The 144,179-nt window shown below is 37.3% G+C and overlaps 2 protein-coding genes and 1 long non-coding RNA gene across 12 annotated transcripts; 2 read left to right on the forward strand and 1 right to left on the reverse strand.

The window, feature by feature from the left end:
- Positions 1-19,146: 19,146 nt before the first annotated feature.
- On the forward strand, positions 19,147-40,026 carry RNF146 (ring finger protein 146). Of its 6 annotated transcripts, none has more exons than XM_025926170.2 (3): positions 19,147-19,284; positions 29,762-29,869; positions 38,296-40,026. In XM_025926170.2, coding segments are annotated over exons 2-3 (1,071 nt in total). In that variant the 5' UTR covers positions 19,147-19,284; positions 29,762-29,867; the 3' UTR covers positions 39,365-40,026. The 6 variants fall into 6 exon arrangements, with proteins under 6 accessions (XP_025781955.1, XP_025781958.1, XP_086563905.1 ...); XM_025926173.2 differs by having other exon boundaries at positions 19,185-19,284; positions 29,767-29,869; XM_086707779.1 differs by lacking the exon at positions 19,147-19,284 and adding an exon at positions 19,316-19,454.
- Positions 40,027-41,452: 1,426 nt separating this feature from the next.
- Positions 41,453-96,863, reverse strand: ECHDC1 (ethylmalonyl-CoA decarboxylase 1). 4 transcript variants are annotated; one of them, XM_025925582.2, is made up of 7 exons: positions 96,377-96,512; positions 95,642-95,892; positions 88,065-88,286; positions 84,001-84,143; positions 81,533-81,585; positions 79,807-79,887; positions 41,453-42,452 (listed from the first exon to the last, which is right to left on the reverse strand). In XM_025925582.2, the coding sequence occupies exons 2-7, from the start codon at positions 95,655-95,657 to the stop codon at positions 42,044-42,046; spliced, it is 924 nt and encodes a 307-aa protein (XP_025781367.1). In that variant the 5' UTR covers positions 95,658-95,892; positions 96,377-96,512; the 3' UTR covers positions 41,453-42,043. The 4 variants fall into 4 exon arrangements, with proteins under 4 accessions (XP_025781367.1, XP_086563910.1, XP_086563909.1 ...); XM_086707784.1 differs by lacking the exons at positions 95,642-95,892; positions 96,377-96,512 and adding an exon at positions 96,733-96,863; XM_086707783.1 differs by lacking the exon at positions 95,642-95,892 and having other exon boundaries at positions 96,377-96,513.
- A 43-nt stretch (positions 96,864-96,906) lies between these two features.
- On the forward strand, positions 96,907-119,718 carry LOC147581199 (uncharacterized). Of its 2 annotated transcripts, XR_015251533.1 has the most exons (3): positions 96,907-97,039; positions 102,519-102,643; positions 119,190-119,718. It is a non-coding gene; the product is annotated as an uncharacterized LOC147581199 (long non-coding RNA). The 2 variants fall into 2 exon arrangements; XR_015251532.1 differs by lacking the exon at positions 102,519-102,643 and having other exon boundaries at positions 96,956-97,646.
- The last annotated feature ends 24,461 nt before the right edge of the window (positions 119,719-144,179 follow it).

Here is a 144,179-nt window from a genome sequence, read left to right on the forward strand (position 1 = left end):
AATGAAGCCATTTCTCCTCCAGTGATGCAGTTAGGAAGATCAGTCATCTATGTCATGTTCCTTACCTTAGTTGGAAGGAAAATACTTGTTCTTTTACTGTTAAGTATTATGTTAGCTGTAGGTTTTTATAGATTTCCTTTTTCAAGTTGAGGGAGTATTCTTGCGTCCTTTCTTTGCTGAATATTTTATAAGGAATGGATGTAGAATTTTATTAAGTGCTTTTTTTCTGCATTTGTTGAGACGGGTTTTCAATATGACTTTTTGTTTTCAGCTTGTACCATAGTGAATACGTTGATATATTTTCTGTTAAGCCAGCCTTATATTCCTTGGATAAAGCCCATTTGGTTATGATGAATTATCCATTTAATGTATTTGGGGGCTCAATTTGCTAAAATTTTGTTTGGAACGTTTATAAAGACACTCATGAGGAATATTGATCAGTCATTGTTCTTACTTTTTTAATTTTGTTTCTTGGAATGCCTGTGCCTAATTTTGGAATCAGTTTAATAGTAGTCTCATAGAACAAGTTGGGAAGTTTTCCTTACTCATTAATTTTTGGAACAGTGTGTGTGGTATTAATATTGTTCCCCCTCTTAAATATTTGTTCAAGTTCACCAGGTAAGCAATCTGAGCCTAAAGTTGTCTTTGTGGGAAGTTTTATAGTTATAGGGGTATTTAGATTATCTATTTGTTCATGAATGACCTTTGGTAATTAATGTCTTTCAAGGAATTTGACAATTTCCTCCCTCCTTCATGAGCTGGAAACTCTCTCAAAGCATTATGATAAGGATATCATAGTACTCACCTCATTTGTTTCCTGTCAGAAGTCATTCTCCTTGAAACTTTATGTGTAGTGTTTTGAAATTATTGCTTCATATTATTTATACAATTTTTCATTTGTTCCTTATGTGTGGGTAAACTCTATCCCTGTTTCTTTACCTTGGCCAGAATAAAAGTCTTCCACCATGCTTTTGATTGGCCTTTGCATGGCATTTATTTTTCCTTGCATGGTCTATCTTTTCCTGTGCTTTTGCTTTTAACTTATCTGCTCTTTTCTATTTAAATTCCAATCTTGTATACAGCATATATTTGGGCCTTTCCATTAAAAAAAAATCCAGTCTAACTATTTTTTTGCATTTTAATTGGTGTATTAGGCCATTTACATTAAATATAATTATTAGTATTTAGGGGTTTAAATCTATTATCTTACTATTTGTTTTCTTATTTTCCCATCTGCAATTTGATCCATTTTTCCTGCCTTCTTTTGAATTGAGTATTATTTTTTATTCTATTTTATTCCTACTACTAACTAATTACCTCCATTTTATTTGTTTAGTGATTACTTTGGGGTTTACATTTACATCAACATTACAGTCTACCTTCAAATAACTTTTTAAAACTCATATATAGTCTAAGAGCCATAAAACTGTGTACTTCCATTTCCCCCACCTATCCTTTGTACTATTTTTGTCATACATGTTATTTTATGAATGGTTTAAAGTGCATAGGGCATTGTTTTTATTTTTGCTTTAAATAGTAATTATATAAGAAGATTAATAAGGGAGTTAAGAACAAAATATTCATCTTCCATCTATTTATTATTTCAGGTGTTTTTCATCCCTTAAATCCAGATTTCCTTCTGATATAATTTTCCATCTGCCCAAAGAAGGTTTTTATGTTTCTTGTTTTTTGCTTTTTTAATTTCTTGTTCTACATATCTGGTGGCAATGAATTCTTTCAACTTTTATTAATATGAAATAAAGTTTTCTTTTGCTTTTGTATTGGAAACATATTTTCACTAGCTAAAGAACTCTAGCTTGACCATATTGTCTTTCAGTGCTTGGAAGATGGTACTCCCTCCACTGTTTTATGGCTTCCATGGTTTCTGATGTTATTTTTAGATATGTTCCATTATAATGTGACTTCTTCTCTGGCTGCTGCTAAGATTTTCTCATTTTTTTCTGGTTTTCTAATAATTTGATTATGATATGATTTGACATGGTTTTTGAGTAATTTTTATTGAACTTTCTGGATCAGTGGGTTTATAGTTTTCATCAAATTTAGAAAATGTGTACCCATTATTTCTTCAGATGTTTTTCTGACACCCTCTTCCACTCCATCCCTTTCTCTGGAATTTCAATTACACATATATTAAAATGCTAGATATTATTTTACTGGACATTGACTCTTGGTTCTTTCAATCTATTTTTACCTCCCTATGCTTCATTATGGATAGTTTATATTGCCGTGTCTACAAGTTCACTGATCTTTTCTTCTACTGTATCTAGTCTGTTCTTAAGTGCATTATTCATATCTGATATTGTATTTTTCCTGTCTAGAAGTTCCATGTTAGCCATTTTTATAGCTTCTCTATAAAAGATTTTCACCTCATCATTTCATGTTTTGCTCTACCTTCTTGAACATGTGGATTATATTTCTAGCAGCTGTTTATATGTCATTGCTAATTTCATTATCTCTGTTATTTCTGGATAGATTTCTATTCATTGATTTTTCTAATAGTTATAAGTCACAATTTTTTTACTCATTTGCAGAAAATTTTTAATTTTGATTTTGACTGGTAATGGACATTGTGGGTTTTATAGCATCAGTTGCTGTGTTACATTTCTTTAAATTGTATTAAATTTTATTTTGGCATGTTACTTATAACACATATGCTATAGGTAAGTTACACAACAGAAACATAAGTTACTTGTAATCAGATCACTATGAGTTTTCTTTTAAACTTTATTATAGTGTGGCTGTAGTATAGAAAATTACAATTTCAAGTGCTGGGGCACCTGGGTGGCTGAGTCAGTTAAGTGTTCAATGCTTGATTTCGGCCCATGATCTCAGTGTCGTGGGATCAAGCCCTGCATGGGAGCCCACTTAAGATTCTCTCTCTTCTTCTCCCTCTCTCCCTCCTCTGCCTCTCTCAAAAACAAACAAACAAATAAATAAATAAATAAATAAATAAATAAATAAATAAAATTTCAAATGCTTTGAGTTTCACAGGTCCCTACAGGCCTTGCTATGTGTTCTCCTGCTCTCAATGGAAATATCCTTTTCACCCATTGGGAAAGGCTGTCCATCTGGTTAGTTCCTCTATCAGCTGGACCTGCTCCACTGTACTTGGTTTAACACATCTCATCTCATTAACAAATTTATTCAAACAAGCCAATCACAACATCTCCTAAGAACCTATTATAACTACAAATCCTGCTTCCTACATTCCCACTCGGGTTACTTTGCTCCCAAGGGCAACCCCCATGTAGCCCTGCATGGAACTTTGTGTCCATTCTTGAGCTGTGAGTATATGTAACCAATAAAATGCTGGCAATCTCTTCTGTGCATTGTTGGATGTCATGTGTCTGACAATCTCATACTATTTAGGGTGGGGGACACCTCCTTCACCAACAGGGCGAATAGGAGTTCATCAGAACAGTGTCCAGAGTAGCCCTCAGTCTAGGGCTAATGTAGTCCCACTATGGTAATACTCTTTTGAAAATTCTATCAGATGAGTTTTGTATTATATGATTTTCACACATATTTAGGTAATAACATGAACAATTCCCAAATTTGTATTATTTCTAGGAATTATTCCTCTTACTCCTTCATGGTGGTTCTTTATGTGATCCTCAAGTAGTTTTCCTCTTATTATATGTAGATAACTTTTCAGTTAAAGACTCAAAAGATCCCTCTGAAAACCTCTGAAACTCTTTCTGTGCAGTTTTTTTCTTCTCCAGTGTTCACACCAGCAAATTTTAACCAGCTCAGCCTCCCTAAGATTTGGTTTTTCACTCACCAACTTAGCAAGACTCTTGCGCTCTGTTTGGGTTCCTATCAATATACTGCAGCATATAAGCTACTAGTAAAATCATAGGGCTCATACTATTTACTTTTCTTCTCTCAGGGGTCACAAGCCTATGCTGTTTGCTATACAATATCTGAAAACTTTTATTTCTTTTTTTTTAACTTTTCTTTCTTATGTCTCTTTTTTAAGTTAAGGCAATGGATGTGGGTAAAATTTGATCCCTACTAGTTCATCTTGACTGAAGGAGAAAGTTCCCATCTAAAATTTTAAGTGTATTTTTAAACAAATAATTATGTGATCAAAAATGGAAAAAACATTTATTTTTTAAATAGAAGTAGAACTAATTTCCCCTTTAAAAATTCTGAGAATTTATAGATGTGTGAAGGACTTTGTTTTTACAGATTTACTTTGAAACCCTGGAAACTGTTATTTTCACCAAGATATATGTTATTCCTTGGCAAGTTTCCTATTTTTCTCAATTCTGTCTCTCAGATCTCTTGTCATCATATGTCTCTAGATTAAAATAAACTCCTGTCTGATCCTTCTGGCCCCATCCTCAACCCCATGTCAGATCTCTCGCCCATCAACGCAGAATAGATTGTTCTCTACCACTATCTTCACCATAGTATCCTGCTCAAAATTGAAAGATATTTTTCTAATGCTCACATAATTAAATCAAAACTTTCAGAATTTGAACTACTTAATAAACTAAACCACAAAACAAATGTTATTTATTAATAGAATTATACCCTGCTTAAATTTAAAAAAGAAAAAAAAAACCTCTAACTTCTTTCCACTAACAATGTGAGTGGTATTGGTATTAACAGACTCATTGGTATTAAACTGGAATATGTTAAGCTTCCTGGGTTTTTTAAAGTTCACTTGTCTGTATTTGAATGCTGCTTTAAGGATAATTTTCTTTATTTTTTGATCTAATATTTATTGAATGTTCACTATCTTCCAAGTGCTATATACATATGTTAGACACCTAGATGATAGATACTATAGGGTTATATATAGTATAGTGTTACACATAATAATACATATAATAATATAATATTTATTTTAATACAATGTCATAAACTCCACACCTATTTTCATTTTACAGTTGAGGAAACATTCAATTAGAGAGATACACAATGATCATATCACAGATATGAGATGTATATATGATCTTCCTCTTTCCAGAATTGGTCATCTTAACCATTATATATAAATGGGCAATGTAGAATATAACTGATGCAATTATTTATTTATTCATGGCATCTTGAAATAACAAATTATAATTCAAGCAAAAAACTACAGAAAAAGAGTGATATATAGTGATAAAGTATAAAAGCCACAATGACTATTTAACAGGCATGTAACTTTATAAACCATTGCATCTCTTATAAATCATATCACTTTTTAAACCAATTTATTTTTTTTTCAACGTTTTTTATTTATTTTTGGGACAGAGAGAGACAGAGCATGAACGGGGGAGGGGCAGAGAGAGAGAGGGAGACACAGAATCGGAAACAGGCTCCAGGCTCCGAGCCATCAGCCCAGAGCCTGACGCGGGGCTTGAACTCACGGACTGCGAGATCGTGACCTGGCTGAAGTCGGATGCTTAACCAACTGCGCCACCCAGGCGCCCCTAAACCAATTTATTTAACTACCATCTGAATAAATACCATTAAAAATATAACACAAAATATTTTTTAAAAAATTTCAGAAACACAAAAGGAGTAAATAAATGTGCTGTGTCAGTCTCAGTTCATTGTGGTCAATTAAATGAAAAATTGCTAATATAGGGTATAAATTAATATTCTCATTAATAAGATTTATATAATAGCTATGTGTTGACTAAGTTCTACAGAAGTTGCATGGTCTTTTCAAGCATACTTCCCAATAGGAAAATTTTGCACAAGTAAAACCTCAGTGAGTTTTCTAAAAAGATAAAGAAAATGGGGCGCCTGGGTGGCTCAGTCGGTTAAGCGTCTGACTTCAGCTCAGGTCACAATCTCACGGTCCGCGAGTTCGAGCCCGGCGTCGGGCTCTGGGCTGATGGCTCAGAGCCTGGAGCTTGCTTCCGATTCTGTGTCTCCCTCTCTCTCTGCCCCGCCCCTGTTCATGCTGTGTCTCTCTCTGTCTCAAAAATAAATAAATGTTAAAAAAAAATTAAAAAAAAATAAAATAAAAAGATACAGAAGAAAAAAAGAATGACTCCACAAATGTAAACTAAGAAAATTGTACTCAAAACATATACCTCTCCTTAAAAAATTCTTCACAGAGAAGTCAAGTCTTAAATGCTTTTATAAAATTAAGAACAAAATAATAACAAGAAAATGAGGAGCGAACCCAAGAGATTAGAACAAAATAGTAAGTGAAAAATAAGAAAGATATAGAAGACAAGAATCAATGAAGCTACAAGTTGGAACTTTTATCTACGTAAAAGGAAATTAATGTTAGAATGGGAAAGCAGGAGAAGAGCACACACAAACAGCAAGCTGAGCTGGTACAGATGGCTTTCCTTGGACTATAAGGAAAATTCTGGATGAAATATTTTTTTAATGGCTTAATATAACTCTTAGCTTGAGAGCAAAACAAGAAAACTCCAGGAGCCATAAACATAGAAGTGAAGCAATAAACAGAGAGGGTAGGTGAAGCTGATGTCCTCGCCTACAAGTATTCAACCAGATATATGAGCAGGTGCTGGGGTTCTAGGGCAAACAGGAAGATTGAGGTGTAACAAAGTATTTACATAGTGGAGAATTTTAACACACTTCTTTCAGAAAGTGGTAGTTAAAGCACAGTAATTAATAGTTAATATTTAAAAAAAACACTTTTAAAGATATGAGCAAGAAAATAATTTAGAGAACAGTTAGGGAATGCACATTCTTTTCAAGCTCAAATGAGATATTTTCAAAGGCTGATCAGGTTCTGGACCACAAAGTATTCTCAATAAATGCCAGACTATTAATAACAGATACCACGTTCCTTAACTACTCTGCTACAAAATGGAAAACCAATAACTGACAGTGTAAAACATAAATAAATCGAAATTACTATGACAGATATCTGGACATTTAAAATATATCCACAGTTCTAGGTAAGTCATGAGTCAAGAAATCATAATAGATAGTGTTTATCATTAAATATTAATTCATGAATTATAACTAAACTCCAATGTAGTAAAGCTTGTTCAATATAATTAAAACAGTTTCTATATCTTAAAATGCATATATTACAAAATTAGAAAAACTGAGAATCAATGAGCTATTCATCAGCTTAGAAAAATAACAGGGAAGAGTGCCTGGGTGGCTCCATCAGTTAAGCATCCAACTTCCACTCAGGTCACGATCTCACAGTTCGTGGGTTCGAGCCCTGCATCGGGCTCTGTGCTGACAGCTCAGAGCAGCCTGGAGCCTGCTTCAGATTCTGTCTCCCTCCTCTCTGACGCTCCCCCACTCACACTCTGTCTCTCTCTCTTTCAAACGTAAATAATCATTAAAACAATTTTTTTGAAAGAAAAATAATAGGACAATCTTAGAGAACAAGGAAGATAATAAAACTAGAATCAATTTGTGTAAGAAAAAAAGATACAAACCAGATGATCAAGTAAACCAAAAAAATATTTTTGAAAAAGATTGATGGGAGAGACAGAGGAAGAGAGAGAAAAAGGGAGGGGAGGATGAGGAGAGAAAGAGTGTTGTGGTAAATCAGCTCTCTCTGGAATGGGGGTAGGCCCCAGTTTGTGAGATTTCTGATTTCCATAGTGTAAATATTGACACTATTGCTGATTTTAATCTACCAACACAATGTCACTGTACACAGATTGGGAAAAGATGCATAGAGTTGGCTCTGGAGAACTACTACAAGCCAGCTCTAGCACACCACTAGAGAGAAGTCACAAGCAAATAGTATTAGGACTGGAAAATAGGACACAATGCAGTAAAAATTTTAAATATTAGAAGAGAACGTCTTGAATAATTCTTTCAACATTAATGAAAACTTGGAAAAAATAGATAATCTCTTAAAGAGCTATCCCTTTCCAAATAGACCTAAAGGCAAACTAGACGAGAACTAGGGCATGAAGATCGTGAATTGATAGTTTAAAATTTATCCATTAGTTAAAAAAACAAAAGAAACAACTTGGCTTATCAGGCTTTATAAATAAGATTTACCAACTATATAGACCAGTGCTTCTTAAAGTCTAGCCCTCAGAACAAAAGCATCAGCATCATCTGGGAACCTGTCAGAAATGCAAATTCTCACGTTCCTCTTCATACTTCCTAAATTAGAAATTCTGGGTGTGAGGTCACTGAATCTGTATAGTGATGCATGCTGAAGTTTGAGAATGATTGTTTTAGGGAAAAGATCAACCTAAAGTAATACAAACTTTTTCAGAGGATAGAAAAAGAAATTCCTCTAGAGGCTGATATAGCCTTCAGTCCAGGATCAGGCATAAATACTATAAGAAAAAATATGAGCTGATGTCACAGGGAATATAAACCTTCTAGCCAAGGTATTAACAATGGAATCCACTAGCGCTTGTGTGTGTTTGTCTCTGTCTGTATGGCCATGACTAAGTTGGGAATATTCCAGGAACCAAAAGATGTTTTTGTATCTGGAAATCAGTTACTGTATTTGCCACATTAATAAATTAAAGGAGAAAAGCCATATGATGATCTGTATTGATACAAAAAGTATTTTTGGTAAGTTTAATCACACATGATAATATTTTATTATTATTATTAACTCTTAGCAAACTAGAAATAGTAAAAGTTTAACCTGATCAAAACTATCATTAAAACCTTTAACAACCATAGTATGCTGATAAAATAATAGATCTATTCCTTGGAACAAGACAAAGATACCTGCTATTACCACTTCTGTTCAGCCTTGTATTGGGAGCCCCAGTCTGTGCAGTAAAAAATAAAAGAAGTAAAAGGGTATCAGTCAGAAGAAAGAAAGTTCATTCTTTTCTCAGTGATATTATTGTGAAGAAATATACAGAAATTCAAGACACTTTATAGACAAATTAATAAAGTTCAAGAAGATTGTTCAATAGGAGATCACTGTATAAACATCAGTGGGATTCCTCTGCAATAACAGTAGATCTCATTCACAATAACCTTAAAATTTTTAAGTCACTTAGGAATAAATCTAACAAAATAAGCAGGATATACAACCCTAATTACTTAGTGATATAAATGCTAACTAGATGGAGAGTACAGAGTGTTTGTGAAAAGGGTGACTCGGTATTTTAAATTTTTTTTTTTTTTTCAACGTTTATTTTATTTTTGGGACAGAGAGAGACAGAGCATGAACGGGGGAGGGGCAGAGAGAGAGGGAGACACAGAATCGGAAACAGGCTCCAGGCTCTGAGCCATCAGCCCAGAGCCCGATGCGGGGCTCGAACTCACAGACCGTGAGATCGTGACCTGGCTGAAGTCGGACGCTCAACCGACTGCGCCACCCAGGCGCCCCTTAAAGATATTTCTTCCTAAATCAGGGTTGCCAGATTTAGCAAATAAAAAATAGAGAATACTCAGAATAATTCTTATGTATAAGTATCTCTCAAATATTATGTGGGGCATACTTACAGTAAAAAACGTATTGCATGCAGCGCCTGGTGTCAGACAGTTAAGCGTTGGATGTTGGAGTTAGCCTCAGGTTATGATCGCACAGTTTGTGAGATCCAGCCCCACATCAGTCTCTGCACTGACAGCATGGAGCTTGCTTGAGATTTTCTCTCTTCCTCTCTTTCTCTTTCTGCCTCTCCCCCACTCACACACACTCCTATGCCATTATCCCCTTCAGTTTCAATTAACTTGCTAGAGTAGCTCACAGAACTCAGGAAAACAGTTTACTTGTTTACCCATTTATTATAAAAGGATATGATAACGAATATAAATGAACATCCAGATGTGAAAGATGCATAAGGGAAGTTATATGGGAGGGGCACTGAGACCCTATGTCCGCTCCAGGTATGCCACTTTTCCAACACTTCAGTGTGTTCAACGGCCCGGAAGCTCTCTGAACCTGATACCTTTGGGACTCTTATAGAGGCTTCATCATGTAGGCGTGATCATAATTTACTCCATTTCCAACTCCCTCCCCCCTTCCTGAAGGATAGGTGATGGGGCTGAAAGTTCCAAGCTTCTAATTATGTCTTGGTCTTTCTGGTGACCAGTCCCCATCCTGGAGTCCACTGTGAAACACCTCATTACAACAAAAAACAGTGCTATCACCCAAGAAATTCCAAGGGATTTAGAAACTCTGTGTCAGGAACAAGGGCCAAATATAAAATATTAGAACAAAAGATGTTCCTAGTGTTCTTATCACTTAGGAGATTACAAGGATTTTAGGAGCTTTGTACCAGGTGTGTGTGTATATATATATATATATACATATATATATATATATGTATATACACACACACACACACACATATATATACATATATATGTATATATATATGTATGTATATATATATGTATATATATGTATTGTGTGTATATATATATTCATTCACAGGTTTTTGCCTTAGATCTATATGATTAAAGAGACATTTTTAAGAAGTCTGATACAAAACAAGGGAATGTCTTCCTCAAAGATAAATTCAGTCTTTTTACCCCAAAACTCAGAAACCTCAGCCTCAATTATACCTGCATTGGCCTATTCACTCCTTCCCGGTGGCAACAAGAGGGGAAAGGAGAACCCCCCACATCACTGTCATTGCTTTCATTTATTCTCTTCTCTTCCCATCAGGAATTCAAAGACTGCTTTTGATTTGTAGCACTAAAAAGCAAAAATGAAAGTTAGAGAGTAAGTCATGACAGTCATTTGACCTCAATAACCATATTACAGGTGCGATCTGATCTTAGCCCCATTTTGTGAATAGATCCAGCAACTCAAGAGAAAAGTAGACCAGATGGAAGAATGGTGTCAGTAAGATCAATTTGGAATTCTCCTCATAGATAGATGTGAATTATAGACACTTAAAAAAATTAAAAAAAAAATAAAAATGATAATAAGTAAAAGATGCTGACATGGACATACCTGATGCTATCAGGTATGTGCTAACTTGCTTTAGGCTACATATTATGTGTAGTCATTTGCTGTAATCAGAATTTCCCATCTAAAGGGTGATCAGCTAGCATTCGGTCAGAAAGGCCACTCCCCTAAGACTATGTATGAGTGCTTCAGCTAGTTTCTGATCACCACCAGGAATTTTGCTAATCAACATATGAATGATAGACAAGGGTATCTGTTGGTGAGATGGATTCTTATTGATGAAATTAATGGCATTTAAGATAGGTACATGGGATAAAAATTTCAGAGACACCTTCTGCTCTTGGTTGAGCAGTATACAAAAATCAAGGGAACCCTGTATCTGTTTGCTCAGGGATGGCACTAAGACTTGACCCCTAAAAAGGTGATTTGCCTACTAATAACAATCTGATCAACGGCTGCATGTGTGGAAGAATCTGAACTGAAAATTGCGTTCTTTATAAACTGAGAGAGGTTGTTGAGGAAGTAATTAATCTTCACCCGCCTCTAGCCCTTGGAGACTACTATTAGCTAACAAAAATAACTGAAGAGTTGTACAAAATCAAATTGGCTTAGGCCAGTTCACAAGAACCAGTTCAATACCTGTGTTTTCTTCTAATTTATTTCAAGATTTTATCTTTTATATCTAACACTTGACCCATCTGGAGTTTTTAATTTCAAATGCCTGCAGGACTGGAGCCATTCATATAGATTCATGAGACAAACTGGCATAAAACAGGAGGTAGAAAGAATTGTGCCAAATTGCAAGGCACCAGGGGGCCATTACTCTGTTTGTGCCAATTGCTGCCATCTGGGGATGTGAGTCCAGTAGTTCTAAATTTTCTCATTTACTTTTTCTTCGTGGCTTTTTTTTAAAAACATTTATATTTTGTTGAAAAATTTTCTGGTTTTTAAAATACCATGCAACAAACAGTATAGTTTGTGGTCCAGTTACAGTACAAGGGTAGCCAGTTTGCAATATTTACTTTATCATATAAGAGTTGGATGTAATATATTTTTTCCTCCAGGTAGGCAATTTTCCCACAAAAGTGTTGAAAACATAGCTTTTCTTATTAAGTTCTTATTCTTCCTTTATCAAACCCTATACACTTGTATACTAGCAGCTGTCTATTATTTCCCACATTATTTGGGTAAATTTAATAGTAACATCCACCTCCAATAACATCCAGATTCTGATTTGGAATTTTAATTACAAATTGAGTACTTTTTACTTCAAATAATTTTTAAAACAATATTAATATTTAATACAATATTTACTTTAATACTTTAATAAAAATATTTAAATTTTTTTTAAATTTTTTTTTTTCTTTTCAACGTTTTTATTTATTTATGGGACAGACAGAGACAGAGCATGAACGGGGGAGGGGCAGAGAGAGAGGGAGACACAGAATCGGAAACAGGCTCCAGGCTCCGAGCCATCAGCCCAGAGCCTGACGCGGGGCTCGAACTCACGGACCGTGAGATCGTGACCTGGCTGAAGTCGGATGCTTAACCGACTGCGCCACCCAGGCGCCCCATATTTAAATTTTTATATATTTGTTTTGTTTCTAAATATTTCGCTTAAGGTTTTTCTAGTTGTAAGAATTTTAAAATTTATTCTTTTGGGTGTTTTAAATATGTAATTGAATAATTGGTCATCACTTTCTGGGCTAGCAAACATGTTATATAACATGGAGAGTTTTTATTTATGAAAGTTTGCAAGGGCTCAACAGTAAAACTCATTTTTTTGAACTATTTTTTGAAGTAATTTCATGATTATTGGATAGGCCTTGTGATTCTAGTCATTTTTATTTTCCTAAAAAATTACTTTATTTGTTAAAAGTTTTCAATGGAGCTATTTTTTACTTTTCTAGTAATTCACTTTTGATTTTTATTCGGATATTTCATAATACTACATTTTCTGTAGAGAATAAGTAAGACTTTCATTGATATCAACTATGTACCTCTGTTCTATGAGCCATGGGCTGTAAAGATGTTCAAGGCCCCTATTTTCAAGAAACTTACATTCTCAGAAGTAAAGACAGATAATAAACCAAGAAATAAATTTTTACATTATCAACTAATAAAAAATATTCTGGTGACATTAAGAGTGTGATATGGTAGGGGCACCTGGGTGGTTCAGTCAGTTAAGTGTCTGACTTTGGCTCAGGTCATGATCTCACAGCTTGTGGGTTCGAGCCCCACGTCCAGCTCTGTGCTGATAGCTGGGAGCCTGGAGCCTGCTTCACATTCTGTGTCTCCCTCTCTCTCTCTCTGCCCCTCTCCCGCTCACACTCTGTCTCTCTCTCTCTCTGTCTCTCTCTCTCAAAAAATAAACATTAAAAAAAAATTCTTTTTACAAGAGTGTGATATGGTAGGGAGTAACAGGCTGAGGGATGTTGAGGAATTATCGACAGCCAGGAAAAAAAAAATCTGAGGAAGTAACCTTTAAGCTGAGACATCATTGACAAGAAGGAACCACCACAGATCCAGGGAGACTTGTCTTAGTCCACTGGGGCTGCTATAACAAAATACCACAGATGGGTAGCTCAGAAATTTAATATAGTTCTGGAGGCTGTAAGGCAAGATCAGGATACTAGCATGGTTCGGTGAGAACCTCTTCCAAGTCTCAGATCTCTCCACAAGCAAAAGGGCTGGGGAGTCCTGTGGGAATCTTTTACCAGAGCACTAATCCCATTCATGAGGGCTCTCCCCTCATGACCTAATCTTCTCCAAAGTCCCCACCTCCTAATACCATCACCTTTGGGAATTTAGGATTTCAACTTGAATCTTGCAGGGACACAAACCATAGCAGGTTCCCATGTAGAAGGCACAGTTAGTCCAAAGTATATGAAAAATTTATGTACAAAGATTAGTATGTTCCAGGTTAGTCATGTCACTGGAATTTTTTTTTTTTAATTTATTAGTATAGTGTTACTTAGTAATGTTATCTTCCTCTACATCTATGGCTGTTTTTCTTTTTCATTTTTAATATATACCTGTAGTTTATATCTTTTGTTAAAATTTGCCCAAGATTTATCTGTTCGATTGTGTATTTGTTTTTAAATCAAACAAAACTTTTGGATTATCAATTCTACTTTGATTATATGTAGGATTTTATTCCTCTACCCGTGTCCTTTTTAAAGATTCTGTATTTTTAGTAATAGAAAATTATAAGACTAAGAAATTTTCTCTGGTAAGTTTTGCCACATTCAAAAAAAAAAATGCTGATACATTGTGTTCCTGTTATTCTTGTTTTAAGATCATCTCACGTTAGGGGTGCCTGGGTGGCTCGGTTGGTTAGATGTCCTACTTCAGCTCAGGTCATGATCTTGCAGTTTGTGAGTCTGAGCCCCACATTGGGCTCTGTGCCGACAGTTCAGAACCTGGAGCCTGCTTTGAATTCTGTGTCTCCCTCTCTCCCGCTCTCTGTCCCTCGCCAACTTGTGCTCTTTCTCAGAAATAATAAACTTAAAAAAAAAAAAAAAGGTTGTCTCAAATTACAATACTGGTTTTATTGTTGGTCCAAGATTTAGAGACTTTAAACTTTGAAATGATAGGTAATTTTTTCCCATTTAAGATTTTATTAATACCCAGTTTCATTACATTAACAGCAAAAATATGACCTGAGAAATTTATTGAAATATTCTTTGTAGTCTAAGTACTTGAGTTTATTTTTTTTTCCTGTTTGGTAATGATTATATGGGCCCTTGAATATAAGGTATATTCTTCTCTTGTGGATATAAAGTTTATTGTATATCTATTGATCAACCTTAAAATATCATGCAATTTCTCCTTGTTCTCATTACCTTTTTAAAAAATCTATGTACTTTATCAAAGTTTGAAAGATATCAGTTGTGCAAAACAGGTACTTTTTTTTCAGGCCACCTATTTCTAATGGCTTAGTGTAGATAAGGAAGTGTGAGAGCCAGAAATACAAGTTTGTAGCTAAAGTATGGGACTGTTCATTGCCAGATCTAGGAACTGTATCATGTACCAGGATGTTTCTTACTGAAAATACTGCCCAAAAGTGAACTCAAACTGACTAAAACAACATATGAGCTTACATAATTGAGAAGTTCAGAGAAAAGGCAGCCTTTAAGTGCTTCAGTGAGGCCTCAGTCATTTTCTCAGCCCAGTTGTTCTCTCCCCATCAGTTTCATCCTCAGGCTGGTTTTCCTCAGAGTAACAATATGGATGAGGCAGCCGAAGGTGTGACCTCTGCACTTCATGCTATCCAAAAGAGGAGAGGGTCTGTGTCCCAAAGCTCTCTGCAAAAGTCCCAGAATTCCACACAGTAGCACTGTCTTAGGCATTAGCCTGGGGTTAGTATATACTCACCAACTTAGTCCAGTTTCATGCTCCATTTACAAGAATAGTGTAGTGTTTTCCAGAATCTCATGGACCTCTTATGGAAGGTTCATAGGACAATGAGGAAGAACAAGAGGGGAAACTCAATACTAGGTAGAGTGGAAGCAAATACCCTGTCTGTTGATGCCCAGCCTCACACTGGCACTTTTATATTCTGCTTGATATCTAAGGGGGCTGGAAAAAATAATTTTCCAGAATCCACTGACTGTTAGTTTCCTGGGTAATTGTACCAATGGAAGGCACTCAAATGCAAATAGGAGATGGAAGGGAGGTGATTCTGTCCTTGTTCCTGTCTCAGCAGTGGCAGGGGTAGGTAGGTAAGTCCTGGTGGTGATGAGTTCCTGGATCCCTGCAGCCTCGGTGAGCTTATGAGCTCCTGGCTTGCTATTGCAGCACTTCAGACAGACGTGCCCCAGCAGACTTGGGGAACATGTGAGTAGGTCTTGGGAACACCAGGAAGCCCTTTACTCCTTCGACCTTAGGAGAGCTAGCAACTTTCTAGTTACTGATTTCATTGTATCCTTATCTTCCTTCTTTCGCTCCTCCAGTTTTCTAAAACTTGCAACCAATTCACTGCATTATGTTCCCTTCCTTTGAAATATGTAATGTGGTTTCTATTTTACAAACAAGACCCTGACTGATATAGTGCTATGAAAAATATTTCAAGGTTCTAGGTTATAATTTTATTAAACTGATAATTGATATAATTCCATAAACAAACAAAATCCCAAATATGCATGATTATAAAACCATTTAACATTGATTTCCTAAACCCTAGCCATTCTGAGGAATATATGATATTGCAAAATATATTTGCTGCCTATATGACTATAAACTATTTCCTCTTATAGGGCATATTGTTTAAGTTTCAGTTTTATTAAAATAATCATCTAGCTTTAAAATAATAAGTGATTCTGTCAAAAAATAAGAGCACTTACTATTTTTTAATATTATCTTCAATGAGTGGTCATGTCATCCAATGAAACAAGCATGGACTTTGGAGATAATAGCTAATATTGTCAATATAAGACATCTAAAAATGAATACATACATCATGTGTACATACAACCAGAGTTAGGAAAGCCATGCCTCACTTTACAATCAAACTGTAAAATTGTGACTCAATGGCTATTTTGTGTTGTGTTATTTCCCAGGAATACAATTGTCATAATTCAGTTGTAACTTCTGGGGCTGCAGGAGGAACACGGAGAACTAGTCAAAGAGCAAGCACTGATTATCACATTAGGTAAAAGAAAAACACAAGTAAAACTGTCTACTATACTATTACTTACAAAGGAATTTCTACTGGGAGAGTATATATTATTTGATTACTGTAAGTAGGAACAACATCAAATGGTAGGACAGAGACCAAGCTATGTATCAGCTCTTGGAGCAAAATCTCCAATTGAGATGGAAAAGTTTGTGTTCCAAAACTTCCCCTTGGCTTTATTTGTATTCATCTGCTAGCTATAATGCTGCGTTTCTGAATCTGGTTTGTCCTGTTTCCAGACATATGAAAGTTGCGTCCACAGATGATTGCTGGCATGTAGGAAGAAATCTAGCTTAGAGTGGGGACATGAAATTGCCCGAGACCAGTGTTCTCAAACTTTTTGGTCTTAGGATCCGTTTATACTCTTAAAAATTATAGAAGACTCAAAATTAGCTGTTGTTTATATGTGTTCCTTAGAAACTAAAATTGACAACTGTTTAAAATATTTATTGATTCATTTAAAAACAATAACCCTCTTAAGTATAAACATAGCACATAAATATTTTCTGAAAAAACAAAAAACAAAAACCCTCTATTTTCCCAGAAAAGGCTTAGGGCATTATCTTATGTTTTGCAAATCTCTTTTAGCCTGGCTTAATTGTTATAGTCAAATTCTAATATTTCCTTCTACATTTAATCTGTTGCTACATCACATATTATGTAACCTCTGGAAAACTTCACTGTACAAGGGGCCAGGGGTATGGGTTGGGGGGCGACTGAGTGAACCAGGCAGCTAGAGTCTTAGTATTATTATCAAAATAATTTTCACCTCTGGAACCCTCTGAGATCTCAAGGGGCCCCAGGGAATACTAGAAAACACTTTAAAAACCACTACCTTAGACTAGTTACATCAATGGTTTTCAACAAATTTTTCATTGTCACACATAATTTTCCCATGTGTGTTTTCATGGATGTCTTTAGATATTAACTAAACAAAATGAGTATTTTTATTATTAAACAAAGCAAATAACATCAAACAACTTTGAGTATTGGGGCAATACTATGGGATGCCTATGGGGTGCCTGGTATTCATAAAAGTATTTTCTGCACTCGTGGGAAACAGATAATGCATTAGGAATAATGAGCACTTCCTAACAGTCTGTTGCAACTCCTTTATCTCTGATTCAATGAAGCAAAATAGAATGCTAGTGACAGTAATATCATTACAGAGATACCCTGTATCTGTTAGGCTCTGATTTATTTCTTTAAATCACTTGAAAGTTTGGGTATTTTAACAAATACTGGAAACCAGTCACTTTCAAAACATTTCTGACCTCGGTAAGAGGTGCTGTACTGTATTATTCATAGATAGAAACCCACCACTATCTTTCAGGTGGCTGGTGGAAACTGGGTGAATAGTATTGTACACATCCAATTCTCTTTATATGCAATTGCTGACAAATAACAAGTTTGTATTCATTTATATATTATTTGAGATATAAATCTGTATGCACATATTCATTCCTTCAACATATATTTAGAGAGAGTTTCTCTAATGTGTCAGGCTCTATTTTTGGCAGTTAGGATACAAAAGAAAACACAAATTCCTGCCCTGGAGAAATTTATGTTCTAGTGTGCAAAGACACACAATAAAGATGAGTAAGCCAACTAAATCAGACTTTAAGTATTAGAAGGAAAAAAGTAAAGGAGGAGAATAAGAAATACTGGGAATAGGGGGTGCCATGATTTAAAATAGGACAAATAAGAGAGAGGCAAACCATAAGAGACTCTTAAATACAGACAACAAACTAAGGGTTGAGGGGGGTAGAGGCTGGGTTAAATGGGTGATGGGCATTAAGGAGGGCACTTGTTGGGATGAGCACTGGGTGTTATACCTAAGTGACGAATCACTGGGTTCTACTCCTGAAGCCAAGACTACAATGTACGTTAACTATTTTGAGAAAAAAATAAAATAAAATAGGATGGCAAGTAGAGGAGTGACTGAAAGGATGGCTTTGGGGAACAGAGAGAGGAAGGAGCACAAACGGGGGAGGGCTAGAGAGAGAGGGAGACACAGAATCCGAAGCAGGCTCCAGGCTCTGAGCTGTCAGCACAGAGCCCGACGCGGGGCTCGAACTCACGGACCGCGAGACCATGACCGAAGTCGGCCGCTTAACCGACTGAGCCACCCAGGCGCCCCTAGTTTTAGATTCTTACGCTGCTTAATCTCTCCCTCCAGCTCCCCTATGCTCTAATCTAAGAAAAGTGGGTCCAAAAGGAAATTAAGATCTATTTTTTTCTGATTAAATTGCTCAACCCTTCAGATGGTGAATAAAATAGAACATCTTAGAAGGCCCTTTTTGTTGTTGTTATTGTTAAGAGAGCAAGTAGTACTTTGCCAAATACTCTGTACCCCCAAATCCAGCTAGGCGCTCAACCGCTTTTTCTGGATCTTGCAGCGGGGTTTCAGAAAAGCACCACCTGCTGGTCCTACATGCGTCTTACTTCCTCGGCGCCAAACTCGTGGGCCTGCATTCTTTCACTCTTCAGCACCTAATTACAAGTAAAGTACAATACAAAGCAGTTAGAACGGCCAGGGCAGTGAAACTACAGGTCTCCAAAGGCAAGAAAAAGCAGGTATCTAACAGCTCGCTCCACGGTTGGGTCGTGGGGAAACAGGACGCAGAGGGGGTTGACACAGGATCCCCGGTACAAGGCGCTACTTCCGCCCCGCGCGGCCCCGCCCCCGCGACGCGACGGGAGGTCACGTGACAGCCGCGCGCGTTCCCGGCCGCTGCGGGCTCCGAGGCCGAAGAGAAAAGACTGCGAGACGGCCGCGGTTGTGGCTAGAGAGGTGGGAGTCGGGGTGAAGTCCTGGCGGGGAAGGGTGAAAGTCAGCCATTCCGGGATCCTAACCCGAGGAAAGGCATAAAGGCTTGCGGCGTCACCTCCAGCCGCGACGCTGTCCGGGTCGGCCCTTCGCTCCGGGCCTGAGAGGGGCGGCGGCGGCGGGGTCAGGGGCCGGTACGTAGGTGGACGCCCTTGGGCCAGCGCGGCCGCGGGTCTCTGCACCCAGGCGGGATGGAGCAGTTCAGCCTTTCCCGCCGCCCCCACCTTGGCTGCTGTCACAGGCAAGAAGACTGTGACGGGCGCTGCGTAGTCCGCGGCCGTCGCAGCCCCTGCCCAGGGCGACGGCCCAGAGCTGGTCACGGTCCGGGTGCGAGAGGCGGAGCAGCGGCCATTACTGCGCAGCCTCTTCCGCCGGGGTCCTCTTCTCCGCCTTTGGTGGCAGCCAGGTTTCTCTTCTCTCCCCTTGGCGGTGGTGTCAGGCCTCTACGGGGGGACCTTTTGGCCTCAAGATTTAGGGGCGGCGATGGTTTGAAGGGTTTCCTGCTCCCTGCTTCCCGTGTGGAGGCCTCTACCCTGGCCCTGGGTCAGATCGCAGCCAGGGCGTAGAGTCCCTGCATTTTGTCTTTTTCCGGAGTGTGTTTTGCGGCTTCCTTCTCTTCCCTCTCTCCTCCTCCTGCTCAGTGTCTGGGTCTTGCCTAATAAGAAGAGCATTCCCTCCACCTTGCCTTGGTTAAACCCAGCGCTGCATAGTTTTCGTTGTTTTGATGGTTATTAAAGCATCAGAACAATGAAGAGATCTCTTGATACCCGTGAAGCCAAAACAATAACAACAACAACAACAGAAAACCTCAGGGCATCTTAAAAGCAGAGGCTGTTGGCTTTGTTCTGGTTGGTGGGTGCGAGTTCTCTCTCTATCCCCCAACCCGTCTAAGAGTAGGGGTCTTCCATTGTTGTCGCTATTTTATTTGCCGTAGGCGTCTAGAGAAGGTTGCAAAATTGTTTTCAGTTTACACATACATTTTGGCAACTAAAGCTTTCTCTTGTTAACCATTTCGTATATGTTTTTTTTTTTCCCTTCCCTGCGTGCCATTTTAGTGACACTCTTCAAGTTTCGAAAGTACTTACATTTTGTTTAATATTTTTGTAATATTGGAACAGGGTGGAATTGACGGAAGAAGAAAGCCAAGAAATGATAGAAAAAGCGTTGTCTTTGTAGCTTGACATTTCAGGTGCATCGCCACACACCTTCCCCTCCAGTGTGTATACTTTTTAAATAGGATGTGAAAGTATAACATTGGCATTGAAAGCAGTGTGTAATTACAGAAATTAGAGTAGTTAGGATTTTTTGTCTTTTGAGCAAATGAATCTATATTTAGACTCTTAAAAAGACGTGGAATATAGGACACCTGAAGAAAATGACTCGCAGAAATAACAGGACTTGTAATGTTGGCTTTGCTGTTTTCATGACCAGCAAATATTTTCTTGAGTGTCCGAGTTTCTAAAAACACATGAAAACAGGTCAAGTAATTCTCTTTTTAAAGAGAAAACCAGGAAAGTGAAAGCCATACTAGAAATAGATTTTGGATGTGTTTTAGCCTTGTGTATCTTAAACTGGAGCATTTTGTTAAGCCTGCTCTTTGATTTAGAATTTATGTTTGAAATGGGCCAATATTAGTTGTGGGCAAAATGAAAATAATAGTAAACATTTGAAGGTTTTTGTTATTTACTGGTTGTTAAAAACTTGGTAGATTATAATAACCAAGGAAACTATCTTTCCAGATAGCTGGTCATTATTGGAAGGAAGAAAAAGGAAATGGCGTTTTTTCTTTTAGGAGACAAGTATTAACTGGTAAGGTATTTTGTTTCAGTTTCCACCAATTTGAATGGTCAGAAGAATAGGAAAGATTTTTTTAAAGGATCCAGAAATTATTTTTTGACTGAGTATAAAAGAAAAAGGTTGTATTCCATGTTTGTTTGTTTGTTTGTTTTGCAAATACTAATGTATTTAGAGAATATTATTTTATGTATTAGCACTTGACTAGCATGAAATGCCTTGACACACTGTCAGGTGGATATTTGAATTTTTTTTTTCCAGTGTCAGTAACAGAGGGTGCTGACCCTTCTTTCCATTCCCCCTGCTTGGTACCTGGTTGTGTCTAAGGAACCTGCATGTGTGAAACAACAGGCTGGATTAGGAATAATCTTTGTGGGTATGAAAACCATTTTATTAACATTCTACTGCAGCCACCTGTGCTTATTTATGGACTATTGAGTGTGGCTTATTACCTTTTGGATTAATTAAAATAAAACCCGTTAAATGCCTGTTAATTATTTAGAATTACAAAAAAAAAAAGATTAGGGTGAAATAACTAAAACAATGGAGTTATGACTTGACCAAGGTCACACATATAATTAGCAACAGTGCCTTTCTCATTTACAAAATGGCTGCAGGCTACGAAGCTTCTGTTTGATAAGATTAAAAGAACATATTTGTTCACATTCATATTTCATGTTTTGTTTAAATTAAAATGCAAAGCTCACATTTGGTTGGGGAGGAATATAAAAATTGAATGCTTGACTGTGAAGATTGTGAAGGTCATAGGTTGCCATACAGAGATGTTTTAAGGGAAGTGCTTAACAATAAGGGAAATGATTCTTTAAAATAGTGTAGAGTCAAGTATTAGCCCCCATTTGGTTGAAATGAGTTTTGACTGAAGACTTTTGTTTCCCAGTATGACCTGTGCTTTCTGTAAGCTCAGTTTTAGCAGGCCGATGAGAGGGAAAGCTAAAAATGGAAACATTAGGGCATTTAGTTACCTCTCTCAATTTGAGACTCTTAAATATGAAGATGTAGCTGCTAAATTTCCACACTATTCCTTCTTTTACTGGTTTTTGCTTTTCCTTGCTTTTTTTTAAATTTGTATACCAAAAGTTGGGAGGTTTGAAGTATTTTTTTCTGTCACTGTTAGCTTTTATATAGAACATTTCCTGTTTTGTGTATTTTGCATAAAAAGGAGTAAAAATATTTTATTAAACATTAGCTCTTAGTAATTGGAAAAATACAGGAAGTCTTCAAATCTTTGGTTAAAATACCAAATACAGTTAATGTGCTTATCTTTTTCTTTGATTAGTTATTTAAAAAGACAGTCATTTATTTGAATCTATTATGTGGGGAAATTTTTTTGACTTTGTGACTGACTTGAGAAAATGGAATTGTAATCCTAAAATATTTTCAGAGAAGATAACTGCGTATGCAAATAAGGAGTGTGAATTTGTTGAGTGGTCACAAATTATAAATAGTATGGTATTACTTCATTTTCAGTTATACTTATTTACTATCTGGTTGAGTGGGTAAATAATTTAAATTCACTGACAATCCTAAATTCTTACATATTTTTAAATTTAGTGTGTCACCTTTTTTTTTCCAGAATTGTTAAGAGATGGGAATATGTAACGTAGTTTCAAATCTTTTCTTTCTTTATGTTTCCTTCCTAATAATTCTTTTCTGTATAAATTTTCACCTAGAGAAAGAACCTTAACCCATTAACTAATTGGTATTTGCATATTAGAATACTTTGGTAAATTTTACTGTAGTAATTCATAAATTATATTGAGTTTGGCATATAATTTACAAATCATTCATTGCAGTGAGATTTATGTATGTTTGAATTATTTATGTTTGCCAAATTAATTCTGGCGTATAGTTAGAATTACACTATTCGATCTTACATGTTTAACTGAAAGTAAAATCCTCCCCCGCCCCTCATTTAAAAGAAGTCTTTGGTTTCAAATGTAGAAGTTTTCTGAGGACTACTACACATGACTATTCTGAATATTACATGCTGTGCCCTATGTTGTGCCCATTAGGCATTATAATTCTGAGGTTATAGTGGATGGATCAGTTTGGCAGAATTATTGTCACTGAAACCAGTCAATTTTGATTACAACAAACTATGCAATTTTCTTTTTTATCTGTACCAGCAGAGGTGTGGGTAAACTAATATGGGGTTATTTTCTTTATTCAACGATTCTGGTAGTAAATTACCAGTTTTGTATTTTTAAAAATTGTTAAAAAGCAAAACATTCTAAATCGGCATTGCCTAGTTATGGTACCCACTAGCCCCATGGAGCTGTTGAGCACTAGATACGGTTAGTTTGAGTTGTGCTAGAATTTTAAAATATGCACCAAATTACAAAGAATATACACACACATAACAATGTACAAAACACATGAATAACTTCTTTATATTGAATACATGTGGAAATGGTAATGTTTTAAATATATTGAGTTAAATAAAATATATTATTTTTTTTTTTATTTTTTTTTTTATTTTTTTTTTTAAATTTTTTTTTTCAACGTTTATTTATTTTTGGGACAGAGAGAGACAGAGCATGAATGGGGGAGGGGCAGAGAGAGAGGGAGACACAGAATCGGAAACAGGCTCCAGGCTCTGGGCCATCAGCTCAGAGCCTGACGCGGGGCTCCAACTCACGGACCGCAAAATCGTGACCTGGCTGAAGTCGGACGCTTAATCAACTGCGCCACCCAGGCGCCCCTAAAATATATTATTTAAATGAATTTTACCTGTTTCCTTTTTCTGTCCTTAATGTAGCTAATAGAAAATTTGTAATCACACAAATGTGGCTTGCATCATATTGTTATCTAACAGCATTATTTAATGCTATTCTAGACCTTTTCTCTGAGATATAGTACACTGAAGAAAAGATTTTTTTTAAAGGTACCCTTGGGAATGAATTGCAGCTCCCCAGCATTGATAGCTTTGTGATTTGGGATTAATCCTTACGGGCTTGGGTTTCCTCATGTATAAAATGTGTATAGTCCTATCTCACAGTTGTTTTGAGGATATCTAGAGCTTCATGAACTTTAGTATGCATATGAGCCACCTGGAGATCTGATTCTGTAGGTATGGAATGGGGCTCCAGATTTTTCATTTTAAGGGACTCCCAGGTAAATGCTAGTATAGTTGGTTGGGAACACAGTTTGCATAGCTAGGATCTAGAATACTACATAGATTTTAGTTTATTTTCCTTCTCCCAAGCATTATTATCCATTTAGAGTCCACCTGGAAAATTATCCATGGGATATAGGAATTGGAAAAGTCACTGTAGCTTGCAAGATTTACTTAAACCGGTTTTATTCTTGGGTTTTTATCTGCATTCTGGAGATTCATTGACAGTGAACAAAGCCTAGGTAAACGGTGTGCTTGGCAAGAGATATAAAGATGATTCTAATCTTAAATTTGTAAATGTAACTTCCCTGTGTTATGTTTTAAGTTCATGAAAGAAATGATTAGAACTTGGGTATCTTTATATTTTTTGTGGCTGGATGCCTTGTTCACAGAATTGAAATGTTGTGTTACATGAATTAATTTAGTTTTTCAATATTTTATTTCTCTCAGTGGTTATTTTAGGAAGTTTTTCCTTCATCCAAGAAATAATCACTTCAAGTCAACAAAAACTGATTGGCAGATTACTAGCCATTCAGAGATAGAAAACAGTCTTTATCATTAGGGGGCTCATGGTTTAATAGAACAGTCGAAAGCAAACAAATAATTTCAGTGTATATATGATAAGTTTGGTAATAGAAGAATGTACAAAATATCGTGGAGGGAACCATTTTGGGGACGTAGTCAGAAAAAATGGTAGTAGCATTCATAAGCTATAAAAGAGATAGATTATACCAGAGGAGGAAGTAAGTACACAACTACAAAGGGAGGTTTAGAGAAATACGAATAATTTGGTGTAACTATATTATTAATCTGTGAGAGTGGTGGTGAGAGAGAAGACTAGAGAGAGATTGAGGTTTCAGGTCATTAAAGCCTTTGAATGCTGTTCTTAGGAGCTTTGCCTTTATGGTATAGGCTGGAGAGCTAGTATAGGGTTTTGTGTATGGGAGGCCCATTTTGCCTTTTTAGTATATCATTCAGAGGCTTAGTGAATACATTTGAGGGGTTTTACTGAAGCAAAATAATCAGGCTGAACAGTCGTTCAAGTAAGAGATGATATAGGTCTAAACCAGGGCACTAGCAATGGCAAGAGAGTAGAGGATTCCGAAGGTGTTTGGGATAGAAGTTGACAGAATTTGGTGCAGTTAGTTGAATAGAGGATGAGGAAAAGAATTTTCTGTTTTTCTTCCTCCCGTCAGCATTTGTTGGTTAAAGCATGGAAGCTGAGATGTCACTTTAAGATTCATTCAGAAAAGGGGTTTGTAGAGAATGTGCAGATGAGAGATGTGAGAGAGCCAAGGATTCTGTTAATAAGTTAAAATGGTGGAGCTCCAGAATGGGCAGGAAAGGAATTGAGACTGGCACCTGGATAAAGAAAAGGAGGCTGGCAAGAAACTGGAGGTCCTTGTGAAATTAAAGAACAGGTGTGGGAATGAGAGCATAAGTTAGCTGGGAACACGTGAGTTTGTGATCCAAGAGTGAGATTAAGATTTTAGAGAGGCAGCAGTTTAGGTGGCATGCAGTTCCAAATGTTACACATCATACTTGGTTGCTGGAGGGACAAGGAGGTGAAGTTCATTGAATGTAAGATTTTAGGATTTGAAAACAGAACAGTGTTTCTCACTGTTCTACCTGTATTCGAGGGACTACCTGCATCACTGTCACTTGACATGGGATTCTTGGGCTTAAACCCATGTCTACTGGCAAAGAGGATGATGAACAGTGAAAATTAAGTCAGTGCCTTAAAGGTTAAGGAGAACTGCTGTTAGGGGATTGTATAGTCAGTGGTAGAGACTTCAAAGAGATAATGTTTTCATTAAGAGTGATGATGTTAGAATGTTACAATGTTTCTTCCTGTCCTGTGTGTGCAAATGGGCAGTTTCTGTTTTTAGTAGCCTGCAAGAGAGACATGGAGTCTCCTGTGGTGCCATGAAAGTTGTAGGCACCTAGAAAGTAAAGTGAAAGGGTTGGGGGGTAGGAGTGGTGATCAGGACAATGGAATCCATTTAATGTAAAGACTCAGTTTCCAAAGTCTGTAAAACAAAAAGTCAGGTAATTTAGGAACTCTTTTTTAACAGTTGAAAATCCTCTGGTTCTGAAAAGATTATTGTTTGTTCTGTTAAACATTTGGTGGGACAAGCTGGCTTGTATTTAAAGGCTATGTATTAAAAATATTTGTCTTCAAACACTTAAACTCCTCTGTACTATGAAAGGCACATGGAACTGAAATAATTCAATTCTTTATTGTGAGGTTTACCTAACTCTTTCGTCATCATATATACTTGATTCTGAGTTCTGTGTAGTATGATGTGCCTCCTGCACTGGGTATTGTGAAGTGGAATGAGCACTTACTAAATGAGAAGAAAGAGGATTAATAGCTGAGATGATGTTTTGTTTGTTTCTTCTGGATTCCCTGCATAAGTTTGGCTTAATGTTTGTAAAGTTGGATATACGTAGAAGCAGCAGGAGGTCCTGGTTAATGTGATGGCCTAGTCTCTTCACACATGACTTCCTTGGAAAAAGGCAATGGCTATGGAATAAATTCCATATGGACTTTTTTGTCCATATAGAACTTGTCTGCCTTTAAAAATTTTTTCATTGTGGTAAAATATAAATAATGTATACAAGTCAGTACACTTTTAAGTGTACAAGTCAGTGCCATTAATTACATTTACAGTGTTGTACAACCATGACCACTGTATATTTCCACAACTTTGTCATCATTTCAAACAAATTCTGTATCTACTAAGCAATAACTCTCCCATTTGTAGCCCCTGGTAACTTCTCTACTTTCTGTGTCTGACTAATTTCAATATTTCATGTTAGTGGAATCACAGCATTTGTCCTTTTGTGTCTGGCTTATTTCACTTAACATAATATTTTCAAGGCTTATCCATATTATAGTATGTATGAGAACTTCATTTCTTTCTGTAGTTGAATAATATTCCATTGTATTTTTACCACATTTTGTTTATCCATTCTGTTGTTGGGCACTTGGGTTGTTTCCAGCTTTTGACTTTTGTGAATAATTCTGCAGTGAACGTTGGTGTACAAGTATGTGTTTCAGTCCCTGTTTTCAGTTATTTGGGGTATATACCTGGGAGTGGAATTGCTGAATTATATGGTAATTCTGTTATATGGGTAAAACTTTTTTGAGGAACCAGCAAACTTCACAGTGGCTCCACTATTTCCCATTCCCATCAACAGTGTACAAGGGTTCCAGTTTCTTCATATTCTCACCAATGTTTATTATTTCCTTTTTTTTAAATTTGTAGCCATCCTCATGCATGTGAAGTGGCAATACTTGTGGTTTTGATTTACATTTCCCTAATAACTAATGCTGAGCATCTTTTCATGTATTTATTGGCCATTTCGATATCTTCTTTGATGAAATGTCTGTTCAAGTCTTTTGTCCATTAAAAATATTTTTTTCTTTGTTGAGTTGTAGGCATTTTTTTTATATATTGTGGATATTAAACCCTTATCAGTATATGATTTGTAAAGATTCTCTCCCATTCTGTAGGTTGAATTTTAACTTGCTTGACAATGTCCTTGTATGCCCCAAAGTTTTAATTTCGATGAAGTCCACAATTTATCGTTCATTTATGTATCTATTTTTTTTATTGCTCATGCTTTTGGTGTCATTCATATCTAGGAATCCATTATCAAACCCCAGGTCATAGATATATATCACTCTATTTTCTTCTAAGGGTTGTATGGTTTCACCTCATATATTTAGATTGTTGGTCCATTTTGAGTCAGTTTGTGTATATGGTGTGAAGTAGGGGTCCAACTTCCTGCTTTTGCATGTGGTAAATCACTTGTCCTAGCATGTGTTAAAGAGACCGTTCTTTCCCCCTTGAATGGACTTGGCACCTCTTTAAAAATCAGTTAGGCATAGGTGTGCCTGGGTGGCTCAGTCAGTTAAGGGTCTGACTTCAGCTCAGGTCATGATCTCACAGTCTGAGTTTGAGCCCCACATCAGGCTCTGTGCTGACAGCTCAGAGCCTGGAGCCTGCTTCAGATTCTGTGTCTCCCTCTCTCTCTGCACCTCCCCTGTTCACATTCTTATCTCTCTGTCTCCGTCTCTCTCAAAAATAAACATTAAAAAAAATTTTTTTTTTAAAAATCAATTAGCCATAGAAGTATGAATTTGTTCTGGACTGTCTCTTCTTTTTTTTTTTTTAAATTTTTTTTAACGTTTATTTATTTTTGACACAGAGAGACAGAGCGTGAATGGGGGAGGGTCAGAGAGAGGGAGACACAGAATCTGAAACAGGCTCCAGGCTCTGAGCTGTCAGCACAGAGCCCGACGCGGGGCTCGAACTCACGGAGTGTGAGATCGTGACCTGAGCTGAAGTCGGCCGCTTAACCGACTGAGCCACCCAGGCGCCCCTGGACTGTCTCTTCTATTGGTATATTTGCCTTGTTCTTATGCCAATACCACATGGACTTTGTTACTGTTAGCTTTGTAGTAAGTTTTGAAGTTGGCATGTGTGAGTTCTCCAACTTTGTTCTTTTTTAAGATTGTTTTGGGTTATTTTAGGCCTCTCACAATTTCATATAAATTTGCGGATTGGCTTTTCCATTTCTGCAAAAAAGGCTGTTCGAATTGCCATAAGAATTATGTTGAATCTGGGCACCTGGGTGGCTCAGTCAGTTAAGTGTCCAACTTTGGCTCAGGTCATGATCTCACAGTCTGTGAGTTCAAGCCCCACGTCGGGCTCTGTGCTAACAGCTCAGAAGAGCCTGGAGCTTGCTTTCGATTCTGTGTCTCCCTCTCTGCACCTCCCCTGCTGGCTTGCACACACGTCCCCCCCCCCCCCCCCAAACTAAATATTTTTTAAAAATTTAAAAAAAAAGAATTATCTTGAATCTGTAGATCAGTTTGGGCAGTATTGTCATCTTCAATCTTCCAATCTGTTATAGTTGTCTTTCCATTTATTTAGCTCTCCTTTAATTTCTTTCTGCAGTGTTTTGTAGTTTTCAGTGTACAAATCTTTCCCCTCCTTGGTTAAGTTGATGCCTAGGCATTTTACTCTTTTAGATGCTTATAAATGGAAGTCTTGAGCATTCTGTAAAATGCTTTTTTGATTTCCTTTTTGGATTGTTGACTGCTAGATACAGAAACACAGCTGACTTGTATATTGAAGTTGTAACCTGCAGCTTTGCTAAATTTTTTATTAACTCTAGTAGTTTTCTTGAGGATTCTTTGGAATTTTCTATATAGGAAATACAAATAGTTTTACTATCTCTGCAAATAGAAATAGTTTTACTTCTTCCTTACCAATTTGTTTGCCTTGCATATCTTTTTCTGGTCTTAATTGCTCTGTCTAGCACTTCGAATGCTGTGTTGAATAGAAGTGGTAAAAGCAGGCATCCTTGTCTTGAAATTTTTTCATTTTTAAGATACGATTTGCCGCTGAATTTTGTTAAATGAAAGGATCATATGTAAGTGACTAATTTTATTGATCTTAATCTTTATAGAAGTTGATGAAATAATTTCTTTTGCAGCACAGAATGAACCCACAGTGGAAGAGAAAATACTGCAAACTGTTTGACTGCTGGTGAAGATGGTCTTTTATTTTTGTGACAGACAACTGTGGGATCTGTAATAGAAATGTAAGTGTGGCATCGTGGTTTTTCCCAAGGATGCAGTAAATTAAATGGACTAATAAAATGCACTAAGCCAAGTATATGTCATATTTAGTTCTAATTATAAAAAAAAAGAGCATTTTGTATTGACTTTTAGATATTTTATTGAGGTAACAATTTTCTTCTCATTAAATTATTGCTAATGTAGATATCCAGAAATCTCATCAGGAAAAATTTCTGTAAAAGTGAATGAAACTGAAGACAAAAGAATTTGCTTATAGAATGCTAAAAAATTTGGAAAGATCTCCAGGTCTTTTAGGTTCTACTTCTTCTTTACATAGTACAGTATAAAACCTTGGTTTGCGAGCATAATTTGTTCTGGAAACGTGTTTGTAATCCAAAGCACTTGTATATCAAAGCGAATTTCCCCATAAGAAATAATGGAAACTCAAGATGATTGGTTCCACAAGCCAAAAATATTCATATAAAAATGATCACAATACTGTAATATAATACAAAATAATAAAATATAAAATATAAAGAAAAATAAATTAACCTGCACTTACCTTTGAAAACTTCCATGTCTGGTGTGAGAGAGACAAGAGAGAGGAGGGTTATTGTGTAGGATGACTTTCACTGTTACTGATGGAATCACTGCTATCTATTGGCTCAGTGGAATCTTTTTTACAGTACAGTATTAATACACTCTTGTCATATACTGTGTTTAATGTAACTGGCAATAAGGCAGCAGAGGAAAGGGTCTATATCTGCAGGCAGCCTGACCTAGAATGAGGCAAAGCATTCCTAAGCTTACTCTTGTATGGAAAAGCAAAAGGACTGTCCATAGATGCTTTGAAGTGACAAAAAATACACTAGTGCTAGTTGTGGGCACCTTCTAATGTTTTGAAAAATCACTTACTTCTGCCAAACACCACAGCCTGGGACCAAGCATGGGAGATGATCACCCACAATCCTGCAGTGAGAGAGAACTATTGGCTCAAGACATTGTTCATTTATAAAGATTTATTAGAAATGTTTGCTTGTCTTTTATATCTTTTTATATTTTTTATTTAATCCTGTTTATATGTTATCTGTCTATATACATATAATATTGTTTAATCTTGTAGGTCAAATATTGTAGGTGCTGGCCATCAAGCAACTAGAGTATGGTCTAATAAGTGAGACATAATTTTATAATTATTAATTATAATTTATAATTATTAATTAAACAGTGAGAAAAATGCCATATTGAGGTAACAATAAAATGCTTTTGGAACTTAGAGGATTTAGTCCACCTGAAGGGCTCAGAGTAAGCAAAAGAACTTTTGGCTTGGTCTTAAAGAATAAGTAGAATTTTAACAAGCTGAGAAAATTAGGAAGTATTTTTCAAGCCAAGGGAATGAGGGAGGAGCACAGTTGCCCAAATATCAGGGCATCTTAGGAGAGTCAGGAAGCAATCCTGTGTGGCAAAGTGGGGTGGGGGGGGGGGGGGGAGAAAGAGACTTCAAAGTTAGTAAAGGGAGTGAATGTTTATTTAGTCCCTACTATTTTGCTAGGCGCTTATTGGGTATTTTACTTGGATTATTAGATTTAATCATTATGAAAAATGGTAGTAGCTCATTTACTGGTGAAGACGTAGAATTAGAGAGATGAAGTCATTTGCCATGGCTTGGCATTTTCCAAATTTCTCTGAGAATTATCTCCTGGAGCACTTGTTAAACACACAGATTTTTAGGCTTTAACTCAAATCTGTACAAACTCACCAGCTAATTCTTACTTTCACGGAAGAGTTTGAGATATGCTCTTCTAGGTTAGTGTAGTGAGAAGAAATGACGGAGCCAGGATTTTAACTAAGTCTGTTTTACTCTAAAGATTATGTCAGTGTATTTGAAAGCCAGTGCTTAGGAATTTGGATTCGATTATGTAGGCAGTAGAAAACTATTGAAGATTGGAAAGAAAACTAATTTGACATGGTTGAACTGAGAAAAGATAAGGAGAAAGGATTGAAGTCTGAGAGACCACTTGAAAGGTTAATATTTTGTACAAGCGTGTGTCCAAGAGGCCAGAATTAGGGTTATATATAGGCTTTGGGAATGAAGGGGACACTTTTTTTTTTTTTTTTTTTTTTTTTTTTTAAATATACAGTGCAATGTTGTTTTCAGGAATAGATTCATCCCTTACATACAGCGCCCAGTGCTCATCACCACAAGGGCCCTCCTTAATACCCATCACCCATCTAGTCCATCTCCACCTGCCTCCCTCAGTTTGTTCTCTATCGTTGAGTCTCTTGTGGTTTGTGTCCATCTCTTCTCTCCCCCCACTTTTCCATATGTTCATCTGTTTTGTTTACTTAAATTCCACACAGGAGTGAAATCATATGGTACGTCTTTCTCCGATTGACTTACATCACTTAGCATAATACATTCTAGCTCCAACCATGTCATTGCAAATGGCAAGATGTCATTCTTTTTGATGGCTGGGTAATACTCCATTGTATGTATATGTACACCACATCTTTATCTTTTCATCAGTTGATGGACATTTGGGCTTTCAGTAGTTTGGCTATGGTTGATAATGCTGCTGTAAGCACTGTGGTGCATGTATTCCTTCAAATCTGTATTTTTGTATACTTTGTGTAAACACCTAGTACAATTGCTGGATTGTAGGGCAGTTCTATTTTTAGTTTTTTGAGAAACCTCCATACTGTTCCCCAGAGTAGTTGCACCAGTTTGCATTTGAAGGGGACACATTCTAAATAAGTTTCTGTCATGGAGAAGTGAAGTGGCCAAGGAATAAGGGAGCATTGAGGATGGATCTAAGTTTTGTCCAAGATCGAAAACAAAGGACAAGGACGCAGGTTTAGGTGAACAGATAACTTTGGTTTTAGTCATGTTTGATATCAGGTCCTTGGAGAATATTGAGGTAGATTTTTTGAATACAGATTGGAAATATAGTTGGAATGGTTCTGGATATTAGATTTTGAGAATCATGGTGGTATATCTATAATTTTGAAATCTTAAGTAGATTGTCTAGACATAGAATGCAATGGGGAAATGGGGCCACCCATAGAACCTTTGTGAAGAATACTGCTACTTAAGGGCAGCTGGAGAAGATAGAAAACAATGAAACAGAAAGGAGAATTGGGAGAGAGTACCATCAAGGAAATGAATAGTATAAAGTTTTAGAAAAATAGTTGCTGGTCATTATCGTTCAGTGCGATGGAATCAAATACATTGAGAGCAAAAGAGACCATTAGACTAAAAGCATGGTAGTTGATTTTGAAATTTAAGGATAGAGAATATTAACCAAAATCTTGAGGGAATTGGGATGGTATTAACAGAAGTTGAGGAGTCAACTTTGAAAACAACTAACTATACCCCAACCTGAGCCAAGAGGAATGATGACAAGGTAAAGTGAAGATAAAGATAAACTGTAAGGATTCACTCTTACCTAATTTCTTAATGATAAAGGAATCTGGGACATTTTTTAAGAGATTGGAGAAAGTTGTCTACAGTCTTTGGGAATAGGGGAAATAAAGTTGTTTTGACTGAGTAAAAAATTATTGATAGGAGGCTTGATAGTCTCTGGGAAATCAAAATAGCTAATTGTGTGTGGTGCTCACAACTTTTGCACCATACATTTCACTATAAAGGTAGAAATATGCCATGAGTTTAATAGTTAACTTTTTTTTTTAAGTCCTCTCCTTGGTTGACCCTTGTTTTAGGCAAGTGTCTCCCTTGTGGCTTTTGTCGTGGTGGTGGTCTCTTTATTCCCCATCTCTCTCTGACATTTCTTAACATCTTTTGCAGGCTCTTTTGCCTCACTTGTAAATACTGAAATACTCCAAGGTTCTGTGGTTGGCGCTTCTGTCTGCTCTCCCTACAAGTTTAATTTGGGTGTTCGTTCATTTTCATGTCTTCAAGAATATATACTTTTTTTTTTTCTAAGTAGTGATGAGTATTAGCCCATTTCTCCATTTTGTCTTATGAATAGAATCAAAATGGATGGATGACTTTCTTTTTTGTTGGGTTTTTGGGTTTTGGGTGGGGGGTTGTTTTGTTTTTGTTTGTTTTGAGAGAAAGCCTGTGTGTGCATGAGCAGGAGATGAGCAGAAGGAGAGAGAATCTTACGGAACCCAAGCCTGACACTGGACTTGCTCCCATGAACCATGAGTTCATAACCTGAGCCAAAATCAAGAGTCAGACGCTCAACTGACTGAGCCACCCAGACACCCCTGTTTTCTTTTTCTTAATGAGGCTTTAAATAAATATGGAAATATAAAAAAAAAATTTCAAGAATTTCATTGACAACTAGGGCGCCTGGGTGGCTCAGTCAGTTAAGTGTCTGACTTTGGCTCAGTTCACGATCTCACAGTTCGTGAGTTCGAGCCCCATATCGGGCTCTGTGCTGACAGCTGAGAGCCTGGAGCCTGCTTTGGATTCTGTGTCCCCCTCTCTCTCCGCCCCTCCATCACTCATACACTCTCTCTCTCTCCCTCTCTCCCCCCTCTCCCCCTCCCCCCCTCCCTCCCCCCCCCCCCCCCGTCTCAAATAAACATTTAAAAATTTAAAAAAAGAATTTCACTGACAACTAATTTCTTTAACCTAAATTGAAAGGGATGTAAGAAGATACATATTATTTGTTCTTCCATTCTGTAGCTAATTTTAATTGTTTTTGTTACCAAAAAGTTAAGTGTAGCAATAGGACCTGATGAATTAAAAGAGGTTTTCAAATACAGTTTTATGCTTTCATTTAATGTATTCACTTTACAATAATTTTGAATTGAACATGAATTATCCCCGTTTTACTAAGGAGAAAGCTGAAGATTCAGAAGCATAGCATGAGTATGATTTTTTAAAAACCTCTTACAGGTACATTAGGTGCAGGTTATATTTGGTAGAATTGAAAGTAATGTACATAGACTCTTACCAAAGTGTAAGGTTACCTGGAGCAGATAAAAGTATTCTCATTCTTTTGCCAAATGTAACTGAAATATGTGGTACTCTTTCTCTCACTACTTTGGGAAGTACTAAGATATTTTGTATTTAAGAAATACATATGAGTTGTGGAGAGCCTAACAAGATGTGGTATGCACAGTCAGTTCTTTTTAGGGGAAATAGGTGAGGAGCATTAATTGACCAGTTGAGAAGCAGGAGCTTTCACTTACAGTTTAGATTGTTAAGTTACAAGGTCTTTGAAGGTGAGAGTTTATCTCAAAATACTTTGAAGCTTCTATAAGTGCCTAACACATATGAAGAGTTCATATTTGGTAGAACTTACCATAGGTTGGGAAAAAGTTGTACTTTATGTAACTAGAGTTTCTGGTAAAGGAGTTGATTGGAAATGTAATTAAAAGTTGAAACAAAGTTTGGAAATCAGATATTTCATAGTGATCATTTCTTTCTATTGAGCTTATGTGTTGCTTCCTTTTCTATTTAAGTACGGTGTTTTCAACAACTTGCTGTCATTTTGAACCTTGCCTATTGAGGAACCAAGGACACAGAAAAGCAATAAGAGAATGGATTGTTGGACAGATAGGATGTGATGAAAGTCTAGGAGCATTGTTTTTGAAGTTTTGATGAGCATAAACATTTTTAATGACTACTCTTGTAACCACTGTGCCCTTTTTTGAATGCTTGATTTTGGAAAAAAGCATAGATCCATATGGTGATAAAATTTGAAATATTCCTTGTTTAAAACACAGAATCAAATGGTAGAGATTGTCACTCATTTTAAGCAGCAGTTAATTAATGGTTGCCAATCACTGTGAGATCTTTTACCTCTATTTCTGTTTACTAACTACTGGTCTACTCCCTCTATCATTTTCTCTCCTCTTTGAAATATCTATGGTTTCCTAGTACCATGGGATAAAATAAAATCAGATGTTTCCTTAGCAGGGCACAAAAAGATTTTCATGTTTGGCTTCTGATTACTTTTACAGCTTCATTTTACGCTTCAGTTGCTTATTTGACTCGGTGTTGTGCACATGTCTCTGCCTTTAATCTTTTCCACTGCTCTGCACTCCAAACTTTCTGGCCTATATCCATCTTCTCATCTGCCTCTCGTTATTACTTTTAATAAGTATCTAACACTTTACTGCAAGAATTAGGCCATACTGTGATTATTGCTTTCTTGCATTAATGTTTTTTATTTAACAAAGTAGGTGTGTCTTTAGATCCATCAAATACTCAACATTATAAATGGACTATCATAGTTTTTAAATAAATGCTCATCTGAATAAGGCAGAAATTAACAAATTTTATGTCAGTATTTAAGCCCTATACATCCAGTTTGAAAAATGTCCCTTTTTTCCCCCCTCTCCTGCTTTAGGACAACAATATTCAAGTCGTTTTCTCTTGGCTTTAACATTTGTGGAGCTTTAGTGAATGAAGCTTTAGTGAACACTTAGTAAAGTGTTTTGTGGGGTCTTTTTGGAGTTTTTTTTTAGCTATTCTCACCTAATTTTTATAAACTGATTTGTAGGTAAGGAAATTTAGACTGGGTTTAACTGAGTGCTGAAGAGTACAAAATAAGGGAGAGGGAGACTCAGGTTTTTACAGTTCTTATCTAGGTTGGTTTCATTGTATAACAGTTGCCTTAATTCAAGTTATCCTTTCTCCCTTGGCCATCTGCAATTTTTCATTATAGTTTTCAGTATGCTGCTTCAGGGCTGATCTTTAAGTGTACTAACAGAATTTTTATACATTCCCAAGGTATACACAAGTAAATGCTTTAAAAAAAAGTTTATCAATCAGATGGTTTAACTTAATGTTATTTAAAGTAAAATAAAACCCAAAAACATGTTTTATAATATGGTGTATTATATTCTTCTTTGAAAAACCTATATTCGTTTCCTTAGCTAATATTTGAGTGTTCTCTATCTGCCTGGTCTTGTATGAGAATACAGAGACGAGCCAACAGTGACCTGTTTCCTGCCCTTAAAAAGCCCACCTGCTTATGGGGAAGACTGACATTAACAAAATAGTCACACACATAAACGTAACATTGCAATTCTGATAAGCGCTAGGAATGAGAAATACATGCTAGTAAGCAGTTAAAAAGAAATAGGGTGATTTGACCTAGTCATGGAGGGTTTCTCAGGAGGGCTATAAGATGAGTAGTAGTTGGTCCATGGGGGATATGGGAGGCAGGAAGTGAAGAAATGTTCATACAGAGAAAAAAACCTTTTATTGGAGGGAGTAGCCATTGTGGCTAGAAGCTTGATCAAGGAGAAGTTTAATATATGAGGCTGGTGGTGGGTGGGGACCATTGCACATAGATCCTGGTCTTTATCCTAAGATCAGCTTTTTAAGCAAAACAGGTAAGGCTGGACCAATTACAAGGCATATTCAGTAATTTCATAAACAGTGTTTACTGGGTGGCGAGGGAAGGGTAGAAATGTATAGTAGATGGATTCAGGAGATGCTTAGGATAAAATTGATAAGACCTGCTGATGTTTTGGATGAGAAGACGTGGCGAAGGGCAGTTTGAATGATGAATTTCTGGCTTAAAAAAGCAGATGAATAATGGTGTCATCAGGAGTGGGGAGCTTTTAGGGAGTAAATAAGCAAGGAACAGATCGTGTGTTCAGGGGTTTTTTGCCCTCAAAACATCCAGCAAGAATTCTAAAATAGACAATTAGAAATCTAGATCTAGGGCTGAAAGGAGACCTGGGCTGGTGATACCAATTACTGAGTCATTTGTTTATAAGTAACCGTTGAAGCCATGGGTGTAGATGAGATCATCTTGAACGAGTAAGCAAGAGCATATGGTTTAGAAAAAGGCAACAAGAAAAGGCCATCACAAGAAGAGTGCTTCATGGAGGGGAAATGAAATGACTGGTTTACCAGTGTTTTTAAATATACAGCAGGAGTAGAGAAATTCTAGGATTTCAGTTTTAATCTTAATTTCATATGGTCTACTTGTCAGGTACCAAAGTATGTTACTATATGGCAGCATTTGCAAAGCTACCACTTAGTAATATTGTAAAGGGCTACAAAATTGTCACCATCTGTAATTGTAATCTAAATTACTTTTAGCCACTTTCTCTGTGCTTTCTACACTGATTGGAAAAGTCAGTCTAGAATGGAATTTACATTTTTAAATCTTTGCATTTACTTATATCTCATAAGTTCTGTGACGGAATAGAAATGGTATATTTATTTAAAATCTATACTTTGGTTGTATTTATTTTTGGCTTAACATTTACTTGTGTGCCCCTTTGTCCCCCCCCCCCCCCCCGCCAGTGTAAAAATTAATGACCTAACAAAATCAAAAAGTTTTTTTCTACACAAGTTAGATTTTTTCTCTTTTATTTTGTTCCTCATTGTCTGGTATGTAGTACACATATACAGTAGGTGTTTAATAAGTGTTTTTCTGAATTGTTGAATTACAATATTAGAAGAGTTGAAACACAATTTTAATATCACATGTATTTTCTCTCATTTTCTTAGGATGGCTGGCTGTGGTGAAATTGATCACTCAATAAACATGCTTCCTACGAACAGGAAAGCGAATGAGTCCTGTTCTAATACTGCACCTTCTCTAACTGTCCCTGAATGTGCCATTTGTCTGCAAACATGTGTTCACCCAGTCAGTCTGCCTTGTAAGCATGTTTTCTGCTATCTGTGCGTAAAGGGAGCTTCATGGCTTGGAAAGCGATGTGCCCTCTGTCGACAAGAAATTCCCGAAGATTTCCTTGACAAGCCAACCTTATTGTCACCAGAAGAGCTCAAGGCAGCGAGTAGAGGAAATGGTGAATATGCATGGTATTATGAAGGAAGAAATGGGTGGTGGCAGTATGATGAGCGCACTAGTAGAGAGTTGGAAGATGCTTTTTCCAAAGGTAAAAAGAGCACTGAAATGTTAATTGCCGGGTTTCTGTATGTTGCTGATCTTGAAAATATGGTTCAATACAGGAGAAATGAACATGGACGTCGCAGGAAGATTAAGCGGGATATAATAGATATACCAAAGAAGGGAGTAGCCGGACTTAGGCTGGACTGTGACGCTAATACTGTAAACCTAGCGAGAGAGAGCTCTGCAGATGGAGCGGACAGTCTATCAGCACAGAGTGGAGCTTCTGTTCAGCCTCTAGTGTCTTCTGTAAGGCCCCTAACATCAGTAGATGGTCAGTTAACAAGCCCTGCAACACCATCCCCTGATGCAAGCACTTCTCTGGAAGACTCTTTTGCTCATTTACAACTCAGTGGAGACAGCATAGCTGAAAGGAGTCATAGGGGGGAAGGAGAAGAAGATCATGAATCACCATCTTCAGGCAGGGTACCAGCACCAGATACCTCCATTGAAGAAACTGAATCAGATGCCAGTAGTGATAGTGAGGATGTATCTGCGCTTGTTGCACAACACTCCTTGACCCAACAGAGACTTTTGGTTCCTAATGCAAACCAGACAGTATCTGATCGATCAGGAACTGATCTGTCAGTAGCAGGGGGTGGAACAGTAAGTGCTGGTGTCAGATCTAGAAGGCCTGATGGACAGTGCACAGTAACTGAAGTTTAAATAAACTCTTCAAGGTTAAAATGGTTATCTGTAAATTTATGCCCACATAACATTATACTCATCCCTAGTAGTGCATTTTGTGAGTTGGGGTGGGAAGGGGTATGGGGAGGACAGACCTGTAATAAAAATGTTTAACATGTCTCTGTTGAGGAATTTATTTAATATAAGGAACTCGGGCGTTAATAGTTGAGAGTTGTTTAGTAATAACCCAGTTTTTTTGAGGTCTGTTTTATAGGTTTTTAAAATTTCTTCAGTTCTTTTGGCCAGTGTGTGTTTATTATCTGTGCATTAACAGTCTTCATCTTATTCTTGCATTGTGTCTTATTTTCCTGCATGGATTGACGTAAAACCATTACTAAAATTTGGCACCTATGAGATGTCTGGTATCGGTATGAACAGGAAGCTTAATTAATATGAAAATAGATGTGAATTTGGAATTTTAAAATAGATGAATAACAACTATTAAATAGTAAAGTTACTGAAATGGAAATGTAAAGAAAACAGTTAATAACTTATGTTTCAGAATCTTGTAACATACTTCATGGCGTTTCCCATAGGCTTTGCTGTCTAGTCCTTGTAGTTTGAGGCTCCTCTTGATCTGCATTTTTCTTTTTGATTACAGAATTTATAATTTAATAAATACTAGAGTTTATCAAAAATAATTTGTCTGTTGTTTGAGTCTGGAAAGAGGATGGAAACATTTTGACATTAGTGGCCAAAGGTTAATAAACAGGTGATGGTTTGGAGTGGTGGTATTCAGCTTAGTCACCTGCTTGTAGTTTGATTTATTCATAAAGGATAATTAAACAGAATCTACAAGCAATTGCACGGTATAAGTGTGTATGGAATTAAATCTACAGCCCGTGAGACTTAAATTTCTTACATAACTGGTAGTGGAGACCATACTAGATTTTCCTTGCCAGTCTTCATTAGTGGCCTGACACTAATGGGTTAAATTGTATTATTTGTAAACAGCATTAGACACAAATTCACACAAAATGTAGACTCTATGGCAAGATAGGAAGTCCTGGGTTACCTTGGAAATCCAGAATTTGGTTCTGAAAAAAGGTAGTGTGAGTTTTAGTGTTTTAACTCAAAACAGTAGGATCATGTTGAAGCCTATGCACGTTACTTTTAATATGTTTTTCAAGTATGAATTGAATGTTACAAGAGCAAATAAAAACTGCCACTACTTTGAAATTATCTTTTATCCCTTGCTGTGATAGGTTAGAACTGGGACTTCATTCTTTGACTTACTTTTAAAGCCTGTGTCATTGAGATCATAAAAGTTTGAGCTGTGCATTTTTATTAAGTGTACTTTCAAAATAGAGCTAGTTCTAAAAAAGAAAGGTTAGCCACTTTTCAGAAAAAAAATAGAAATCTGATATAAAATGCGAATGTAACAGTGATGCATCATGAGTCCTTTTGATGTCAGGACGTTTTGATGTAAAGTTAAATTGTATTACTGTGTAAACTAAACAGTACTACTTACTAGTTCGGAAATCCCAGGGCATACAAATGCATGGCCAATTTTGTAGAGTCAGTAGACTTTCCACGTGATGGCTATGGTTGTTTAGTAGATCATTTAAAATAGAAACTACTAAAATATGCAGTAAGGCTCCAAATTTTGTAGGGTGGTAAGGTGGGGAGCATTTTTATTTAAAAGAGCCATAGAAAAAAAAAAGCCATTCCCCAAATTTTATTTTTTTATTTAAAAAAAAATTTAACGTTTATTTATTATTGAGAGATCGTGAACAGGGGAGGGGCAGAGAGAGAGAGGGAGACACAGAATCAGAAGCAGGCTCCAGGCTCTAAGCTGTCAGCACAGAGCCTGACGCAGGGTTTGAACTCACAAACTGCAAGATCATGACCTGAGCCAAAGTTGGACGCTTAACCGAGTGAGCCACCCAGGTGCCCCAATTCCCCAAGTTTTTTAAGTTTATTTATTTATTTTGAGAGAGGGAGAGAGAATCCCAAGCAGGCTCTTTGTGGACAGGGGGCTCAGCCTCAAGAACTATGAGATCATGACCTGAGCTGAAATCAAGAGTTGGATGCTCAACCGACTGAGCTACCCAGGCATTCCTCCAGTTATTTTTAAACATTCTTTTATTTTTTAAGTAATCTCTATATCCAACATGGGGCTCAAACTCACAACTCCAAGATCAAGAGTCACATGCTTCACTAACAGAGCCAGCCAAGCACCTCTCCCCAATTCTTTACCTATTACCGCTGATTAAGGCAGAAGAAAATGATCATACCTTTTCTTATCTTGTTCCCTGACCCCTCTTCCACTTTTGTTCTTTAGTGCAAATTTCACTGTTATTTTTGTAAATTATTTCCAGATAAGACTGAACAGACACCATGAAAAATAACCCAGGAATAGGTTCTGTGGAGAGGTTTTTCCTCTCAAAAACTGGTCTTTTGTTACAGGCTAAGAACTACTATGGAATTGATAATTTTTAAGCCAAAAGTGTTGTATATTTTAACCAAATGTTCTACATTACTTGATAATTACCCAAATATACTGAAAACTAGGTCAATGAGTTCAGATATTAAAAAATTATTAAATCAAATACTAAGTGTAGCCTTCGAAGTAATTCTGGTATTCCTAGTTAATATTTAACTTTATAATTATTAATTTATTGGAGTTTTTCTTGTAGTACGTCATATTTTAAAAAATTATTTATCAAATTTTCGTCTCCTAGCAATAGCCTCTTTATTTGCAGGTCCCCCCCAAACTGTTCCTAAAAGGTCTCTTTCATTCTGTAATGCGTCCTCAAAACAAAGCTCTTTACCTGAAGAAACAGATTTTTTCAAAGCTCTAATTACTTCTGGTGGCCCTTTGATAAACTGCTTTAGCCACTCTTGTGCCTCTTCTAGACATTCAGTTTCATCTGAAGACTGCAAGACCTCGTCAACCATTCCTATGTTTAAAGCTTTTTTTGAATCCAGTTTGAGGGCCCCACTTAATACTTTGAGAGCTTGTCTACTGCCGATTATTTCAACTAGTCGGGTAGCACCGCCCCAGCTTGGTATTATACCCATCTCTTTGTGGACAAATCTTATCTCACTCTCTGGCGTCATTAATCTGCAAAAGAAAAAAGAAAAACTTAATTGTAACTAAGTATATGTAACTGTAAGTATATGTGCTTTACTCAAAGTATTATTCATTATCTGATCTGAAATGTCCATGGATCTTTATAGGTCGGTAGATCTGTTATATTAAAAACTAAAAGTTCAAACTATCTGGATAAGTATACAGTTCAATTTACTACATAGTACTGAATATTTCCCTTTGAAAATAGTATCAGCAGTTTCACTGTGCTTGCTTATCCTTTACTTTGCAAAATAAGAATTTAGTTTTTATTTCTAAAAGCCCAGATTATCTTTTAAAAGTGAATAGTGGCCTAATGAGAAAACCTGGATTAAGTAAAAATACTGGAGTAGGAAATGTCAGGGTCATACCATGGGAAAAAGAAAAAAAAAAAGGTGCATAATAAAAGTAAGGTCAGTAGTTGTCAGGAAAACATTGGTTCTTAACCCAGCATCTGTATACAGCCTTTGAGCAAGTATTTACTAAGCACCACCTATGCCAGGTTGTCTAGGTGTGGGACTACAACAATGACCAAAATAAAACCCTGTGCTGAGTTTACACTCCTGTTAGGAGAGAAAGATACTGAACGATATAGAACCAGTGGGGATAAGTGCTATAAGGAAAAAATGGGGCAAGGGACTACACAATGAGGATATGGATGGAAAAAGCATATGAGGTACTGTAATATCCATTTTACAGAGGGAAGCTGAAGCCACCTAGAGATGAAATAAATAGCTCACTCAAGGCCATGCCACTGTAACAGCCGAAATTTAAACACAGGAAGGTTAGCTCACTATGTGTGCTCTTAACCTCACAGTAAACAGGGAAGCGAGAGTAGGATGGAAACAGATGCCATTAAGAAAGCTGACAGTGGCTTGGGTTGAGTAGTGATTTCCTATAGCAGGGATGCATTTTCCCCAAATGGGGTTTTTATGAATTGGGTGATTAAGAAACAAAGTGGAACAAGAAAGGGAAGTATTAACACAAATCAGTGGACACCGTAAAAGGCTTCATGTTTGCCAATTAAATATGTGTACATTAGCAGAATGCACAAAGCTATACTACATAGGAAATGCTGTATGTGAGTTTTATTTTGACTGCATACTTCAATGAGCTTTCACTGTTAAAACCTCTAATTTGGAACAAAGATCATGTCTGAATTGTAATTTTTTAAGAAAAATTATTGCTTTCAAACTACTCCCTACATAAAAGAAGACCTTACATTAGTTCTGCTTTCCAAAGTGTAAATGCTCAGCTGCAGGTGTTCTGGTTCTATTAGCACCAAGAACAACAGACTCTTAGTCTTTGACTCTTTCATCAGGAAAAATATTCCAGTAAATTCTCACAAAAGCCTATTTAGTAACCCACTGGGAAAGAGAACTTTCTCTTCACAGCTGTGAATTCCTACAAGGGAAAATCTGCCTCAATTATGAACAATTGCTTTTAGAGGCAAACAGCCCTGAAAATAGTTTTCAATGAATTTATATAGGAAGAAGGAACAAATCTCCTAAGAATCTGAATCTAACCCCAAAACTGAGAGTACTTGCCTTGTTGTAATAAACAGAAAACAATGTCAAAAATTAAAATGGAATAGAAATCATAGGAATAATGTCTAATAGTCTTAGAGATAGGAATGCTGTTAATCCTGAACACAACTCGGGGCACTTGGATGGCTCAGTCGGTTGGGCATCTGACTTCAGCTCAGGTCATGATCTCACAGCTTGTGAGTTCGAGCCCCTCATCGGGCTCTGTGCTGACAGCCTGCAGCCTGCTTTGGATCCTGTGTCTCCCTCTCTCTGCCCCTCCCCCGCTTATGCTCTGTCTCTTTCCTTCAAAAATAAACATTAAATTAAAAAAAATTTTTAAAAATACTGAACACAACTCGATAAAACTTTTCACAGCATAAATTGAGTACGTCATGGTTCTAAATTATATCCTAGAATTGACACGGATGTTGGCTCAACTGTGCCTACAATACAGAAAAGGATTATGTCGGAAATAAATTCATTTAGATTCAGCTGAACATATAAAAGTTGGTTAAAGCCTGAATGTTAGGAAAATGTAGATGAGTTTATGACAATAAAAGTTATTATCTATGTAAGCTTGCTTATATTTGGAATTGTCTGCTTCTAAAGAAGAATCCAACTTTATACCATGTATTTTTTTTCCTTTGCCGTATCTTACAAGGTGAGGTATGCCATTTTGAATCATATTTTACAACTCTTAACAAATCTTGAGGTAATCTTTGTAAAACCTACCTGTTGTGATCAAACTCTGACATCCACTTAAAAAAAATTTTTTTTAATGGTTATTTTTTGAGAGAGACACAGTGTGAACGGGGTAGGGGGAGAAAGCAGGAGACACAGAATCTGAAAATAGGCTCCAGCCTCTGAGCTGTCAGCACAGAGGCTGAGGCGGGGCTCAAACTCACAAACCATGAGATAATGACCTGAGCCAAAGTCAGAGGCTTAACCGACTAAGCCACCCAGGCGCCCCAATATCCATTTTTTACATATGCCTAGGATGTGTTTGTGTACTGATATACATTTGAAGTTTATTTATTTAGAGAAAGCACAAGAGCATGTGCAAGCAGGGTAGGGACAGAGAGAGAGAGGGAGAGAGAGAATTTCAAGTGGGCTCTAACAGCACAGAACCCAAGGTGTGGCTTGAACTCATGAGCAGTAGGATCATGACCAGAGCAGAGATCAAGAGTTGGATGCTTAACCAACTGAGCCACCCAGGTGCCCCAACATTTAATATACATTAGTAAATACTACCAAAAAAATTATTGGCAAAAGAACACAAGGTAGTTTAACAGAAAGAGAAATACGGAACATTCAGATGATAACCTACACAAGACCATTAATCCAAAAATTAACGTTTAAACATAAAACTTTAAATGTTGATAACCATAACCTACAAAGAAAATGTCCAATCAACAAGATATATCCAAAAATAGAAACAGCTTCCTAATCAACCTTACAGGATTATACACTAATTAATTACTTCTAGAATGTAGATGCAGTTATTCCACCTGTTAATGTAATTTACTGCAGGGAATAATCTACATGGAAAACTGGAAGACCTAAATCTTAAAATTCTGATGAATTACAGCAGACTCAATTTTTAAAATGACATTAAACTCCTTTATTTTGACAAAAGAATTAAAAATATCTTCTATTAGTATAATTATTATTGTCAATGTTCAAAATCTCCTGTGACACCTCAGACAGGAGATGAGGAAATTAATCAAATGTAGATACACTCCTCATTACTGTATGGCTGCAACAGTAAACTACCCGTAACGAGAAAAACTAACACCAGTGGCAGGTGTTACAAAGTCAGTCTTGACACCTGAAAGGACTGTTCAATGTGCTAGTACTTTCTAATAAGTTGACTGTTAAGTTCCAGGCCTTTGAACAAATGTATTCAAGAAAAACAATTTTAAAACAATTAAATTTTTCTTAAGTTTTTTAGTAAAAGTTATACATTTTAAGAACTGTTTGTTTCTAAATAACGGTACTTTTAGTGAACTCTGCAATAAAGAATTCAGAAACAAATAATTGTGTTGGGAGACAATTAGGCTTTGATGTGAAGTGCATAGACTTGAGCCAGACTGCAGGCTTTCCCAATAGACTGGTTGCATACTACACCCTGTAAAATACAGCACAGAAGAAGTCACAGTATAAAAAGGATGAGGAAGATTAAATTACTTAAAATCCCTGGGCTTTGGTATGCTTGTTTATAAAATAGATATGATAATAGTACTTATGCCATAGAATTATTATGAATATTAATATACGAAACGTGTTTACAATATGTATGCCACAATTCATTTAAATAAAGTCCTAGAGGAGTGACTGTGTTTGTGATTTTTTTTTTAAGTTTATCCATTTTTTGAGAGAGAGCACACGAGCGGGGGGGGGGGGGGGGGGGGGGCGGGGAAGGGCAGAGAGAGAAGAGAGAAAGAGAGAGAAAGGCTTGATCCCACAAACCATGAGATCATGACCTGAGCCAAAATCAAGAGTCAGAAGCTCAATCAACTGAACCACCCAGGCACCCATATTTGTTTAAAAAAAAAAAAAGTGTGACATCGGCCTCAGCCACATCCATAGTAGAGAACAGTATTATTTATACTTTAGAATATAAATGTTTATATTTTGTCGCCTCACAGTGCCTGACATATATTAAACTCTATGTGTACTAGCTTTTATTAAGTTGGTTGCACTGATAGGTCACTACAAAAGTAAAAGAACTATATGAAAGTAAAAGAACTATACTTATACCATGAAGCCCAGCAAATGATGGTATACTATCCTTCCTCAAATCTGTTAACAAGACTACAAAATATATACAATTATTTTAAAGGTTTTATTTTTTTAAGTAATCTCTACACCCAATGTGGTGCTCCAACTCACAACCCCAAGATCAAGAGTCACACACTCCCACTGACCAAGCCAGCCAGGTGCCCCTATATTACAATTTTTATTTCCAGATAAAGGTAGAATAACTGTGTTCTACTATAGATAAGGCTGAAGCAAAAGACTCCAAGTTGATTTTTTTTTAAATAGACCTATATCTAAGATTAGCTTAAGGAATACTGTGTAATATAAGTAAAAGCATAAATATTTTAAAGTTTTAAAGAAAACATTCATATTACAAACTAACATGATGTCATAAATTTAAAGTTTGGAATCATCAATTTAAATAAACTTTGGTCTAGTACCATAAACTGCTAGTCCTTTGACAGTGCATATTAAGAGCCAAAGCCAATAAAGCAAATTGTGGTGACATGTGGAAATGTGGTATGTAAAACGTATATAATTAGCAACAGCACCTCTGATCACAATACTTTAAAGTCCAGGCTTGACCATAAGCACTTGTTTGCACATGTACTTATCTTCCTGGCACCTTCTCCCTCCTACTTTCTACCTGATCTCACATCTCTTGACATATTATGGAAAAGAGAAGGCAAGAACCCAAAGATTCTCCCCTATTCTCAGGATTCCTACCCTCGGGTGACTGGCCTCATGAGGCTCCATTTATTTTATGCAGAGACAGCCTGAATAAGAAAGTATATGGTTGAATGTGTGAATTTATGTATTCATGTGTGTGAAAATATTTTGGGACATCAACTCTGATTTTAATATTCAGTCAGTAATCTTAGCCTGCTCAGAGGTGAATTTTCTTGATATTACAGGATCTAAAGAATTTCCACATAATAATGTTGGTAACTACAAAACAAGCTAACACAGGCAATGTGACTGCTTCCGGAGGTAGACATCTCATATTCAGAGAACAGGCACTGCCACATCAAAAATGGAGTTTGCTTTGTAATTATTCTGAGATCTGGGATATTGCATGTGTGTGTGTGTGTCTATGTGTGTGTGCACACAAGCATGCACATTTGTCTCTTTGCAAGTGGGTGCATGTTATGTATAAATATTTTGCGTTTTATTTAAGAAAAGGGTTACTACCTACCTAGCTCCCTTGGGACAAGCATGCTTACAGCTCCCTTTCTTTGTAATATACCTTGAACTAATGGGTAGCAGCTAGAAATGCTAATACTTTGGGTTAAGGTTTATTTACATTCATGAAAACAATGTTAAAGAATGGAAACAAATTAGGCAGACTCTAAACTGCATAGGTGAGAATTTTATTTCACTAGGGAGATATAGGAATAAAAATGTTTTTCATTCTGTATAAACAGCTAAATCTTTGATCTTCCAAAGAAAACCAGGAAAAGAAAATGCAGACAATTCACACATACACACACACACACAAACACACACACACACACACCAGTGAATGTGAAAATTTATGTATTACCAAAAACCTTTAAAATTGCAAATTCAAATAAAATTTAATTTTTGATTATCAAAATTAGAAAAGCTGTTTTAAAAGATTATATTCATGGGGCACCTGGGTGGCTCAGTCAGATAAGCGTCTGACTTAGGATTTCAGCTCAGGTCATGATCTCATGGGATCAAGCTCTGCATCATACTCTGCACTGACAACGTGGAGTCTGCTTAGGATTCTCTCTCTCCCTCTCTCTTTGCCCTCCCCTCCTCACTCTCTCTCAAAATAAATAAATAAAATTAAAAAAATTTATGAAAAATTAAAGATTATACTCCTATAAGACAGGATGCTCTCAAACAGACACACATATACAGCTGGTATTAATATAAATTGGCAGAATCTTTCCTGAAGGATAACCTGGCACTTTGGATGAAAAAGTTATAATATCTTCATATCCTTTAAGTACTTGAACTATTTGCAGGATTTATTCTAAGGAAATAATCTGAAATGTGGAAAAGCATTATTTATAAGGTAATTATCATAGCATTAATCATAATGGAGAAAAGTTGGAAACAACCAAAGCAGAATATTTTAGTACATCCATATTGATGGAATATTTTATACTTATTAAATTCATGTTTTCAAGCATATTTAATTTAATAATACAGAAACACTACCATTTTATAAACTATATACCATGTGATCCTAATTTTTTTAATAGAAAATTAATGTCTATTTTAATTTTTTTTTCCCAACGTTTATTTATTTTTGGGACAGAGAGAGACAGAGCATGAACGGGGGAGGGGCAGAGAGAGAGGGAGACACAGAATCGGAAACAGGCTCCAGGCTCTGAGCCATCAGCCCAGAGCCTGACGCGGGGCTCGAACTCACGGACCGCGAGATCGTGACCTGGCTGAAGTCGGACACTTAACCGACTGCGCCACCCAGGCGCCCCTTAATGTCTATTTTAAAAAGACATGAAGAAATCACACCACAGCATTAATGCTAGTTACCTTTGGATGATAACAACTTTAATTTTTTACTCTACACATTACTATATTTTAAAGATAATCTAGAATCTTGTTATTCAATGTGTGGTTGTGTGGACCAGCAACATCAGCATCATCTCAAGGCTTAACCTCAGATCTATGAAAACAGAACTGTGTAGTTTAGTAAAATCCCCAGGTGATTCATATTTACTAGAATGAGCACATATCCTGTTATAAACAGAAAGCACATTTTTAAAATATCATCACCTGTATTATTTACTATTGATGCTATAACACAAATTCAGTGGTTTAACACTAATTACCTCAATTCTATAGGTCAGAAGTCTGGGTAACCATGGCTCAACGAGGATCCACTGCTTAGTCTCACAAGGCTGAATCAACATGTAGGCAAGACTTGCTTTCCTTTCTGGTGTCTCTAGACACTAATATAATTCCAAACTTTGTCAGACTGTTGGCCAAATTAAGTTCCATGCAATTTTAGAACTAAGGTCCCTATTTCTGTGCTGGTTTTCAGTTGGGGAATTGTTATCTTCTAAACACAACCTGCATTTCCTTGGTTTGAGGTCCCCTTTCTCCATCTTCAAAGACTTTTCATGCCTCTCATCTCTCTGACTTTCCATTCTGCCTCATGTCTTTATTTTTTAAAGGCTCATATGATTAGATTGGGTCCACCCAGATAATCCAGAATAATCTCCTTGTTTTAGAGTCCAGAACCTTAATCACAGCCACAAGTTCTCTTCTGTCAAATGTTAATACATGAACAACATGGGTGTTAGGGGTGCTGACTCCACACAGTCAAAACTCTATGTATAACTTTTGACTCCCCCAAAACCTAACTCCTAATAGTCTACTGTTGACCAAAAAGCCTTACCAATGACATAGTCAATTAACAAATATTTTGTATATGTATTATATATTTTCACAATAAAGTAAGCTAGAGAAAAGAAAATATTAAGAAAACCATAAGGAAGAGTACATACATTTACAGTACTGTGAAAAATCCAGGTATAAGTAGACCCATGTAATACAAACCCATGTTGTTCAAGGATCAACGTGTAACAAATTCTGAGGAAGAACAAAATGTGGGCAGACATCTTGCGGGGGGAGGTGCTGCTATTCTGTCCACTACATCACCTAAATGCATAGTAGTACTTAGCCTGACTTTCCTTTCATTCCACTGTGCTATTAATTTTCCAGCCCTCACACATTTTTCTTACAGCCCTGCAACAGGTGGCTCCCACCACCATCACCCACTTCTCACCTTTCACCTTCTTTTGCTAACTATCCAAGGATTCTTTTTGTTCCATTGTTCTAGTTGTTAGTGAGTAAAGACTCTATGGGGAAAACAGTCTCCATTAGGAAGAAAAAATAAGGGGTCCCTAGGTGGCTCAGTTGGTTAAACGTCTGACTTCAGCTTAGGTCATGACCTTGCAGTTCATGAGTTCGAGCCCCGCAACGGGCTCTGTGCTGACAGCTCAGAGCCTGGAGCCTGCTCTGGATTCTGTGTCTCTTTTGCTCTCTCTCTCCCCCTCCCCCCCCCCACTTGCTCGCTCTTTCTCTCTCTCTCAAAAATAAATAAATGTTAAATTCTTCTTTAAAAAAGGAAGAAAAAATGAGGATTTGCTGGAACTATAGCATTACTACTTTTAGGTGAATGTTAAAAGGACTCTAATACCTGTTAAGGAATCCAGATTTCAGAAATGAAGACACTACACCTACAAAGTTCCAGAACCCCAAACAAGACTTTTTTTCTCCAATATTAACTTAGTGAAACCAGAATATAAAAGCATGATTGGTTCTCTGCTATCACTTTAAAGAACAACATGTTACAGAAATCTAATTAAGGCCTGACTGAATGTGGGGGAAAAAAGGTATATATCACAATTAATGCAATATTAATTCCTGTACTCTGTTAAGAACTTTTTCTAATTGCAAAATATTTCAAATACACAGAAAATAACACACTCATGTACCCACCACCCAGATTTTAAGGATGTTAACATTTTGCCACACTTATTTCTGAACTCTATTCTCATCCCTTTGCCTTCTCTTCCTGACTTCTTTCTGTCTCCAGCAGCAGCTAATATCCTGAAATTGGTGAGAATCATTTCCATGCACAATTTAACTTTTTTTTGAGAGAGAGAAAGTGGGCATGTGAGGGAGAGGAGCAGAGAGAGTGGGAGAGAGAGAATCTCAAGCAGGCTCCACACTGTGCAGAGCCCAACATGGGAGCTTGAACCCACAAACCATGAGATCATGACCTGAGCTGAAACCAAGAGTCAGCACTTAACCAACTGAGCCACCCAGGTGCCCCACAATTTAAATTTTAATAAATACTCTATATATTAATCAAATAGTAAACTTCTGCATGAAGTAATATTTCCATTTTATGTCTAGTATCTCAAAATACAGTGCACCCTGACTACCCAACACTGGTCTTAAATTGGTCAATATCACTTTGGCAGGTAATTTCTATATTGAAAATGAATTCATCAGACTATCACATTGTGATTACATGAACCATTAAGATATTTCAATTAACTCTGTCTACTCTGATTTCTCCCTTCCATTTGATGAAGGATCTTTAGGACTGTTTCCTATTTTTAGCTATTATGAATGGTACTGCTATGAACATTCTAGTATGTGTCTGTAGATAAACAACTGTAGGCATTTCTACTGCATTTATACTACATTAGTTATCTATTGCAGTTCTGTAGGTTAAAGTCCAACAAGACTCACTAGTTTAACATCAAGATTTCAGTAGGACTATATTCCTTTTGGAGACTCTAGGGGAGAGTCCATTTCCTTGCCTTTTCTAGTTTCTAGAGCCTGATCACAATTCTTGGCTCATGGCCAAGAATTCAAATCTTCAAAGGTTGCCCTGATGGGTTAAACCCTTCTCACACTGCATCAACTCTGATCTTGCTTCTGTCAGTAAACCTCCTTTTCTGACTTGGAACTTTTCAGCTTCCCTCTAGCATTTTTAGGAACTTTGTGGTTACACTGGGCCCAGTCCCCCAGGATAATCCCCCTATTTTAAGGTCAGCTGAGTATCAACCTTAAGTCCATAATCCATCAGCAACTTAATTCCCCCTTGACATATAATGTAATATAATCACAGGTTCCAAGGGTTAGGATATAGACATTTAGGGAGGGCCATAATTTCTATCAACCACATATACACAGAAATAGAATTACTGTGACATAGGGTATGTGACATTCAACTTTAGTAGATACTGGGCATTTTCCATTGTACCAACTTACACTCCCAGCAGTAGTTTCTGAGAGTTGCAATTGATATATTCCATCTTTTTCATTTTAGCTTTTCTTATGGGAACACAGTGAAAAGTAGTGATTCTAATTCAGTTCTTTAATGGCTAATGAAGTTCAGTGCTTTTTAACCTATTTTTTTTTTTTTTTTTTTTTTTGGCTATTCAGATATCCTCTGAAAAGTCAGTTCAAGTTTTCTGTCCATTTATTTTAACTGGGTTGTCTTTTTTTTTTTTTTTAATGTTTATTTATATTTGAGGGGGTGGGAGAGAGAAGACAGGGAGACAGAGACAGAATCTGAAGCAGGCTACAGGCTCTGAGCTGTCAGCACAGAGCCAGACATGGGGCTTGAACTCACAGCTGTGAGATTATGACCCAAGCTGAATGAAGTAGGACGCTTAACAGACTGAACCCAGGTGCCCCTGGATTGTCTCTCTTATTGCTTTGAAGGGGTTCTTTACATATTCTAGCTATGTCTTTTGTAAGATATAAATTTTGAGATAATCTCTCACTCTGCAGGTTGCATTTTCATCCTCTTCGATATGTTTTTGATAGAAGTTATGTTTTTGATTAACTTTAATACAGTCTAATTCATCAATCTTTTTCTTTATGGTTAGTGATTATTGTGTCCTGTTTTAGAAATCTTTGACTACTTCAAGACCAGATATTCTCCTGTATTCTTTCAAATAGCTTCACTGTTTTACCTTTCACTTTTCTACCTGCAATTCATCTTGAATTGATTGTACACATATATATACACTCACTAAAGAGACCATTCCTTCCTTTTTTTTAATTTTTTTAATTTTTTTTTTTTTTTTTTGAGACCATTCTTTCCTAACACACTAAAAGTGCAACATTCCTCTTTGATTAAATAACCATATATTTTGGATCTGTTTCTGAACTCTACTGGTCAATTTTTCTACCCTTGTATGTACAAATAGCAGACTGTTTAAATTACTTTAGTTTCATAACAGGTAGTTTAAACTTTGCTCTCTGGTATTTTAAACCTTCCAACTTTGTTCTTCATGACCACTTTAGTTCTTCTTTGTACTCTGCATTTCCATATGAATTTTAGAGGCTGTCAATTCACATACACACACACACACACACACACACACACACACACACACACACACTCTCTCTCTCTCTCTCTCTCTCACACACTCACACACCAATTTGCTGGAATTTTTACTGGAACTACATTGATTATGTGGATTATTTTGGCAGAGAACTGAATCTTTACAACATTGAGTCTTTTATTCCATGGACATGGTATATTTCTATTTCACCATTTAGGTCTTAATTTCTCTCAGTAATGTTTTCTAGCTCTCAATGCAGAATTCTGACATACCTTTTGTTTTGATTTGTTCCTAGGCGTTAGGTTTTTTTTTCCTAATGCTACTTTGAATGGTATTATTTTTTTAATTTTGTTGTTTATTTGTTTGCTACTTGGCATATAGAAATGCTTTGATTTTTATTGACCTTGAAGCCAACAAACTTACAAAATTGACTAATTCTAATACATTAGCTATATATTCATTTGGATCACAATGATGTCATATGTGAATAAGATTTTATTTCTTATAATCCAATCCTTACAACTTCTTTAATTTGCCTTAGTGAACTGTCTAGGATACCTAGTATAATGATGACCAGAAGTGGTGACAGTACTGTCCTTGTTTCTGATGTCAGAGGGAAAGCTTTCAATATTTTTATCATTATGAGATGTTTGCTGTAGGATTTTTGTAAATGTCCTTTATTAGATTAAGAAAGTTCCTACCTAGGGTGCTAAGAGTTTCTATCATGAACAGATGTTGAAATCTGTGAAATGCTTTTTCTGCATCTGTCAGATTGTAATGATCTGTGTCCCTTTGTTGTTGTTGTTGTTGTTAATATGGCATATTAAACCAACCTTGCATTTTGGGAATAAACCCCTTGTAGTCATGATGCATTATCATTTTTATCATTTGACTAAATTTTTTAATATTCTGTTTGGGATTTTTACATTTATGTTTATGAGATTGACCTATAATTTGCTTTCTTATAATGTCATTTCTAGGTTTTGGAATAAATATTACACTCATTAAAAGAGATAGGAATTATAACTTCTTCTTTTCAGTGAAAGAATGTATGTAATATTGATGTTATTTCTTTCCTAAATGTTTGGAAAACTCTACTGATAAATCTGCTAAGTTTTAAAAACTAAAATTTCAGGAGTTGGTCTGGAAGATAAATGGCTGCCAAGTAATTCCTAATCTCTCCACACATCCTCCCCCAAATTACAAAATTAGCAAGGAGTGAAAGAAAACCATGCCAACAGGATTACTCAGAGACAGAGAATACTACATCTTTGATATTATCAGGTACGGAAATAAACACCAAATTACAAAAACGATTTCCTGCTGCCATTGAAAGCCGATGGGCACAAAGTGATAAAGAGGGGGCTTAAGAAATCCATGTAAAACAGGAGAGGGACATGGAAGACTTTGAGGAAGTACAGTCAAAATCACCCCCAGAATGAGAAAATCTAACACTATGTTCTAAAATACTGAGTACAACTTGGGGATTTGGTGGTTCATAGGACTGGCTATAGAAAAGGAATCTGAAAGTGAGAAAGGCTAAAATTGATAGTTTGAATAAGCACAGCTTCCAAAGAAGACCCAGATAAGTAGAGAAGAGGTGAAACCCTCAGAGAAATAAAAGAAAAAAATTAGAGGGGAAAAATAAAGATTCTGTAAAAACAAAAGAGATACAAATCATGCCAACTCCTCTCCCATTTCCACTGTATCACTAATGCATCCATTCAAAACTAAACTGTGAGAAGCTGGCACTCTCAAATTAGGGATCCTAGCCACAAATTATTCAGAAATAGAAAATATCAAGCTAATTGTATAAAAAGCTACTGTAAGAATAAAGCAGAACATGTAAATTCAAACATTTCAGCTAATGAAAAGCACCTCCCTCCCTGAGAAAACCCATGAAAGAAAAATGGTCATTCCAAACTGAATTCAGTATCTTCAAGTAGCACAGTTGCATGAAAAAAGGAAATTTAAAAAACAGGACTAGAAATGGACCCACACACATACCAAAAAAAAAAAAAAAAAAAAAAATAGGGGCTGGGAGATAAAATAAATGAAAGTTGATTGAACTCAAAAAAGAAATAAAAGACAAGAATAAGTGTAAATAAAAATTTAATACAGGACATTGAAGAAAAACAGGAAAACAACCAAGAGAATGAAATTCATTAAAAAAAGAAAAAGGAGTCAGAGAAATAGGCAAAGAAGACATAATATATGAATAACTGGAAATGAAACAACAAATATTTACCTATTGAAAGGGTTCATTCAATACCTGGGGAAACTGACTATAAAGAATCAATTCTAAGACTTATCCTAATAAAGCACTAGACTTCATAGACAGAGAAAACTCAGGGCCTCCAAGCAAATAACAAAACTAAAGAACTTACAAGAACAAAAGAATTATAATGCCACTAGACTCATTGAAAGCAAAAAAGTACCAAACCCAGATAGTTTCACAGGAAGATTTTACCAAATCTTTACAAACCATGTAGTTCTAATGCCACATATATTGTTTTTGAGATAGAAAATGAAGAAACGCCCCAATTCTTTTAATGAAGTATAACACTGATACCTAAATCTGATATATATAGCACAAAAAAATGAAATTAGACCAATATTATTTAGGTATATTATAGCAGGCAGTCTCTGTGATGATCCCTAATGATCACTGCCCCCCCCTGGTGTTTACACCCTTGTGTATGTAATCTTCTCCACTTGACTGGACTGGACCTAGTGACTCTCATCTAATAAACAATACAGTAAAGACATGGGATGTTCCTTTCCAGGATTAGGTTACAAAGACTGTGGGTTTCTATCTTATCTATTCTCTTTCTCTCAGAGCCCTCAATTTGGAGGAAACAAACTTCCAGGTTGTAAGTAGCCCCATGGCAAGTCCAGGCAAGCCCAAGAAACTGATATCCCCAGCTAATAGTCAGTGAGGACCTGAGGCCTGCCAACAGCCACTTGAGTAAGCTTCAAATCAATCTTCCCTCAGTTGGTTCCTGGGTATCTTGATTATAGCTTCATGACAGACCCTAAGCCAGAGGCACCCAATCAAGCCACACACAAACTCCTGATCCCTAGAAATAATAAATGTTTATGTGTTAAGCTGTAAGTTTTAAGGAGATTTATTACTCAACAATAGATAACAAATACAAATATCAAAGCAAAAATCCTAACTATTATCAAATAGATTTGAACACCATATTAAGAAAACCATACACTCTAAAAGGGGCTTATACTTTAACTGGTTAGAAATCAATTACTATAATTAATCATATTAATAGGTATAAAAAGAACCATTTATCTTCATAGATGCGGAAAAGTCCTTGGATGAAATTCAGTACCTCAAAAAACTCTTGAAAAACTAAAAATGGAAGGAAAATTCTTCAGCATGAATCTATATACAAATATAAACCTCAATCCTAAAGCTAGCATCTTACTTAAAGGGGATACAATAGAGGTATGTCCACAAAGGTCAGGAACAAAGCAAGGATGGCAAATCTCTCACTACTGTTTAATATTGTACTGTAGGTATTAACCATAACAATAAGAATAAAAAACTATCAGAGAAATAATAATTGGGACAAAGCAAAAGTATCTCTGTAGTACAATTAGAAAATTAAAGAATCAGGGGCGCCTGGGTGGCTCAGTCGGGTGGGTGACTGACTTCACTCAGGTCACGATCGCACAGATTGTGAGTTCGAGCCCCATGTCAGGCTCTTTACTGACAGCTTAGACCCTGGAGCCTGCTTCGGATTCTCTGTCTCCCTCTCTCTCTGCCCCTCTCACATTCTATCTCTCTCCTTCAAAAATAAGCATTAAAAAAAAAAGAAAATTAAAGAATTGATAAAACCAAGTCAACAGAAAAATTCAGTTTGCAGCATATAAAATTAGCATAAAAATAACCTTCATCCAATAGACAAATAAGAAGTTAGATGACATAAAGGAAGAGAAAACTCAGTTTGCAAAGGCAACAAGAGCAAAATACTTTGAAATATACTTACACTTAAATATTTTTTAAAATCTATTAAGAAAATTATAAAACTCCCCTAAGAGACATAAAAATGGACTTAAATATTAAGACATCTCCTGTTCTTAGTATGTGTCTCAACATTATCAAGATGTCAGTTCTCTCTAAATTAGTTGATAAATTTAATGTTAGTCGAATAAAAATATCAACACCTGTTTTTATTCTGGAGGTAGACAATTGATAGGACATGTCCAACAGAAAAAATAAACATGCAAGAATAGCAAGGAAAATAATGAAAAAAAAAAAAAAAAAGCTATGAGCAGGGACCAGCCCTGTTATCAGACATTAAAACATATTAAAAATAATTAAACATACTTAAAAATATATAAAAATAGTACATGAATCCTGGTACATGAATAGTCAAACAGACCAATGGAACAGAACAAATCTATTATCAACAGATGCAAGTACAAGTGGAAATCTAGTATATGATAATATCTAGTATATAGCATAAGATAAATCCAGTATATAATAAGTATATGATATGACAGTTATATCCACAGAAGGCCTTTTTTTTTTTTTTAATTTTTTTTTCAACGTTTATTTATTTTTGGGACAGAGAGAGACAGAGCATGAACGGGGGAGGGGCAGAGAGAGAGGGAGACACAGAATCGGAAACAGGCCCCAGGCTCCGAGCCATCAGCCCAGAGCCTGACGCGGGGCTGGAACTCACGGACCGCGAGATCGTGACCTGGCTGAAGTCGGACGCTTAACCGACTGCGCCACCCAGGCGCCCCCAGAAGGCCTTTTTAAAGAAATAGTATTGAGACAAATGGATAGCTATTTGGAAAAAAAGAGAAAATAAGATTCATTACTCACTCCATAAAAACAAACTAAAAAATGGATTAGATATATAAATATAAAACACAAAACTATACAAGTAATAGAAGAAAACATGAGTGAATTCTTCTATAGCCTGAACATACAGAAAGGCTTTTTAAAAAGTACTCAAATCCAAATGGAATAAAAAGATGGATAAACACGATGACAATAAACACTTGCATGGCAAAAACAAACAACAAAACATAAGCAAAGTCAAAAGACACAAAGACAAGCTGGACAACTATATAAAAAATATATCATCAAAAATAACAAATATCCTTAATATTAAAGAACTTAGGAATGCCTGGGTGGCTCAGCTGGTTAAGTGGCCAACTCTTGGTCTTGGCTCAAGTCATGATCTCACAGTGTGTGAGTTCAAGCCCCAGGTTGGGCTCTGTGCTGATGGTGTGGAGCCTGCTCAGGATTGTCTTTCCCTTTCTCTGTCCCTCCCCAGTTTGCTCTCTCAAAAATAAATAAGTAAGCTTAAAAAAAAAAATAAAGAACTTATAAAATTAAGGGAGAAAAAGCCAAATATCCTGTAGAGAAATAAGCAAAACATGAATAATTCACAAAAAAGATATAAAAATGGTTCTTAACCATATGAAAATGTGACCAATTTAACTTTAAGAGAATTATGCACGTTAAAACTATGCTGAAATACTACCCTCAACCATTAGACTAACAAAAATTCAAAAGCTGTTTAACAGCAGCCTTTGCTGGCAAAGCTAAGTCAAACAGACTATAGAAAATGTAAGGATGCCTATTCCCTATGGAAGTGAATTTGGCAATATCTAATGAAACTAAACATTCATTTAACCTTTGATTCAGCAGTACTTCTAGAATCTATCCTTAAGATATAACATTAATAACACTGAAAAAGTACACACAGTTATTCATTACAACAGAGTACATATTAAAAACATAAAATTCAATCAAGAAGGACAGGAAGAAAAAAAAAAAAACACTGAAAACTGAAAACAAAAACTAAATGAACTAACATTTCAAATGAATAACATAACCACATTGAAGAAGGAAAAACATCAGGGAACTAATTTAAGTAACTTCTGAACACAGTGCAGTGCTTTATGTATCTGTGTATCTGTAGTCTAGGGAAAAAAACAAACACAAAGAGGCAAATCTTGAACTCTTTTAGGTAGTTTCACTTTTCATAGTGGTATAGACACAACAATTCTAAAACTACCTCATATAATAAGATCAAGCAAATGAATAAATATGGCGATGTTACTGGGAGCCAGGGGACCAGTGGTGCAGGAGATACAATATGGAATGGAAGACCAAACTTTGTGAGAACAGACTACACTGGGAGATATCAAGGATAAACTCATGATCGCTAATAAATAAATGGATTAATTAATGTATGTCCTAGCTTTGTTTGCTAAAAAAGTCCACAAACAAAGATGCCAGTAGCAATGAGAACACCAGGCATCTAGATCTTGATTTTTAAAAATTCTATTCCCTACTTTAAATTTTTTTTTTCAACGTTTTTTTTTTTATTTATTTTTGGGACAGAGAGAGACAGAGCATGAACGGGGGAGGGGCAGAGAGAGAGGGAGACACAGAATCAGAAACAGGCTCCAGGCTCTGAGCCATCAGCCCAGAGCCCGACGCGGGGCTCGAACTCACGGACCGCGACATCGTGACCTGGCTGAAGTCGGACGCTTAACCGACTGCGCCACCCAGGCGCCCCATCTATTCCCTACTTTAAAGAACCAGTGCTGGGACGCCTGGGTGGCTCAGTCGGTGATCTCGCAGTCCGTGAGTTCGAGCCCTACATCGGGCTCTGTGCTGAACTCAGAGCCTGCAGCCTGCTTTGGATTCTGTGTCTCCCTCTCTCTCTGCCCCTCCCCTGCTCGCTTGCTCTCTTTCTCTCTCTCTCTCTCTCAGAAATAAACACACACACACAAAAGTACCAATGCTAAAAGTAAGGAAAGAAGGAAGGAGGGGAAAGGAGGGGAGGGAAAGAGGAAGGGAGAAAAGTACTCCTATGAGACATGCCTGAATCTAGGGTCGGGTAGAGGAAGATATAAGATGCCTGTACTCAGAAAGTTAAGGAAGTACTCAAACCAATGAATGAATGAATGAATGAATGATGGAGCACATCAAAAGGATATGTGAGCCAGCTTAAAAAGCTCCCCGCTGGCCAAATCTGGGACAATTTAAGCATCAAAACAATCAAGGACAGTAATGAATCATAAACTGCTGAAAATGAGGAAATCTATTATCCCATACTGATGATAAATATACACACACAGACACACAACACACATGTAGAGAATGGGATAAAGGAGAGCTTTTCTTTAGAGTCAAATGACAACTGATACATACCAAGGGAGTGACAGGGTCAGAAAAATACAAATTAGCAACCATCATAGTAAAGATGGCTTGGGAAAGAGTAATCAGAGAACGCTATATCTAGTAGAGAAAGTCTGGTGAAAAACACAGTATTAGACTTGTCTTAAAGCATCCCTCAAGGATTACTTATTAGTTTGCAAGGCAGGAAAGAGCCATCTATAGTGGAGAAACCAAACACTTTGAACAGTATGATCAAAGTCAGCATCACTAATGATGGGCAGAAAAACCACTTGTATGCATCTAGATGTGATACCCTGAGAATACAACATCACTTTTGCAGAGATAGTATCCAGGGACACATAACCTGAATCAAATGATGAGAAAATATCAGAAATCCTCAAGATGAAAAAACAATCTATTAAAAAACAAGAAGCAAAACCTGGCCTGTTTTCTTTAAAATGTCAATGTCAGGGTAGAGGGAAGATGGCGGCGTAGGAGGACGCTGGGCTCACCGCGCATCCTGCTGATCACTTAGATTCCACCTACCCCTGCCTAAATAACCCAGAAAACCGCCAGAGGATTAGCAGAACGGAGTCGCCGGAGCCAAGCGCAGACCAGAGGCCCACGGAAGAGGGTAGGAAGGGCGGCGAGGCGGTGCGCGCTCCACGGACTGGCGGGAGGGAGCCGGGGCGGAGGGGCAGCTCCCCGGCCAAGCAGAGCCCCCGAGTCTGGCTTGCAAAAAGCGGGGGGCCCGACGGACTGTGTTCCGACAGCTAGCGCGACTTAGCGTCTGGGAGGTCATAAGTTAACAGCTCTGCTCAGAAAGCGGGAAGGCTGGAGGACAAAGGGAGGGAGAGTTGCTGAGCCCCAGGACAAGAGAGCTCACTTCGGCGGGGAACAAAGGCGCTCGCCAGCGCCATCTCCCCCGCCCATCCCCCAGCCAAAATCCCAAAGGGAACCAGTTCCTGCCAGGGAACTTGCTCGCTCCCCAAAAACACCCAACACTGTGCTTCTTTGGAGCCAAACCTCCGGCAGCGGATCTGACTCCATCGCGCTGCCACGGGGACCCTCCTGTAGTGGATCACCTAAGGAGAAGCGAGCTAAGCCTGCCCCTCCTACCCCCGTGCACCTTGCCTACCCACCCCAGCTAATACACCAGATCCCCAGCACCACAAGCCTGGCAGTGTGCAAGTAGCCCAGACAGGCCACCCCACCCCACAGTGAATCCCGCCCATAGGAGAGGGGAAGAGAAGGCACGCACCAGTCTGACTGTAGCCCCAGCGGTGGGCTGGGGGCAGACATCAGGTCTGACTGCGGCTCCGCCCACCAACTCCAGTTATACACCACAGCACAGGGGAAGTGCCCTGCAGGTCCTCACCACTCCAGGGACTATCCAAAATGACCAAACGGAAGAATTCCCCTCAGAAGAATCTCCAGGAAATAACAATAGCTAATGAACTGATCAAAAAGGATTTAAATAATATAACAGAAAGTGAATTTAGAATAATAGTCATAAAATTAACCGCTGGGCTTGAAAACAGTATACAGGACAGCAGAGAATCTCTTGCTACAGAGATCAAGGGACTAAGGAACAGTCATGAGGAGCTGAAACGCTCTTTAAACGAAATGCAAAACAAAATGGAAACAACGACAGCTCGGATTGAAGAGGCAGAGGAGAGAATAGGTGAACTAGAAGATAAAGTTATGGAAAAAGAGGAAGCTGAGAGAAAGAGAGATAAAAAAATCCAGGAGTATGAGGGGAAAATTAGAGAACTAAGTGATACACTAAGAAGAAATAATATACGCATAATTGGTATCCCAGAGGAGGAAGAGAGAGGGAAAGGTGCTGAAGGGGTACTTGAAGAAATTATAGCTGAGAACTTCCCTGAACTGGGGAAGGAAAAAGGCATTGAAATCCAAGAGGCACAGAGAACTCCCTTCAGACGTAACTTGAATCGATCTTCTGCACGACATATCATAGTGAAACTGGCAAAATACAAGGATAAAGAGAAAATTCTGAAAGCAGCAAGGGGCAAACGTGCCCTCACATATAAAGGGAAAGGGAGACCTATAAGACTCGTGACTGATCTCTCTTTTGAAACTTGGCAGGCCAGAAAGGATTGGCACGATATCTTCAGTGTGCTAAACAGAAAAAATATGCAGCCGAGAATCCTTTATCCAGCAAGTCTGCCATTTAGAATAGAAGGAGAGATAAAGGTCTTCCCAAACAAACAAAAACTGAAGGAATTTGTCACCACTAAACCAGCCCTCCAAGAGATCCTAAGGGAGATCCTGTGAGACAAAGTACCAGAGACATCACTACAAGCATAAAACATACAGACATCACAATGACTCTAAACCCGTATCTTTCTATAATAACACTGAATGTAAATGGATTAAATGCGCCAACCAAAAGACATAGGGTATCAGAATGGATAAAAAAACAAGACCCATCTATTTGCTGTCTAGAAAAGACTCATTTTAGACCTGAGGACACCTTTAGATTGAGACTGAGGAGATGGAGAACTATTTATCATGCTACTGGAAGCCAAAAGAAAGCTGGAGTAGCCATACTTATATCAGACAAACTAGACTTTAAATTAAAGGCTGTAATAAGAGATGAAGAAGGGCATTATATAATAATTACAGGGTCTATCCATCAGGAATAGCTAACAATTATAAATGTCTATGTGCCGAATACCGGAGCCCCCAAATATATAAAACAATTACTCATAAACATAAGCAACCTTATTGAGAAGAATGTGGTAATTGCAGGGGACTTTAACACCCCACTTACAGAAATGGATAGATCATCTAGACACACGGTCAATAAAGAAACAAGGGCCCTGAATGATACATTGGATCAGATGGACTTGACAGATATATTTAGAACTCTGCATCCCAAAGCAACAGAATATACTTTCTTCTCGAGTGCACATGGAACATTCTCCAAGATAGATCATATACTGGGTCACAAAACAGCCCTTCATAAGTTTACCAGAATTGAAATTATACCATGCATACTTTCAGACCACAATGCTATGAAGCTTGAAATCAACCACAGGAAAAAGTCTGGAAAACCTCCAAAAGCATGGAGGTTAAAGAACACCCTACTAACGAATGAGTGGGTCAACCAGACAATTAGAGAAGAAATTAAAAAATATATGGAAACAAACGAAAATGAAAATACAACAATCCAAATGCTTTGGGACGCAGCGAAGGCAGTCCTGAGAGGAAAATACATTGCAATCCAGGCCTATCTCAAGAAACAAGAAAAATCCCAAATACAAAATCTAACAGCACACCTAAAGGAAATAGAAGCAGAACAGCAAAGACAGCCTAAACCCAGCAGAAGAAGAGAAATAATAAAGATCAGAGCAGAAATAAACAATATAGAATCTAAAAAAACTGTAGAGCAGATCAACGAAACCAAGAGTTGGTTTTTTGAAAAAATAAACAAAATTGACAATCCTCTAGCCAGGCTTCTCAAAAAGAAAAGGGAGATGACCCAAATAGATAAAATCATGAATGAAAACGGAATTATTACAACCAATCCCTCAGAGATACAAACAATTTTCAGGGAATACTATGAAAAATTATATGCCAACAAATTGGACAACTTGGAAGAAATGGACAAATTCCTGAATACCCACACTCTTCCAAAACTCAATCAGGAGGAAATAGAAAGCTTGAACAGACCCATAACCAGCGAAGAAATTGAATCGGTTATCAAAAATCTCCCAACAAACAAGAGTCCAGGACCAGATGGCTTCCCAGGGGAGTTCTACCAGACGTTTAAAGCAGAGATAATACCTATCCTTCTCAAGCTATTCCAAGAAATAGAAGGGGAAGGAAAACTTCCAGACTCATTCTATGAAGCCAGTATTACTTTGATTCCTAAACCAGACAGAGATCCAGTAAAAAAAGAGAACTACCGGCCAATGTCCCTGATGAATATGGATGCAAAAATTCTCAATAAGATACTAGCAAATCGAATTCAACGGCATATAAAAAGAATTATTCACCATGACCAAGTGGGACTCATTCCTGGGATGCAGGGCTGGTTCAACATTCGCAAATCAATCAACGTGATACATCACATTAACAAAAAAAAAAAGAGAAAAACCATATGATGCTGTCAATCGATGCAGAAAAGGCCTTTGACAAAATCCAGCACCCTTTCTTAATAAAAACCCTTGAGAAAGTCGGGATAGAAGGAACATACTTAAAGATCATAAAAGCCATTTATGAAAAGCCCACAGCTAACATCATCCTCAACGGGGAAAAACTGAGAGCTTTTTCCCTGAGATCAGGAACACGACAGGGATGCCCACTCTCACCGCTGTTGTTTAACATAGTGCTGGAAGTTCTAGCATCAGCAATCAGACAACAAAAGAAAATCAAAGGCATCAAAATTGGCAAAGATGAAGTCAAGCTTTCGCTTTTTGCAGATGACATGATATTATACATGGAAAATCCGATAGACTCCACCAAAAGTCTGCTAGAACTGATACATGAATTCAGCAAAGTTGCAGGATATAAAATCAATGTACAGAAATCAGTTGCATTGTTATACACTAACAATGAAGCAACAGAAAGACAAATAAAGAAACTGATCCCATTCACAATTGCACCAAGAAGCATAAAATACCTAGGAATAAATCTAACCAAAGATGTAAAGGATCTGTATGCTGAAAACTATAGAAAGCTTATGAAGTTATTGTAGAAGATTTAAAGAAATAGAAAGACATTCCCTGCTCATGGATTGGAAAAATAAATATTGTCAAAATGTCAATACTACCCAAAGCTATCTACACATGCAATGCAATCCCAATCAAAATTGCACCAGCATTCTTCTCGAAACTAGAACAAGCAATCCTAAAATTCATATGGAACCACAAAAGGCCCCGAATAGCCAAAGGAATTTTGAAGAAGAAGACCAAAGCAGGAGGCATTACAATCCCAGACTTTAGCCTCTACTACAAAGCTGTCATCATCAAGACAGCATGGTATTGGCACAAAAACAGACACATAGACCAATGGAGTAGAATAGAAACCCCAGAACTAGACCCACAAACGTATGGCCAATTCATCTTTGACAAAGCAGGAAAGAACATCCAATGGAAAAAAGACAGCCTCTTTCACAAATGGTGCTGGGAGAACTGGACAGCAACATGCAGAAGGTTGAAACTAGACCACTTTCTCACACCATTCACAAAAATAAACTCAAAATGGATAAAGGACCTGAATGTGAGACAGGAAACCATCAAAACCTTAGAGGGGAAAGCAGGAAAAGACCTCTCTGACCTCAGCCATAGCAATCTCTTACTCGACACATCCCCAAAGGCAAGGGAATTAAAAGCAAAAGTGAATTCCTGGGACCTTATGAAGATAAAAAGCTTCTGCACAGCAAAGGAAACAACCAACAAAACTCAAAGGCAACCAACGGAATGGGAAAAGATATTTGCAAATGACATATCGGACAAAGGGCTAGTATCCAAAATCTATAAAGAGCTCACCAAACTCCACACCCGAAAAACAAATAACCCAGTGAAGAAATGGGCAGAAAACATGAATAGACACTTCTCTAAAGAAGACATCCGAGGGGAGCCTGGGTGGCGCAGTCGGTTAAGCGTCCGACTTCAGCCAGGTCACGATCTCGCGGTCCGTGAGTTCGAGCCCCGCGTCCGGCTCTGGGCTGATGGCTCGGAGCCTGGAGCCTGTTTCCGATTCTGTGTCTCCCTCTCTCTCTGCCCCTCCCCCGTTCATGCTCTGTCTCTCTCTGTCCCAAAAATAAATAAACATTGAAAAAAAAAAATTTAAAAAAAAAAAAAAAAAAAAAGAAGACATCCGGATGGCCAACAGGCACGTGAAAAGATGTTCAACGTCGCTCCTTATCAGGGAAATACAAATCAAAACCACACTCAGATATCACCTCACGCCAGTCAGAGTGGCCAAAATGAACAAATCAGGAGACTATAGATGCTGGAGAGGATGTGGAGAAACGGGAACCCTCTTGCACTGTTGGTGGGAATGCAAATTGGTGCAGCCGCTCTGGAAAGCAGTGTGGAGGTTCCTCAGAAAATTAAAAATAGACCTACCCTATGACCCAGCAATAGCACTGCTAGGAATTTATCCAAGGGATACAGGAGTACTGATGCATAGGGGCACTTGTACCCCAATGTTCATAGCAGCACTCTCAACAATAGCCAAATTATGGAAAGAGCCTAAATGTCCATCAACTGATGAATGGATAAAGAAATTGTGGTTTATATACACAATGGAATACTACGTGGCAATGAGAAAAAATGAAATATGGCCTTTTGTAGCAACGTGGATGGAACTGGAGAGTGTGATGCTAAGTGAAATAAGCCATACAGAGAAAGACAGATACCATATGGTTTCACTCTTATGTGGATCCTGAGAAACTTAACAGGAACCCATGGGGGAGGGGAAGGAAAAAAAAAAAAAAAAGAGGTTAGAGTGGGAGAGAGCCAAAGCATAAGAGCCTGTTGAGAACTGAGAACAAACTAAGGGTTGATGGGGGGTGGGAGGGAGGGGAGGGTGGGTGATGGGTATTGAGGAGGGCACCTTTTGGGATGAGCACTGGGTGTTGTATGGAAACCAATTTGACAATAAATTTCATATATTAAAAAAAATAAGTAAATAAATAAATAAATAAATAAAATGTCAATGTCATGAAAGACAAAGGCACGCTACAGAACTCTTCCAGATTATTATTTTTTTTTTTTTTAATTTTTTTTTTTCAACGTTTATTTATTTTTGGGACAGAGAGAGACAGAGCATGAACGGGGGAGAGGCAGAGAGAGAGGGAGACACAGAATCGGAAACAGGATCCGAGCCATCAGCCCAGAGCCTGACGCGGGGCTCGAACTCACGGACCGCGAGATCGTGACCTGGCTGAAGTCGGACGCTTAACCGACTGCGCCACCCAGGCGCCCCAGAACTCTTCCAGATTAAAGGAAAGTGGTAAGATCTTGACAACTAGCTGCAGTACATGAACCTGCAATGGAGGAAAACAATGCTACACTGGACATTATTGTCAGATTGACAAAATCGGTGTATAGATAGTATATTAGATAAAAGTATTGCATCAAGGTTAAATTTCCTGCCTTTGACAACAGTACTGTTGTTATGTAAGACCGTATTCTTGTTCTTAACAATATATATAGTTATGTGTGTGTCTCTGTGTGTGTATGTGTGTAAAGGATTAAAAGGGCAAGATATTTGTAACCTACTCTCAAATTTCTCAGGAAAAATATGCACACATACATATATATATAAACATACATACTCATATAGGAGAGATAGAAAATAAAAACAAAACATTAAGATGTCAAAAATTGGTAAATCTAAGTGAATGATATAGGGAAATTCTTGGTATCACTCCTGAACTTTTTCTGTAAGTTTGTAATTATTTCCAAACCAGAAAAAACAAACAACAACAAAAAACCCAATTCTAGTTTCTGTCTTGCACCAAATTCAATAACAAAAATTAAATATTAGACGTGTCATTACATGCTTACTTGATAAAAATTGATGCTAAAAGCCAAGCAGTTGGACTTTGTCATTTTCTCTTTTCTAGGGTAGTTTTGAGGGATTTTTTCTTTTCTCTTTCTCCTTTCCACCCTTTTTTGAATGAGGTGGAATAAGACAGAAAGTAGAATAAAGGAATGAGTGTTCTAAGTACCTCCTAAAACATATTCTGGAATCTTGAGCTTAAAACCAATCTAAGAAACCATATTATAATTACACTTAAAATAATGTTTGTATAAGTGAAACTTTATCAGTTTGTAACATATAGGAACTATCATTATTAAAGTTTTCTAAAAAGTATCTAAACAAAAGTTTAAAAACTAAAAAGTTTACAAAGGTAACTAAGAATAACAAGGTTACCAATTTTCATTGGTCCTCAAAGAGGTGAAAGGTGAGAACTATATTCTCTATTCCAAGCCAATATGTTGTAGGCAGAATGATCCCACAAAGATGTCCATGACCTAATCCCTGGAACCGGTGCATGTGTACTTTACACAAGAAAAGAGACTTTGCAGATGTATATAAGATTACATGCATTAAACGAGGGAGGTTATCTGAATGGGCTCTTAATTTAACCACATGAACTCTTAAAAGCAGAGAACTTTCTCCAACTGGAGTAAGGTAAATAAGAAAAATTCAAAGTATGAGAGAAACTCAACCCTCCACTGCTGCAGGGAGCCACATGGAAAACATGAGAAGGAATGCAGAATGCAGACATCCTTTAGGAGTAAAGACCAGTCCCTGGCTGATAGTCAGCAAGGAAAACAGGGACATGGGTCCTACAAGTGCACAGAACTGAAATCTGCCAGTTGTGATCAGAATGAGCCTGGAAGTGGATTCTCCCAGAGTCTCCAGTCTAGCCAACATCCTGATTTGGGCCTTGTGTGACCAGCTTTACAGAAACCAGTTGAGCCTAGCTGGACTTCAGGCTTCTACATTTGTGAGATGACAAACCGATGCTGTTTTAAGCCACTAAATCAGTGGTAATTTGTTATGGCTGCAATAGAAAACTAATAACGCAAATAAGTATTTTCTTAATTTATATTGCAATGTAAATATTTTAATTAGTCAAGACAGATTAAAAAATTAGAAGCAAATCATTTTATCACAGTTCTAGCTTTTTATTCCCTACATCAATTTTGTAACTAAAAAAGAAACATAATCTCTGAATGACCAGATTCCAAGCACTGAGGAATGCCAATTTTTAATTCATAATGCTTTGCTTTGAAAAATGTTTTTAAGGGGGGGGCACCTGGGTGGCGCAGTCGGTTAAGCGTCTGACTTCAGCCAGGTCACGATCTCGAGGTCCGTGAGTTCGAGCCCCGCGTCGGGCTCTGGGCTGATGGCTCAGAGCCTGGAGCCTGTTTCCGATTCTGTGTCTCCCTCTCTCTCTGCCCCTCCCCTGTTCATGCTCTGTCTCTCTCTGTCCCAAAAATAAATAAAAACGTTGAAAAAAAATTAAAAAAAAAAATGTTTTTAAGGGGTACCTGGGTGGCTCAGTTGGTTAAATGTCTGACTTTTGATTTTGGCTCATGTCATGATATCACGGTTCGTGAGATCAAGCCCCACATCAGGTTCTGCGCTGATAGTGAAGAACCTGCTTAGGATTCTCTCTCCTCCCTCATTGCCCTTCCCCCCTCAAAGTAAATAAATGAACATTTTTTAAAATGCTTTTTAAAAGCCATTTTTTCTAAGAATGTTTTATATGAAAATTATGACTCAGTTGAGTGCAATTTAATATAAGGGTCTACATATGCCAAGTAGACCTGAATGTTTCTGAACTATTCTGAAATATTAATTTGTTATAACTATCAGCAATGGGTGCTTACAGGGTTGGGAGCAGAGGGCAGGATAATGCTAGAATGCTGCATGAGCTAATTTCTTTGGAATATTCACATCCAGTGTATCTCTCATCTTCTGAAATATTTCCCATGGTAATAACAGCAACAGGGATGAAAATCTTAGTTGAGTGAATTCTAGGCAATTCTCCAAGGTAAGAAAGTTAAACAAGCTAAACATATAACCCTAAGGAAGGAACTTATCTTTTAAAAGAATGCTATGAAAGCTTTTGGTGTTCTTTTGGAACACATAGATATTTTTAGAATAATAATTAAAGCAATTTGTCATACAGAATAACTGACAAGGGTCTGATAAAGTTGGGAGGAAAATCAGCTATACACTTATACTGACTTACGGCTTCCTTGTAACTGTGGCCAGTAAGGTAATTCAGTATGCAATACTCTATTAGCCTCTAACCTTTAAGAACTTTTGTTCTCGGTGTGTAGGTTAAAAGGGGCTGAACAGCTGAAGACAATGCTTTTCAAAATTCTATTGTGAAGGATCAGTTTCTACCATTTGTTTTTTAACTCCTTGTCAACTGTGAATCAACATTTTGTAAAATGAGGTAAAACTACATTACTAGAAAAATGAAACAAAATCCTAAGGCATACAAGTTTCTTGGGTGCTAAACATGTCTAATGAATGACTCAAATGAATGCAATTTAATATGAGGGCCTGTATATACCAAGTAGTTGATCCACAAATGAACATGTCTTCATTGGCAAGGTGAATGTAGCAGGTATATTACTAGATTTATCTGATGAGGGCAAGACCCCAGGACACAGAACACTTCCTTCATTTAGGGGACAGCAAACAAGGCAAACTAGCAGTACTAAAGGACTAAGTAGTCTGTGATTGTTTTCCCTGTGATTTTGCCTTTTGTCCTAAACCCTAACTACACCCAAACACAGATCAGGAATGACTATGAAGGATAATGCAAAAGTCTAAAAAATGCTTAAAGATGAACACCAGGCTCTACATGAAAGAGTGCACTATTTCCAGAGGACATCTATAAAGTTTAATTTGTACTTACTTTTACGTAAAGGCTTTTTAAGTATAATAATGCACATTCACATATAGCTTAGAATTCCTTAAATGTATTAAATTATATATTTAAACATGTACTTTTAAATATGTTACATATATTATATAATTACATATTTGAATTATGTATTACACAAATACCTGTATTTCAGGATAAAGTGAGAAAAGTATTTAATCCTTTCACACATAGAACATTTTAAATTAATCTCACGTTGTCCTTTATAAAGCCAAGACCCTTCCTCCTACAGAATCAAATGTAGTATCCTAATGCAATCTGCACTGATGACAGCAGAGGGCACTGTCATACGAAATGGCCATTTTTCACAGTACACACGATTCCTCCCCAAACAATTGCTAGTTTTCAAAGAGGCTAAGATCTTTATAAATTGTCTTATACACCAAAACTATTTTAATATATATATTTATGTGAATACAAAGTGATCTATTTCAACTGATAAATTGGAACCTGAGTCATGAATTATAAAAAAGAAGAAAAACTAAATAATTTAATACTTTACATAAATAAACTTACTCTTTCCTAATACTATTTCTATTACTATACGATGCCATTTATACTAAGTTCAAGAAGAAAATAAAATAGAACATATCAGCTACAGAAGAGTTAATTTCCTTAGGAAATAAGGAAGGTATGAAGTAATTTGATTAAAAAAGAGAAAATAATTATAATAAATATAAATAAAATATATATATTTATATTTTTATATATTTATATATAACATATTATATAATATATTATTGATTGATTTATATATTAATTATATATTTATTTATTTATTTTTATTTATTTATATAAATATATAAATAAAACTTAGGGTAACTGTTGCCCCTACATGGAAATGAGGGGGCTGTAACTTAGAAGGGGCATGCAGGAGAGTTCAGGAGTGCTGACAATGTTCCCATTCTTGACCTATATCATGGTTACATAGTTTTCCATTTTATAATAAGTCATTAAACTCAATATTATGTTTTATATAAACAAACTCAAAATATGTGAAGGAAGGCCTTACCAAAATTACATCAGTAGTCAGAAGAAATATACAACACAGGTAATGATAAAGTGAACAGCATACCTGTAGAAATATATACTTCAAAAACAGGGGTTCTAAACTAAGGATCCATGGATGAGATTTTATGCAAAATTTCCTCAAAGATAGAGTTCCTGGCTTTCATTACATTCTCAAAAAACTAGAAGAACAATGTGCAATGTGTAAATATCATCTGGGTATGAATACAGATCCAGTTATTTTATAAGCAATTAAGTTCTGAAACTATTCAAATGACACAGAATAAAATATATCTAATATAGGAGAATTTCTGGTTAAAGAAACAATTTTCTTCATTCATGAAGTTAAAAATTCAGATGTGCTTAAACGCATAATAATTTGTGAAGTTATGATACGTAGAAGCAAAATGCATGACAACAATAGCGTGAGGACAGGAGAAGGAAATAGGAGTATATTAGTATTCTAGTATTTGATGTAAGGTAGCATAATACTATTTGAAGGTGGACTATGATAAGTTCAAAATGCATCATATTAACTCTAAGCCAACCAGTAAAAAAAATGTATATATGTATGCATATGTATTTGTGTGCATATACAAAAAAAGAGAAAATATTTTTCAGTATTTTAGAAATATATATATTCCTATATATGACAGACACTACAATTCAAGAAATTCATATGTCTTGGTTTTCTGTTTCATTTTTCCAATAATATATTTTACTAGGTATTTATATTTATATATATTTGTATAGGTATATGTTTATATATAGACATATCTTATTTTATTATGTTTTAACTGCACCTTGCAGATACTGTGACCTTTACAATTTGAAGCTTTATAGCAAACTTGCCATCCAGCAAGTCTATCAGCTCTGTTTTTCCAACAGCTTTGCTGACTTTACATCTCTGTGTTGCATTCTGGTAATTCTTGCGGTATTTCAACTTTTTATTCATTACTGTATTTGTTATGGCAATCTGTGATCAGTGATTTATGTTGCTACTGTAATTATTTTGGGGTGCCACGAATCATGCCCATATAAGACCGCAAACTAATTGATAAATACTATGTGATCTGACTACCCACTGGCCATTCCCCCAACTCTCTCCGTCTCCTTGGGCCTCCCCATTCCCAGAGAGACAATTGCTAATTAATAATCCTGCAATGGCCTCTAAGTGTTCAAGTGAAAAGAAAGAGTCTCATGTCTTTCATTTTATATCAAAAGTTAGAAAGCTTAGTAAGAAAGGCATATCAAAATCTGAGATGACAGCCTTTTACAGCAGTTAGCCAAGTTATGAATGCAAAGGAAAAGTTCTGCAAGGAAATTAAAAGTGCTACTTACTGAAAACACAAAGATAAGAAAGCAAAACAGCCTTATTGTTGATATAGACAAAGGGTTTTTTTTTTTTTAATTTTTAATTTTATTTGAGAGTGAGCCCAAGCAGGGGAGAGGGGCAAAAGGTGAGGGGACAGGGAGAGAGAGGCAGAGAGGCAAAGAGAGAGAGAGAGAGAGAGAGAGAGAGAGAGAGAGAGAGAGAGGAAAGAGAGGGGGAGAGAGAGAGAGAGAGAGAGAGAGAGAGAGAGAGAGAATCTCAAGCAGGCTCCACACTCAGCACAGAGCCTGACACAAGGCTCGATCCCACAACACTGGGATCATGACCCGAGCTGACATCAAGAGTCCAACGCTCAACCAACTGAGCGACCCAGGCACCCCAAGATAGATAAAGCTTTAGTAGTCAGGATAAAGATCAAACCAAACACAACACTCCCTTAATCCAAAGCCTAACCCAGAGCAAGGCCCTAACTCTCTTCAATTCTAAGAGGTTTGACAGAAGGGAGAAAGCTACAGAGGAAAAGTCTGAAACTAGCAGCAATTGGTTCATGAGGTGTAAGGAAAAGCCATCTCCATAGCATACAAATGTAAGATGAAGCATCAAGAGCTGATGTAAAAACTGAAGCAAGTTAGAAGATCTAGCTAAGATAATTAATGGAGGTGGCTACATTAAAACAATTTTCAATGTAGACGAAACAGCCTTTTATTGGAAGAAGATGCCATATAGGGCTTTCGAACCTAAAGAGCTTCAGAACTTCAAAGCTTCGAAGGACAGGCTGACTCACTTGTTAGGGGTTAATGGAGCTGGTGACTCTAATCTGAAGCCAATGCTCATTTACCACACCAAAAATCCTAGGGCCCTTAAGAATTATGCTAAATCTACTCTGCCTGTGCTCTATGAATGGAGTAACGAAGCTTGGCTGATGGCACATCTATTTACACCACAGTTTAATGAATATTTTAAAACCCACTGTTGAGACCTACTTCTCAGGAAAGAAGATCCCTCTCAAAACATTACTGCTCACTGACAAATACAGCCAGTCATCCAAGAACTCTGATGGAAATTATGGGATTAATGATTTCATGCCTACTAACACAACATCAATTCTGCAGCCTATGGATCAAGAAGTCATTTTGACTTTCAAGTCTTATTATTTAAGAAATACATTTCATACATAAATCTAATGCTGCCATAGACAGTGATTCTTCTGATAGAGCGTGGCAGAGTAAATTGAAAACCTGGAAAGCATTCATCATTCTACATGCCATAAAGAACATCAATGATTCATGGGAAGAGGTCAAAATGCCAACATTAACAGGCTTTTGGAAGACATTAATTCCAAACTTCATGGATGACTTCAGTGGACGAAGTCACTGCAGATGTGGTGCAAACAGCAAGAAGACTAGAATTAGAAGTGAAGCCTAAAGATGAATTGCTGCAACTCATGATAAAAAAAACTTGAACAGATGAGGAGCTGATTCTTACAGATGAGCAGACAAAGTGGTTTCTTGAGATTGAACCTATTCCTGGTGAAGATGCTTTGAAGACTGCTGAAATGGTATAGTGATTATTAGAGATAAAATAGGAATATAAAAAATAATCTAGAATGAGGCAGAAAAGTAAGAAAGACGGGACAAACAGAAAACAAACACCAAGATGATAGATTTAAACCCAATTATATCAATAATAATGAATATATATGGTGTAAACACTCCAATTAAAAGACAGAGATTGTCAGACTGGATAAAAAAAAAAAACACTCAAATATATAATGTCTACTAACTACATATAGCATAGGTTAAAACGAAAGGAAACTGGGGGGTACGCCTGGGTGGCTCAGTGGGTTAAATGTCTTGAATTCTGCTCAGGTCATGATCTCACAGTCCATGAGATTGAGTCCTGTGTCAGGCTCTGTGTTGACAGCTCAGAGCCTAGAGCCTGCTTCAGATTGTGTTTCCCTTTCTTTCTGCCCCTCCCCTACTTGTGTGCACACTCTCTCTCTTAAAAATAGACATAAAAAAAAAATGAAATAAATAAATAAATACAATACAATACAATACAATACAATACAATATAGGAAAGCCTGGGTGGCTCAGTTGGTTAAGTATCAGACTCTTGGTTTCAGCTCAGGTTGTGATTTCACAGTTCATGGGTTTGAGTCCCACATTGGGCTCCACACTGGCAGTGCAAAGCCTGTTTTAAGATTCTGTCTCCCTCTCTCTCTGCCCCCGGCCCCGACTTGTTCTCTATCTCTTTCTCTCAAAATAAATAAACATTTAAAAGTAAATGAACAGGGGTACTTGGGTGGCTCAGTCAGTTAAGCATCCAACTTCGACTCAGGTCATGATCTCACGGTATGTGAGTTCGAGCCCCGCATTGGGCTCTGTACTAAGCCTGGAGGCTGCTTCGGATTCTGTGTCTCCCTCTCTCTCTGCCCTTCCCCCACTCATGCTCTGTCTGTCTCTCAAAAATAAATAAATGTTAAAAAATAAATAAATAGATAGATAAAATGAAACGACAGAAAAAGATATACCACAGAAATGTTAATCATAAGAAAGCTGGGATGACTATATTTACATCAAACAAAATAGATGCCTGATTAGATCCTGGACTTGAAAAAAGACATTAGTACGACAATTGAAAAACTTTGAATGAGGTCTATAGATGAGTTAAAAGTTTTGTAACAATATCAATTTCCTGGTTTAATAATTGTACTGTGTATGATATTAACATCTGGAAAAACTGAGTCAAAGTTATATAGGAATTATCTATGTAAATTTTGCAACTTTTACATAAGTCTGTAATTATTACAAACTGAGAGTTAAAAATATTTTAAAAATTAAAAATCTCAGCTCTTTGAAAAACACTAATAACAAAATAAAAAGGCTGAAAGAATATTCACAATACATCTATTTGACAAAAATATGCTATATATTTGACTTATATAGACTTTTACTTATAATATATAGTAATAATAATACATAATATGCATAGAAAGCCATACTACTGAGCAACAAAATGAATAAACCACCAATAATATGGTATAACACAGGTGAATCTTGAAAACAAACTGTAGTGGGCGCCTGAGTGGCTCAGCTGGTTAAGTGTCAGACTCTTGGTTTTGGCTCAGGTCATGATCTCACAGTTTTGTGAGTTCAGGCTCCGTGTCGGGCTCTGCACTGGCAGCATGGAGCTTGCTTGGGATTCTCTGTCTCTCCTTCTCTCTCTGCCCCTCCCTGACTCATATTGTCTCTGTCTCTCTCAAAATAAATTTATAAGCTTAAAAAAAAAAAAAAAAAAAGAAAAGAAAACAAGCTGTAGTATATCCATGCAATAAAAAGCTTTTCAGGGGCGCCTGGGTGGCGCAGTCGGTTAAGCGTCCGACTTCAGCCAGGTCACGATCTCGCGGTCCGTGAGTTCGAGCCCCGCGTCGGGCTCTGGGCTGATGGCTCAGATCCTGGAGCCTGTTTCCGATTCTGTGTCTCCCTCTCTCTCTGCCCTTCCCCCGTTCATGCTCTGTCTCTCTCTGTCCCAAAAATAAATAAAAAAAAAAAAAAAGCTTTTCAACATTAAAAAGGAATGATGTAGGGGCGCCTGGGTGGCTCAGTCGTTAAGCGTCCGACTTCGGCTCAGGTCATGATCTCGCGGTTCGTGAGTTCAAGCCCTGCGTCGGGCTCTGTGCTGATGGCTCAGAGCCTGGAGCCTGTTTCGGATTCTGTGCCTCCCTCTCTCTCTGACCCTCCCCCGTTCATGCTCTGTCTCTCTCTGTCTCAAAAATAAAGCTTAAAAAAAAAAAAAATTTAAAAAAAAAGGAATGATGTAGTGATACATGATACATAACTGATAAATCTCAAGATAATTACGCTGAATGAAGGAAGTCTGACACACACGCAAGCATACTAAATGAACCTATTTATATAAAATGCTAAAAATAAACCAAAAAAACAAATCTAATTTAGAGTAAAAAGGTGATCAGTGTTTGCCTTGGACTAAGGTGCTAACTTACTGGGAAATGGTACATGCAAACACGTGGGGTTGGTAAAAATGTTCTATATCTGGATTGTAGAGATGGTTACACAGTATAGAATGGAAATTATGCCACAACAAAAGTGATTTAAAACTTCTTAAAATGAAGGCTAAAAAAGTCTTTGATTAAAAAATATACATCTTTAGGTATTTTTAATTATAGGTTTTTTCTTTTTGATGAGTATCTTTTATATTACCATGACTATTTTCATAGCATTTTAGTACAGTAGATAGATTATAAGATTTAGCTATATATATACTTTAAGAATCTGAACTTTGAAAAAAATAATTAAAAATATATTTTTTTTAATTTTTTAAAAAATCTGAACTTTATGGGCACCTAGATGGCTCAGTCAGTTATGTTTCCAACTTCAGCTCAGGTCACGATCTCGTGCCCTGCGTCGGGCTCTGTGCTGACAGCTCGGAGCCTGGAGCCTGCTTCAGATTGTGTGTCTCCCTCAGTTCTGCCCATCCCCTGCTCACACTCTGTTTCTCTCACTCTCTCAAAAATAAATAAACATTTAAAAAAACCTAAAAAAAAAGGAATCTGAACTATGAAAACATGAAAATTTGTGATTCAAAGAAACAGAACTGAAATGGAACAAAAGATCTGAATTAGTCACCTCAACTATTTTTCCTCTAGTCTACCACACCACGTGCCAGGGACAATGCTTTTTCTTTAGTATCTGAAAGGGAAGTAAAAATTTTAAACAATGAAAGTCTCCTCTTAGTGTATGCTCCAACATTTTCCTTCCAGCATCAAGTGTATAATGAATAAGAAAAAAGGAGTAAGGCCAGGATTAGCCTTACGGCTGAAAAGCATCCCTAGTGAAAAGAGAATTAGTAAGTTTAAAACTATGCCAAAATATTCCTACACTGGCATTTCTGTAAAAGTATAAGAGTAGTAAGGTAATCTTATCTATAATCTAATCAATATCATGTGTACATCAATGTGTACCTAGGTTAAGTTTATGCTAAACATCTACATATTAAATCATTTATAGATATTTAGCAGAGATTATTTGTATTTTATAAAGAAACTGAGACTCAGACAAACTAGTTATTTATTTAAAGTCAAATACAGTTGAACCTTGAACAATGTGAGGGTTAGGAGCATTTACTCCCCATGCAGTCAAAAATCTGTGTAGAACTTTAACTCCCCCAAAACTTAACTACTAATAGCCTACTGTTGACCAAAAGCCTTATCAATAACATAAGCAGTCAACTGACATATACTTTGAATGTTATATGTATGATATACTGTATTGTTACAATAAAGTAGGCCAGAGAATAGAAAATGCTACTAAGAAAATCATAAGGAAGAGAAAATACATTTACAATACTGTTCTGTATTTATTGAAAAAAAAAACCCTGTATAAGTGGACCCGTGCATCAAACTCAGGTTATTCAAGGGTCAACTATAGAAAAAAGTGGGAAACTGGGATTGAACCTAAGTCTATCTGACTCCAGTGCTCGGGCTCTTTACTGTTTTGCCATTTTATCCCCAATTATGCTTGCTATATAAGCTATATATACTGCCTTCCATATTTGTACAGATCAAAGAACACTATAATGGTTCTCCTTATAGCTCAGCTAGCAGGTCTTAGGAATAGTAACTAAGAACATAGTTTCAAGCACAAGTAAAGCATTAGATTCTACAGAACATCATTCCTATAAAATATAGCTATCCGATATTAAAAAAGAATTCTGGAAACTGAGGGCTATTGGTCCCAAATAATTTTCTCTAATTTCATTCCCTAACCAGTCCAAAAGTTCCACAAAGTTACTACACATCACCAAAAGGAGAACCTCCCTCTACTGGTAAGAGGACTATCGGAAAAAGCAGTGTCTCTTTCTCCGTTTTCTCTTTTTTAGTGTTTTATTTTTCTCTGTATAATTCTTTTGAATCTTAAAGTTTCATACATTTCATTGACTTCCTTCTCTAGGAATTTTGCTAACATGGATTTCATTTGCTCAAAATCATTTGTTAACTTTTTGAAATGTATAGTAATAAAGTAATGATAGAGTTATTATTATACTAGATTGACTAAAATTATCTACTTTAATAATAGACAAAAGAAAATATTCACTAACTGATCATCTTGTTTAAGAATATATACAATATTTATATTCAAGCAAAATATAAATTTGAGCATGTTGATTATATTTGTGGAGGGAGTAAAGCAATTTTCACCTTACCTGAAATCACATGCTGTAGTAAATTCTGCTCCTCCACCCAATGCCCGACCTTGAACCAGCGCAACACTTATTAAAGGGAGTCTGTTTATTGAAGGAAAAAGGAAAAATGGATGTTAATATTTTTCATTTCAATATTAATTTACAAATATTATTTTTGAAAAACTTGAACTACAGTAGAAACAAATTATTGAACTATGTTTGTAACACACCTCAAAGGATAGTGGAACCTTGAGCCTGTATATCATGACAAATAAAGCAGTCTAATTCTTAAGATATAATAATTCACACTAAATGCTATGTAAGTTTATCATACTACCTCCATGAATCATTATATAGTTTAAGCTATTAACTATATTTTATACATATTACACATATATAATATGTAATATAAATAAAATTTATAAAGTATAATATATACTATACATGATATATATACTTTATATTTTTTGTACATTACTGTATTTTGTAACTATATATCATGACTTCCTTACAAATGAATTTTTTAAATATAATATACAGTTTCTACAACTCTTCAGCAGCTGGCAATCAGGAGTAATTCAATGGGACCTTATCTTACTGCATTTGTATTGATGTCAAGTTTTAGATGGCAAAATTTAAGGCTATATCCAAAGGGAGGAAATGTGGTAGAGAAGACTGAGCTCCAAAACTGTATTATAAAGATTCTTACCAAAAGTCTTTTTATTACTCAGTGAAATGATTAATATCTAATCCTATGGAGAGGAATGGGTCTGTGGTAAAAAGAAATCTCTTCACCTTTTCTCTTTGCAAAGAACCACTCCTGGAGGAATATATATTACAACATAAATCTAAAATGCCTTGAAAGAAAAAAAAATTAAAAAAATAAATAAATAAATGCCTTGAAAGTATGGAATATTCTGTAGGTTCTAACCAAAACGCAAATCTGCAGGCCTAAAGTAATGGGAAATTTATTAACAGATTATGTTTCTAAATACAAAGGATTAAAAACACTTTTAAGATTTCTCTAAGAAAAATTCAAATCATAGCGAAGGGAAGGTGAAGTGGTACAAAAACTATGAAAAAACCAAATACAGACTGATGCCCCACTAGTAAATATGCTAAATAACATGAATTTCCTTATTTTTTATAATTTTTAAATTAGTTACATTTGGAATACAGAAGTAGAAAGCTAATTAGCCAAAACGTCATAGTTTGTAACCCCAAATGCATAGTGATAAGCCAAGAAGAATTTTGTGCCTTTTCTTCATCTAGATGCAAAGTGAATCCATTTTCCTCAGGAATCGGTAAAAGCCATCACCAATCCATAGGGCTTTTCCTCTCTCTTCTGGATATACACCACTTCATCATACGTTCTACTAATTTTGAATATGAGGTAATCTTTATGTGTCATCTCCTGAACAGTGTCCTTATTCTGCTCCAATATCAGTATTTAACTTTCCCATGGCTATGCCTAAATATAGCTAGTAATATAAGCTCTTTAGGAAAAGTGCTATGTCTTAAATTCTTTTTATCTCTCCCCTCTCTTATCTTTTAAGTAACTGTGCATACTTCACCAACATTTAATTAAATGGCTCTCCTTGATGGCACAAATAAATAGTTCATCATTAAAATAAATATAATTTAAAAATCAAGTATTTTTTAACTGGTGCAAAACAGAACAAATAAGAGCTATTTTTTTTTTTTTTTTTTTTTTTTTTTTTAGAAATCATAAAGAAAGATACGTTACCTCATAAATCTTGTTAAGGTGTTCTGCATGAACATACATAAGGTCATTCCATCCTTTAAATAAGAATAAGCATAAATACATTATAATGTAAATGTATTATATATGAAATACTTAGAAAGCAACAAAGCCAAAAATATACCCAACTTTTTTTTTATGAGGTTTTCATTTAAAATTCTTTGATGCTGTTAGAAATGCAAATGATGTAGTATTTGATTTTGTTGACTTTCTAGGGCTCCTTGAGCTCTGCATGAGATATTAGCAAAGACTTGGACATGAGAGTCATATTACATACCCCAGAAGAGTGTGAAGTTCTACTCAAGGTAATTTGGGGGAAAGAAGTATAAGATACACCACCTGTTATCCCAAATTCTGATCTCCTAAGAATATATAAAAAACAAATTTCTGGGGCGCCTGGGTGGCTCAGTCGGTTGAGCGTCCGACTTCAGCTCAGGTCACGATCTCGCGTCAGGCTCTGGGCTGATGGCTCAGAGCCTGGAGCCTGCTTCCGATTCTGTGTCTCCCTCTCTCTCTGCCCCTCCCCTATTCATGCTCTGTCTCTCTCTGTCTCAAAAATAAATAAACATTAAAAAAAATTAAAAAAAAATTTCTTAAAAGTACAGTTGACCCTTGAACAACACAGGTTTGAATGGCATGGGTCCACTTATATGTGGATTTTTTATAGTCCAGTACTGTAAATATGTATTCTCTTATGATTTTATTTTTTTACCCTAGAGAGAGACAGCATGCCCAAGCAGGGTGAGGTGGAAGGGGCAAAGGGAGAGAGAGACAGAATCTCAAGCACAATCCACATTCAATTCAAGCAGGCTCCACACTCAGCACGGAGCCCAACACAGGGCTCAATCTCACAACCCTAGGATCGTGACCTGAGTCAAAAGCTAAAGTCGGACGCTCAACCAATTGAGCCACCACCCAGGTGCCCCATTATGATTTTCCTAATAACGCTTTTTTTCTGTAACTTACTTTATTGTAAGAATACAGTATATAATAACTATAACATAGAAAACATGTTAATCTACTGTTTGTTATTGGTAAAGCTTCCCATTCAACAATAAGCTATTAGAAGTTAAGTTATTGGAGTCAAGTTATATGCAGATTATCAACTGCACAGAGGTTGATGGCCCTAACCTCTCAAAAGACTCCCCTCAAAAGTTTCTAATAATCTTCTATTTGTGAAATGGCTTTTTCCTTATCCTTATGTTCCTGTCTCCATTAACACATGGTAGCTTGCTTTGACCAAATTCTGTATTTTGAAATCCTTTTAATTTCTAGCAATATTTCCCACTCCTGATTCTCTTCCTATTTCTTTGATTTTTCCTTTTCAGTTTTTTCTCATTCAGCTAATCCAGTAAATGCATGTATTCCCCAAAATCAAATCCATGATTCTCTTTCTCTTCTTTATCTAATATTTCTTCCTTGAAAGTTTCATTTATCCCCAATGCTTCAGCTAAAATAAGATTTAGAAAGATTGAGTGATTTTTCTAATCACTTACCCAGAAAGTGTTGAAACCAGCATTCAAATCCAAGTCTTATAAAAATTACCAAAAGAGAGCTCTTTCCTCACATTTTTATGCAAATACAGATCATATACTACACAGAGCAGTATGAGTTGTAGAACACCATTAAAACATCATTACAGGGACGCCTGGGTGGCTCAGTGGGTTAAGCGTCCGACTTCAGCTCAGGTTGATCTCGCGGTCCGTGAGTTCAAGCCCCGCATCGGGCTCCGGGCTAAGGGCTCAGAGCCTGGAGCCTGCTTCCAGTTCTGTGTCTCCCTCTCTCTCTGCCCCTCCCCCGTTCATGCTCTGTCTCTCTCAGCCTCAAAAATAAATTAAACGTTAAAATAAAAAATAAAAATAAATAAATAAATAAAAATAAAACATCATTACCTATATACAGCCCAAACCTATAATTAAATGGCAATGATTAAATTTTTCCTTTTCCTTCCTCCCCCCCCACACCTTTTTTTTTTTTAACCTAGGAGATATGGGTGGAAGTTCCTAGGTTCCTTGAAAGATAATGGAAGATGATTAGGATTCCTTTTCTATCAGCGCAGTTAAAAAGCAAATGTTTTAATCATTACCATTTGTTGAAGCCTACTACATGCCAAAGCATTGCTGGGTACTTTATATATGTACCTCATATAAAATTCCTCATCATGAGATGCTAAGGGTCTTCCACTTAAAAGAATTCAAATTCCTGCTGGTTTTAATGGGCTTTGGTGATTGCTAATCTTCTTGCCCTTCCTTTTCTTCCCCTCCATTACTTTACAATATTGCAACCTAATCTATAAGAAGAAAACTAAAACCTCTGACCCTTGGAAGCCTCTTAATATTATCCTGATTATTATGATGATAGCTATCATAATAACCAATGTAAAACATCAATGTCTCAGTGATAAATATCTGACACGCATGTGGAATCTAGTGCACAATTCATAGAATACTTGCCTCTGGAGTCCCTAGTGCTTTCACAGCATTCAAATCAGATCCTGAGGAGAAAGTATTTTTTGCCCCACGGACAATGAGACCTTTCCCCTCTGTCCAACTTTCCAGTTCAATCACTTTTTCCAGAAGTTGTAGAATCATAACTCCTGCCACAGAGAAGAAGACAAATCAAAGTACATAAGATACCAAAAAAACAGAAATAATTTAAAGCCATCAGGCATCAAACATGACTCTTAGATCCTACATTTGATAGATATTTACTAAATATCTATCAAATGCCTATTGTGTTGGTACCATGGGGTATACACAAAAGAGGTATACATGACAGCCCCTGCTTTCAAAGTTTACAATGTTAGTAACCTTTCTCTGTCTGAATTAAGAAATCAAACAAATACATAGCTAGGTAGAAAATGAGAATATATCATACATGTCCTAGGAATAAGAAAATTAAATAAATAAGGGTATGGTGGTAAGAAAAAATTATTCCTTAGGTAAAAATCAAATATAGTCCTGGGGCAACTGGGTGGTTCAGCCGGTTGAGCCTCCGACTTCGGCTCAGGTCACGATCTCACGGTCTGTGAGTTCAAGCCCCGCGCTGGGCTCTGTGCTGACAGCTCGGAGCCTGGAGCCTGCTTCAGATTCTGTGTCTCCCTCTCTCTCTGGCCCTCCCCCATTCATGCTCTGTCTCTCTGTCTCAAAAATAAATAAACATTAAAAAAAATAATTTTTTTTTAAAATCAAATATAGTCCTGACTTCACAATAGTACATGTTGTCTTAGGCAACAAGCTCAACAAGCATTATTAAAATCAACAAGCTCATAACAAGAGTTATGCCTGTATTCCTAACTCAAATATAGTTCTCCCAGAAGACTGAGATCTTACAATCTATTGGGTATATGGTATACAAAACAAAGTATAATATTCCTACTCTACTCACATGAGAACTATTATAATAGATGTTAGTTCAGGAAAGGGATAGTACATAGCATCTTGTTCCACAGCTGACAGACTATGTTCTGAGTAGCCCAAGGCATACTCTGAAAGTACTTCATAGGCTGCCAATAAGATGCCTACCAACCATCAATGCTATGATTTATAGATTACATTTTTACCTTGATATCATTCCAAAATTCTACTGGAGTTTCTTTATAATGAACAAATTTTAAATGGGAATAGGAAGGACTGTAATTCTTTTTTTTTTTTTTTTAATTTTTTTTCAACGTTTTTTATTTATTTTTTGGGACAGAGAGAGACAGAGCATGAATGGGGGAGGGGCAGAGAGAGAGGGAGACACAGAATCGGAAGCAGGCTCCAGGCTCTGAGCCATCAGCCCAGAGCCTGACACGGGGCTCGAACTCACGGTCCGCGAGATCGTGACCTGGCTGAAGTCTGACGCTTAACCGACTGTGCCACCCAGGCACCCCAGGGCTATAATTCTTATCTGTGGTGGTCTTCCAAGTTCATAAAGTTCATAATGCTGTCAACATGATTAAGTTTACTCTTTGTAAGAAAATATTTTAGAAGCCAATATAAAGATCATAACAGAAGGTTAAAACTGGCAAAGACTCTCTGTATCACAAGGTTCCAAAACTTACTATACAGGCCCCATTAAACTATGTATACTATTCTGGAACATAAACCCCAGGATATCAAGAACTATTATTTTCTTTGCCATTTTCTGAAGTAACCAGTAAGGAAGTAGTTCCACAATAAATGTTAATGTTATTGATTCGCAAGTAGATTCCACATGTATAGAAAGTTAGAATCCTTTCCAACTGCTAATTATGACCTAACTAAAATAGTAGCCCTTCCCAAGGATGTTCTAGGTGTTTTATAAATATAGTTCTTGCTCTCAAAATTTATACAGTCCAGTAGCATTTAACAAAAAAATAAAAATAAAAATAAATAATTTAAAAAACACAGTCATTTAGCACAAGAATAAATCTATATAGATAAATATGGACCTTCAATCATCCCTAATATTTAAGCTTCTAAAAAAATGGCCTTAAGTATGAGACATCTATACTAGTAGTTAATCTTGAACTCATCTTTTTCTACTCTGGTAAACTAAGCATTAAGTGTTAGAAGAAACCTTAAAGAGTAGCTGGTTGGGTAATTTTCAAACCAGAGCCTTGAGGTTTGAAAATTGTGTGGTGTGGGGCTCACTCAACTTCTCCCAGACCAAGTCAACCAAACACCATTACCCAAGTCAAAGCATCTCTGCTTGTATTCATTTTAAACATCAGCCATCAAATTAGTATTTGTTTCCATTTGAATAAAAATCTTTACTAATATAAATTATTTGTACCTATTCAGTAGTAAATTAGACTATTAATCTAGTCTAATTTTCTAGAGCAGTCTTTTCTAATTTTATTTTTCCTAGGTTAATATTAAAATTGGCTTTTTTATTCTCTGAACCAATTGAGGGTATGGAGTTGCATGGTCCAATAGAGTAGCCACCATCCATATCTAGCTACTGAGCATTTGAAATGTGGCTAAACTGAGATGTGCGTTTATGTGTAAAGTACACACCACATTCAAAAAGTTGGTATAAAAAAAGGGAAAACAACATATAAATAATTTCTCATATGAGTCACATGTTGAACTATTAATATACTGGGATAATAAAGTACTTTATTAAAATTAATTTCATGGGGCGCCTGGGTGGCGCAGTCGGTTAAGCGTCCGACTTCAGCCAGGTCACGATCTCGCCGTCCGTGAGTTCGAGCCCCGTGTCGGGCTCTGGGCGGATGGCTCAGAGCCTGGAGCCTGTTTTCGATTCTGTGTCTCCCTCTCTCTCTGCCCCTCCCCCATTCATGCTCCATCTCTCTCTGTCCCAAAAATAAATAAACGTTGAAAAAAAAAATTTAAAAAAAAAAAACTAATTTCACCTGTTTCCTTTTACTTTTTAAAAATATGACTACCGTGGGGCGCCTGGGTGGCTCAGTCGGTTAAGCATCTGACTTCAGCTCAGGTCATGATCTCACGTTCCGTGAGTTCAAGCCCCGCGTCGGGCTCTGTGCTGACAGCTCAGAGCCCGGAGCCTGTTTCAGATTCTGTGTCTCCCTCTCTCTGACCCTCCCCCGTTCATGCTCTGTCTCTCTCTGTCTCAAAAATAAATAAACGTTAAAAAAAATTTAAAAAAAAAAAAAAATAAATAAATAAAAATATGGCTACCAGAAAATTTAAATTTACATATGTGGTTCACATCTGTGTATACTTCTACTGGATAGCACTAAGAGAGAGAGAGAGACATCTCTGAATTATGATGAGAAAAGAAAAGTTATCTTGCGTTTTAAAGACCCACCATGACTAACTTACAAAGTTTACAGTCTACTAAATTAGGTCTCAAGGTATGAAAATTTATAGAGGTATTTTTAAGCTCAGTATTTCAAATACTACAGAATATAATTTACCCTCCATGACGGGCATAACAGGCAAATTGCCGAAGTCACCTTGACTGGGCAGTCAGCAAGGTTATTTATTAGCTCTTGTACATCATTAACAACCCACAAGGTACACAAGGTACATCACTGACAGACAGAAATTGCCAAAATCATCTTGAAGCAGGGAGAAATGCTAGAGTCAGCAGTATTACTCACTCAGCTCTTGCATAACATCACAATAGCATAGTTCAAATTTGAGCTTTGGCACAAAATTACAAATTACCACATGTCCTGGACTTTCAGGTCCCTTAAACAGGAAATTCTTACATGCCCAAGAATGCTGCTTGGCAAACAGAAGGTTTTACTTAGATTTACCAGTATGTAATTTACTTAGATTTACCAGTATCTAAGAGTCAGGAAATGCTGCAATACATTGGCAAGTGCAAGATTAATTTCCAAGTTTCCTTTTTATCAACATCGGTATTCATGGATTTTTTAAAAAGATTAAAATATTCACAATTAATAAAAAATGTTCCTGGTTCAAATGATGGTTTGGGTTTTCAGTGTGAGTGTATGTGTTCCAAGAGTAACACAACATTCAAGAATTGTCACTAGAGATAAAAATATGTGACAGCAGCTTAGATTTAGTGTCATTCTTTAGCAAAAGAAAGATCTCTATACCTGAGAAGGCATTCATTTTACTTGGATTGTTCAGGGTAAGAATGCCAATACCACTATCTTCCTTCTGAAGGTCAACGGATCCACCAGGAAACTGCTCAAGTTTTTTTTTTACTTCTTCTTCATGGAAGCCATGGGATGTATTATAAAGTGACAATCCCGTTTGATGTAGTAATTTTGTCCTCACAGACAAAGATGATGTCTTCAAAAGACTTCTTGCCATTTCTGGAAAACAGAAAGAAGTACGCAGTGGTCCAGATGAACACTTTTCCAATATTGTATGTTAATAGGTTTTAGTGATAGACCTTTCTGTTTAATTGGGAGTACTTTCCCACTCGTAAAAGCACTCTGAGAAGATGGTCGGTATGGAAATCCTTCTGTTTTGCCTCCTCAAACCAAATAATTCACAAAGTATATCATTTCAGTGTATCACTGAGAGATGATGATATAGTTACAGTGCACTGACTGGGATCCAATACACTAGGAAGATTTAGAAAAATGTTGCTGTTCTGTGTTTAGCACCATCTCCTGCTTCCTGGTAAGTCTTTCTCATGATAGTAGTTCTTCCTCCAACTCTTTGACTTTTGCAAAATCTAAGAATAAATTGTCCAATGTCTCCTTGGAAACAGTCTCTATGCAGAAATGCTACAAGGGCAATCCCATTCTCTAACAGAAGTTTCATTCTTAGCATTATCCTTACCTTATGCAAAGCTTTCATAGGAAAAACTGAGGAAAATCGGGAAAGAAATAGGAATATGTGCATGGTTTCTTTGTTCCTCAGCATTCTGTCACTCTTCTCACTTTATATATACATCCTGGGCAATCTCACCTTAGCCCATAGGTTTTTTTGCCCTATGTAAGCATTTTTGTTGACCTAAAACATACATTCAGAACAGTAAACAAATCATAGGATACAGCTCAAATCATAAATTTCATAAGGTAAAAACACTTAAGTCAATAATACCCAGACCAAGAAACAGAACATGAAACTCAGGTCTGTTGTGTCCTCTCTCAGTCACAACTCCAAACAAAGATAACAACTATCCTGACTTCTAATACCCTAGATTCGTTTTTCTATTTTTGAATTTTATATATATTCAATAGTATATATTATTTTGTGCCTTTTCAACTATGTTTGTGACATCCATTATTATGTGTATTTACAGTCTAAACAGTCCATTACTCTTTGTATTTTATATGAATACACCTCAATCTATCTATTCTAATGTATGCATTCTGTTGGCTCTATCTAAAAATGGAATTATTTGGTTGGGCTGCAGCTGACTTATACTGATTGCTAAACACTGCAATAAAATTATTGGGCAAATAGCCTTGGTGGCTCAGTCAGTTAAGCTTCCAACTTCGGCTCAGGTCATGATCTTGATCAGGTCATAATCTCACAGCTTGTAGGTTCGAGCCTCGCATCGGGCTCTGTGCTGACAGCTCAGAGCCTGGAGACTGCTTCCAATTCTGTGTCTCCCTCTCTCTCTCTGTCCCTCTCCCCTTCACGCTCTGTCTCCTTCTCTCAAAAGTAAATAAACATTAAAAATTTTTTTTTTTAAAGAAAAGAACACCGCAATCCAGGTATAAGTCTAGAGGCCAGTGGTACTTGTAGAAAAACCAAATTCCGGGTCACCTGGGTGGCTCAGTCGGTTAAGTGTCCAACTTTGGCTTAAGTCATGATCTTGTGGCTCATGAGTTCAAGCCTGGCATCAGGCTGAGTGCTGACAGCTCAGAGCCTGGAGCCTGCTTCTGATTCTGTGTCTCCCTCTTTCTCTGCCCCTCCCCCACTCATGCTCTCTCTCTGCCTCAGAAATAAACATTAAAAAAAAAAAAAAAGCCAAAATAACTTCCTAAAGCATGTGAAGGAAAATGATCAGAAAAAGAAGGAAGCCAAAGGGAAAGGTACTTGGGTTCAACTCAAGGGCTAGCCTGCTCCACCCAGAGAAGCACATTTGGTGAGAACCAATGAAAAGGAGCCTGAGCTGCTGGAACGTATTCTCTATGAATTTAGGGCTTGGTAAGTATAAAAGAAAAGAAAGAAAAAAAAATCTCAAGAATGCAAAAGAAAAGAAGTTGTGAGGCATTCTTTGCTTTTCTAAAGACAAGTTTTGACAAGATTAGCAATTAAGATATTTTAAGCCAAGATAGTATTCTTTTCCAGATTTAAAGTAGATAAAAAATAAAAAAGGGTTAGGGGCACATAAAGCATGTAACTCTGAATCTCAGGGTCATGAGTTCAAGCCCCACAATGAGCATGGAGCCTACTCTAAAAAAAAAAAAGAAAAAGGAAAAAAAAAAGGCCGGAGTGGGGGCAGGGGTGGGCAGTAGTTGAATAGTTTCTTTGCAATGAGGGCCATTAAGGAAACCACACTCATGTGAAGGTTTTAACGGCCAAGAAGTTCATAGATTGGTGGGGGTGGGGAGGGTACCTGGCTGGCTTAGTCAGAACAGCAAGCAACTCTTGACCTCCAAGTTTCAGGCTCATGAGTTCAAGCCCTATTGTTGGGTGTAGAGATTACTTAAATAAAAACCTAAGGGACACCTGGGTAGCTTAGTCAGTTGAGCATCCAATTCTTGATTTCGGCTCAGGTCATGGTCTCAGTTCATGGGATTGAGCCCCACGTCAGGCACTGCACAGACAGCATGGGGCCTGCTTGAGGTTCTCACTCTCTCCCTCTTTCTCTGCCCCTCCCCTGAACATGCACAGAACTCTCTTTCCCTCTCAAAATAAATAAATAAACTTAAAAAAAAAAAAACTTAAAAATTAACATGAAACAAAAAGAAATTCATAGACTGGAATCCTAATGTATAAACACATACATATGATAAAAGCATTTGGTGAAGTATAATTAGTAATGATTAAATGGGTATTTACTGAGTTACTAATGATCTCCCCTTTGCTAACTGTTTCAAAGAGAAAAAAAAAGTAATTTTACCCTCAAAAATTTTTTAGTTTTATCAAGGAAACAAAATATGCACATAAAAAGCAAAAATAATTCAACTAATTGAAAACAGAACAAAGTCCCTCTTTTCATTAAGCTCTATTAGAGATTTACATCAAACTTAAAATATAGTCTTAACTTCATAAAAGCGTTTTTCTTCTTCACCAGTAAACTTTTAGTATGAAATATAAGGATTTTCTATAGGCAAAAATGGATCAAAAATATTAAATATAAATAAAATATTATGATATTTTATTTCACTTCATTCTAAGTTTTAAAATTCTAAGCAGAAGCACAACACAAATCAGGCAATATCCCAATTTTGCTGGGGAGTAACCAAAAGAAAATATAAACCAGCTTTTCTCTGCAGTGTCTTATGGCCAAAATATTGGCAGAGGGAGCCACCTTTAAAATACTCTCATTTTAGGGGCGCCTGGGTGGCGCAGTCGGTTAAGCGTCCGACTTCAGCCAGGTCACGATCTCGCGGTCCGTGAGTTCGAGCCCCGCGTCAGGCTCTGGGCTGATGGCTCAGAGCCTGGAGCCTGTTTCCGATTCTGTGTCTCCCTCTCTCTCTGCCCCTCCCCCATTCATGCTGTCTCTCTCTGTCCCAAAAATAAATGTTGAAAAAAAAAAAAATTAAACAAATAAAATACTCTCATTTTACATATTTTCAGAGTATCATTTCTTCAGAAGATTATGTTACTACTAAACTGTTAGCATAAAAATTGTATAGTTCCACTTCTCTCCGCAAAACAAATCTAGAAAAAAACAAAACAGGGCCCACGTTTCCTTTTCACAATTAAAGTTTACCTTTTGTCAAATTTTGAAAACAACACAAAAGTTCTCAAAGTTCTCACTCTCTACTTTTGTTTCAAATACATATACATTTTTTAATGAATTGTCAATTTATAAAAACCTTTAAAACTTGAGACATTATTTCATGTAACTCCATAGATAGAAACACAAGCCTTTTGAATGGACAAGAACATATTTTATATATAGGCTATCTGATTAAATCAAATATTTATGAGATGGTTATGAAATTGTGCAGCAATTTTGTTCATATGTTATTTCCATAAAAGATTATTTTTTTTTCATGATTTGAAATTCAAGTTGTATTATAGTTGGTAAGAGTAAAAATAAATGAAAACATTAAAAATGAAGAAAGCTATTGCCTGAGTCACCTAACACATACTAAAAAAGTTAGGTCTCAGAACATGGGTTTTTTTTTTCTTAACCTAAGTAATGGGTACATAGGTATCCATCTTCTGTTGTTGTTCTTTAAACTCTTTTTATGTATTTTTCACTATATGCATGTATGCTACATTTCTCAATAAACTTTTTTAACTGAAGGATATCATTCCAAACTTTGGGGCTGTCTCTGGTTTTACCAGTAATTTCTCCCAATCTTCTAAACTGCCAATTTCGAAACTAGTTTCTTAAATACTCTAGTTCTTTACATAGAAGATACTACACAAAGAACACAAGTATTGCATCAGCGACCACATAGGTGTGTCTGGTCTCTAGCCGGTTTGGCAATTAATAAAGAGTCCTTATTAAAGATAGTGATATTGGGGCGCCTGGGTGGCGCAGTCGGTTAAGCGTCCGACTTCAGCCAGGTCACGATCTCGCGGTCCGGGAGTTCAAGCCCCGCGTCGGGCTCTGGGCTGATGGCTCAGAGCCTGGAGCCTGTTTCCGATTCTGTGTCTCCCTCTCTCTCTGCCCCTCCCCCGTTCATGCTCTGTCTCTCTCTGTCCCAAAAATAAATAAACGTTGAAGAAAAAAAAATAAAGATAGTGATATTTCTTAAAAATCAATGTATAACCAGAAACTACATAATAAAGAGTTAGAAATGCAGCTCCTGCCTCCAGTAAATAAAAAAATTCTTATGGGCAGGACTGCATATTATTCATAGCCTTTAGCACACAGAGGCTTACATTTAATATTTGTGGAACTAAATGACCCCTAATGTGGTTATTACTGTGTAGGGATACAGTACCTAACCATCATTTTCTAAACTAAATATAAGATCTCTGTCTGCAAAATAGAAAAAGTTTATTCCACTGTTGGTTTTCTAGGAAATGCCAGGTCCAGGATATGTAGTTACAAATGCGCAAAGGTATGATTTTCTTTTCATGTTTACAAAATGGGTTTGCATACAACACAATTTCTATTGTTTCATTAATAAAAATATTAACTTTTTAATAAGTGAAGTTAAGTAATAAATAGTAAGACATTACCTATCAATAATATGCGCAGTTGGTAATACATATCTTACAAGGAGCTCGTTAGCAACAGCCTTCGTTCTTTAACTATGTAACAAGATTTCTCTCACAAGAGGAATCTTAAGGCAGGCTTGGCCTGTTACAATCTCTTTCTCAGGATGAGAGGCAATTTACCCAGTGATACTGAAGTGAATACTTAGTAACTATTTGTGGCAAACTTAAATGGGGAACCTGAGATTTGACCTATTTTGCCTCACCTTCCCTTCTTCACCTTCCAAAGGAGGATATTGGTTTTCAGTGTGCTATAGCTCTGTGTACCAGGCAACAAAGTGAAACTATCTGCCCTGGGACTGCTATTTTGGATTTGCTTAGTTCTTTCTATTCTCCCTTCTTTTACACACACACACGCACCCTGCGCCCGCTCTCTCTCTCTCTCTCTCTCTCTCTCTCTCTCTCTCTCAGAGGTTTATGTGATAAAAGGAACCTGGGATTTTGCCTTTATCTTGTCCCATTTGAAGAAGATCAAATACAGTAGGGCTCAGGGTTCCTTGGGCCTGCCTCCAGTCTAGGGAAAATAAGCTCATAAGATCACTTGTCAGGTCAGTTCACAAAACTGAAAGGCCTACATAAGACAGTCAGAGTCAAATACAATATATCCAGTTTGCTCTATGCATGCTTTGCTCCTGGGGATGTCAGATACAGAACAGAAACCCAATGGCAAATTCAACTGAGGCAAAGGTCCTGATCTTTTCCATATTTACCATGACTTCAGCATTTTAAAAAGTGCCCCCCAAAACTTGATAAGGACTTCAATGGCTATTTTCAAAAACTAAATTTGCCTGTATTTTCCACAATATTCTATTTAGGGAAAAGAACAAAGAGTTAAACTAGAAAATAAGGAATAAGGCTTACAAAATCATTAGCATTTTTAATTATTCTTGTGGGATAATAAAATCAATAAACAATATATCTTCTCTCTTGTAAGGAGCCTGTTCTATCCTCATCTATTACTTCTCCAATATCTAACAACACAAAGGCAATTGACATAGATGCCATGAGATCTATTATCTCCTTACTTTAAATCATTACAAAATTAAACATACATATGACTAACATTTTTTCTCTCCTTCCCCAATCCTATCCTTCTTCCACTACTAACTCTCCCTTCTTTTCTCTCCTCTCTTCACACTTCCTTGTCTGTGCCACAGAAGAGTACCACAAAAACTCGAGGGCACTGCTTAAGCCTACTAGGTTTGCTGACCTCAAGTTTAGAAATCATATTCTAGAAACTTGGTAATAGCCTATTATGTATACGTCATCCCAATTCTAAATTCTAAGACCAAATTAGACAAGAGTTCAGTGCTAAGGAGATGATAAAGTATCAGCCACTATGAAAATACTATAGTGTCTGAAAGTATATGTGTACGAACAAGGGTTGAGATTCAGGTTCTGTGTAAGGATGTAGTTAAACAGTCAGCATTTTGGATCTGTTCCAGAATCGTAAGGCAATGGAAAAGTTCTGAGGAATTTACGATTTTATAAACTGTATTCATGACAAAACGTATGTTTAAAACTTGTTGTAAAGGATATTTTGCTGTCCTGCCAGAGTTAGACCAGTGGAATGAGCTCATAACCAAGCCACTGGAAAAGGGAAAGAGAAGAAAGGTCCTGACATCCAAGATCAAATGTGTTACTCTCTCCAACTGTTTTTTTCAAGTTCTGCAAAGGATCAAATAGTTCCCCTCCCTGCACAGGAAATAAGCTAGCTTTTCTCTTAAAAGCCATATGTAACCCGTTTTACCATCTGCTGGATTTATTTAATACAGAAAATTAACACAAATGCATACTTAATAACAATTAGCCCGAGGGAGGTGGTAAACAACAAAAAAAAAGTCAGAAAGATTCTATTTAAGACTGTCCAAACATGACTTGATTTTCAAGTTTTGGTTTCTCTTGAGACTGTCATTATATAACCTACCTTTCGAGCTTTATCACATGCCACCATACACACACCTCTTCATACAGCCAAAATGAACTTTTAGTTTCTCAAATCCTTCAGGTTTTTCTCTTTGTTCCTCACGTCTATATATGTGACCCCTCACCTGTTACACTTTTCTCTTCCGCAGAGTAACTCCTAGTCATCTCCTTTAATACTTACGCTACATAAAATACTCTTACTGTTTGCTTGCACAGCATTTATATTCTTTTTCCCCCCACGTAATTACTCGTTTAACCGACGTTGCCACAGGATTTTGGAAAGCAAGGCCTTTGCAACGCTTAGAATGGTGCTTGACAAATAATAAAAGACAATAATAATTTGGCAAACAAGTATTAAGAATCCATAATGCCTTAGGAGGCTTAAGAATCTGTCCACAAAAGAACTATCCACTTTCTTATTCCCGTCACTCACCCTGTTTCAACTCCATTCTTGCAAGCTGGTTTCTCTTCCTGAAATGCAACTATTAACTACTTCTCTTTCAGATCCGGCAAGGGGAGATCAAGAAAGGATCAGCTGTTTTCCTGCTATGCTCCTCCCTCTCCCAGTAGACTTCACGATTACATCTTCCCCCGAAGCTTATTTCCTCCAATAGAGTGCAAAGTTTCACAAGAGGGGTCCTCTGTTATTCTTGCCCAGGCCATTTATCTCTATATCTCTAGCACCTAGAGCCAACAGTTGGTAAACAGGAGGTTCTCAGAGTTGGAAAAGAAAGGGAGTAGGGGGGGTTGATACACTTTTTTTCTCAAGGTCCCATAAGCCCTTTAAATACGTAATTTAAGTAACCAGTGGTTTTAATCCCCTACATTTGTGACCCTGGTGTGTGGTGTAGCATTAAAAGGATTCTCGAGGCTCAAAAGTATTTTAGAATTAAAGAACCCTTACCAAAAATGATTTGGACATTTTTCTGTTGTTACTGAAAAGTCGGCTGGACGAAACAAATGTCTTAATTAAGCAAAATAATTTAATACACAGGACAAATCCAGAAGTCCTAGGGAACATCACCCACCCTGTCTATGCCTGAAAAGTATTTAGAATTTAAACTAGTGCGTTGAAATCATGTCTCCCCGTTCTTTTGAAAATGCTAATGTAGGCTATTTTGCCACAACCCTTAGAAAAGTTTTACTCTTCCCAAGTGCCCTCCTTCACCTCGCAAAGTCCGTCAGCGGCGCTCGGCACTGCGTCCCCACGCCCAGCAGAGGGCAGTGGACCTCCGCGATAACGTCACTAGGAACGCGCCGGTGAGCCCGGGCGGGTCCCCGCTTGTAATTCGTACCGAGAAGCGTTAAAGCCCATGACACAGCGACAAGCTAGAGTCCTGTCCTAGATGACACTTAAAGGGCAGCCCCTACAGCCACGCAGTCCAGTGCGCCTGGAAGCAGGCAACCTCCTTTTCCGCTCCCCCACGACCCTCTTCCGCTTTCCGCCCCCTTTATCCGCTCCGCCGTGACCCTTTCCCTCTTGCCGGAACCTCCCCTTGGTTCCGCCTCAGGCCCTCCCTTTACCGCCGTCCTTCCTCTTCTCGTTTTCTTTAGGCTCTTCCGCATCCCTTCTCTCTCACGCGCGCCTTTTTCCATTTTCCTGCGGGAGAATCCCGGAAATCCCGCCCCGCCAGGAAGCGCCCCATTTTCCCGGCGTGGTGGCGGGCTTGAGTGGGCCCTCTCTTAGGTCCTGAGCGAGCCGGAGGCTAATGGACCTGCTACGCGCTTTCGGTTCCGAGACACAGCGTTAAGAGTTGGTGCAGCTGAGGGGCGCCCTGTGGCTCAGTCGGTTAAGCGACCAACTTCAGCTCGGGTCATGATCTCGCCATCTGTGAGTTCGAGTCCCCTGTCGGGCTTTGTGCTGACCGCTCAGAGCCTGGAGCCTGTTTCAGATTCTGTCTTCCTCTGCTCCTCCCCTGCTCACGTTCTGTCTTTGAAAAATAATAAACCTTGAAAAAAATTAAAAAAAAAAAAGTTGGTGCAGCCCAGCCCACAAACTCCACATTTTCAGTCTCCCCATAGGCATGGGAAGAGTGGAAGAGAAAGAAAGCCGGTTTAGGGAATTTGGAAAGAAGGGGAGAGAGAGGAAGGTACCAAAAGGTGTTACTTCTTAAACATCCTTTATGGGTTATTGAGCGGGGAAAACGTTTCTGTTCTTTTTTTTTTTTTTTTTTTTTTAATGAATACTCAACATATCCCCTGCTCGTGACATGGCCTTCATAAAGCTCAACAAATTTAGCATTCTGTGCTATTACCTGTCATATGGCCCAGACAGGATGTTCTTTGGAAGACACCTTAAAGGGAAAGCCATTTTTCACCCGGATAGGGATCATTTTGTCAAACAGGAGGAACTGAAGGTAGATCTTAGTAAATAAGGGAACAGTCTGGTGAACGGAACAGAATGTACGAAGAAGCCGAGAAGATAAGCAAGTTTTAAGGTATGGAGATGTGGAGGTAGGGAAGAAGTGGGAACCTGTAATGCCTGAAGTTCCAAACCTCCCACAAAAGACCACCAGAGTCGTAAGTCAAAGCCAAGCAGCAAGGGTTGTTTATTGCAGGTTCGAACCTGGACCTCTGCGCACTCGTTGCCGGTGACGCTAAGAGGCCTTGATCAGGGTTGGTACAGCGTTTTTATAGACAGAGACAAATAGCACAGGGGAGGTTTCAAATTATGAGGGGCCTGATTAGTTGATTTTAAAGTAAGGACATTTGTTGTTCTCTGATTGGGCGTCCTTTGTCCTTTGGCGGGAAGGCTTTGTCCGTTACTTGTGGCGGGAGGAAAGAAGGGGGAAGGGGGAAGGGGGTAGGTGAGGAATGTGCTAAGCAAACAGGTTTACAGAAGCGAAAAATGCCGGTTAGTTTATGTACAATCACTCATTCCATTACATATCAGACTACATTTAGGAAGGTTTACAACCCATTCTACTACACAGCGGGTTACATTCAGGAAAGGCCTCACAATGCTCATAGCAAACAGCAAGCAAAACAGACTTCTCAGCAATTGTATTTCTTCAACGTTTATTTATTTTTGGGACAGAGAGAGACAGAGCATGAACGGGGGAGGGGCAGGGAGAGAGGGAGACACAGAATCGGAAACAGGCTCCAGGCTCTGAGCCATCAGCCCAGAGCCTGACGCGGGGCTCGAACTCACGGACTGCGAGATCGTGACCTGGCTGAAGTCGGACGCTTAACCGACTGCGCCACCCAGGCGCCCCTCAGCAATTGTATTTCTTATCAAAGATCCATAATAAGCAGAAAAGAGAACCTAGCTTTAAACTAAGGCAGGGCTGTCATTTGGATTGTTCCTTCCAAACCCAGGTTTGGACTGATGGGAAGAAGTCCAAATATTGGAAGTATTTAATTCCAGTTTAATATGAAATGAGCAACTTAAGCCATTGCACTTTGTCGAACGGGAGATTTGCTTGATTAAATGGTGATTTGGAAGAAATAGTTTGTAGAGTGGGGATAATTAGATATTAGATATAGGTGCTGTTTATGCCATAAATGTGCATGTGGGTATGTGGTACTGCCCAAGTTCTGTATATGGATGCATGGTACTGCAGCCTTCCAAGGCTGGCAGCTGTGGCTAAGAGGTTTGGCCTCTGGACATTTCTGTATAGATTCACTGATGGTATCTTTCTTAAGTTAAAACAAATGTGCTTTGAGGGATGATACTATCTCATGCCTTATCTTTTTTTTTTTTTTTTTTAATTTTTTTTTCAACGTTTATTTATTTTTGCGACAGAGAGAGACAGAGCATGAACGGGGGAGAGGCAGAGAGAGAGGGAGACACAGAATCAGAAACAGGCTCCAGGCTCTGAGCCATCAGCCCAGAGCCTGACGCGGGGCTCGAACTCACGGACTGCGAGATCGTGACCTGGCTGAAGTCGGACGCTTAACCGACTGCACCACCCAGGCGCCCCTCAGCAATTGTATTTCTTATCAAAGATCCATAATAAGCAGAAAAGAGAACCTAGCTTTAAACTAAGGCAGGGCTGTCATTTGGATTGTTCCTTCCAAACCCAGGTTTGGACTGATGGGAAGAAGTCCAAATATTGGAAGTATTTAATTCCAGTTTAATATGAAATGAGCAACTTAAGCCATTGCACTTTGTCGAACGGGAGATTTGCTTGATTAAATGGTGATTTGGAAGAAATAGTTTGTAGAGTGGGGATAATTAGATATTAGATATAGGTGCTGTTTATGCCATAAATGTGCATGTGGGTATGTGGTACTGCCCAAGTTCTGTATATGGATGCATGGTACTGCAGCCTTCCAAGGCTGGCAGCTGTGGCTAAGAGGTTTGGCCTCTGGACATTTCTGTATAGATTCACTGATGGTATCTTTCTTAAGTTAAAACAAATGTGCTTTGAGGGATGATACTATCTCATGCCTTATCTTTTTTTTTTTTTTTTTAATTTTTTTTTCAACGTTTATTTATTTTTGCGACAGAGAGAGACAGAGCATGAACGGGGGAGAGGCAGAGAGAGAGGGAGACACAGAATCAGAAACAGGCTCCAGGCTCTGAGCCATCAGCCCAGAGCCTGACGCGGGGCTCGAACTCCCGGACCACGAGATCGTGACCTGGCTGAAGTCGTACGCTTAACCGACTGTGCCACCCAGGCGCCCCTCATGCCTTATCTTTTTGCCAACCATTTAGTCACTTGCCATTTCTCAGAATTTACCAACAAGTTGAGGAGATAACAATGATTTAAAGTGTTTAAACCTTGGGAATTTGGAGGAGGGGAAAAAGGTTGGCAACTAGTGAAGATTCAAGGAAGTTGGCATAAAAAGATGGCATCTATGCACTTTCAGTACCAATGACTAATATGCTAACAAGTAAAACAGCCTGTTTTCTGACTGTGCTTAGGTAGCGCTTTTTTACCCACAGCTACAGGAGTGTAATAGAAGAAAATGGGACTTTGCAGCCAGGTGTCCAGTGTTGTTTGGTAGTGTAATTGAGCCAATAGGAGTTTGCTCTTTGGTGAGTCAGAAAGTGCACCAGGTTGAGTTGTGGCACAAAGAAAGCTTTTATTTGCAGGGAATCAAGAGATCGTGGGGAATGGCTTCCAAAGCTGTACCTCCCCAAGATAGAGTGAACTGATTCCTTTTGTTTAGGGTTAAAATGAATATTTAGATAGGGAAGCCTAAGGTCAAACTTGTGCCTTAAGGAAAGGAGGCTTGCATTACAAGGATACTTGTATGTTATGTAAATGAAGTTAAGACTCTTCCTTGGGTGGAGATTTTAGTATTATAATGAGGTAAAGGCAATTGTGGGTCATTCCAGAGAGATCATCTCAGGGTCCTTCTGAGCTGGCATGAGTCAGTTTTAGCTTAAATGGTCTGGGTGGTCTGGGCCAGTGGGAGGTCTTGTCAGGGCAGTCGCCATCACCTGGGGGTGGTTTCATGTTTCATTTGCCTGAGTAAAGAGGAAAGCTGCAAAGAAGAGCTTAGGGGAAAATATAAAACAAAGGTTAGTGAGTACAATCAGGTGAGCAGTAAAGGCCAGGTCTTGGGGTGTAGCTGGTGACAGTAATAGGTACATACCCGTATGTGTACATTTGTGATTGGCCCTGATAAATTGGAATCTACTTGGAGGCTAAACTACAAAAAGGAAGTTATTTCAGTGTCCTGAGAGGACAGGAAGGTGGGAGCTGGAAGAGCTGAGACCAAAATATCTGGTACTTGCTTCCCATATCCTATAAAAAAGGGAAAGTTTTCTACCTCAAGGTTTAGTCTTCCTCATTTTTTTATTTTCCAGTAGTATTCTGATTGCTCATCAGTATGTATAGCATTTCAGTGTACTTGCATGTACAACTTAGTGTAAAAATACATTTCACTACAACAATGGTTTTGCCAAACCACTAACAAAAATGTAGTGTCCTGTAATATTAGCATGTTGGTACCTAGTTATTTTTCTAACTGCTGGCTCAACCAACAAATATTGGATGATAATTTCTTTAGTCATCTGTTTTCATAAAATACATATCCAGTTATTCTTCCCCTCCACTTGACTGTTAAACTGTTTTCTTCCCTTTGCCCCATATCATGTTTTACAATCAATACTTTTAGTACAGATAATTACCCACTATCTAAAAACACCTTTACCATGGTGCCTGGGTGGCTCAGTGGGTTAAGCCTCTGACTCTTCATTTAGGCTCAAGTCACAATCTCAAGGTTCATGAGTTTGAGCCCTGTTTTGGGCTCGGAACAGAGCCTGCTTGGAATTCTCTCTCTCCCTCTCTCTCTGTCCCTCCCCCTCCCCTGCTCATGCTTTCTGTCTCAAAATAAAACTTTTAAATAACAACAAAAAAAAATAGAGCTTTATCATGAAACCTTTCATAAGCCAAAATGACAATACCATTAATTTGTGAAAAAAGTTTTAGCATCCCCAGACCCCAAAAATAACCTCTTTTATAGGCTTTTCTGATACCTAGAACACATCTTGTTAACAGATGCACAAAATAAATTGAAATTAAGCACCTAGATTTTTGTTCCCTCTCTCTCTCCCCTCTATCTGCCTAGAAAGCTAAAGCTTCTGTGTTTTGTCTTTTCAGGTCTTTGGTTACTTAAGAAAGTTAAAACTTCTCAGTGTTAAAGGAGCTTAGTTTTGCTAACAACTATATAACTCTCTGTAGAATCCCTATTGCCACCATTGTTAAAAATATAAATATTAAATTTATAATGATCTGTAATCCTATTTAGGCATGTGCTTTAAAACTTTGAGTTTTTTAACAAACTTCCTAAGATTTAAATGGTAAATAGAGTCTTTTTGACTAATTAGTCTTACTTGGTGTGTTAAGCACTATCAAGCCAATGATGATAAACCATTGGTTATATTGTATAGGTAAATGCTATAACTATTCAAGAAAATATATAAAATTCCTGAAGTTTTAATATGTCCTAACATAAGGTCATCACTTGATATTCTGATTATTGAAGTCTTATGTATCACAGAACCATATTTGTGTCAGCTGCATTATAATGAACTCTTCATATCAGTCTTTAGCCATGTCCATTTCTGACGTTCTTTTGTCATTTATAGTTATTGCTCTGATGCTCTTGCCCAGTGAGTTTTGTCTTCAAGGAGACTCATGTAAATGACTTTTTTTTTTTTTTTTTAGTATAGGTATTTGATATGTTTAACATAATAAAACTGAACTGGGTTAAATTTCTTGAACTAACGGGACAGCTACATGCAACCTGAACAAAAATTACTAACATAAGACTAAATGAATTGAGAAAGATGATTATAGTTTTTATGACTCTTGTTTGAAACATTGCTGGTTCTCTAATGTATTCTCTTCCAGAATAAGGAAGTTTTCTCTTATGATACCTGTGACGTATAGAAATATGATAAAATATTCCTTTGCAAACAAATTGAAACCTCTAACTTGTCTCCCTACATGAACCCTCCAGAATTCAGAAACTCTCAGTGAATATTCTTTCTTCTGTAGCAATTACAATTATTTGCATAAGTTCAGTGAGAATCTACTCTCCTAGTAACAGGACACCATTTGGAAACATTGGTTATATTACCGAGGCTTTGACAGGAATGTCATATTTGAGAGAGGCGTGCGTAGATTCAGATATGACCAGACAGCCTTAAGGAACTAAGGTTGACTTTGTGGAGCCAATAGAACCCCCTTTGAAATGTCAGCCTGATACCTTACTTACAGAGTTCCTAGGAGCCTTACCAGGTGAGTAAAGAATGGCACTTCCTGGCAGGTGCAGAAACCTCAAGATATTTAGGGGACCTCAAGAAAAGGAATGAATACACCCAAATCTATAGGTATTGCAGACAAGTCTGACAAGTATTTGGCTTGGCTCTGGCCTTAGGAGTCTATTGAAAGTTCAATCTAGAGATTCCTTATAAAAGATTCCCAGCAATACATATTTTAAAGGATCTGTCTGATCAACCACTATTCTTGCTGAGCTTATGTAAATAATTAGGTCAAGTTTGTTAAAAGTGGACTTGTTTTGGGGTGCCTGGGTGGCTCAGTTGGTTGAGCATCCGACTTGGGCTCAGATCATGATCTTGCAGCTTGGGGGTTCGAGCCCTGCATCAGGCTCTGTGCTGACAGCTCGGAGCCTGGAGCCTGCTTCAGATTCTGTCTCTCTGCCCATCCCCCACTTGTGCTTTCTCTCTCTCTCTCTCTCTCTCTCTCTCTGTCTCTGTCTCTGTCTCTCAAATATAAATAAACATTTAAAAAATTTAAAGTGGATTTGTTTTACAAATTAGTTTTGATTTGGTTATCTCTGGAAATAAGGGTAAATTTAGAGAAAAGTGTTTCAATAACACATCCTTATGAATGTTAGATTCTAGTTTTGATTAAATAGCATAAGTTAGACAACTTGAGGTAAACTTCAGAGATTGCCGTAATAGCTCACATATAGATAGTCTTCCTGCTTGTTACTCTGTGGGGATAATAAAAGGGACCCCATGGGCATGTGGTTATTTAAATAGCTGGACAATGGGATGGACTCTCCAACAATTGTGTAACTTCGCTGTCACCTTGATTAATTCTATGTGGCTGGGATAACAAAATCGCTCCTTAAAAGCCAGAGCATACCCCACTCCACTGCGTTAACTATGGACTTTGGAAAAAATAGATGACCCCAGCCTCCTTATATTTGGATTGGATAATACACTTGGGGATGTCCTTATCTCCTGGAACAGATCATCTCCCACTTGCCCCTGATTCCTCATAATTAGAATATTGTTAAGATTAGACATCAGAGAAAGAAGGCTTCTTACTGGTTTTATCCTTTAATCATATCTGTCCTGAGAGCCACCTCTGTTGACGTAAAATTACAAGTAGAGGCTAAAGCCAAACGTATAGCGGCCACCTTTATCCAAACCCAAAATGAAGTCAGCCACAAATTCGAAAAGTGGCCCTCCAAAACTTAATGGCCCTTAATATCCTGAATGCAAGTCAAAGAAAAAGTTATTATGCTAATATTGAGACTAAATGTGTATATATCCCAGATGACTCTGCTAATGTATCCAAAGTTTTAGCCCACATGTATACCATATATAAATGGTAACTCTTTACAGTGGACACATCATGGTAAGCTACAAAACCAGTCTTCATGCTAGATTTGTGGCTTATTTCACACATCAAGCACTTCAGACCTCCCTTGGTGTGTTTCTCCATTACAAGGTACAGATTGGCCTTATTTATATCAATACATAGCCAATATGACAGATCACTCCAATACCAGGACATAAAAGGATATTTCTATTACTAAAAAAAAAAAAAAATGTTTCTTGCTGACCTATGATAAATGTTACATGGGACTCTCCAGGCCATAAGAGTCCTTTTTCTTATCCTCAAACTATCAAAATTTTAACTGAAAATGCCAACCCACAGATGGGCTCACGACAATGCTGGACAAGATCCACGTTCCATTGGTGTGACCATCTGACATCTATTTTTCTTCCATCAGTACATTTAGAAGATGTCATACGGCACATGGAGGCCCTTGATAAATACACATTAAGGCCTTAAATGACTCCCAATATAGCATTATGTTATTAAACACTAAAGTAACTCCAATGCATAAATCGATTCTACAAAATAGAATGACATTAGATATCTTAACAGCAGCATGAGGAGGAATGTCTGCCATTGTAAAAGAAGAATATTGTGTCTGTATTCTAGATTATAACTAAAATGTAACAGGTTTACTTACTGATACAAAAAATCAAATTGGTGCTCCTAATGACTGCATTGTCACTTGATAATTGGTTACATTCCTGGTCAGGAGGTGGGCTATCATCCACCTCATTGCTCCTCTTATTTTTCATTTTAATAATAATTCTAATGTGTTGTCTCTTTTGCTTGGTTCTCTCCTATTGCCAAGCAAGCAGTTCCTGACTCCTTCGATCCTACTCAAAACAAATTCATCCCGATGTCCCCTCTGGGCTCTACAGTAACGGCCCACCATAACAGTTTCTTGTAGGGTAAGAGAGTAACTAATTTCAGTCCCTGAGTAGGGACATCTCTACGACCCCTATCAACTTGAGGAAGTTACAGAAGATGAACCTTTGCCTTTCAACAATCTTAAAGATGTAAGGACTGAAAAGTTGGTCAGGGAGGAAATGATGAAGAACAGAAGCAGAAAAATGTTCACCTGTAGCATAGAAGACTGACCTATATAGCCTGACAATATAGGTCCAATAAGAATTAAATATGTACTGGTTGTTACATTCTCTCATGACTGCCTGTACATGTCACCAATAGTTAATATCGAGCTGAATGATAAAGCACCAGAGAAATCTTGCAAAAGTAGTTTTATGAGTAGAAATTCGAACAAGATATCTATTATCTAATACTCCCTGCGCATGTCCCCTGCCCCTTGAGCACTGCGTATATAACCATCAGATTCATACAGCAAAAATGCAGCTTTTTCTGCTCACGGGTCCTGTCCCTGTGCTGTAATAAAAGCACCTTTTTATTTTGCACCAAAAATGTCTCAGTAATTCTGTCTTGACCGTTTGCTCATGCCCCACATCAGCACAGGTATTCACAGATACGGTTCAAAGACAGCAGTTTGACGCTAAGATGCTGAGTGTGGTTCCCAGGGACAGAGCTTGGCAGTGTGACTCTGACTGCTCAGACCGCATGCTTCCTCTAGGAGGCTCGCTGTAAAACCAATGCTGAATGCCATTTTTACCTTTCACCCTTTTTTGGTAAAAGCAAAAATCCTCTTAATTCTTTGGTTTGTTTGTTTTGGGGTTATTTCCTTAGTAGTTGCTCTAGGGTTTGCCATATATATTTTAACTTATCAGAGTCTACTGCAGATTTATACAAACTTAATTCCAGTACCATATAGATATATTACTCTTAAATAGTTCTTTTTCCTGCCTTGTGGTGCCATTATTATACATATTACATCTATAAATGTTACAAACCCAACAATACATTGTTATATGTGTTAATTTACATAATTGTATGCCTTTTAGAGAAGCTGGGAGAAGAAAAGTCATAACCTTACTCCAATACAACTTTATTCCCCAATCTCCTCTTTGCTGTTATCAGCAAATGTATTACATTTCTATATGTAATAGGCCTAACAATACACACACACACACACACACACACACACACACTTATATATAATTTTATATAACTACCTTTGAAATCAATTAAGAAGAGAAAGGAGAAGTAATATACATGTATGCAAAGTTTTATAATTACATAATTATTTCACCAGTACTCTACTTCTTTGCTATTTTTCATATGGTTTCGAATTACTGTCTGAGGTCACTTGTTTTCAGCCTGAAGAATTTCTTTAAGTATTTCTTGATAGTTGGGTTCTCTTACAGTGAATTCTTTTAATCTCTATTTATCTGACATTGCCTTTATTTAAGCTTCATTGTGCTACTTCATATTTCCTCTTTAGATAAAGATGTCTTTTAGACAAAAACGTCTTTCAGCGTTTGACTCTGGTGTTTCTGGGTATACCTCTCTTTGTGTTTTCCCTACTTGGAGTTTGTTGAGCCTTTTGGATGTGTTGATTAATGTTCTTCATCAGATATGGGAAATTTGGGCATTATTTTTTAGAACAAGTTTTTGTGGTTTTGTTTGTTTGCTTGCTTTTTCCTCTCCCCTCTCCTGGTAATTCCAATACAAGTATGTTGGTGAGATTAATGTGTCATACATTACTCTGAGGCTCTGTTCACTTTTCCTTCATTCTTTTTGTTCTCTCACTTTTTTTAAATTGTGTAATCTATCAGCTTTTCTTTATATTTGCTGATTCTTTCTTCTACCAGTTCAGCTGGTTGAGCTCTGTAGTGATTTTTTTTTCTTGGTTATTTTACTTGCAACTTTAGAATTTCCGTCTTTTTTTTTTTTTAAATAATGTCTTTCTCCTTTTTGATATTGTCTCTTTGATGAGACATTATCATCATGCTTTCTTTAAATTTTTAAACATAGTTTCCTTTCGTTCTTTGGATATATTTATGAATGCTGCTTTGAAGTCTTTGTCTGCTATGGTCAACATCTGGGCCCCCTCAAAGTTCTATTGCTTGCTTTTTTTTTTTTTTTTAAACTGTGTGTGCGGGCAACTTTCTTATTTCTTTGCATACCATATGTATATATTTTTTTTTTATTTTAGATAATATATTGTAGCAACTCTGGATATGATTCTCCCCTACCCATTTGGTGCTTATTATTGTAGTTTGCTTGTTTATTTAACTACTGGTCGCACTATTTTAGTTTAAAGCCTCTGATGTTGCTCCTGAGAGGTCACATCTTTTGTGGTTACCTGGAATGAAAATGGTTTTAGAAGGGCTTTCTTTGACTGCCTCTTTCTTCGATCACACTCAGATGTTTGACTCCTTTCATTGCTAGCTGATCCACTTTATTGTTTTTACCATTCCCTCGGACATAAATTGCTACACAGTTTTGACACGATTAAAGCTGAGCCTCATTTTAGAGGTGGTTCTGAAGGCAATTTATGATGATTGCTCTGACCCCAGACTGATTTTCTTGGGTATCTCTTTCCTTGTTTCTCTCTGGCATCAACAATGCCTACCACACAAGGGAGTTTTTCAAACCAGTTCACCTGTGCTCTTCTCTCCTCAGCCACTACCACAAATTCTGATCACCTCTGTATATGGCAGTATTGAGAAAAGTCGCATATAGACATGTCATAAAGATGCCCCAGGAATTAATAGACTCAGCGTGTTAAAGACCACAGAAGTTAAATGAGATAAAGTTTCCACTGAGGCCATTGTGGGACTGGGAGACTAGGGAGGGAGAGAAAAACACTTTTTAAGGTTTCTATAGGGAACATGATTGTGTGTCCACAAGAAATGAATTAAAAGTTTCCTGAAATTGAGATGAAAATTACAAGAATTTGAATAGATCCAGTCAGCACAATCTTGGCATCCAGTAACATTAGATGTTGTAAGGAAAAGAAGCGGAGTGCAAGTATGACAATAATCAAGGGTAATGAATTGATTTTGTAAGTCAGTGGAAGATTAAAGAGCCTAGGGACTCAAAGATGCTAGACAGAAGAGCAGAGCTGAAAGGAGCATGGAATTAGGCTAACCAGAGAGATTTAAAAAAAAAAAGCCAAAGTACACCCCAATGTGTTGAAAGACACCAAAAGGGAAAGGGAAACCAGTGGTTATCTGATGGCAAGGCTTAAGTGCAACAAATGTGGGAGGAAACAGAGCTGGAAGAAAGAATCTACATAGAGGTAAAGCCTTGAGATTTAGTCTTCAGGGTGGAGAAATTCAGAGCTATCAGACAGACTGAAATAAAATGGAGATAAAAGGTTTTGCAAATATGGAGCTTGAGAAATTATAAAAAAAGGCTTTCTGATGAGTCATTTTTGATCTTATGAAATTCTTGTAATGGCAAGAGATCAAAGACAAAATTCTCAGCCTGGTATTAGAGTTACAAAAAGATGATGTGGGATGTTTTGTAACTGGGAGATCTGGAAAGGAAGACATAATTTTCAAAATTATGCATTACATGTAGAAATTATTTCAACATTTGACACAAAGATATGTTTCATTTAGTATTAAAATTTTAGTTTTTCTGATTCACACAGAAGAAACATAGCCAAGAAGAAATTCTTATTTAGTGTCAACCATTATTTTAAGATTTGCCTATTGGAATGATAACTTTTTGAATTTTATAGTAAGCTCCTATTCAGTAGAATTAGACTGTCACCTGAGGAATTCAGTTGAGAGTTGACCAGTCACCCAGTGAACATTCTGTTTGCATAAAGCCTTTGCTCTAATATGGAGATGGTAGCTTCAGTCTTTCGTCTATAAAGGCATGTTGGGAAGCAATTGTTAAATTTTGAACTGTAGCTATCAGCAACTTAATTATTTCAGAATTATCTGTTGAGCAATCATGTACTAAAGTGAAGCCAGTATCTCAACACGATTTTAGCGCCTTTCATGTCCTAGGAGGCTCTGTCCTGACCACTGAGAATCCAGTGGTGAAAAAAGACATGATTGCAATTGTCTAGGAGGAGGATATGACAAACTGAACCAAGTTGTCTAGAAGGAGGACATGACAGACTAAACCAAGGAGTCAGGGATTTTGTTCCTATGTAACTTTTTAGTTTAATAGTAAATAGATGAATGTGAAGATTAAGATGACAATACAAATAATTTTCCTTTCAACATCTCCCTTAATTCCAAATGAATAAACTACACACAAAGGTTTACTTAATGATTTATAAACATAAGAAAAGTAACTGTTCACTGAGCACCTACTGTGTCCCCAAGTGGTTAACATACATTAATTCTAATTGGTGACAGTAGCAAAGTGGGCAATGGCTGCTTCTCGTGCAAACTTGAGTATAAGCCCACCCTCCCCCCCCCCCCCCCAATAACCTCTAAGTCTCTTTGGAAATCCTCACAACACATCTCAAGGGAGATATTACTGACTTCATTTTATAGATAAGGAAACTGAGGTCAGATTGATTAAATAAATTGCCTATGGCCTCCCAGCTTCTAAATGTAAAAGTTATCATTTGAACCAAAATCTTGTGGGTTGTTTTCTACACAGTGCTTCAGTAAAGCCTATGTTTCTTCTTCGTATCTATATGGAATACTAAGATATACTTTAAAAAAAATTCTTCATTTGATTTCTTATACCACTTTGAGAGTTTCTTCTACCTCACTTTATTTTCTTTGCTCAGATTTATGTCTGAGTAAAAAGAAGAAAGGGTATTTTAAGACTGCCAGCAAACATTTCTGACTGTGGGGCTAGATAGCCAGGCTGATGAAGAGGTAGGAAGTGAGTGGAGGTTTCAAAACTGATATTCCCAGCATTACTTTAGATACTCTTAATTCCTATTTTATATTCCTGATAAAGGTCCTGGGCCAATTTGTCCTCAAATTCCTTTCTTGGTCTGGCTCTAGTTTACAGAAGAAAGAATTCCCCTGCCAGTTGGTTTATTGCCAGGGTCAAATCCTGGGGAGAACTGAAGGGTGAGGGGAAGATGGAAGGCAAACTTTGTGCCATCCCCTCAACAGCAGTGCCTTGACTGGTAGCCTGATGTGGTTCCACACTGGCCCCTGTGCTCTGATAATGCTGCCTTCTGCTTTTGTCCCTTCAGGCTGGGATAGGGGAGATAATGGTTTGCTATTGGTGCTAGCCTCTGGGTGCCCTGGGTGTCCTATTGGGGTTCTCAGTCTTTCATCACCTGTGTAACCGTGCCCCCGCAACAAAATCCTGCTGTTTTAGGGGAGCCTGGGTGGCTCAGTTGGTTGAGTATCTGGCTTCAGATCAGGTCATGATCTCATAGTTTGTGAGTTTGAGCCCCGCATTGGACTTGCCACTGTCAGTGCAGAGCCCGCTTGGGATTCTCTTTGCCCTTCCACCGTGTGCTCTTTCTCTCTCTCAAAAATAAATAAACGTGTTTTTTTTAATGCTGATGTTTTAAAAACTCAGGTGGTTTTTCATATGATTTCACTTACATGTGGAGCCTAAAAAAAAAGCAAATGAATAAGCAAACCAAAAGCAGAAATGGACTCATAAATACGGAGAACAAACTGATGGTTGCTAGAGGGGAGAGCTGTGGGGGCATGGGTAAAATGGGTGAAGGGAGTGGGAGACACAGTCTTCTAGTTCTGCAAGGAATAAGTCAAGGAGATAAAATGCACAGAATAAGGAGTAGAGCCCATGGTATTATAACAACATTGTATTATGGTGTCCGATGGTAGCTACCACACTTGTGGTACACATAGCATAACATATCGAGTTGTTGAATCACTCCCTGTGTTGTACACCTGCAACTAAGGTAACATTGAGCATGAACTGTAGTGAGTTGAAAAAGAATTCAGGTGGTTTTTGTTTTCCTGATTAGATCTTGACACACACCCAAAATACTTTAGACTTCCTTATGAAGCTCAGTGCAATTGTAAATGTATATTTAATAATTGTCTTCTTAGCCAAAGTCTAAGTCTCATAAGGGCAGAGACCATGTCTGTCTCCTTCACCCCTATATTGCAGTAATTGCCAGATAAAAAGGGTTTAATAATTATTTGTTGAATGAATGAATGAATGAATGGATGGATGGATGGATGGATGGATGAATAAGATGTGCCATCAAGTTTTTCTCTCCTCAAAGCATCTGTCACCTCCTCACTTCTTATTCTTGCCCATCGGATCTGGGCATCTTGAGGGCAGAATAAATATTTATCACATGAATAAAAAAGCTGTTTCAAAATTCATTACTTTCCAGACTAACCAACTTTGATACCCACAGCCAAAATGAACAGCAGAATATAATGGACATTTAGTTATCTCAAAAACTCTGACTAAACATTTTGTTTTCTTTTAAAACAGCATAATGCTTGATACAGGCAAAAACATGATTTACATATATAGTCCTTGGCCTTGAGGAACTATAAATGTAGTAAAGGAAGTAGATTTATAATTACAAATTATCCCAAGGTAGGATATCATGGAATACCTAAATTTGGGGGTATCATGTGAGTCTGAGTCTTGAAGGGTAGTCATATTTTACTAGGTTAAGGAGTGGAGAGAAAGGCATTTCAGATAGGGAAGAGAATGTACAAAGTATCATACTATGAAGTATCCTGTAGTATGGTTCATTCAGAGAAGTGGAAATGAAGCTCTATAGCTGAAGCAGGGAGAATTAAAGGACACTTCAATGCCTACCAAACTGCATGCATTTCTCTGTTTTTCTTGATGGCGACTGTAAGGATTTTAGAGTGTGGTAGATTGAATTACTGACCCTATTCTTTATCTCTCCCTGCACCACCTCCTTGCTATTTCCTTGAATATATATATACATACATATATATGTTTATATATATGTATATATGTACATACGTATATATATACGTATATATATACATATATATGTGTGTGTGCGTATATATATATATTCAAGGGATGCCTGGGTGGCTCAGTCAGTTAAGCACTGACAGTCACACACTGACAGTGGGGAGCCTGCTTGGGATTCTCTTTCTCTCCCTCTCTCTCTGCCCCTCCCCTGCTCATTATGCCTTTCCCCCCAGTTCCTTTACCTTGACCAATGGGATGAGAGTAGATGTAAAGCAGGCAGGAACTTGAAATGTACTTGAGAAGGAGGGTTTGCCCTTTTGAGTCTCAAAAGGCATGGGATAAGATCTTCCTGTGGGCAGCTGCTGACTCTTGCCTAGACTTCAAAATGAACGCAGGGAGCAGAGCCATACCATCTGACCAATGAATCCAGGAGTGAAATAACTGCTCATTGCTGTATGCCACTGAGATTTTGTGGTTCTTTTTTATGCAGTGTTGTTGCAGTAGTAGCTGACACAGAGCGATCCATCCATAACACCTCTTTTTTGCAGCCTCATTTCAGAATCAATTGAGAGAGAAGGAGTACGGTAGTGCCCGGGAAGGGAGTGAGAAAGTAAAGGAGGACGGAAGAACAATCATTCAGATAGAGAGAGCAAATATCTCCTTTATTATGAAAATTCTACTTTGAAGGATGAGGCTTACGAGCATTTGAACACTGGCTTCATGATACAGACCTCAGAATCACATGGTTCTGATTCAGCTTCAGCACATTTGGTACACAGAGGCTGAGCCTTTTTCTTGAAACTCTGCCAGACCCAGAAGAGCAGAATGGCTGTCTTTGGTGGGCAGATCCCAAAGGCAGAAGGATGGGGAGGGTGAAATATCCATATCTAGATCCCACTCTCAACTTTACCCATAAGATCATTTCTATCCATAAAAGTGCCTAATTAATAATGCCCACTTCTCAGGGTTCTATGAGGGTTACATTAAAACATATAAAGCACCAATAGAGCGCCTGATTTAGACAGATCAACAAAATACTTGCCCTCATTCTTTCCCTACCCTATCCTGCCTCCGTTTCTGTTTTTGTTTATCTAGTATTCTTTTTCTCCTCTTCTTTTTGCTTTTCTTCCTGTCCATCTCCACTCCATCTCCTGCTCCATCTTTCCACTTCTACTCTAAATTAATGATAATGTATAGTGTATTGATTTTGCCAACTCTATGCTCCTTAATTTACACATCCAATGTATGAAGCATTTATTTCCTTCTATAAACATAGATCAAACTAAATTAAATTCCTTTCAAAAATTGGTTTGGACGTTCAATTGATCTTCACTTATGAAGTCATTGCATCTTAACCTAAAAACTTTCATCCCCTCAATATGTCACTGTCAAATTTCTCATAGGTTTTCTATTTTTACTTGTGGTTAGATTTTATGAAGAACAAGCTATCCTAATTTAATATGTGCTTGAGCTTATTATGCTTTTAATTTCAAGTCTCTTCAGATCACATACTGGAGCAATATGTAGGCCATTAAGCAACACTGCTGTGTCTCCATTTTCAATGCTCATCTTTTTTTTTTTTCTTTTTTTTTTTTTTTTTTTTTTGGTAGAATTTAAACAATGATGTTGAGGAATTGACACAAAAGAAAAATAAAAAAGCTCAGCACTGGGCCCAGGTGATATAGTTAATGGCAGGAAGGAAGGAAGGAAGGAAGGAAGGAAGGAAGGAAGGAAGGAAAGAAGGAAGGAAGGAAGGATGGAAGCAGGAAGGGAAAGAAAGGAGGGAAGGGGAGAAAGAAGGAGGGAAGAAGAAAAAAAGATATAAATCTAAAAGCTGTTACTTATCAGGATGATGTAAACATGAAAGAAGTGAATAAGGACTGTTACAAGAAAACAAGGAGGCCCCAGTCCCATTTGCCTCAGAACCATGAGACAGAAACAGGAACACAGGTAAGGACAGCCTACAATGCAGTGGGGGTGGGGGTACAAACAGCATTTGGGTTCATCAAGTAGGCAGTCCGTGTGAAGATGACAAATATAAAACTTCTGAATCCATGTACACTCGTTATTTCCAACTTATTTATGGCTTTTGGACATGAAAGATGATGTGGGGAAAAACATAAATGACTTAAAAACTTTACATACCAGAATGGTTTAGGAAGACAAAAGACACACAGTTGAACAGTATGAAAATTTCAGTCTACCATCGCCACATACTTTGAGATTTTTTTTTTAAGTTTATTTATTTTGAGAGAAAGAGCAAGAGAGAGCATGTGTGTGCAAGCAGGGGGAGGGGCAGAGAAAAAGGGAAAGAGAAAATCTCAAGCAGGCTCTGCACTGTCAGTGTGTGGCGCCTGATGGGGGCTCGATCTCACGGTTCATGAGATCATGACCTGAACTGAAATTAACAGACAGTTAACCGACTGAGCCACCCAGGCTCCCCAAGAGCTCTTGATTAGGGTAAAATATTTCCTAAAATTTGGAGAAAGTTTTTGTATTGTTTTGTTTGTTCTGTACATTGGTTTTTTGAACATTCAATGGGCCTAGCTCTTCTTTGTTTCTTTCTTTCTTTTGCACATATTCCTCTGTGGAAAGCCTGTGGCACCCGCTGCATTAGGAAAGGGAAAGGCAGAACTGTTCATCCTTCAACAGTAACATTTGCTTCTTTTAAAGACCTGCTTCTCTGACCTTCCCATATTTAGTAAAGCAAGGGATAACAGAGGGAGATGCATTAATAACACTGGCAGTTTTATGCAGCAATGCCTAAAAGTAAAAAAAAGAAAGAAATTTAGATATAGCATGCATTTTACAGATCAGGGGAAACTTTCCAGATGTTCTATCTGGAATATTTAGGTAATTTTTTTAAATGTACTGCTGACAGTGGTGAATATCAGTTTCCATTGTACGAGACTTGTGACTCGATCTGTCTCAGATCTGTGTGGCAGGCTTGGGTTTATTCTGGCATCTTGAAATGTCTTCAGATTATGGGGTGAACATTTTTCTTGCCCCTCTCTTGAGCACGGTGGGCGGAGGGGAGTGTGCGCTGCTTTACTTCAGTGAAGTACATGCCTTACATTTCCTCTTATCTGAGTGGAGAGACTTGTGGCCATCATGCAGAGTGTCCGGGTGGGATTCAGAAGGGAACTCAGGTGAGCTCACCTCACAACCCAGAGCCAAATAACCCAGCAGTATCATTGTACCGCATATCTCTCATGCACTGTGTATTTTTAACCAGCTTTTCTAGCTGTTCTTGGTAAGAGGGCTAGTCTACAATAAAATACTTTGCTAATACCAGATATGGGAATGCTATATAGATACTAATAAATATATACAGAAAAAAACTTTTTATTTTATTGTGAAGAGTTTCAACAGAATGGGTATTGAACTTTACTGAATTTTGTTAGATTTGTAGTAAGATAATTATATATTTTTGGCTTTGATTTATTGATTGAATTAATTATATGAATATACATTCTAATATTAATCTAGTATTTCTTAATTAGAGCCACTTAAAATAATAAGTGTATTACTTTTGGCATGTGACTGAATTCATTTTGCGTAATTTTTATTTAAGGGTTTAAGAATGTATGTTCATAAAGAATCACAACTTTTAATTTTAATTTTATTCTTAAATTTTCATTTAAATTCTAGTTAGTTAACATACATGGCAATATTAGCTTCAGAAGTAGAATTCAGTGACTCATCACTTAAATACAACACCCAGTGCTCATCATAACAAGTGCCTTCCTTAATACCCATCATCCATCTAGCCCATCCCCCACCCACCACCCTCCATCGACCCTCAGTTTGCTCTCTGTTGTTAATTTTTAAGTGCAAGTTTTGTTTCTTCTTGGATGAAAAATGTTATGAATATTCAGAGTTTACAATTTTTAAGTGATATTTTTTGTTCATATTTTTATTATTACATTGGTTTTATTGCATCGTATTCAGAGAATATGGCCTAGACCATTTATGTTTTTTGTAATTTGAAACTTCCTTTGTGGCCCAGTAATCAATTTTTCTAAATTTTCCATGGTTATTAAAAAATGAGTAGTATTATTGGTAGGGTGCAAATTTTGGGAAATTAATAAATTTTATTAATTATATTATCAGAATATCTACAGTTCTAATTTCTGTCTACTTCATCCAACAAAGACTGAAAAGTATGTTTATATTTTCTTAGTATAGTGTTTGGGTAATTTTTCCTTTCAATTAAAATAGTTTTTTTTTAATCTTTAAAAAATTTTTTAAAGTTTATCCATTTATTTTGAGAGAGATAGAATGAGCATGAGCAGGGGAGAGACAAGGAGAGAGGGGGAGAGAGAATCTCAAGCAGGCTCCGGACTGTCAGCACAAAGCCCAAAAGGGCTTGAACTCACAAACCGTGAGATTATAACCTGAGCCAAAATCAAGAATCAGATGCTTAATCAACTGAGCCACCTCAGTTGTGCCCCTCAATTAAAATAGTTTTGATATCATATATTTTGATGCAGTATTTTTTAGTACATGCAGATTACTCCATAACTGATAAACACACACACACTGTTCATTGTGAATTTCATCACCAAAGAATGACTGTCTTCATCCCACTAAATGCAATTTCCTTTAATTTCTTCCTCCTTGCTAATTATGCAATCAATTCTGCTTAAGAAATTATATTCATTTAATATATCATTTATGAAAAACCCATCTGGGTGTTTATAGAAAAATTTGGAAAAACTCTGATATAGATTCTTTGTAGCTCAAACTTCCTTCTAGTCAGTAGGAATTCAAGTATTTTTTATTAAATTTTTAATGCTCATTCCTACACTTTGAAACCTGGAACACTGAAAGTTAGATGATAATACATTGATAATCAAATTTGAAATCCATATCCAAGAAGCATCTCTTTATGATGAATTAAGTAAACTAATGGCAATACCAAATGCTTAGGTGATTATAGGATGATCTTTGTTGAAAGATAAAGAGTTCTGAGCAATAATTTTAGGTTACTTTAATAAAATTACAATGAAAAGTAAAAAGTCTCTGATTACCCCTCCTTAGACTTAAACCAAATTAAGCATAGTAACATTAATTGTATTTTATAGCAAATTAAACTGATAACCACAATGCCTTAAGTGGAGGAGAAAAAAGAAAATAAACCAAACAAACAAGGATTGATGAGATTTCCTGGCAGCGCAAACTTAGCATTTGTGAGGTTTTCTTTTGATTAATCGTAAATTACTTCTTCAAATTGCCATGTAACTGAGAGTGCACACTATTTACAAGATTTGTGATGTTGGTTGGTGCTTAGGTTGTACCTTGGACCACCTAGGATTCTTGTCCTCCAAAGTCTTAGTACATATTTACACTTCTACCATCAGCATATTGGCTTCCTACTTATCCACATCCTTGCCAACACTTTATATTATCAAATTCTAACTTTTGTGTATCTCATAGTTGTGAAAATTTTAAATATCTTTAATATGTTTACAGCCCATTCTTCTTTCTGTCAACTGTTTTGTATTCTTTCCCCATTTCCTAATTTTTTCTTTTACTGCTTTGTAGGAAAGCATTTTATATTCTGGGTACTAACCATTTATCAGTTATGTATTGTCAGGAGCTCAGCTGAGCTCAGAGAGAGAGTGAGCTGAGCTATCAGATATCAGAGTAGCCAATTAAAACAAGAACCCCAAAATGAGAAAGATGGGCATTTAGTGACTTACTGCTGTGATATAAGCAAGAGATTACAACTGGAGAAAGCACTGACTCCTCACTCACCTTCTATTTTTTCCCAGACAAAAGTGCATCACTTAAGGGTCAGGTAGATTCACCTAGACATGGGTATTGTCCTCCTGTGGAGAGAGAATCAAACAAAGGCTCCAGCAGTTTTATGAATCTTGGGATGGACAGAGGCTTATGGGGAAGAGCTAGAACAAGTGTCTTCTTGGTTTCCCCTCCTCTCGCTGACAAGGTGACTCAGCAGAAGCACCTGAAGAAGTCCTCCACCCAGTGCCTCGGATACTGAGACCTAGGAATGAAGGCAAATATTCAGGGGGCTCCACTCAGCGGGGCCTGAGTGCTTGACTGCAGCTCTCTTCAGAGGCCACAATGAGCTAGGTGCACACATCTGGTATGGGGAAGGCAGGTTTCTCCATGAGGCGTGTCAGGAAAAGTCTTGGTAATTGCCTGTGGTCAGGCCTGAATAATCACACATAGAGTTTTAACCAGGACCTGGGCTCCTTTTACGCTGAAAATGTCTTGTCCCTGTGTGTGGTTTATTTTTTCATTCCTTAAATAAGTCAAACTTCTTTAAACATTCTTTTTTGTCCCAAAGTCATAAAGTAGTCTCTTATCATTCTTAAAATCCTTATGCTTTTCCTTATCATATTTAGGAGTTTATATGACATGTGGACATAACTTATTTTTCCATATTTGTAACCAATTGTATAGCACCATTTATTGAATTGTCTATATTGTCTCTATTGATTAGCAATGACATTTGTCATATATGAAGTTTGTGTTTATGTGTGGTTCTGTTTCTAGGCTTACTCTTCTGTTCCTCTGGTCTTTTGTTTCCTTCTGAGGCCACACAATATTGTCTCAATTATTATTGCTTTATAATAAGCATTGTTTATAATTGGGCAAATCCTTCCATCCTGTTTTTGTTGTTTTTTTTTTTCAAATTTATCTTGGCTGTTCTTGCCATTAGCTGCTACATGTACATTTTCACACCAGTTTGTGAAGTTGCATAACAAACTTGGGTATGATTTTGAAAGGAGTTCACATTAAATGTATAGGTTAGGATATGCACTAATCATCTATGCTGAGACACCTGGCTGGCTTAGTTGGTAGAGCATCCAACTCCTAATATCAAGGTCGTAAGTTCAAGCTCCATGTTATGGGTAGAGTTCACTTAAAAATAAACAGCTTTAGTATATCAGAGTCTCTTCCTCGTGTACTTGATTTATTTCCTTAATATCTTCCAATAAAGTGTTCTTAATTAATATTACATTTGATATTAATGTATATTAAATATATATTTATAATAATATATAATAATTATATATTAAAGACTATATATACTCTCATATCCAGTTCCTGTGCTTTTATCTGATTAAATCAAATAATTTTCAGTGGATTCTTTTTTTTATACAAACAGTTTCAAATATGATGATTTGGTTCATTTTTTTAATGTTTATTTTGAGAGAGAGAGTGCATGCACAAATGGGGGAGGAGCAGAGTGAGAAGAAGAGAGAGAATCCCAAGCAGGCTCCATGCTGTCAGTGCCAAGTCCAACGGAGGGCTCAGTCCTATGAACCATGAGATCATGACCTGAGCCAGAAATCAAGAGTTGGACACCCAACCGACTGAGCCACCCAGGTGCCCCACAATTTGTTTAATTTTCCCTTTATTTCTTTCATTTGTCTAACTGCACTACTATGGTTTTCTTTATGTTATTCAATATAGTAATGATAGTGAGCATAGTTGTCTCAATCCTGATTTTAATGTGAATTAAGCTGACATTTCAATATCAGGTGTGGTAAATTTCTGTAAGCTTATGGTAGATTCCTTTTATCAGGAAAGAAGTTTTCTTCTATTCCTAAGTTTCTATGAATTGTGATAGTAAACGTTGGATTTCCCTAATGCTTTTTTCTCCATTTAAAGAGATGATCAGATAACTTTTTTCCTTCAATATATTAACATGCTAAACTCTATTAGTAAATTTCCCAATGCTAAAGTGTTCTTGCATTCTTGTCTGGGATTAATTCAATTAGATCACGACATATAAATTTTTAAATACATTGCTTATTCAGTTTCCTGATACTTCCACAGTGATTTTTGCATCTATGATTCATGAAAGGCCAGATTTCCATTCTTATTCTGTCCTTCACTGGTTTTCATATGAAATTTTTCCTATATTCTGCTTTCTGTATGTCTTGATTTTTATGTTTCTCTTTTTTTCACCATTCTGAATTTCTTTTGGATTACTGTAGTTTTTAAAAAACTGCTATTGTTTTTCCCTCCCCACTGACTTGGAAATTCTAAATTCTATTTCTCTTTTTTTTATTATAATAAATGTTACATATAGCTAGCTCTGATTAACTTTTACTATATAATTGTCCACTTATTTTGCTATATCATCTTTTCTCGCTCCAAGTTAGACGTTATCGTTTTATGCAATTTTTTTTAAGAAAGATTTATCCTCTCCTTTATTTTTATCAGTTTCTTCATCATGACTCCTTCCCTTATCTGGAACCATTTTTGTGAGACTGTTTTCCTTTTTTTGAAATATACTTTGGAATTTCCTTTATTGAGGGTTTATTGGTTGTTGTTCTAAAATGCTTTTATTTTGTTCACATTCCTGAATAGTAGTTTATCTGTGTATATAATTACAGGTTGAAATTAATCTGTGGCAGTACTTTGAAAATTTTCTGGTTTCCATTGTTGAAATTAAGAAGTCTGCGGTGAATCTAATTGTTATTTCTTTGTAGGTAATCTTTTTCTTCTCACTGTTTCCAATATCATCTCTTTGTTTTTGCTTTTCTTTATTTTTACTATGATATACTGTGGAAGAATATTCCTTTATTTATTCTGATTATGAGGTTTGTCTTTTATTAATTATAAAATTTTGTTAACTATTATCTCTTCAAATATTTCCTGTTCCTTTTTCTATTTGCTTCTTTCTTCTAGAACACCATATAAATCCATATATATAAATGTGTATATGTATATATGTATGTATATAATATACGTAACACACATATACATGTACATGTGTATATATTCTTACATACATATATTTTTTTCATTTGATTCTTCATGTGCCTTAATCTTTCTCATATTCATATTCATATTCATGAATTCATATTCATGAATTCATATTCATATTCATCTCATATTCATTCTTTTGTGTGAAATTTTAGTGTAAAATCTTTTAGAAAATTAATTTGAATCTGTCTTCCAGTTCCCCAATTTTTCTTATAAGTTACATCTAATCTGTTATTCAAACCACATTGAATGCTTAAATTCAATGATTACATGTTTTCTACAACTTCTGTTGGTTTACTTTTCAAATCTGCCAATATTTGGAAGCAAAATATCTTGTTAATTGCTTAGTTTTTATTTCTTTCTATTTCTTCAAGCATTTAAACATTCTAATTTTGTGAGTTTTATAATTCTGAGATGTAAGTTCCCATGTTTGGCCTGGTTTGATATGCTTGTTTTTTAGGCTTCAGAGAGCTTAAAGTTAAGCCCTTTAGGGAGAATACTCTGCCAGGTACCCGGAGCTCTGCCAGTGGGGACAGCTGTAATTTATTTCTCAGCTTGGCACTTCCTATGCCACATAAGTGGTTTAACTTAAATTCCTAAGACTACTCAAATCATGCCTGTGTTTACAAATTCTCAAGGGAGAATTTTTCCTGACTCATAGCACAGTTAAGATAGATACAGTTCCTGACTGTACAAATTTGGCCTCATTTATCATTTTACAGAAAGCATTGCCCTCCAAAGACCACAGTTTTGTGTGAGAGAGGGAGGGCAGGACTCCAATTTAATTTTCTACCTGAAATGATTCCAGGTGTTATTTATTTTTTCTGTCCTGTCCTTAAAACCCAAACCTCTTGATAACCCAGACCACCAAATACTTTAGGGGCTGTTTCAACTCACCATTGTAAAGCACAAACAACAGGCCTGCAGATAGCAAACGTTAAATGTAAATACACATTAAATAAATAATAGAATATGTCACATAGGAAATGACTAGTGGGACCAGGAATGTTTAACTTGGAGAAGATTGACATTTTGATAGGGTTGAGGATGAATAGGCAGATCATCTGGTAGCTCTCTCTACTCATTTCAAATATTTGAATGGCAGAGAAGTTCAAATAGATTTGCTCTGTGTGACCTAAATGAATAGTATTAATGTTGATCCATCAATAAATATAGAAGCCATTGTTGTCTGGCAGTGGAAAATTTAAAGAACTGCAATACTATCATTTGATTTGTTTTGTTTTTTACAAACCTTAATGGTCACATATGTAAAATACTCATTTTTCAAAAATTTAACATTAAATCATAACCTTTAAAAATAATATTTAAAAGTTTTCAAAACATGATTGTTGGCCTCACAATATTTTATAATGTGAAAATGGCATGATTTATTTAATCATTCTCTTGTAGAGTGAGCTTTTGCTCTTAAGAGTAAAATTAAAATCTTAAGAGTAAAAAACATACATACTATCTTTTTAAAAGATCCCTAATAAGTTCCTTAGATTGCTAAAAGTGTCCAAAGGTCATGAATAAGTTTTAAAGGCATATGATATTTGTTACTTAAACTACAAGTGTTGCCCATAAAATATACACTATATGTGTGTTAAATGTGTTAAATATGATAAATAGTTGCCAAATTGATTAATATACAGGTATTATTGTCATCATAACTTATCATATCCTCCTTCTGCTACTTCTATTGAACTGTCCCCTGATTTCTTTCGCCTAAAGGAGTCTACTAATGGTTCCATATGGGATATGTTTGAAACCTGTGTGGTTTTTTTTTTTTTTAATTTTTTTTTTTTTCAACATTTATTTATTTTTGGGACAGAGAGAGACAGAGCATGAACGGGGGAGGGGCAGAGAGAGAGGGAGACACAGAATCGGAAACAGGCTCCAGGCTCCGAGCCATCAGCCCAGAGCCCGACGCGGGGCTCGAACTCACGGACCGCGAGATCGTGACCTGGCTGAAGTCGGACGGCTTAACCGACTGCGCCACCCAGGCGCCCCAACCTGTGTGGTTTTAGATACCACCTATAATTAACTTTTGCAGCAGTAGACATCGAATCTAAAAGTCAATCCATTTTAGATTCTTTCTTATATGACATTTTCTCTTCCTACACAGCATGAAGTCCTTGATATCTAAGAAATGATGCTTATTAAAGGCCAGAGACTATAATCTTGAGAATTTGAGTGATCCTGTGATTTATTGTTATTCCACACTGACATATACTATGCAGACTTTCCCTGGGCAAAGAGAGTATTAACTGGCATGGCTGAATCAACCTGATTCATTTATACCTTGAAGTAAACTTAAACCAACTCCATATGTTGCCCAAAGCATCTTCATTTAAATTCTTTCTTTCTTTCTCTTCTTTCTTTCTTTCTTTCTTTCTTTTTCTTTCTTTCTTTCTTTTTCTTTCTTTCTCTTTCTTTCTTTCTTTCTTTCTTTCTTTCTTTCTTTCTTTCTTTTAAAATAAAAGTCTTCTTCCTCTGTCAGGGTATCAGGAGTCAGTCTAGATAAAGGAGTTGATTTAGGTGACAGGCATCCTTCCTGTTATCCCTGAAGGAACATTGCATAAGCAGCTACTGACTCCTCACGCGAGTACTACATGGTCTCTTGACCTTGTGGCTAGATCATATTTGGACACACAAGCCATAAGCAACTAGAACTCATTTACTTTTAGAATAGAGCTCAGAGATCAATATGATGAAACATGGGTGTTTTATTTCTCATCATTTATATTTTAGAAATGCTTCTTGTGAAGTCTTCAAAAATTGAATTTCAGAAAAGAAAATATCATACCCGGAAAAAAGCCATATTTATAGGGAAAATATGTCTGCCATCTGCCTTTAAATTAATCACCAAGTGCTTTTGTCTAGGTAAGTGTAGTAAAAACTTATGTGTTAGACAGCAGGACAGAAAGAGAAAATATAACTGCCACCCTCTTTGAAAATTAATTAAGTGAAATATTATCCTTTATGATCTTTCAGAAGCCTGAAGTTCAGGGTCTTTTTTTTTTTTTTTTTAGCCTCCAAGACTTTAAATTTTTTTTTTTTTTCCTCAACGTTTTTATTTATTTTTGGGACAGAGAGAGACAGAGCATGAACGGGGGAGGGGCAGAGAGAGAGGGAGACACAGAATCGGAAACAGGCTCCAGGCTCTGAGCCATCAGCCCAGAGCCCGACGCGGAGCTCAAACTCACGGAGTGCGAGATCGTGACCTGGCTGAAGCCAGACACTTAACCGACTGCGCCACCCAGGCGCCCCATAGCCTCCAAGACTTTAACTTAAGTTACATGGCTGCGGAACTGAGGCTGTTAACCACTGTGTAATGCTAGTACCCACTCTCCTCCATCCCTCTTGCCTGGTTTATAGTGGCTCATGATTTCTCATTCCATGATATACTTCTCAGGGAGACCACTCCCTTTCTTTCCTCTTTCCTGCACAATCTCTGCTCATCCTGTTCTTCCACACAGAGAAGTCTGCCATCTTTTCACTATCCATTGAAATGCTACACTGTCAGACTAATGCCAAGTTGTGCCCTGAAATTTTACTTAATATGTACGCAGAAACTTCTCTATCTTGCGTCTATCACAGACCATTGCATGTAGAATGATATTCAAATTGTGCATTTTGTTTGCTTTTCATCTTGACTGTTTTGAACATATTTATTAATCACTTTGTTAAATACATAATATCTAGTACAAATTTGGATATCGTAGGCTCTTAATAAATACTTGTTGCCTAGAAATAAATCATCATAGTTCATTGTAAAATAGGTACATTTTGCAATGATGAAGGAGTGGAACCATTATCAAGATAAAAAGTTACAAATGGGATAATAATGACCACAAAAACATAATTTTCTCTCTTGGCTATTGGTAACCTTTTATAATTCTTTTTTAACAAAGACTAATAAAAGATACTAATGTACACTTTTTGGGTATAATTTTCCCAAGGATGGATAAGTGTAGAAATACAAGTGGGAATGGTAGACAGAGAAAGGAGAGTTTCTTGCTACCTGTAGTGTTTAATATATATGTGTAAGAAAAACACAACAGAGCATACCTCCACCGGGAAGCAAGTTGACCGTATAAGTATCTGCAAACTCTTCAGACACTGAGCCTCTGTCACAGTGAACTTTGTAGCCCCAGGGCTGAAGATGGCTTCTCTATAACAAAGTACTTATTTTTGATTGAACTAAACTGATCTTGCCCGTAGCATTGAGGCAACAACTATTTCTCCTATCTGGCACATTAATTTGAGGGTTTTTTTAAAAAGTCTTTGTTTAAATTCCAGTCAGTGAACATACAGTGTAATATTAGTTTCCAGTGCACAATAAAGTGATTCAACACTTCCACACATCACCCAGTGCTCATCATCACAAGTACACTCCCAATCCCCACCATATATTTCACTCATCCTCCACCTCCTCCCCTTTGGTAACCACCAGTTTGTTCTCCATAGTTAAGAGTCTGTTTCTTGGTTTACCTCTCTCTGTCTCTTTTTTCCCCTTTGCTTATGTGTTTTGTTTCTTAAATCCCACATATGAGTGAAATCATATGGTATTTTTCTTTCTCTGACTGACTTATTTCACTTAGCATTATATTTCAAAGCTGTAGTAATCAAAACATTATGGTACTGGCACAACAAAATTGACATATAGATCAACAGAATACAATAGAAAACCCATAATCGACCCATAATTTATGGTCAATTAATCTTCGACAAAGCAGGAAAGAATATGCATTGGGAAAAAGACAATCTCTTCAACAAATGTGTTGGGAAAATTGGACAGCAACATGCAAGAGAATGAAACTGGATAACTTTCTTACACCATCCCCCCAGATGAATTCAAAATGTATTAGAGGCCTAAATATGAGAACTGAGACCATAAAAATCCTAAAAGAGAACACAGGCAGTAATTTCTTTGACATTGGCCATATCAATATTTTTCTAGATGTATTGCTTGAAGCAAGGGAAAGAAAAAAAAAATAAGCTATTGGGACTGCACCAAAATGAAAATCTTCTGCACAGAGAAGGAAACAATCAACAAAGCAAAATTCAACCTATGGAATGGGAGAAGATATTTGCAAATGATATATCCAATAAAGGGTTAGTATCCAAAATATATAAAGAATATAGAACTCACTGCCCAAAACTCAATCCAATTAAAATATGGGCAGAAGGCATGGGCAGACATCTTTCTAAAGAAGACATACAAATGGCCAGCAGACACATGAAAAGATGTTCAACATCACTCATTATCAGGGAAATGCAAATCAAATATGTGAAATGCCACCTCATACTTGTCCGAATGGCTAAAATAAAAAACCCAAGAAACAACAGGTGATGGCAAGGATGTAGAGAAAGGGGAATGCGCTGTTGGTGGGAATGCAAACTGGTACAGTCACTCTGGAAAACAGAATGGAGGATCCTCAAAATATTAAAAATAGGATTACCATATAATCCAGTAATTCTACTACTGGGTATTTACCTAAAGAATATGAAAATGATAACTTAAAAATATATATGCACCCCTATATTTATTGCAACATTATTTATAATAGCCAAATTATGGAAGCAAACTAAGTGTTCATTGATAGATAAATAGGTACAGAAGTGATATCTATCTATATCTATGTCCAGATATATAATGGAATATTACTCAGCCATAAAAAAGAATGAACTCTTGCCATTTGCAATGACATGGATAGATCCAGAGTATATAACACTAAGGGAAATAAGTCAATCAGACAAATATTGTTTTGCTCATATTCACTCAAACAACGTATTGTTTCACTCCCTGTGCAATTTAAGAAACAAAATAAACAAACAAAAGAGAGACAAAAAAAACTGAAACCAAATATAGAGAAGAAACTGGTGGTCACCAGATGGGAGGTGGGGGGGATGGGTGAAATAGGTGAAGGGGATTAAGAGTACACTTATCATAATGAGCACAGAGTAATATAGAGAACTGTTAAATCAATATATTGTACACCTGAAACTAATATTTCACTGTATGTTTTTTTGTTGTTGTTGCATTGTTGAATTTATTTATTTATTTATTTTTATATGAAATTTACTGTCAAATTAGTTTCCATACAACACCCAATGCTCATCCCAAAAGATGCCCTCTTCAATGCCCATCACCTATCCTCCCCTCCCTCCCACACCCCCATCAACCCTCAGTTCTCAGTTTTTAAGAGTCTTTTATGCTTTGGCTCTCTCTCCCACTCTAACCTCTTTTTTTTCTTTTTTTTTCCTTCCCCTCCCCCATGGGTTTCTGTTAAGTTTCTCAGGATCCACATAAGAGATATCACTGTATGTTAATTATACTGCAATTAAACACACACACGCATACACACCCACAAAATATGTCTCTGTTAGAATATTAATCTTTATTTTTTAATGCATCATTTTTCCCCTTTTTATTTTATTTTATTTATTTATTTATTTATTTTTAATTTATATCCAAGTTAGTTAGCATATAGTGCAACAATGATTTCAGGAGTAGATTCCTTAATGCCCCTTACCCATTTAGCCCATCTCCCCCACCCACAACCCCTCCAGTAGCCCTCTGTTCTCCATATTTAAGAGTCTCTTGTGTTTTGTCCCCCTCCCTGTTTTTATATTATTTTTCCTTCCATTCCCTTATGTTCACCTGTTTTGTATCTTTAAGTCCTCATATGAGTGAAGTCATATGATACTTGTCTTTCTCTGACTAATTTTGCTTAGCATAATACCCTCCAGTTCCATCCATGTAGTTGCAAATGGCAAGATTTCATTCTTTTGGATTGCCGAGTAATACTCCATTGTAATACATATACCACATCTTCTTTATCCATTCATCCATCAGTGGACATCTGGGCTCTTTCCATACTTTGGCTATTGTTGATAGTGCTGCTATAAATATTGGGGTGTGTGTGTCCCCTCAAAACAGCATACCTGTATCCCTTGGATAAATACCAACTGGTGCAATTGCTGGGTCATAGGGTAGTTTTATTTTTTAATTTTTTTGAAGAACCCCTATACTGTTTTCCAGAGTGGCTGCACCAGTTTGCATTGCCACCAGCAGTGCAAAAGAGCTCCTCTTTCTCTGCATCCTCACCAACATCTGTTGTTGCCTGAGTTGTTAACATTAGACATTCTGACAGGTGTGAGGTGGTATCTCATTGTGGTTTTGATTTATATTTCCCTGATGATGAGTGATGTTGAGCCTTTTTTCATGTGTCGGTTGGCCATCTGGATGTCTTCTTTGGAGAAGGGTCTATTCATGTCTTTTGCCCATTTCTTCACTGGATTATTTGTTTTCTGCATGTTGAGTTTGAAAAGCGCTTTACAGATTTTGGATATTAACCCTTTATCTGATATGTCATTGGATATTAACCCTTTATCTGATATGTCATTTGCAAATATCTTCTCCCATTCCAATGTTGCCTTTAAGTTTTGCTGATTGTTTCCTTCACTGTGCAGAGAAGCTTTTTATTTTGATGAGGTCCCAATAGTTCATTTTTGCTTTTGTTTCCCTTGCCTTTGGAGACGTGTTGAGTAAGAAGTTGCTGCGGCCAAGGTCAAAGAGATTTTTACCTGCTTTTTCCTCAAGGATTTTGAAGGCTTCCTGTCTTACATTCAGGCCTTTCATCCGTTTTGAGTTTATTTTTATGTATGGTGTAAGAAAGTGGTCCACGTTCATTCTTCTGCATGTCGCTGTCCAGTTTTCCCAGCACCACGTGCTGAAAAGACTGTCTTTATTCCATTGGATATTCTTTCCTGCTTTGTCAAAGATTAGTTTGCCATACGTTTATGGGTCCATTTCTGGGTTCTCTATTCTGTTCCATTGATCTGAGTGTCTGTTTTTGTGCCAGTACCATAGTGTCTTGATGATGACAGCTTTGTAATACAGCTTGAAGTCTGGGGTTGTGATGCCTCCAGCTTTGGTTTTCTTTTTCCAAATTGCTTTGGCTATTCTGGGTCTTTTCTGGTTCCATGCAAATTTTAGGATTGTTTGTTCTAGCTCTGTGAAGAATGCTGGTGTTATTTTATAGGTATGGCATAGAATATGTAGATTGCCTTGGGTAGTATTGACATTTTAAAAATAGTTTTTCTTCCTATGCAAGAGCATGGGATATTTTTCCATTTTTTAGACTATTAACCTTTAGAGGGTAGGGTTAATCTTTTTGTGTCCAATTTGTGTCACAAGACACTTCATAAATGTTAGTTTTATAAATGGATAGAAGTATGCATGTGTTGGTAAATGAAACCAAACTCCATAATGGGCTGAGATATGTGATAAACACTCTGTGAGGAGAATCAGTGGTGTGCTGGAGTTTATGAGAGCTAATTGATTAATAGTCAGTAGTTTTATGAGCTAGTTGATATCATATTGATATCTGGAAAATGTCCATGATTGAAGCAATGTACAAAATGGAAATCAGCAAATATTATAATCAGGGTGTTCATTTTTGTCTCTTCATTCACCAACCAAAAAGCAGTTGTAAACATTTACCATCACTCACATTCAGAACCCTCATCCTTAGTTCAGATATTTACATATGTTATATTTTGGAAGGAAAGAGACATTTATACATAAGCAAAGAAGGATCCAGTCACTCCACAGCTGTTGTAATACAGACCCACATCACTCACCAGACAAAAACCTCACTGATGCCTTTCAGCCAAGCCCATGATGATGTGAGATTACTGATTCTAATACTTTGCGAACTGCATTAATTATACTAGATGCCTTCCAACAGACAACTGGTTTCCCACTGACTGAGAGGTTCAGATGCAGAGGGTCCTCCCTTCTTTTTCACATAGAGGAATAGACCAGAGGGAATAATTTGTTGGATTGGCTGTAGTTCAAGTTACATTTTCGTTATTTTTGTTAGTCTACACTTTATTTTCTTCATTTTTCATGTTTGAAACTCAGCTTCTGAGTAAAGTCCTGATCTTATGCTCACAATAATGGGTTCAGAATGAATTTAGCCTTATGAAACAAAGGAGTTGGCTTAGGTTTAAGATTTATTAGAAAAAAATTGTAAGACGATATAAATGGAAGCCCTAAAATAAATAAAGATAAAATAGGGGCGCCTGGGTGGCTTAGTCAGTTAGTTAAGCATCTGACTTCGTCTCAGGTCATGATCTCACGGCTCAGGAATTCGAGCCTTGCTTGCATTGGGTTCTGTGCTGACAGCTCAGAGCCTGGAGCCTGCTTTAGATTCTGTGTCTCCCTCTCTCTCTGCCACTCCCCAGCTCCAGCTCTGTCTGTCTGTCTGTCTGTCTCTCTCTCTCTCTCAAAAATAAATAAACATTAAAAATTTTTAATAAAGATAAAATAGTAGTTATATGGTGCAATATAAAATGAACTTAGCCCAATGTAATATGGTAAGGATGACAAGGTATCTAGCTTATTAACTGCTTTATTCAACAAGATTGGCACAGCTAGTAAGTGTCAGGCCTCATGCTAAGTGCATGGGATTTATTGGTGTGCAAATCAGTAATGTTCCATTTCTTCATGAGGCTACTGGTCTAGTGAGGGATCTGATAGTGAAACAATCAAAATATTCCAATAGAATAGTATACAATGACTGGCTCAAGCTTCCACTGAAAAATAGAGAATGTTAATTCTACCGTGCAACCTCCAAGGAATGTATCTTTCTTTTACATCAAGTTATCTCAATTGTAACATCATACATAAGTTTCTTTTGGCTGGGAGCAGCAGGAACCAATTCTGACTAGAATAAGCAAACCAGAGAGTTTGTTGGAAGACAATGAACATATCTGAGAAAATCAAACGGAAAAATCAGAATACAAGAAAGGAGGGAAGAAGGCAGCTCCAGGAATCCAGTAGCAGTGGACCATTAAAGATTTTGTCCAAATCCTCTCTGCCATTTAAAGCATTCAGCTGGGGGTGCTTCAGTGGCTCACTGGATTAAGAATCTGACTCTTTATTTCGGCTCAGGTCATGATCTCATGGTTTGTGGATTCAAGCCCTATGTCAGTCTCTGTGCTAATACCATGGAGTCTGCTTGGAATTCTCTCTCTCTCTTTCTCTCTGCCCCTCCTTGCTTGTGCACAAGCACGTGCACACTCTCTCTCTGTCTCTCTCTTTCTCTCTCTCGTAAATAAACTCAAATACATACATACATACATGCATACATGCATACAGCATTCAGTGCAACTCCTAGGCTTCTCTCCCCTCTTCTGATTAACCAGTTGTCTTGTGCCAGTCCCAGCCTATCAATAACCAATGTGTGGCTGGACCAGCCCTGTATTTCTTACTACGATTGCAAGATGCCCTTCAATAATAACTGTCAGGAAACTTTGGGGGGGAAACGTTTATTACTCATAAGTCCTGGATAGCACATGGCATGCCTGGGGACACATGGTGAGGTTGTGGGGAAGGAGGGAGAGAGAGAGAGAGATTGGGTGGGGGGCGGCGGGGACGGAAAGAAGTCACAGGCCTGGGGTTATAGTTTTACTGGGATCAAGGATGGAGACCTAGGGGCTTCACTGGATCACTCCTTATTGGTGAAAAAAAAGTTAAGAGAGAATTTAAAGCATGGGAAAAGAAAAGAAAAAAACAAAAGCAAGAGGCCCACATGGTCAGTTATTGAAATCAACCAAGATCTCTACTAAAAGAAAGGAGGTTCAGTGGGGGTAGGGGGCCTGATGTATTACCTAGTTGTCTAGCTGGAGGTATCCCTACTTGAAGTGGATGCTTCCTCAATCAAAGCTTAGGTCAGGCACTTACATTACAAAAAAGAAAAATAAAACACAACTATCAGGGTTTACCCTACAATCTACTTCGTGATGCCATAGCTTCAGAGTTCATGATGAGGAGGCTAACTGCCTGGATAGTTAATATACTAAATGACACGGGTAGGGCTCTACCAGAAATTATCTGCAACATCTGTTGCAAACCAGAAATTGCACATCTAATCTAGATTAAAGTAGCAAATCCTGTAATAATTCTGTAGGCCTGAAATCCAGTCCATAGCTGTAAAAATGTGTCAGTGATCTCAGGGACCTTGGGAAATCTGTTCAAGAATTTGGGTAATATTACGAAATATTTTAACACCTTGGGACTCCCAGCATAAGCAGGTTTGAACCTCTCCTGAGTTGGTAGATTGCTCATCTAAGGAGCAACTAAGGGAACCAATCTCTTAGTCCTGAGAATAGGCCAGTTCAGTTCAAGAATTGTGTCTGATTTCAGGAGGTGACAATGCAAGTGACTTTCCCAAATTAGGCGTATGTGGTGCAAGGACTTGTATCAGATATTTAATAAGAGGCATCATGTATTAACAAGAATTTCTATGGAGGGGTGTCTAGATGGCTCAGTAGGTTGAGTATCTGATTTCAGCTCAGGCCATGATCTTATGGTTGGTGAGTTTGAGCCCCACATAAGGCTCACAGCTGTCAGCACAGAACCTACTTTGGATCATCTGTCTCCTTCTCTCTCTCTCTCTCTCTCTTTCTCTCTCTCTCTCTCTCTCTCTCTCTGTCCCTCCCCCGCTGGTTCTCTTTCTCTCTCTATCAAAATAGGTAAATAAACTTTAAAAAAAGAAAAGAGTTTCTGTGGAAACAAACAAAAAACAAAGGTTGGTGATTGGAGCACATTGTAATCCCAGTTTCTACGTTCTGAAGGCAGCCTGTTTATAAGATTTCTAGATGTGACAAAGTGGCCTAGGTCAAAGTGGCACATTTTAGAGCAGCCTGACCTTGGCCACTGAGGAAGTTTTGGTGTGATGGTGGGGTGGTCTGGAGCCAACAGCCAGGAAAGAATTCTTACAGATGTCTTTGGTGCAAAAGGTGATTTTGCTAAAGTATGGGGACAAGACCCATGGGCAGAAGAGCTGCACTGAGGTTATGAAGAGTGACTGGTTTTATACTATGAAGCTGGGGAGGTAAAGTCAAATGGGAGGCCTCCAGAGGGAATTTGATATGCCAAAGAGGACTCCTAAGATACCTGAGGCCTTGCTGTTGTCAAGCTAAGGTTGTTTTTCACCTCTAGCAAAGCATTAACATTAGGACGGTGGGAGGTTTCTGGAGAAATGTTATACTCTGTATTTGCCTCAAATATTTGTCAATGGGCTGCAGGTTATAAGGAAATTTAATTTTACCTGCCATTCCCTTCTTGCCTTTGTTCCCCATATCATTATGGAGAGATGATGTTGGGGCTCTAGGAAACTGAGTCTATGTGTTTCTGGAGCTTAGGCTATTGATAAGATTGCCTTTTTCTTGTAATTTATTAAGATATTTGTAAACTGATGGAGACCCATGTCCTGTATAACTGTGATCTGTATCAGTTGCTCATTTGTTTTCTTTCCTTTCCTTTGTCCTTGGGCAGCCTGAAGTGCCTGAGAAATATCAGACATAACTCACCAGGGGAGGGGGAGGTGTGCTCTAGCTTGCATTTTGTACTCAGCCCGCCCCCTCCCCCATCATACATAACATATATCTTCAGACATACATAAACAGACAGACACAGAGACTCTATAACTTCCAGATTTTAGCCAGGAATCAGGTACAACAATATATAAGTCACTAGTTTATAAATAACAGTTGAATTCAAATTTTGTCTCTGGCAGATGGAACTTGTTAAGTTTACCTACTCCAATGGCTAAAGCTTTTTAAAATATAACTGAGGGGCAGACTTTCGTATCTGTTACTGACAAGTAACCTTACAGAGTCTGTGGACTAGATTTTGGGCAAGAGCTTTTACAGCACTTTGTATTTTAAGAGTCCTCTTCCCACCCTCCCCACCCCCCTTTTCTCTTTAGTCTCAGGTGATTGAGGGCAGTGTTTAGTTTCTTGCTGGTGTGTTTACATTTTGAAGACATGGTAAGATTTACCTATTCAAAAGTCAGAAAAAGAATGTGAGTTTTCGCCAAGAGCTTTAGTGCCTCTGGGTTCGTTTAGACAGTTCCCATAAAATGTAGTTGTGCTGCCCTGTAATTAGGAAAAACACTCTGTAAAACTAATTTTTTGGACTCAGGATCAAATGGGGCCTCTTCAGGGTTGGAAATGAAGAAGGTGTCATTCGGGTCACTGTGGTCATGGAAGTGATAAACCCACTGGACTGTGCCAATTTTGTGCACCAAGAAATGGGTCTCATCCTAATGTTTTCCATGCACTGTGAACCTAGCAGTGACCGTGATGGAGGAATGGACACAGTGCCAGGCATTAAATATCCAAGTGAGGAAAGGGAAGGCCCTGGTACAAATATATTGTCCTAGGTGCTTTTGCCTTTCCATTTCCCTTGTCTTCCCCACTGGAGATCCTCAATAACCCTGTCGGCTTTTCCTTGGTGACTGAGACACTTCTTAAGGCATGTTTCTTAGCTCTGCCCCTTTCAGAAGAAAGTGGAAGCAACTGAGGAGCTCTGGTATCTTGGAGGCAACAAACATCTTGCCTGGGAGGATCTATAAGAAAGTTATGGATTTGAGGTGCCTGGGTGCTCAGTCTGTTATGCGTCCGACTTCGGCTCAAGTCATGATCTTGCGGTTCATGAATTCCAGCCCCGTATTAGGCTCTGTGCTGACAGCTCAGAGCCTGGAGCCTGCTCTGAATTTTGTGTCTCCCTTTCTCTGCCCCTCCCTTGCTCATGCTCTGTCTCTCTTTCTCTCAAAAATAAACAAATATTAAAAAAAAAATTTTTTTAAAGAAAATTATGGATTTGAAGGTCTGTAGAGATACTGGCCAGTTGACATTTTGGCAGCCATGTGCAACAGTTCAGAGCCTTTTCCAAACCAACCAAGTGAAACCCTACAAGGCATGAGCCCAAGGCATGAGGTAAAAAACATGAGCCCACTTTGGGTGAGCCTTGCTTCTCTCTCTCTCTCTCTCTCTCCCCCTCCTGGGATTCTCACTCTCTCTCTCTCTCTCTCTGCCCTTCCCATTGCACAGAGCTAGTAAGGAACAAACCTAGAGATACCTGATTTTAAAAGTCATGTTCTTTCTACCATGTACCTTTCTTATAAGATTTGTGTCTTAGTTTTCATTTCAGTTTCTTTTTTATTGTATTATTATTATTTTTTTTTTAATTTTTTTTTCAACATTTATTTATTTTTTGGGACAGAGAGAGACAGAGCATGAACAGGGGAGGGGCAGAGAGAGAGAGGGAGACACAGAATCGGAAACAGGCTCCAGGCTCTGAGCCATCAGCCCAGAGCCCGACGCGGGGCTCGAACTCACGGACCGCGAGATCGTGACCTGGCTGAAGTCGGACGCTTAACCGACTGCGCCACCCAGGCGCCCCTGTATTATTATTTTTTTAAGTAGGCTCTACACACAATGTGGGGCTTAAACTCTTGACCCCGAGATCAAGAGCCACTTGCTCAACTGACTGAGCTTCCAGGTCCCTCATTCTTGGTTTCTTTTCAAAACTGAAAACTCACTTAAAATTAATCCTCAGAGTTTGTAAATTACCAACTAACTAGGAATTTCCTACATGAGGTAAATGAAAATTAAGAAAGCAGTGTTTATAAGAGCTGCATTCTAATATCATCAGTGGCATAATTTATTAAAAATGGGGAGAAAACTTGAACCTATCAGTTTTTTAAGATGTTGAAGAAAGAAATATATGGCAGAACATATTCCTATAATATTTCCATCCTCTAAGAATGTACTAACAACACTTCTCTTAGAATTTAATTCAGTGTGTCAGACAGATTTCAATACTCTGTCTCCACTAGAACTAATAAAATAAATTAACTTGAAATACCTTTTGTGAGAAGAGAGCAGAGACAAGCCAGAAATCATCTTTCAATGAGAACACACACTTTATAGGGCCAAGAAATCTCTGGACACTTTAACTTGACTGAATAAGGAATAGAAGGCACTAACTATAGTGTGGGGTAGAGCGTATCACACATTTTTGCAATGCTGTAGCTATTTCCATGCCTAAGAATGTGATGTCTCAGAGCCATTGCACAGCCAGGAACCCCTCAGGTACAGTCTAATTGGCAGGACAAGGGTGCACTGCATCCCAGTGACTGCCCGCTATATTAGGTGAAAACTCCATAGCAGGAGGGTAATGACAATGCAATCCCCACTCACAGACAACCTGTTGACTACCCTGTCTCCCAGAGCTCATACTTACCTATGAGTGGGTTCATCTCTGAAAAAGCCTGAGACCACATCTGTGTAATGACCAGAATGCTCTGTGTCGATGTGCAACTTTCTGTCATATGTATAGCTATTTGCCTGTATAACATCAAGTGAATAGGCATTCGTTAATTTTCCCATTCATTTATCACAAAGTTTTCTTTTCTCATTTGGATGCTTAATATCCTTTAAATATGATCCAGAACTCATTTAGAAATTAAAAATTCTCCTTTCTTATACAGCTTCAATAACCAGCATGATATCACCACCACCTGGCTATGAATAACAGAGTGTCAATGATCCTGCGGCCTCCCTCACACAGGGCGGATGACAAACTCCTACCTCTTTTCTCCAGAGGAAGCTCATGTTTTGTTATTTCCAGTTTATGGTTTATAAAAGATCTAATCCACAATGTTCTTCTATTTTTACATCTGCAAAAACTGAGTCTGGGAGACATAGGAGCTATTTAGGATATTTTAGTTCTGCTGGCCATGTTGACTCAAGGGCATTTGAGAGGCCCAGTCTCCAGCAAAAAAGCTAGGCTCACTGCTTGTTTCTGACACTGCTGCCTGCATAAGCCAGGTGGCTCACTAGTGTGGCTTCTGTCAGCTCAACCACTATAAAAGTCATCTTGAGGGGTGCCTGGGTAGCTCAGTCAGTTAAGCGTCCGGCTTCCACTCAGGTCATGATCTTCTGGTTTGTGAGTTCGGGGCCACGTGGGGCTCTGTGCTGACAGCTCAGAGCCTGGAGCCTGCTTCGGATTCTGTGTCTCCCTCTCTCTCTGCCCCTCCCCTGTGACACTCTGTCTCTCTCTCTCTCAAATATAAATAAACATTTAAAAAAAAATTTTAAAGTCATCTTGAGTTATGTCGCTATCAATCTCAGAGACCTTCATCCATGGTACAGGCTAGTAATTTTCACTGGCAACTCACCAGATTATCTGTGTTATTGGTATCATCTCATATTACCATTATCAATATTAGAATCACAGACTTCTAGAGCTAGAAAGATGCTTCTGGATCACTGGTTCTTCTCCCTAATTTTAGATAGGAGAAAAAAGAGGTCTGATCAGGTGTTGGTGAAGACACAAGGCTCTCCCATGAACCAAGGTGAGGTTGTAGGATTTCATACAGAGTAAGACCATGAAATTCTTGGGTACATGACATGAAGTGCTAGGCAAGGAATGATAGAGACAGGTGATCTGCACCATAAAAATGCATGAAAACTAAGAATTGTCATAGGCCAAAAGGTAGCTCACAGTGAGTTGCTGAGCAAGAGGGGTGTCATCTTTGAGGGCAGGCTTTTCCTAGCAGGACCTGGCTAGGTGATTTCACCTGGTAAACCAAGACTTTCAGGCCTTCTTTCTGACATTGATTTGATACATTCCTAAGTTTGATCTCAGAACTTTCTTCTAGACCCCAGGGAACTTCTATTCAAAAACAAGAAGAGTATAAGTATATACATTGATATTCTGTAAATAGGGACTTAATTAGAAGTGTGGTCCACCTTTCTAGTATTGTCCATTTTTTAATTAATTGAAGCAGTTACACACATAACTTGAAATACTAGTTATTAAAATAATTGAAATTAGAATGGAATCAGATTTATAAGGCCTGAAGAAAGTAGGAAAATACATATTACAAATACATTAGATCACGATTGAGGAAATAAAGCCAACATATTTTTTGAAGGTAACTGATCTATATCAGTAAACAATTTGATTTTCTGCTAATTTGGTTCAAATGTCTATTGTTCTATGAATGTATCTATGTAATCTATTATAAAGTTCTATGAGGGGCACCTGGGTGACTCAGTTGGTTAAGCCTCCAACTTCAGCTCAGGTCATGATCTCGCAGTTTGTGAGATCAAGCCCCATGTCGGGCTCTGTTCTCTGTGCTGACAGCTCAGAGCCTAGAGCCCCCTTCAGATTCTATGTCTCCCTCTCTTTCTGTTCCTCCCCCACTCACGCTGTCTCTCCCTCTCTCAAAAATAAAGATTAAAAAAAATTTCTATGAATTATTGGAATAGAATAGCATAGTATTTTCTTATATGTTCTTTTCTAACTTTTTATTTTAAAATATTTCCAAATTTGTACAAAAGTTGCAGGAAAAATGTAAGTAACTTACATTACCACAGTATAGTTAACAAATTCAATAAATTTAGCTCTGATACAATAGTTTTATCAAATCCACAATCTGTATTACAATTTTGATAATTTTCCCATAAAATTCATGGTATTTTTTCCCTTTAGTACAAGACCAGTCTATCTAGGATCATATATTGTAGGAAGTTGTCATGTTTCTGTGTTCTATCATCTGGAATAGTTCTCTGCTTATGACATTGGTATTTTGAAGAACACAGGCAGGTTATTTCATAGAATATTCCAGAATTTTTAATTGTTTGATATTTTCTGATAGTCAGATTCAGGTAATGGCTTCCTGACCAGAATGCTACAGAAGTGATATTATGTCCTTTTCAGAGTTTCGTACCTGGAGGCACATGAAGCCTGCCTACCCCTCCTTGCTCCTTGGTGACTTCTGATCCCTGGTCAGTGTGTTGTATGGTTTCCCCACTATGTAGTTATTAGTCTCCCCCTGGAAAGTAATAAACAATCTGTGGAGGGACACTCTGAAATCAAATCATCCCCTACCCCTGGCTTCATATCTGTGCATTGATTATTTTTGTCCAAGCCAGTATATACTACAATGGAAGCAAAATGATGATTTTACAACTCCTGCATTCCGTTCAAGTTTATTAGTTCTTATTTGGCTCTAAGGAAGAGCCCTTTACTCTCCTCAACTTCTCTCTCCATGTGGACCCATAGATTTCCATTTCATTTGATGATATTACTGTCTTTATTTACTTAGATAATTAGAATAGCTCAGGTTGCCAAAGAGGCAGCTTAATTTGTGGCACAGCAGTGGGTTCCAGGCACATCTTGTTCCTTCCTTGCTGCAGCCCTGGAATCCGTCATCTCATCTAATTAGCTTTATGGAGCCATTTTAAAGAGTTTACATTTTAACATTTAACACAAAATGCAAAGACTTATTCTGGCATTCTGGATATAGTCCTTGTTATTGCTTGCTGTGCTAATGAGAAAAAATATTAAAGCGTTCTCTTTTTAACAAATGTGCAGCTCTTTAAAAAAAGTTAATCATACTTCTATGGATTAAAAATAATCAACATGAGGAAATTTGTAATAGAACTTGTAAATTAGAGAATACTATGCTGGATGAGAGCATTTCCCTTGGTCTCTAGGGCATGTTCATAAGGAATGATTTGCTAACTATACAATTAAGTATTGCTGAACTGATGGGAACAACAATAAAATCTGTACTTACCTGCCCAATATCTACTGCTCAGTACACCTATCACTTCTGGGGACAGCTCTTTGCATTCTGCCACAACCTGTCAGCAATACAAGTTTGCTTTCATCACTGATTCTTAAGCAATCTGAAGTACTGCATTTTATCTTTCTTAATTAAACCTTTTAATCCTATGATCCAATAATGAATTTCTGCTTCTCCAAATAAAACACTATATATTCATCAATCAAGACTATCTTGTTAAGTTATATTACAATACAAAGATGGGACAAGTTTAGGAATAGATTAAATGGATCTCGATTCTGAGACAGGCTATTACCCAATGAAATGAAATTGCCGTCAGACCAATTTTATTTCTTTAGTGCATTTGCAAGTTATAAAAATCACTGTAGTACTTTAAGTACTTTAAGTAATGCAAATAGCCTGAGAGGCACATCTGAATAAAATCCTATGGTGAAAAGGAGCAATTTTGAAATGAGTGTTGAGTTTTTCTGTGAGTCGTATTTTTCTTTCTAGAAGAACTTTTGTCTTTCTGGACCTGTTTCAGAGAAAGCAAAGGCCAAGAATTCTCTTATTTCCTTTGTAGTATTTTAACCAGTATTTCTAAGGAAGCAAGTATGACATGGTATGGTATGGTGTGATATGGTAAATATTGTATACTCTTCAAAGCCTTTTCCAAGCTTTTGATGTGGCATCAGCATCTCTGGAGCTAGTTTAGGAGACCCAGGGCCTCTACCTCACCGGTTGAGTTATAAGGTGAGTGAGGGTTGACTGACTGTATATATAGTGGTTTTCAGGGTTACCTTCCAGATTATTCCAACATGTGAGAACTTGTTTTGTGATAGAGCATGTCTCAGCATGCTATTGGGCAGAGAGCACAGGATTAGGAACCAAATGGATCTCTATTTGAGTTTTGATCACTCCAAAGCTGTGTGAATTTAGGACACTTAAACTCACAAATTTCACTCTTCTAGAGTATTAAGTGGGGGCTGAGAGTAACCACCTCATAAGATTATTTTGAGGTTTAACTGAGATAAAATAATAAAAGTGCTTTGAATATTTTGAAGTGTTACATATGCTGCTTCTTTTTACTATAATAATAATTGTTATTAATGTTAACATTATAGGTGTGTCTTCATCTTTTCTGGATGGTCAATAAATAACTTGGAATCAACGCACTTGGACAAATACTGAACAAATGAAAACCGCAGTAAAACACCTCGACTAAGAACCTCATTACATCAAGCACTATCAACATACTTTTATAAATATCCATTTATTGTTAACGATCCTATAAATTATAAGTTATTCCCATTTTGCAAATGAGAAAAATTGGGAGTGGACATATTCAATAATGTGCCCAAAGTCTTTAAGTGACAAAGCTAGGATTTGAAGTTACATCTGCTGGACTATGTCTTCATCAAATGTTGTGTTCAATATTAACTTTGTTATGCGTCTTGCTAACTTGCGTTGACAACAGGAAGAAAGCTGAGATGTTATAAGAGGAAAGAATTTTCCGTGGGCTATAATAAACTCTGAGTGGGGTTGGGAGTGCTCATCAGGTGAACATGATTGCGAACAACTGAGAATATCATCAAAGATGATCACCATGAAAGAAGAAGGGCAAAGGAGAGGCTGAAAGAGAGTTTGCTTTTTGCTTTATCAGATGGAGGACTGTGCCCTAGAAAGAATTGTGGGAGGAAGCTCTGGAAAGTATTTTTTCTTTTTTTTTTTTTTTTTTTTTTTTTAATTTTTTTTTTCAACGTTTATTTATTTTTGGGACAGAGAGAGACAGAGCATGAACGGGGGAGGGGCAGAGAGAGAGGGAGACACAGAATCGGAAACAGGCTCCAGGCTCTGAGCCATCAGCCCAGAGCCCGACGCGGGGCTCGAACTCGCGGAGTGCGAGATCGTGACCTGGCTGAAGTCGGACGCTCAACCGACTGCGCCACCCAGGCGCCCCAGTATTTTTTCTTTTAAAGATCAGTGAGGTAGTGCAGCTTTTCTTTTTCCATCTTGTAAATTAAAACAAAACAAAAAAAAAAGCACCAACAAACAATATACCCTAGAACCAAACAGGTACAACTTATTCTGAAAACAAAAGAATTGGATTACCTGAAATCTAGGATATTATGACGCTTATTAAGGGAATGAAACACAGGGGTGCCTGGCTAGTTCAGTTGTTTAAGTGTTCAACTCTCGATTTTGGCTCAGGTCATGATCTCACAGTTCAAGCCCCATGTCGGGTTCTGCACTGACAGCACTGAGCCTGCTTGAAATTCTCTGTCTCCCTCTCTCTCTGCCCCTCCCCTGCTTGCTCTCTCTCTTTCTCTCTCTCTCTCTCTCTCTCTCTCTCTCTCTTTCTCTCATAAATAAAAATATATAAGTAAATAAATATGTGAAAAACAAAATGAGATTAATATGTTAATTTAGAATTTTATTACTGTTGCATACTATGATGACTTAAAGACACTTATCAGGGTCAGACAAGGAATAAAGCAACACACATGGTTATGGTGGGATTTGCCTTACTTGCTTTTGTTCATTTTTTTCCCTTACGTGTAAAATTTTAATTTATTGACTATATGTGTTGGATTTTGCTTCATGGCCAATTGCACCCAAACTTAGTGTCTTAAAGCAACAAATGCTTATTTGGCTCCTGAAATTTTGTTTGGCTTTCACTGGTTGGAGGTGAGGCCTTCCTTACTCAGGTGTCTGCAGGGAACCCAGGTTGGCCTCAGCTGGCATGGCTTACCTCTTGTCTGTGCCATCTGTCATGTTTGACCTGACCAGCCACATGAGCTCGTTCACCGGGGCAAGCTACAATCCACAAGTACCTGTCAAGCTTCTTCTCCTCATGTCTCCTTCACTAAAGCTCAAATCAAAGGTGAAAAAATAGATTACACCCTTTGATAGGAGGATCTGTAAAGCCAAATTGCAATGACATGGGTTTAGGGAGAGAAAGAATTTGTAGCCAGTTTTAGAATCCATCCCATTGATCTACACTTAAATATAAATAATATAAAATTAGAAATAAATGATTAATTATAAATACTTATTCTTTGGCATAAATATAGATAATAGTCTCCCCACAGTTCGAAGTTTTCTTGAACCGAAGCCTACATATGCCTGTATCTTGCTTAACTAAAGAAACACTCTGCATCATGGTAAAGTGAAGGTGTTGGACATCTGTTATTTTTTGCAGATGTCCCCTCGTCAATTTTTCTGATGTCTGTTAATGGCAGCTTGCTCTTCTTTTTGGAAATTGTTCCTTCCTCATTCCAAATTCAAAGGGGTAGACAGGCAAGCAATACATGTTTTTCAAACTGTACCAATTACCATCTCTTAAAATCTAAATCTGAATTTAAATCACACAAGCACAAAAAGCAGGGCCCTACCTAAAAAGACTTGAGGGTTTCTGCAGCTGACACCCCCAGAGATATCCTAGTTCCTGTATTTCTTGGAATCTGATTGTTTAGCATTTAGCATCTGATTGTAAAGCATTTTGCTTTAAATAAATACATTTACATATTTAAAGTATATATATAATTTGCTCAATTATATGTAAATATATATATATAAATTATATGTAAAGTAGAACATTTATGAAAAGATAAACATTTATATATTAAAGAAATATACTTAAGTTTGCTGGAAATTTTGACTTTTTTCAGCCACTGTATGCTTAATAATAAATTAACATAACTCATTCTAAAAAGGGATGTTACAAGCCCTGAATCCCAAAACCTCCCTAAGGGGCATTACATTCTTTCATTCAACAAATATCTACTGATTACAAACCATGCCAGGCCCTGTTATGTGATTAGGATATATAAGTGGACATAGCAGACAGGAATCCCTGCCCCCCTAGAGCTAATATTCTGAAAGGAGACGATATGGTTGCAATGACTCTAAAAATTCATGGGATGTAGGTCACTGAACCTTAAAATGCTCAAGGAAGTCTTCATTGAGGAAGTAATGGTGACCTGTGCATTCAACTAAGATTTAGATAACCAGAAGGAAGAAACAACACTATAGTAAATGTATGCCTGGAATTTGGTATGCATTTTTATGAATTAACACACTAGTGTGTTAGTTGGTAACAAAAAAATCTAAAATCTTCATTTAAAAAAATGTAAATAAGGTCGATCTCAATTTAAATTCTTCAGATGGTTTTCCAGTGCTTACAGGGTAAGATCTAATATCCTCAATAGGCTTCCTCAAGATCTGGTTCAAGCATACCTATAAAGCTCCTTCTTTAACCTTTCTTCTCCTTGGTTAATAAAACTCTAGACACACTGACCTACTTTAACTCTTATAGCTTATTAATCTTCATGCCAAGCTTTGCCTATGAAGTCCTTTACCCAACAATTTTGCTTAACTAACTCCTACTCATCCTTTACTTCTCAAACATTTTCTCAGAAAGCCTTTAGTGATGTCCCAATTACATAAGATTCCTTGTTACATACTCTCAACATTCTGTATTTTTCCTTCAGAGCAGTTAATAGAATATAATTAAATAATTATCTGTGTAATTATGGCTTAATATGTGTTCTCCCACTTGATCATAAACATTTTTGAGGACTTTCAATATTTGTTAAATAAGTTAATGAATACCATGAAGGTGTTGTGCCTGTTGAGACCCTTTCTTGTCCCAGGAGTGTTTACTGTAGGGATTACTCTTGTCTGGGAACAAATGACACTAGATAGTCTCACAATGAGATTTGCCAACAAGGGACTTTCCAGCAGAGAGTATAATCTTTTCAATCTCCCTGTCTAGGTTAGAGACTGCAAGAGAGTTTGCTTTTTTAGGGTGAAAATTCTCCTTCCTCCTTACATCTGTCCCTTCTCATAGGATGACTACCCACCCACCCAGTTGGATGCTTGCTGAGTTGCAGGATCTGCTGTCCCATCCTGTGCCTCTGGGGTGTGCAGAAATATCTTTACAGCGAGGTGGCATTGTGAATATATAGGGAGCAATCAAAAAATT

Source organism: Puma concolor, chromosome B2, assembly GCF_028749965.1.
Source record: "Puma concolor isolate L17-30 chromosome B2, mPumCon1.1.hap2, whole genome shotgun sequence".
Classification (NCBI taxonomy): domain Eukaryota; kingdom Metazoa; phylum Chordata; class Mammalia; order Carnivora; family Felidae; genus Puma; species Puma concolor.

Coding starts and splice junctions, on each gene's coding strand:
- ECHDC1 (XM_025925582.2), bottom strand. Junction 81,586..84,000: donor AAGCACTAGGGACTCCAGAG/GCAAGTATTCTA, acceptor TCTTATTTAAAG/GATGGAATGACCTTATGTAT. Junction 42,453..79,806: donor ACTACAGCATGTGATTTCAG/GTAAGGTGAAAA, acceptor TTTCTTTTGCAG/ATTAATGACGCCAGAGAGTG.